The sequence below is a fragment of the Coffea arabica genome, chromosome 1c (assembly GCF_036785885.1).
Source record: "Coffea arabica cultivar ET-39 chromosome 1c, Coffea Arabica ET-39 HiFi, whole genome shotgun sequence".
NCBI classification, from domain to species: domain Eukaryota; kingdom Viridiplantae; phylum Streptophyta; class Magnoliopsida; order Gentianales; family Rubiaceae; genus Coffea; species Coffea arabica.
The window spans coordinates 54,169,309-54,280,104 of record NC_092310.1 but is presented as its reverse complement, the minus strand read 5'-3'; the positions used below and the strand labels follow the sequence as shown (position 1 = coordinate 54,280,104).

The 110,796-nt window shown below is 37.2% G+C and overlaps 13 protein-coding genes, 1 long non-coding RNA gene and 1 other non-coding gene across 20 annotated transcripts; 5 read left to right on the top strand and 10 right to left on the bottom strand.

Moving 5' to 3' along the window:
- The first annotated feature begins 2,956 nt into the window (after window positions 1–2,956).
- On the top strand, window positions 2,957–6,181 carry LOC113729207 (uncharacterized). Its single transcript, XM_027253533.2, has 5 exons — window positions 2,957–3,202; window positions 3,469–3,575; window positions 4,982–5,063; window positions 5,165–5,250; window positions 5,707–6,181. The coding sequence occupies exons 1-5, from the start codon at window positions 3,161–3,163 to the stop codon at window positions 5,957–5,959; spliced, it is 570 nt and encodes a 189-aa protein (XP_027109334.1). The 5' UTR covers window positions 2,957–3,160; the 3' UTR covers window positions 5,960–6,181.
- A 3,888-nt stretch (window positions 6,182–10,069) lies between these two features.
- Window positions 10,070–13,465, bottom strand: LOC113729200 (scarecrow-like protein 30). The gene is made up of 2 exons (XM_027253525.2): window positions 13,158–13,465; window positions 10,070–12,761 (listed from the first exon to the last, which is right to left on the bottom strand). The coding sequence occupies exon 2, from the start codon at window positions 12,735–12,737 to the stop codon at window positions 10,485–10,487; it is 2,253 nt and encodes a 750-aa protein (XP_027109326.2). The 5' UTR covers window positions 12,738–12,761; window positions 13,158–13,465; the 3' UTR covers window positions 10,070–10,484.
- A 10,979-nt stretch (window positions 13,466–24,444) lies between these two features.
- On the bottom strand, window positions 24,445–28,908 carry LOC140036501 (scarecrow-like protein 14). Its single transcript, XM_072078127.1, has 2 exons — window positions 28,368–28,908; window positions 24,445–27,553 (listed from the first exon to the last, which is right to left on the bottom strand). The coding sequence occupies exon 2, from the start codon at window positions 27,530–27,532 to the stop codon at window positions 25,283–25,285; it is 2,250 nt and encodes a 749-aa protein (XP_071934228.1). The 5' UTR covers window positions 27,533–27,553; window positions 28,368–28,908; the 3' UTR covers window positions 24,445–25,282.
- A 2,260-nt stretch (window positions 28,909–31,168) lies between these two features.
- On the bottom strand, window positions 31,169–33,557 carry LOC113728382 (GDSL esterase/lipase At5g03980-like). The gene is made up of 5 exons (XM_072049012.1): window positions 33,272–33,557; window positions 32,357–32,569; window positions 32,063–32,211; window positions 31,669–31,942; window positions 31,169–31,559 (listed from the first exon to the last, which is right to left on the bottom strand). Exons 1-5 carry the CDS (start codon window positions 33,549–33,551, stop codon window positions 31,351–31,353), a joined length of 1,125 nt encoding a protein of 374 aa, XP_071905113.1. The 5' UTR covers window positions 33,552–33,557; the 3' UTR covers window positions 31,169–31,350.
- A 2,009-nt stretch (window positions 33,558–35,566) lies between these two features.
- LOC113729185 (telomere repeat-binding protein 5-like) lies at window positions 35,567–41,881 on the bottom strand. 2 transcript variants are annotated; one of them, XR_011840060.1, is made up of 10 exons: window positions 41,296–41,881; window positions 39,427–39,641; window positions 38,485–39,328; window positions 38,191–38,406; window positions 38,020–38,082; window positions 37,842–37,921; window positions 37,153–37,394; window positions 36,485–36,814; window positions 36,259–36,341; window positions 35,567–36,139 (listed from the first exon to the last, which is right to left on the bottom strand). XR_011840060.1 is itself a non-coding variant. In XM_027253509.2 (10 exons), the coding sequence occupies exons 2-10, from the start codon at window positions 39,505–39,507 to the stop codon at window positions 35,963–35,965; spliced, it is 2,097 nt and encodes a 698-aa protein (XP_027109310.2). In that variant the 5' UTR covers window positions 39,508–39,641; window positions 41,296–41,695; the 3' UTR covers window positions 35,567–35,962. The 2 variants fall into 2 exon arrangements, 1 of the variants encoding a protein (XP_027109310.2); XM_027253509.2 differs by having other exon boundaries at window positions 36,259–36,322; window positions 41,296–41,695.
- Window positions 41,882–47,857: 5,976 nt separating this feature from the next.
- On the bottom strand, window positions 47,858–50,336 carry LOC140006681 (uncharacterized). Its single transcript, XR_011814396.1, has 3 exons — window positions 50,140–50,336; window positions 48,758–48,810; window positions 47,858–48,070 (listed from the first exon to the last, which is right to left on the bottom strand). It is a non-coding gene; the product is annotated as an uncharacterized lncRNA (long non-coding RNA).
- A 5,235-nt stretch (window positions 50,337–55,571) lies between these two features.
- LOC113722294 (oxysterol-binding protein-related protein 3C-like) lies at window positions 55,572–61,500 on the bottom strand. Its single transcript, XM_027245700.2, has 10 exons — window positions 61,128–61,500; window positions 60,447–60,540; window positions 59,578–59,694; window positions 59,373–59,445; window positions 59,155–59,273; window positions 58,901–59,022; window positions 58,258–58,434; window positions 57,644–57,788; window positions 56,787–56,965; window positions 55,572–56,133 (listed from the first exon to the last, which is right to left on the bottom strand). The coding sequence occupies exons 1-10, from the start codon at window positions 61,223–61,225 to the stop codon at window positions 55,887–55,889; spliced, it is 1,371 nt and encodes a 456-aa protein (XP_027101501.2). The 5' UTR covers window positions 61,226–61,500; the 3' UTR covers window positions 55,572–55,886.
- Window positions 61,501–65,236: 3,736 nt separating this feature from the next.
- Window positions 65,237–69,497, top strand: LOC113722298 (uncharacterized). The gene is made up of 4 exons (XM_027245706.2): window positions 65,237–65,841; window positions 67,691–67,794; window positions 68,833–68,962; window positions 69,083–69,497. The coding sequence occupies exons 1-4, from the start codon at window positions 65,728–65,730 to the stop codon at window positions 69,119–69,121; spliced, it is 387 nt and encodes a 128-aa protein (XP_027101507.2). The 5' UTR covers window positions 65,237–65,727; the 3' UTR covers window positions 69,122–69,497.
- A 1,216-nt stretch (window positions 69,498–70,713) lies between these two features.
- LOC113729147 (uncharacterized) lies at window positions 70,714–74,209 on the bottom strand. 3 transcript variants are annotated; one of them, XM_027253475.2, is made up of 7 exons: window positions 73,885–74,206; window positions 73,723–73,785; window positions 73,521–73,607; window positions 72,749–72,989; window positions 71,551–71,624; window positions 71,311–71,409; window positions 70,714–71,040 (listed from the first exon to the last, which is right to left on the bottom strand). In XM_027253475.2, the coding sequence occupies exons 1-7, from the start codon at window positions 74,113–74,115 to the stop codon at window positions 70,954–70,956; spliced, it is 882 nt and encodes a 293-aa protein (XP_027109276.2). In that variant the 5' UTR covers window positions 74,116–74,206; the 3' UTR covers window positions 70,714–70,953. The 3 variants fall into 3 exon arrangements, with proteins under 3 accessions (XP_027109276.2, XP_071934210.1, XP_027109283.2); XM_027253482.2 differs by having other exon boundaries at window positions 70,930–71,040; window positions 71,540–71,624; window positions 73,885–74,208; XM_072078109.1 differs by lacking the exon at window positions 71,311–71,409 and having other exon boundaries at window positions 73,885–74,209.
- Window positions 74,210–74,819: 610 nt separating this feature from the next.
- Window positions 74,820–77,802, bottom strand: LOC113722286 (probable xyloglucan galactosyltransferase GT12). The gene has a single exon (XM_027245690.2). The coding sequence runs from the start codon at window positions 77,486–77,488 to the stop codon at window positions 75,761–75,763; it is 1,728 nt and encodes a 575-aa protein (XP_027101491.1). The 5' UTR covers window positions 77,489–77,802; the 3' UTR covers window positions 74,820–75,760.
- A 497-nt stretch (window positions 77,803–78,299) lies between these two features.
- Window positions 78,300–82,059, top strand: LOC113722285 (RHOMBOID-like protein 1). The gene is made up of 6 exons (XM_027245689.2): window positions 78,300–78,842; window positions 79,309–79,472; window positions 79,735–79,898; window positions 80,010–80,266; window positions 80,687–80,807; window positions 81,509–82,059. Exons 1-6 carry the CDS (start codon window positions 78,487–78,489, stop codon window positions 81,632–81,634), a joined length of 1,188 nt encoding a protein of 395 aa, XP_027101490.1. The 5' UTR covers window positions 78,300–78,486; the 3' UTR covers window positions 81,635–82,059.
- Window positions 82,060–82,935: 876 nt separating this feature from the next.
- LOC113722293 (uncharacterized) lies at window positions 82,936–88,112 on the top strand. 2 transcript variants are annotated; one of them, XM_072078088.1, is made up of 4 exons: window positions 82,936–83,160; window positions 83,618–84,611; window positions 86,536–86,652; window positions 87,110–88,112. In XM_072078088.1, exons 1-4 carry the CDS (start codon window positions 83,084–83,086, stop codon window positions 87,866–87,868), a joined length of 1,947 nt encoding a protein of 648 aa, XP_071934189.1. In that variant the 5' UTR covers window positions 82,936–83,083; the 3' UTR covers window positions 87,869–88,112. The 2 variants fall into 2 exon arrangements, with proteins under 2 accessions (XP_071934189.1, XP_027101500.2); XM_027245699.2 differs by having other exon boundaries at window positions 82,937–83,160; window positions 83,630–84,611.
- Window positions 88,113–97,893: 9,781 nt separating this feature from the next.
- Window positions 97,894–100,736, top strand: LOC113722302 (expansin-A6-like). The gene is made up of 3 exons (XM_027245712.2): window positions 97,894–98,228; window positions 98,617–98,935; window positions 99,929–100,736. The coding sequence occupies exons 1-3, from the start codon at window positions 98,075–98,077 to the stop codon at window positions 100,236–100,238; spliced, it is 783 nt and encodes a 260-aa protein (XP_027101513.1). The 5' UTR covers window positions 97,894–98,074; the 3' UTR covers window positions 100,239–100,736.
- Window positions 100,737–102,183: 1,447 nt separating this feature from the next.
- Window positions 102,184–106,996, bottom strand: LOC113722291 (protein INVOLVED IN DE NOVO 2). Of its 2 annotated transcripts, none has more exons than XM_027245694.2 (8): window positions 106,858–106,996; window positions 104,736–105,651; window positions 104,464–104,639; window positions 104,081–104,149; window positions 103,694–103,981; window positions 103,269–103,484; window positions 102,800–103,038; window positions 102,184–102,553 (listed from the first exon to the last, which is right to left on the bottom strand). In XM_027245694.2, the coding sequence occupies exons 2-7, from the start codon at window positions 105,637–105,639 to the stop codon at window positions 102,802–102,804; spliced, it is 1,890 nt and encodes a 629-aa protein (XP_027101495.1). In that variant the 5' UTR covers window positions 105,640–105,651; window positions 106,858–106,996; the 3' UTR covers window positions 102,184–102,553; window positions 102,800–102,801. The 2 variants fall into 2 exon arrangements, with proteins under 2 accessions (XP_027101495.1, XP_027109258.1); XM_027253457.2 differs by having other exon boundaries at window positions 106,815–106,951.
- A 1,380-nt stretch (window positions 106,997–108,376) lies between these two features.
- Window positions 108,377–108,449, bottom strand: TRNAK-UUU (transfer RNA lysine (anticodon UUU)). The gene has a single exon. It is a non-coding gene; the product is annotated as a tRNA-Lys (tRNA).
- Between the last annotated feature and the right edge of the window lie 2,347 nt (window positions 108,450–110,796).

The window sequence follows — 110,796 nt, the reverse complement described above, 5'->3', positions numbered from 1 at the left end:
ATAAGAACAAATTAACAAAATTCATACATGATGTATTCTCAAGTGACTGAAGTTCATCCATTGAGCTTCTACTGTTGGGGTTGTATTCACTCAACACTAATACAGCGGAGTGGCCTCAAGGAGATATGGGGTCACCATATGCTTCCTATTTTGCCTTATGAAGATCCTGCAGTGAGTTATCCATTGCTTCTCCCTGAGCCATGGAGACACTAGACATATGATGGCACGGATTGCTTCTGAAGTTTTTCAGAGATTACGATTTATAAAGTAGAGCGTCTAACAGGCCACTATTTCGAAGCAATAGATTATCTGATTGGGTGTGCTCAGTTGAGGGAGACTGGATTGAAATATCCACAGACTCAAAGGAAGGCAGTGGCGAAGAAGGAGAGCCCCAACTACCAATCTGGGTTTGAAGTGAAGGGAGCTCCAGTTTCATTGCCCATAAGGGCTCCGAGGAGGAGGGGTTGCCATTTAGAAGGGCATGGCTGCCAGGAAGTACACAGGATGTTGATTGGTTGCCTGAAGTTAGACTTTGATCATATGCAGAGGTGATCCCGAATGATTGAAGATTTGGTGCTGAACCGTCATTGTGAAATTTACTGCAGCTTGTGAAGACACCGGTAAAACTGGTAGCCAAGCCAGAGAACAAGGACTCAAATTGTAGATTCTTCAAACTGTCTTTTTCCCAATTCTAGTCACTCTCTGCAGTGATTCCGCTTTGCTTCTTCCTCGATCGCAAAAAAAAAAAGCAAAAAAATTTGGCAAACTCAAGATTCGGCTTTGCCTTGTACTTTCCATCCGACATAATGGGTTTTGAGGAGAAGAAAGGTACTTTTGTCCGTTCAATTATTATTTTAGAATAAAATTGTCATTTGGGTCATAAAATAAATGGTGTGTAAATATATGTTACTTTTTAGAGAAACTTGGGTGCAAAGTACTTATAAACATATTTTAGAGTGTATTGTGCAATAGCTACGAGAGTTCAGGGGGTTTTTTGCATTTAACCCTTAAATTTCTAAAACCAAAGCCTACATTATATGGCAAGGGTAATTTGGACAATTTACTTCGCAGACCTTACCGGGACATGTGGTAGTAGCTTAGTAGTACAAAATTCAAGTTAGCGCTCCGGTCAAATTCCAATTGCAATTGGTGTCTTAATTCTCAAATTCTATTAGCACGCTTAACATGTCAATGGTTTGGATCTTACCGGATCCAGTATATTTGGATAGGTTTGAATTTAATTTCTCAAATTCAGATTCAACTCAAACCCAGATTCTATGATAGAGTCATGGATCTAGGTAGAGTCTAGTTTTTTAGAATCTAGATTCATACTAGACTCCACCCAAACGCATATATATTTAATTAAATAATATATATTAGTAAATTTATAAAGTAATCTAACATTTTATGGTTATTGGATCGAATACAATAAGATTTCAAGGCATCAAAATTTTTCATTTAGTGTTGGTGGTTAGGTAATTGATGAAACTCATGGTAAATTGCTTTCAGATGTGGTTGAATTGAATAAAAAAATGAGTAAATGTTTATAAATTTTCTTATTCTATTATTTATTTGCCATCGGTCTTTAGTCAAATAACTTGGATCTCATTCGCTATTTTAGTGTTAGATTGCAAAACATCTGCCAACATTGAGGTTTAAATAAGAAAAAGAAGTACAAACTTACATTTTTTTTAATAAGGCTGAATATTTATATATGTTATGGTTGTTTTCTTTTTTAAAAACTAAACCTAATTATCATTGTAATTGGTACAAACTTTTTCAATAAAAGGAGAAAAGGTAAAGACAAATAAATGAAATATTGGAGGTGGATCCAGTTGAATCTTTAAAAATATATAGAAGTAGTCAATAATAATTCTTTCTTTGAGTTCACGATATTGCATTCATCTTTTTGAATGTTAATTTTATTATTTGAAAACAAAAATTAGATGGTACTTGTATTATTTACAAATTCTATATAATTTTAATACATTTTTACTTTAATATGTTCAAAAAATACCTTTGAATGTCCATTGGATACCCAAATCTATAAGAGTTTGGATATGGATTTACTTTTTCAAACTCAAAAGGGTCTGGATTTAGGTCAGGATCTAACTAAATTAAATAGGTTTGAATATGGATCAAAAGAATCCAATCCAAACTCCACCTATTGGCATGTTTAAGCACTCTAAAAAAATTTTTTTTGGTACTCATCTAATGCACTTTAGAACTATTTGGATTGCTATTTTTAGAAATTTTTATTAAAAAAATATACTTGTAACGATTTAATGTATGTGAAATAAAAATATGATTAAAAAATATGTTCACGAAAAATATTAAAAAATGAAAAAAAGCAACCCAAAAATGTGTTCACTTTAAACTTTTCTTGAGGTGTCAAAAATAATCTAATATATATGTATGGAAAATTATATGATTACTTTTTAATTAATATAGATCTAAAATATTTTTTTTACTAAATTAAATCAAATTTGGTTCCTAAACTTGTACCCTTTCAATAGCTTTTGATTTTGTTAATTGTTCTGGTGGCCTATGAATTTCCTAAAAGGGTCATAATTTAAAATTTTCTACTTATAATCTCTCCTATTTTATTGCTCAACTCAATCCTCCGTGATCATAATTTCATTTAAATAATTCCACTGATCCAAATGTCATCTTTTTTTTTATTTGGTTAACAACTTTTTGTTTCCGAATCAAGTATTTAGCTAATATCCGGTGAATATGTTAAACATCAAGAATGTTGTGATTATATGCACCAATAAATTTGTCTAAAAAAATGGGAGGATCTATATTATGGAATCCGCAGAAGATCCGAATAATAAGAATTAGACTTAAGGTAGCAATTACTGAAAGATTGATCGGGTCGACCCGGGTGTTGACACAGGCTAAGTGCTAACGACGTAAAATCTAGGCCGCCCACAAAGATTAGGGCTTAAAAGTAATTTCGGATGTGATGCTGCTTAGCCCTTATGAGAGTCTGCAAGACTGCAACATCGTCTTTCCAGGTCGGAAAAATCCCTAAGCTCGGCCTCCTTCACAGTTCACACCCACACAAAAACAATCACTTGTTAAACCCGGTGCTTAGACCAATTAATTCGAAGTTTATTTGGCAATAAAGAAAGGAGGGTTCACTTTGTAATCAAGAATGGCTAAGCGGGAGCTGTCAAGTACTCTAAAAAACTTGAAGGTAAGCACATTAAAAGTCATGTTTTTTAAGTCCCTTGTGTTGTTATGTTTCTTGGGTAGATTTTAAATGCAGATAATATTTTCGGAGAATGATACTAGGTTCTGTTTGATTTAATATGGGCTGTTTCTTTTCTTTTTTTTTCCGGTAATTGTTCATGTTGAATTGTAAGTATGTGCTAATGAATTGTTTAATATTTAGTAGAAACTGGTGTTTTTTAATGTTCTTAGGTAAGCTCTTGGATTCTTTTTTGTGTTTTTTTCCTGCAGTTTATGCAAAGGGTAGCTCAGAAAGAGGATAAAGCTAAGAAAGAAGAGGAAGAAAAAGAACTTGTACCTGATGGAAATTTCCCTTCCTGTAGTGGCTCCCAAAAATGGTATTCTATTGAAACTGTGCTAGGAATTCGGCAAACTTTGTGTTTGGCTCTTTCTCTGCTTTCCGTTTGGATCTAAGAAAATACAAATACACATTTTTCTTTCTTGCTCATGTCTCTCTTTGTTAAGTTCGGGGTCTTATTGGTTTTTTTTTCCCATTGTTTTAGCAGCCTACATTGCAAACTGTAAGCATACATAATTCAACTGGTACGGATGGTAAATCATCATGATGACAAACAACTAGACGAGTGCACAAGTGCCCGGAGGGCCGGAAAGGGGGGGGGGGGTTCTTATGGGAAGCATGATTAATGTGAAATTCATTCCCGTGAATGTGTAATCTAAGACATTGTCTGGTGATATAAACTGCATGCTCCGTTTCAAGCCGTATTCTGATGTATAACATTCAGTCAATCACTGAATTCTGTAGCTTGGCCCGTCAGTTGGATATCCTATTGGCTAAGTTTAAATATGAATCTTGTTGTGCATTTCTATGTGAGTAAATCTTATATACACTGACATTGTATACACTATCATCGTTTGATTCATGACATGTGTGCAAAAGTTGAATTTCAAGTTCAAATTCAAATTTTGCATTCATCCAACGCTGATAGTGTATACACTGTCAATGTAGGAAAGATTAATCCTTTCTTTTATGAGTAAATCTTATATCCTATTGTTGTGCCTGGATGTCGTTGCATTTAAGTAATGAAACAGCCTTCCAGCTTGCAAGACTTAGTGATCTATACACTAATTCTGATGCTCTAAACTACAAGGGTTTTCCTTCTTTATTTATATCTGGATCAGTTTGGGGTTTTCCTTTCCTTCTTTATTTATATCTGAAACAGTAAATAGGATGCTATGAGAATAGTATAGAGCTCCGTTGCATTTGCATAAGATCCATACCTTGACTTGTTCTAGTGAAAATATATCATTGGCAGTGCTTTCTATTGTGGATCCAATCAACTGTAGGACTGTAGTTGCTTTTGGTGTTTTTTTGTGGTAACTCTTTTGACCAGTCGTTTTACTGTTGACGACTGCCGCCGACTTTTATTCTTGCCTAAGGGCAGTTTCCATATCCTCTTTATTTGTCAACCGTTACAATAGTTCCTACTTGTCTTTCTTTCTACAGAGAAATTTTACATGGTTAATCTATTCGTATATTGGGGGCTAACAAAAATTTTTTTTGGGTGCATGGTACTACATGTTTCGGCTTGATATAATAATTTTTTTTTTCAGTAACACTCAGTTTTGTGATACATCGACTTTGCCACTGCATCCTTTATGCCTGATGCATTCTGTTGATGTTAGAATCTTCTGCTCTCTTTCTATGAATCGAAGATGCAAATTTGAATTTTTTCTTCTGCTCGTGATCTTTCGAAACTGTGAATTTCAATGATTCCACATGCAGTGTTATCATTATGGAAGGAGATCCCCAACCTGGAGCGATCAGAGGCCGGATGTCATTTCTAAATTTTAATCCTTCTATAGATGTGAGTATAAAGGTGGAATGATCTCAAAATCATCTGTCAACCGCCATAGTTTATCTTATTTTGAGCTTTGGTCTTCTCACAACAAGTCCTTATCTTATTAGAAACTGAATGATGAAGCATCAAATTCAGTTCAACCTGAGGCCCCATCTACCAGTTCAGGCAGAGAAAGAGAAACTAATACAGATCGGTTGGTTTTTTGACCTTTCAAGTTCTCCTTGCACTTCACATTTACGGTTAATTGTTTATATGGGATATCTACTAAAATGTCCTTATTACTTTTTCTCTTCCCACCTTTTTGATGGTCATGTTTATTACCTCCTTTAAGAATTTTAGATTGTTTTAACCTACAGTTCTGGCGAAGAGCAATATAAATCAAAAGAAAATGTAACAAGTTCGGGTGTTAGGGATGACATGTAGGCGTCGTTGAGCTAATCCATGAAATGATCATGTTATGAAATAGGCAGTCTTGCACAATCAAGTTTTTTAGCTACGTCGAATTTCTGGATGTCTTTGTCCGTTCATTGTTCCGTCACCTTTTTTCATTCTGTTTTACTGTATCTAAATCTGTGGAAAGCACGTTTTACCAATTTGGAAAAGGAAAATGCTCTTTACTTTCTAACCAAGTCCATTTTCGTTATGCCAGAGGAGATGGCTCTCCCCAAGTTGAGCTTGAGAACGAAGAACTAGAAAATTCGGGCTGCGGTTCCAATGGAGATCTCAAACGAAAAACGGCAGATGGGTATGAGCCACAGCATCCAAATAAATCACAGAAAAGTATTCAAGGTGATGAACGGTCATCTCCTCACAATAATCGCACTCCTCATAAGCAGCCTAAGCGGGAGAAGCTGGACTGGAATGTTCTAATGCCTCCGAAATCACGAAGCAAAGGAAAGTAAGATTTATGAATAGATTCCAATGGAGTTCGGATGAAAATTTTTTTAACTAAATTTTACTTGCATCCATTATAGGATTGGTAGCTGTAACCTGAATTTGTAAGCATATAGCCAGAGGCTGATTTAATTTTAGCCGTGGTAGTTTTTTTAAATTTGCTTGAGAAGTTGTGATTTTCCTTTTTTTATTTTTATGGAACTGCAGAAACCTTTTTGCCTTTCTTTTCATCACGGTATCATCTTATTCTGCTATCATGGCCTCGCTATTGCGGAAGAATTTATCATGCTCTATTTCGTCAACAATAGGAATAAAAGAAAGATATACGGGAATCCGTCGGTGAGCTTTTTAGATTGACAAGTCTGATGTCGCCGAAGATAAAGATAGAACTAGGCTTTCACCTAATCGGATGGCGATGCCAGTGCAAGAATGTGGGCTTTCTTTGTTTTTAAGGCTCAATGGGCTAAGTGTAGCTTGAAGCCAGAATATTGACACAGGCCAGATCCATCTAGCTGGGGCATCATGACTCGGACTTTACCCAGGATTTGCAATACAAGTCTCCATTCAGCAGACATTAATTGGGTTTAGATGATGTGAGGTCCTGTGTTCTCAAACCCTCCCTTATCTTTACTTAATAAAATAAAATAAAAATGAAAAATAAATGAAAGATCCGAAGAAGCCAGGAATGGAACAAGATGCCTCGAACGCAGGATGGACGCAAACGCTAAGGACTAATTATATAATCCTGCTCTCACATGATACTATATTATGAATGGACTAATTTGCTCCTACTATCAATATAATAATATTTGGACTAATTTATCCTTATGAATGATTCAAATTCAAATTAGCTATTATATAATCATACTCTCACATAATAATATCATAATAAACAGACCAATTGGCCCCTACTAATTATATTAAAGTTTTTGACTAATTTGCCCCTATTCATTATTTTAAAAATTTTGACTTACCCCTATTAATTGATTTAAAATTTTTGGCTAATTTGTCATACTATCATCACAATAGAAGGACTATATTGCCCTTGGACTAAATTACCCTTAGTAACCTTATTTTCTAAACAAAATTTATATAAATATATAACCTTATTAAATTGGACTTTGTGAATGAGGATTTCAATAAGGTCAAACTCGATCCAAAGAAAATTCTTCTATATTAGCCTGAGTTCGGCTCATTGAAAGCTCTTAAATGAGTTAGGTTTTAATAAATTGAATCTTAATTTAGCCAAAACTTGGCCTATTGTTTAATTGAATTTCAAATTTAGGTGGTCAAAATTTATTTTTAAGAGCCTGAATGGACTGAGTTTGAATGAATGCGAATTTTTACATACCAAAACCCTTGATTTACTTTATAATTATAAAGTTTTGAACTACTCTATTTTAATAAAATTTATAAATATTAAATTATTTATTAGATTATTTTATTAAATAATATTAAACTATTTTATTAATATTTTATAAAAAATATTAAATTATTTATTAAAAATAATCTACACATTGAGGGATGCTTTGGTCATTAAAATAGTAATCCTTCTTCGTCCAATCTCCAACAAACACACGGAATATGATTATTTTCCAACATATCCTATCCAATCGAGAATCAACCAAATACTAGATAATTTGGATTATTTATCAGGGGATAACTCAACCCAAGATTAATAATCCAAGGATGAGTTATCTCATCTCATCCGGTCCATAAACCAAACGGATCCTAAAAGATTATACATATACCAATCCACTACTTGGAAAAGAGCTCCAAATTTATAGGGTGATAATATTCTCAAATATTGCTGTCACCCAACATGTGCACACTAACACAGTCCCATACAGTAATAGCGACTTCTTTTTTGTGGGGCTAGGATAGAGAAAAAATAAATGAGGGATTGAGAAAAGAACTGTCGTTATAGAGTGAGCATTCAATTTTTTTTTATAAAGAAAAAAGAAAAAAAATTACTTTTCGTGCACAGCTCTTATGTTATCATAGAAATTGATGAGCTAAGCCCGCCCGCCCCCAAAAAAATGAGAGAAGAAAAGAAATTGATGATCTTCTAAATTTATTTTTTGCACGAATAGAAAGGGGTGATCCTAGGATCATAGTCCTCCTTTCCAAATTCCGACCATTTGAAGTAGAAGCACTTGTTTTGCATAATACGTCATTTTCTCCATTTTATCTCGCACGCCTGTAATTGGGTGAGGAATGGATATGTATCAGGAGCAGCATTTTGAAAGCATGGCTAGAAAGTCATAGGACCAGTAGAGCTACATCCCTTTTTTTTTATTATTTTTTCTGGGGTTACGTGGTCTCCTCATACGAAGTCTAAATTAGGTTATTATTTTTTTGGGGCTGCGTGGTCTCCTTTATGTATGAAAGTCTAAATGAGGGTTGAAACACGAAGAAGATCAACACTCAATTCAAACTCGTTTTTGAATCAAATATAAAGAAATTTAGCTTATTAGCTTGCAAATCGACTCTATAATATTTTATTATTTATTAAAAAATAATTTTTTTAAAAAATTTTTAAGTTTAAATACACTTGAATTTGATCTCAAATTCAAATTTGATAAAATTGAATCAATTTGATTAACACAAAACTAAAGGTTTGACTTGGCTAATTTGCAACCCCCGTGTGACAAGCTATAATTTAATTATATGGTGATATCACAGCGCAACGTCCGGCGGTATTTTGGCTCCTACGAAATTTCCAACCTTGAAGGTAAAAGTAAAAGTAAAAGTGACCGATCAAGAGCAAGCTTTTTGAGAAGAGGTTGACAGGGAGTGGCGCCGCCGGTAACCGGTAGCCAATAGTAGCAGAGAGTGAAAAGACCAACTCAACCGGCGTACTCCCCAAGCTCTACCTACGTTGACGCCTTGCTCACGTGGCGTATCCTACGTCTGATTTTTCAGATTATACTATTCCTGACTATGTCAGCGCTTAGGTCACCCTCCTCCCGCGTTTCAAATTGTAATCCCCAGGTGTCGGAGACTCGGATTTGAGGCATTTTCTAATCATCATTACCACTGCACTGCACCATCTTTGATTCTGTAACCCTGATTGTTTATTGTACCACTTATCACTCTAATCCTTCCACTAGAATTCAACATTAGTAACTAATGACTCCTCTTAGCACCACTACTATGATCTTTCAAGTAGAATTCATCATTGGCCATCACTAATCAGGTTTGGTAATTGCTCCTTTATGACTTAATTTTCGTCCATTCTTTTGGATCTTTCTAATCATTAATTAATTACCCTGTGGTTACAGATGCAAAAAATAGCAATTCAAACAAGGCCTTAGCAGTCCAAATGTCTGATTGCAGTTGCCCGTGACGTTAAATTCTTCTTGTTTCAAATTTTTATTTTGATATATATTATTATTATTATTATTATTATTATTATTTTGTGATCATAAATACCTATAGGCTGTAGCCAAATCATAAATGCCTGGTCGAACATGGGGGAAGCTTAAGAAAAGGAGGGGTGGGAAGAAAGAGAAGTGAGAATTGAATCCGAGAGAACGAATGAAAAAGTGACTTCACGAGGATCAAACATTTGTTTAAAAACAGGTAACAAAAGCCCCCTACTCATTGCTATATGTATATCAGATTGCAATCCTCAGTAACCTGTATAGACCAAGTACAATTTCCAAGTCATAATTTTTCTTTTTGGTGGAAAATTATTTTTAGTTGCTTCTTTTCTTTTCTTTTCTTTTTTTTCCCATTTTGTCGATTTCTGCGTTCACCAGTTTTGACAAGAACTGATCCAGTAGATTCGTTATGTAGTAGTATACAGACTATAATAAGTACAAATGCGTAAGAATATACTTCAACAATTGCCTCAAACATAAGAGTCCTCAAAACTACATCTATATATCTGGAAAACTGGATAGTACTCAACAAGCGACATTCCAAAACACTAAAATGATCCAGTAGGTCCTCAAAAGAGCTCACTAGACATCTGTAATGGAAATCCATGGGCTCAGCAACATTGAGAAAGGCGTAATCATATTTTATTTTCAGCATTAAAATGGACTTTACTTTCTTGTGATACCATCAAACAAAATGATCCATTATAAAAATGAAAGCAACACACAATAAAGTTAAAAAGAAATAATCAAGCAATTACGTCAATATAATCCACTAAGTGCACATCATGACACCTAACTGTTCTACATGGCTGAAAGCCTACGGTCATTTTACAAAGGAGAATGATCCAGCCCCAGCTAACATAACTGCATGGATAGAGGCCCTGCAAATTATTATTATGTGCTGAGGCTTGAAAATGTGTCTGCAATGCTACCATGAAGTCCTAACCGTTCAAAACATGATTATAGCTATCCCTACTGCATAATATACACATAGTTTGCATCAAATGTGGTGCAAGAAAATGCTGAATTGCTCCTAAGATCCCGCAGCAATGAGAAAAGTGGTTCACTGGGGAGCTCAGGTTTTCGAGGTTCTTGACCGTGAACCACCAAGGCTCATCAGTTGTAAAATCACTTGGCCATTGTGATATCATTGCTCGTCCACGGGCTCCCAGCAGGAGATAGCCTGAGAGACTCGACCTTTCCATCCTTGTAGCATCCACTTGCCATCCTCATCCACTGAGAAATCCCTATGGTAATGCGATTTGACCCTGTCGCGAATAATCTTCACAATTTCCTGATCAAGTGGGAGCTGCCTGAACCCTGCTCTTAGGTTCCTTACTTGCCACTGCTTATACGTCTCCGGCCTCTCAACCCTTTCCGTTCCTTCACAAGCTATGACATTCAAAGCATCCCTTGCATAAATCTCTCGCTCAAAAAGGGCCCTGTCCTGATTCTCACGCAGAACAGTAGCTTCAAACATATCAAACACAGATGAGAAGTGAAAAAGGGCTTCTCGAAATCGCGTGACAAAGAAAGGGGAATTGTAAGTGCCATTTATAACACTCTGGATAAACATATTAGGACGAATCCTCTTGATCAAGTTTAAAACTGCATCCCTCGGGCTGTTCTCCACTACCGTCTCATCCGGTACATTTGCAAGTCGCTCCATACAATTCACAACAAGCACCTCATCCCCGTTGATCTTGAGATCTTCGAGTTTGATGGTGTCCCACTTCTTTGCTATGGGATGGAACTCAAAAGGGACACCAAATCTCTCACAGTACCTTGCTAAGCGAAGCCCTGTTTCCTCAACCCTCTCTGCTGGGCGAAGACCTGGTTGGGGTAGATCTATTCCTGTAATGCAAAGAGCTGGCGGTCCTTCAGGTCTTACAGAGAGACGTTGGATAAGGCAGGGCCACTGGAAACCATACAGAATGCCAAAATCAATAATGTGAAGTCTTGTTGCCCCAGCGGCTAGTTTTCCAATGTTTTTGTTTGCAAAAATATTTGACACCTTCTTGAATGGTATAGCAGAAACAAACATCTGGTATCCGTTTAAAATGTCAGCAGCCGAAATCCTTCTTTTCCTATAATCTGTATATAATGTCGTCCCAGTCCCAGCCAAGCGTGCTTCAAGAGCAATAGCAAAATAATGGGCCAACCTTTCCATGCCATCACCATGAGCAGAAGAGTGCTGCCTAATTCGAGCCAGCAGCTCATTGGAGGTCCGGATGTCAAAACTAGCCACTGCTTGGGCACACTGAACCAGAAGAGCCCTCAGATCCACCACTTCCCTTTTGGTTCCTTGTTTCTTACCTCCACGAGGTCTTCCTCGGGTGGATGCCTTTGATCGTTCAGTCTGTTGTAACTTATTCCTTGCTTCATCTTTCAAAGCTTTTTCTGATGAACTAAAGACAGGTTCTGGTTGTAAATGAGGATTCAAATTGGGACAAAGCAGCACGTTGTCATACCGCTCCAGTGGTACAGATTCATCAGCAGAACTTGCTAATTGTTTGTTACTTCTATGTTCTTCTGCATCATCACTATCATCTCTCCCGTGATTCTTCTTCGAGCTTGGACCATTTGAAGAATGATATCTCACAGATTTTTCCACAACTGCTGCAGCATTTGAGGTATTGTTCTGTGATTCGAATGTGGAGTTGGAAAAACTATCGCCTTGAGGAAGTAGACCATATACATCTCCTTTACTTCCCCAAGCTTTCAAATCCAAGGGTCTCTGGCTAGACGAATCAGACATCCGCAATAGACTCATCCAAGACTCATCCAGTCTATGAGCAGCATCAAGGAAGTCGTTCGTAGAGCTCAATAACTGCTGATTTGACAGTAAAATGGACTGAGGGACGAGGTTGACATGAGAAGGTTGAATAACAGCGGATTCTAGCCCCATTTGATTGCCAACCCAATTGGACTCAACAGAAGGATTAACATCAGAGGAGCTGCATACACTACTTTGACTATAACAACTTTGGGAGGAATCATCATTTGGGCTTTCAGCATTTTGATAACAAGAGAAAAAAGAAGGGCCGGACTTGGGTTCATTAAGGACATCATAGAAGGACTTCTCAGCAGCTAGGAGAGCTGAGCAATCATGAAACATGCAAGGCTTATTAGTCAAGTCATCCTCTTCCATAAGCATCTCGTTTATGAACTTCAGCATGGGATCGTTAGAATCCCCCTGCACAGGAGGATTCCCATCTGAGCCAGAGGGGGAAGATGCATCAGGCGGGGGCGAACCATTTGAAGCATCAGAGAAATCCTCAGAACCACGATCGAATTTGTATTCATCCACTTCATTTTGTTCATGATGAGCCGACATTGAGCGATAATTGAGATCGTACATATTCCCAGAAAACGGGAATGGTTCGACAAGAGTATCCATTACCAATCGAACTTTACAAGAATCCTGACATACACAAAAAAAAGTACAAAATTTTGAGATGCTTCCTTCAAGAACCAGGCCAAAAGGTACAGACAAATCCAAACCAAGACATGGAATGAAAAAGTTCAGATAAATACAACACAAAAAAGATTTTAAAGCATGAAAAAATAACAAAAAATAAATTCAATTTCTAGCTATAGTAGCACACTAACTAAGCATCAACAATTACATGGATTAATCATTCCAACCTTAAATTGGTTAAAAGATACATTTTTGGAGGCAAACCTTTATTCTTTTCGGTAAGTGGAGGCAAACCTTTCGTGTAAAATTAAAAACAAGGAACTAGGTTCAGAGCTTAACAAGGAATGATAAAATCAAAATACCAAGACATGAAAGAAATGATTTTAGAAAGAGTTGTACCTGTAAGAGAGTGAGAGAATCGAGAAAGATGCTAGCAGAGAAACTGAGAAAATTGTGGTGAGTTTGAGAAAAAACTGAAGTTAATTATGACGATGCTTATCCAAAGTGTGAAAGATGGAAGTGGTGGAGCAGAAGAGGGGTATATAATGAGGAGGTTTCAGCTGGGGAGGTCCAAATTAGGAGATGACAGAGAGGAGTACAGCCTTGGTGGTGGTGCGGGGGGAAGGTTCCTGGAACTCAGCCACGAGAGGTAGAACGCTCGCTCATTTGTTCAACGGAAAAGAAGAGGAAAAAGGAAGAGTGAAGATGAAGAATGGGAGGAAAGTCAGATGAATATAAATTAGAGGTCTTAATGGATCCCACCTGCAGTGGCTTACACCGGCAACCGATGCAGCCCGTTACTTTCGAGTGTCAACTCAACTCCGCAACCGGCATTTCACTGGATGCCTGTGAAGATCTGGTGGCCTTAAGACAACAATGAGGAAACCCCACCCCGCCCCCCCCCCAAAACACGAGTTCAATTTCAATCAATGGATCAGTCGGCCATGCACTATGGTTCCAAGTTCTTAAAATCGATTTAATTATTTTGTGGTCTCGCATTCTATCTTGTTGAGAGTCACACCATTATCACCCGTTTGTCTCATTCTGGCACAAACTTGAGCCGTTGATGTGCTTCTCACTCTTTCAATTTTCCTTAATTTGTTTTTTTTTTTTTTTGGGGGTGTTCTCCCAACCCTTTGCTTTTATTATCTAATAATAAAGCCTAATCGTTAAATTCGGGTTAAGATCCTCTCCATTTTTTCATATATAATTTTTTTTTTCTTTTGATCTCTATAACAATATATTAAAAAATCATATTGATTTTTTTAGAATATTTCGATATTCAATTTAAAAATCCTTGGGACACGGAGCATTATGAACGGAGTGGATTGCCGAAAATGTTTTTTAAATTAATTTTATTAGAAAGTAACATAGAGAAGTACTCTCCAACGCAGCAACGGAGAGGAGCCTGATCCGTTTAATCGCGGACTCTTCATTAGCAAAATAGATGATGTGCTGGTTGAATTCTCTAAATTTTTTCACTTACGAAATTCAAGGGGGTATTAGTCTAATGTTATGGTGGAAGCAAAATTAAAAGCTACGAACCTCAGCTGTTAAACCTGAAGTGTTTATCTATCGTTGAATGGTTATGTGCCAGAGTGGAGATCCAATTGAAATTAGGACATGATTTAGGTAACAAGCTGCAGCCACCGCTGTAGGCTTTTGTGGTCAGAAGGTTATCGCCGGACAAATATGTTGACTGCTCTAGCCTCACTTCCTTCCAATGTTATTAATATCTGTAGTTTGAATCGGACTAGAGTCGTCTAGAAACATACAATACAATACAATACAACGATCTAGCTCTCCATTCTTTCTTCAAAAGTAGAAGTATAAAAGGAGAATAAAGTGTCAGAGAGGCCTCTTTTTTTGTGTGTGTGTTTTTTTTTTGAAGAGTACCAATAGCAGTTTCCTACGAAAAATCTTTGGAGGAAGAAATGAATGAACAAATGGGAAGGCGATCAATATTCATTGAATTATCAGCAGATTGACCTGACACGAGACTCTCCGTTCCTTCACTACTGCTGCTTCAATTTTGCATGCTTATTTTACAAGTCGCACGACATTTTTTTTTTATTTTAGAATGGGCTCGTCTAATTGAAATTTTACACTCTGATTAATTGGAAGATGGTGTGAATTAGGTACTTGTTCATACTCGTCACGTTGGGTGGAATGATCCAAATTCAACAGCTGAAACTTCTCGGTCCTTGTATGCGAATACAAGAAGGATTGCTAATTTCTGAATCTGAAGACGTTGTCCGTAATTTTCCCGGATTGACTTATATAGAGCAAATTATCCGGTTGATCACTAAACTTTTACAATCCTCAAGTTTGAAGTGATTTATAAATGAATAATTAGGTACATATACATATATATATATATATATATATAATTATTAAATAAATATACATTTACTTATACTTTTCACTCAATCATGATCCAGTCAAATTGGCTTAAATTGCCCATATTTTAACACCTGGAGAGACAGAGAGATGCGTCCCGGTTCCTATCAACAATATATAATTTCGCCACTGATGAATGCGGTCGTTTTCATTCGCCACGGGGAGAGAGAAAGTTCTGGTCATCCTCAGATAACGTGTTTTTTTTTCCCCCCCCCCCCTGACGGAGTGGATATTCTGACCTTTTGACCCGATTAATTTTATTTTGGTCCAGAAGAGGAGAATTCACTTCACTCCGAGCACGATAGCAAGAGGGCTCGAACCCTGATTTTTTCAGATAAATCTACAATATCCTGAAAAGGAAGAGCTGATCGCTCGAACTAATCCTTGATGACATCAGATAACGTGTTGTCCAAGAGGGGCTCAAGTCGCTTTCTTGACTCTTTTTTAGCTCCTGCGTGTTGTTACATTTCCTTGATGAGCAAGTTGCGCCTCCCTCAGAATAAGCCTTTAGTAAGCAATAAGGATCACTCTCTCTCTCTCTCTCTCTCTCTCTCGATTCAAAAAGCGGGAATTCTTCGTCTTACAATTTCTAAAGACATTTGCATATTTCCCGCGAAGTCTGCTCATACGAATTAAACTAAAGGCTCGAAGTTTCAAACATATCCATCGTAGTCGGTTGTTGACCCAAATTCCACCTAAATTAATTTCGAAATACAAGGAATCAGGACTAAAAGTTTTAATTATTATACTCCATCCGTCCCACTTTGATAGTCTTGTTTTTCTTTTTCGTCTGTCCCAAATTGTAGTCCACTTTCCCATTAAGAAATGTAGTAATATTTCAAATTGTCTAAAATACCCTTATTAAATATCTTGTTATTAATACATTATTATTAAATACTAACCCACTACATTGAATACATTGAACTTTACCAATATTAATCCATTAGTTGTAACTGATATTAATTGGCATTCTTCGTGATTAGCATAAGGGTATTTTAGGAAATTAGTAATCTAAATTTATGTTTCCAACCAAATTAATTACACTTTTTTAATCTGTGTGAAAAAAAAATCAAGACTAACAAAACGGGACGGAGAGAGTATATTTTTTTATCTCATATACGTTAACGAACATTCTCTTAATATGTAGAGATAATCAGTACTATATTTGTCTTTCATTTCTTTTTTTGTTTAAAAAATAATAATAATGGTAATGGAGACGGCCAGCATGAGGCGCCGTGTGATGTGATCTCACAGAGACGGCCACTCGAAAACTGCCACTTGCATCCCGTCGCTAGGGAACCTGGACAAGGATTCCAGCCCAGGACCGTGATAATAATTGTTGCCGCCGTCAGCTAAATTTTATAATACAATCATGACCAACTTTTAAAGAAAAGGAGGGAAAACGCAATGAGTAAGGTGCATGCATGTTGAGGATTGCGAACCCACCCAAGATTTTTCAATTGGATTGAAATGTTTATCAAAATTGTCCACTTAGACTTTTGGTTACAAGATTCCCAGACCCTTTAACGCCGGAAGGATCTAGTAGAAAGAGTTGCAAGACCTCGGAATTTTTCTGAGGAGTTTGGACCAGCCTACCCATGGCTTTGACTCTCTTAGTCATGGACGCCTGCATATATAAAATTAAAGGACAAACATAAGAAAAAGGGTCATTATGCTGCAATAGTGCTTGACTGATTTGCAGATTTATATCGAAATAGACTTTATATATAGTCCTGAAAAATGGCATCATTTCTTCTTCTTTTTTTTTTTTTATTTAATGAAAGCTTTGTTTGGAATGTGATTTTTCGTAGAAAAATTTTTACATTTTTAAAGAATATATTTTTCAATCACCTTTTTATCTTACATATATTAAATTATTATAATATTTTTTTAATAAAAAAATATTAAAAATAACAATCCAAACGAGGACGCATAGATTGTTAATGTAGAATTTGCCGTGTTACACTCGTTGATATACACAAGACAAGAATAAAACGCATCATAAACTGAAGGGAAAGAAAAGATACGCCATAGCGGACAAGATGGGCGTTTTCTTCAAAAGGAAAATAGTCAAAAAACGGTTCGATATGAGAATGGGAACTAAGGGGATTGAACATGGCTACTAAAGGTCTTTTCCATCAGAAACAGGTTCAGTCAACGAACTAATGGTTTTTTTCCCCTTTTTAGGCAGGAAAATGACGCCAATATATATACATATATTTCCAATCTATACAAATTCCGGCTTCCATCGCTGGTCATTAGCTTAAGAGAAGACAAATATAAAATTTATTAGAGATCTAAATACATGCGATAATTATACGAAACACCATGAATTACATTTCATACTTTTGTATTACGTTACACGTAGTAGAATTTTTCCATGTCAATCTCCAGTGAATTACAGTTACCTAAATATTTATGCTGATGAATTTATTAAACAGTTTTGTTAATCTTTTTTTTTTTTTTTTTTTTTAGCAAAACAGGAGGTGGAAGTTAAGAAGCTAGGAAAAGAAGGAGAGGATGCAGTGACAGAGCCAAGATTTTTTTCTTGGGGGCCAAAATTTTTTCTAACAAAATTATCTTAATATGTTTTGTTCAAAATAATTTTCATTTATTTAAATATATGACATCTTAAAATATCAAATATTAACTTTAATTATAAAGGTATGTCTATTTCATAAATATGCAGCATAGTCATAACAAAAATTAGGACAAGAAATAACCTTTGATTAAATATCTTATAACATCACAAACAACCCAAATTTGTTTGGGTAGTCAAATAATGGCTGGAAATTATTTGCTTAGATCACAAATACAATTTCCAACACACCTTTTTATCTTCCCAATTACCTTTTTATCTTCCATACGTCACATCACAAAAAGTACTACAATAATTATTCTAAATAATATTTCAAATAATCTTCTATCCAAACACACTCTTATGAGAAGATGCTCAAATATGTCACTTGTGCAAAAACAAAAAATATAACTATACAATATAATATACCTATTTTCCATTAATAAAAAATAAAAGATATGTTAGCACACCTTGCAAATTTCTACCTCTTTTCTTAGAAGTAAATTGAATTTTACATTCTTTCATAGAACTAAGTTCATCTATAATTGAATCCGTGCTAAATTTTTGAACAACTTCCATTTTTTTTATGTACATTGTTAGACAATCATTCAAAAATTATCTTTTATCTTGTTTTAGAGTTTTGTTTTGATTATATTCGTAATTGAAATTGTTCGTTCTATAGTTGCAGTTGATACAGGAAGAGTGAGAACAAATATAATCAATCTGTCAATAACAGCATATATCAGTCAATTTTTTGCCTTCACCAAACCTTCAGGTAATTATTTGTATATTTGCATATGGGTCAACAAAAGGATAGATCACTAGTTTTAAATTTTTTACCAATTAGGCTAAGTTGTATATTTGTATATGAACCAATAAAGTAATTAATTTTGTTTTAGCCCATTGATAATTATGAATTGAGTCTTTTATTATAATACCTCAAATTGGGTCAATTTATTATGGATCATCAAATTATATATTTAATTTTTTGAATTTTAAATAATTAGTACAATAAAAATAAATAACTTTTTTTGAAGAAAAAATTAAATCAAAGGTGGCTAATTCATATACACACACACATAGAGAGATATATATATATATATATATATACATAAACTCTCATAATATAAACTAAAATTGTAAAAAATTAGGAGGGGTCAACTTTGTCATATATAGATATTTACATATTATGAATTAAAATTTTCAAAACTTATGGCCCCCCTCAGCCCTCTTGGCTCCGTCATTGGAGAGGAAGAGGGATTTAAATAAAAAATCTCGAGTTCCAAAATATCTAATTATGTTGTTATTTATTTATTTGTCAAAGATCAATTGTGTTGTGAGAGTATATTCTAATTGTGTTGTTATGTGTAGGTACGGAAATTCATATCCAAATTGGGGTAGTGTTCAGATGGTAAATTAGTGTGGGGGCTGGGGTTTTTTTTGGGGGGAGGGGCGGGGTGGGGATTTGGATTATTATCCACTTGTAGTGGGCCCAATGGGCAGCAGCCGCTAACAGCCAGGTGTGGGCGAATCATTGCTTGTGCTGCATTCTATTGGACGAGTGACGACCGACGACATTATTTACGCCATTCTCCACCAAGCCAACGTCCTAATTATTAGTATTAATTGATTGATAAAACAAATGAAAAGGGGATTCTTTGCATCGGTTCAGATGCAGTCGACATAATCAGATCATAAGAAATTAAGATTATTTATAGGGCAGATTTTTCAATAAGCTGTTTTACTTCCCCAAGGTAATTTTTTCTTTTCCAATGAGCACGCCTCATAGTCAAACGTGTTGTCGTTTTTTCGCTGATTTGAATTTCAATTGAGAAGAATTCTTTCCCTGTTCCCATTTGGATTACTATTGTTTAAAATCTTTGTAAAAAAATATATTCTATAATAATTTAATGTGTATAAAATAAAATATAATTTAAAAATATAATTTTTTTTTAAAATGATGAAAAAAAAGAGACAATCCAAACAATTAGCCTGTTTGGATTATTATTTTCTGTCGAAAAATTACGTCGTTCTGTATAATCATATTTTTTTATTATTATTTTTTCACATATATCAAATCATTACAGTAATTTTTTCGTGAAAAATACAACCGAGCAGGGCCTAATCGGTCGCCAGTCTATGGAAAAGGAGCTTTTGGGATGCTCCGGGAAAGGACGGACATGCATGTGATCGCTTAAAGCTACTTTGTTAGGAAATACTACTCTTTATCTAATCCAATTTTGTCAAATCCTATTAAATCTTTAATGTCTTTTTTTTTTTTGGCAATTTCCGTTCCATTGTGGCTTTTGGTCAACTGGTTGAATATAGGTGTTGGACCAGTGGACCTCATAAAATCACAATGGTGCCGTTCCATTAAACCAAGGGAAAAATAAACTTTTCGTCCTTAATGTTTGGAGTTATACCAATTTAGTCCCTGTTGTTTTAGCGTATACACATTTCATTTCAACCCTTAAGTTTTGATTTTTGACCAATTTAGAACAATTAACATTTTATCCCCTAATTTTAGCTAAAATTGACATTTAAGCACTCAATTTGGACGGAATAAAAATGTGTGAGGGGCATGCATCGTTACTAAAAAGGCCTAGGGGAAACAAATTCATTAAACCCTCAAATTTCATCAAATATTACAGACAAATGTTGTTGAACGGTTGGACGCAGAAATTATATGGAAGGTGAAAAGAGTCTAATTTGATAATTTTTGTTCTCTCTTCACGCGTTTTACTCTGTCCAAATTAAGTGATGAAACACTATTGATTTCTGCCAAATTTTGTGATTAAACATCAATTGTCTTAATTTTTTTTCAAAAATCAAAACTTAAGGGGTAAAATGTGTTTCCACTTAAACAATGGGGACAAATTGGTCCATCCACAAACAACAGAGATGAAAATTGCATTTTTCTCTTAAACCAATTTGCTACAAAAAAAAAAAAAAAAAAAAGAGTTGGCTTTATCCTTTTTATTGTGGGATTGCTGAAAAATCAAGTCACTACTGATTACTAATACTCGACTTGGTTGCTCAATGGTAATACGGTAATGTTTATGTTTCTGAAAAGAAAAATAAATAAACAAATAATTGAATTTGTTCTCGGCCTGTGGGCTGTAGCCTGCAAAGCCGGAATATATATTGTAAATCAGTACGTGCACCGTCTGTACCTCATTCTCCCATGCTTTGGATTACTTTTAATGCAACCCAATGCTCAAGAAAAGGTCAAAAACTTATGCAAACCTACCGGTTACCATCATATACCATATACCTACTCTATTCTAAAAGCTTCTTGTGTGTGCTCAGGGCAGTCACAGATCGGAATCAAAAAAGATTTGATGGACATCCTGCGCCTGCGGGACAAAAGAGTAAAAAGCCTGAAAGGAGTAAGCTCACCACCAAAGAAAGCCTCGCAAGATGCAGCAGCCAGGCTCCATGGTAATGGAGCATTTGTCCCACTCAGAAAACTTGGAAACTGTGTACTAGTAAATAGATTAGCTAATAACAACTAGTTTTCTTTTCTGTGTAAATACAAATAGTACACATATATGGCACTTTGCCACCGCTAACACGTGCAAATCACGTGCTCATTCTCAATAAACTTGCATGAAAATTTTTTGAGTTGCCTAGCTGCATGGACCTCATGAAAATTACTTCAACAATCGGGATCAAGTAACGTTACCAGTTTAGACTTTTTAAATCAGGGCAAAAAGCTTCAATATATATATAATTTTTTTTTTTTTTTATGTTTTAAAGAAGTACTGGTATTTTTAATACGAGCTGTGGCTCCAAGCAATCTGCATAGACAAATTGACAACTTAATCAAGAAAAAAGTTACATGTTGTAGCAAGGTAGTCTAAGGCCAATACCCACTAAAAGAACATATACAGATACACACATTCTGTTCTTCTGATGCATCCACCAGAGAGAGAGTTCTTAATTTGCAGGTACTCAGCGAGAGGAAGCACTACTGATATTCTTGCCTTTCCATCCCTGAATAATCCATCCATGAAGCAATTGGTCTTGATACTTGGTCTCGGACGACCCTTTTGGTTTGGCTGTTCAACATCAAGAACACAGCACTCTTCTAGCCCCTTGGAATCAACATAATGCAATACTCCGTCAAGTCATTCTGATAATTCAGCCTCTTCCTTATAACGCTGCACGCTGCTTGTTGCTTCTTCCAACGCATGAATCGCTATCATCATGATATTGATGCTTCCTTCCCCTTCAATCCTTTCTTTATCCAACTTCTCCGTGTCATCAATTTTCCCCTTGGCCACGAGCTTCACATTCTCCAAGGTTTGATGGTAACTCGTCCAAACCGATAACCAATTGTTCCCCATTTGGAAGAAACTTGTCACCTTCCTCTTGACCCTTTACTGAATTGCAACATGGGTTCAGTTTCACAGTAGAAACTGGAAATGAGACTTTGATCTGTGACAGGTCCCATCTGCCCATCTCTTCAAAGATGGTTGAATTCTTTGGCGGAGGAATAGACTGGAAACAACTGGTCTGTAAAGGAGATGACTCCGACGAGTTATACAGAGAATGATTTTGTTTCCCCCGACAACTCATTAGGGTCAGGGATTATGGCCAGGGGCCAGCAGAATTGCTACTACTGACACTGCTGTTTGTAACATCCTCACTGGAACTTTGACTGTAGCTATCTTTGTGCGATTCTTTCAAGCGTTTTAATAGATATTTCACCAGGTGAAGGAGGGTAGTTCTTGCCAAAAATTTCATTCGAGCACTTCTTCGCAGCTTGGAGAGCTAATGGATCATGGGACATGCTCGGCTCGTCTTCCAGATTCTCTCCTTCATTAGCAACTGATTAATGTATTTGACATTGGGTAGCACTCGCGCTCATCCGGAAAGTCACCTCCGAGCTCACGTTATAGAAAGGAGCAGAACTCCTGCAATCCTCCAAAGGCTGCTAATCTAGACCTGGAGGAAAAAACCATCATCGAATTCCTCGAATAGAAAGTTGAAATTAGATTGCTCCAAACTAGATAAAGCAATCCCATCATCAAGTCCACAGATTGTCCATAACTAGCTTAACCTTCTTATAAAACCAATATCAAAGCTCAAGAATTGAATCATCAACCCCAAGCGCAAAATAAGAAGATTAGGTTTAATCAATGATCCCAGCATGTTAATGAAGTTGTTTTACATCATAATCCAGATATTTGCAACCGTCACAGTGACAATCTAACCTTCTTTCAGTCATTCTCCAGCACACTATCAGTTTTTAGTTTCAACCCTCCGAGCTGATGGTATTCTGGTGCGTCGTTTCACTCTTAAAATTTGAAGAACAGACGAAAGGAAAAGAAAGAATTGCAGCAAGGTTCCACAACCAGATAAAGAAAACGGGGGGGAATAAAAACAAAGTTATTAATCGGAACCGTCAAAACGACACATCACATGTAAAAATAACCGTCAAGCAACAAATGACAAGTAAGCTCCGGAACATCAAGACTTGCAGGTAAAGTCATGTTTTCTTCTTCGTACTAGCCTTCAACTCTTGTTTCCTTGTTTGGCAACCAATTTCTATTTTCTAAATGTAATGTTGTAAAACTGCACGAGTTGATTGGTTATTGCTATCTGTTTTTCAATTTAGTTTTTCGTACAGACCTGTTCCACCACACATTCATGTGACGAAACACAAAACTTCAGATTAGTGATGGTTTGGTATATTATAATCCGGACTAGATTGTTCCAAGATAAATGCAGACCGTCTTAAACACCAGATCGATGAAAAGAAACATAAAAAAAGAAAGCCATGGTTGGCAAATTTATTACCTAGTTTTGATTGGATGCCCCGTGATGATGATGGAGCCACGCCCCAAATCTCCACAAGGAAACAGAAAGCGATGATGAAAAATTTGCTGGCATAAGAAAAATTAAAAAATTGTTATTTGCACTTCATTTTTTATTCTTTACACCCCACGCCATTCGTTTTATCACATAATAAATGAAAGCTAGACGATTAAAATGATAGTAAGAGTGTGATTTAACAAAAATGAAAGTGCAAATAACATTTTTCAATGCTTAATAATATGATTTAGTGGCCCTTCCACTAAATATTTAACTTAACGCATGTGGTAGAGTCCGCCTTGATAACGAATTCGGTTCGTGAAAAAGTGTGGCATGGGAATAGACTATTCGAATCATGGGCGTAATTCCTTTTTCCACAGAGCCTTAGAACAAAGATCTTAGCCATTATTAATTGTGTTTTTTTGCCAAAAAGATCTTAGCCATTAAGCTACATCCTTTTCTTTAATAAATATCACGTCAACCGCGAAGTTGCGAGAATGTTCAACCCATGTGAATTAAGAACGAACTAGAAATTATAGGGGACCTAAAATGTAACAAGTCTCGCGGGGACCTAAAACCTGGTAGTGGAATCCAAACCGCAGTCAGAGACCTTGAAGGGGCCATGTCACAAGGCGTCAAACACTTTGGGAACACGTTCGACAACTGCACCTAAAAAGTCAAACTACACTGGCAACAACAAGCATCAGTTGCCTAGACCAACGACATTGCTCACCGGTCCTACGGAAAGAATCTCCATGAGAAAAAATCGAAAAGAAAAAGATAGCAGCCCATAAAAGCATCAAGTCAAAGAGACAAAAAACAACAAATCTTCGCCTCAGCAAATTGACAAGTACCGAACAAAACACAGAGACACATATAGTCATCATATTGTAGATAATTAGGTCATAGCGGCCCGTAACAGCAGTCTTTATAAAATAAAAAACTAGCATTACCTCGTACTGAAGTTTTACAGCGTAAAACTATCATTGCTACACAAACAGCTAGAGACACCGCCAAGAGAGTGGAGGAGTTTAATCAGCTCTCTACAAACATCTTGACGAGCTAAACTAGAGGGCAAGTTGATGAAATTATTCATTAACCAAACGAAAAATTAGACGGAGAAGGAACGTCTCTTTTTTGTTCTTCCACGCTTGCTCCAACAAATGCTCGACCAAACGCTGCGGCAACCATGTCCTCATGCAGACCATGAACTCATACATCCCCACACAATTTACAGGAGTAGCATCCAGCTAAAGCAATAGAATGTGCTCCAACTCCACAAGCAATAGAATGCTGCATTCACTAGGATAAAATTAAGAAACTGGCGATCCTAATCTGATCTTCAACTTATAATGCTGTCAAGGAATGGCAGCATCCAGTATCAAGCTCAAACTCCGGAAATCTCTGACTCCAGATCTAACTGCCACTTATATAGCAGATGAGCATAGTGGGAAGCGTGTATTGTCCGTACATAGGAGGAGACTGCCAGCATATAGAGATACTCAGAAACATGCCTGTGCAGGAGACCACAGAATGTGGGTTTTCATGTGCACGTAGTTTCTTTTGTGCATGTGCATGTGTGTGCCTTCATGTATGTAGGAGAGAGAGAGACGAAAAAAGAGAGAAGTTGAATCTTGATGACAAGCTTCGAGGTCTTTCGCATTAACATAAAATTCCGGGTGCGCTGAATATCTACACATCCAAACAAGGATAATAGGATAGAGTCCTATGCAGGTGACCAGCACGAGCTAGAATAGAGAATGCGACCTTTCCAACCTTGCAACATCCAACTACCATCTTCATCAAAAACAAAATCTTTATGGTAACCTCCCTTTACCTTACCCCTCAACTTTTCTAAAAGTTCTTGATTCAAAGGAAGAGGCTTAAATCCAGCTCGAGTATGGCGAACCTGCCATTGCTTGTAAGTCTCAGGCCTCACCACTCTCTCTGCGCCCTCACAAGCAATAATATTTATAGCTTCACGCCCAAAAAACTGTTGCTCAAGATTCATCCTCTGAAGATCTTCACGTGGTAAGGTAGCATCAAAAATGTCAAATAATGACGAGTAATGGAAGAGGGCCTCCCTGAATCGAGTTACAAAGAAAGGAGCACTATAGGACCCATTAGTCACAGCATTCACGAAAATATCTGGATTCATCTTCCTGATTAGCCTTAAAACAGCATCCCTTGGACTGTCCACCTTGACTGTCTCATCAAAAAGGTTATTAAATTGAAACAAAGCATTAACAGCAAGCACCTCACCTTCAGCAATATTCAGATCCTCAACTTTAATTGCCTCCCAATTTTGTTCTGCTATGGCTTGATATTCAAACGGCACATGAAATCTCTCACAATACCTTGCTAACCGCCTCCCTGTCTCTTCAACTCTTTCTGATGGCCTGAAACCAGGTTGAGGCCGCTCAATTCCAGTGATGCGGAGCTTGGGAGGCCCACCAGGTCTGGTTGAAAGATGCTGAATTAATATTGGCCATTGGAAACCATAAAGGATACCAAAATCTACAATGTGCAGGGTTTTGGCATCTGATGCTTTATGCACGATCATCTTATTGGCAAAAAAAATTGATATTTTCTTGAATGGGCAGGCTGAAAGATAAACCTGGTAAGCCTTCAACTTCTCAGCAGCTGAGATCCTTTTGGATGCTAAGGCCGCATATATCTCAGTGCCAGTGCCCGCCAAACGTGCCTCAAGACCGTTTGCAAATATACTGGCCAACCTCTGGCATGCATCACCTGAGGGAGATGAGTGCTGCCTAATCTGCTTTAATTGTTCACGTGCGGTCCTTTGATCATCATTCGCAACAGATTGAGCACAGCTAATTAAGAGCGTCCTCAAATCCACAGCTTCACTTTTACTTCCCTGGTTCCTAGAACGAGTTTTTCCACCACCAGTTCCATCTGGAAGTCCATTCTGCTGCCCAGTCTTGTTCGCTTCATCATGTAACTGAGCAGCAACATGACACCATTTTATATCAGTGCAAAGAAGCACTCTATCAAACATCTCAGACAATTCAGCCTCTTCATCGTAAACTGCCTCTTCATCATAAACTGCCGATTGCTTGCTGCTCCTCTGCTGTTCTATATCACTTTCCTGTCGATGAAGATGCTTCCTTCCCCTTGAGCCATTAGGAGAATGATCACCGTCATCCTTCTCTTCCTTGACCTTAGACTCCAGAAAAATCTCCTCCGACTTTGGAGGCAATGCATACTTATCCAAGTCAATAATCAATTGATTACCGCTTGGTAGAAATTTACTAGCTTCTTCCATCCCCTTCTTGAACTGCGAAATGGACTCACTATCACTAAATATATTCGGAATCGGGTTATTGTATGCAAGAGAGTTCAACTGCCCATTCATATGATTACCGAAGCTGCTCACAGAATTAAACAAAAGATTTGAACTGTTCTCAGAAGACAACGGGAAAGAGTAGTCCAAAGAGTAACTCTGTCCCGCCGCAGATTTATACTCTCCAGGCTCAACAGAACTACTGGCAGAACTGCTGCTGTTTGCACTATGCTCGCTCGCGCTTCCAAACAGGCTGTCCGGGCTCTCTGCGTTTTGGTCAACCTGGTACGGAGATGGAGGATACTTCTGGCCAAGTGCATCATATAAGGATTTCTCAGCAGCTCGTAAAGCCAGAGGATCAGGGAACATGCTGGGCTTCTCCTCCATGTTCTCTTCCAGGAGTATCTGGTTCAGATACCTGAGCACGGGATCTGAGTCACCATCATCTGGAGAATCCACCTCAGAGCTCCCAGTTGAGAAAGCAGGAAGATTACCAGTGCCAGGAGTGGGTGAGAAAGAAGATGTATCCACGAAATTAAGATCTAGAGCATTGTCACCAAATTTGAAGCCATTCAAAAGATTAGGAGACTCCTCGAAACTTGGTAAAACAATCTCATCCTCGAATTTGAAACCGTTAACAGAATCAGGCAATTGGTTAAACCGTGGATCCATGCTGGCATAACCCTTGAAACCCTGTTTTCAAAATACACAACGAAAAAAATAGTTCGATGAGCAAGTAAGCCCTAATCCTTAATCACAAAATTAGCAACGCGGCCAAATAAATCCTAGCTATCAAATTACCAATAAAAGACTAATAATTAAAAAAATAACAACTAAAGTATTCGCTCAAAGATAGTCCAATCACAAGCATTCAACACTTAATCGCATATTTAATTTTGTACTCCTACGTTAGACTGCATGAAATAGTGGACTAAAAAAGAAATCATTTCTATCGCTAGAGCACTAAAATTAAGGCATGGAGGACATCAGATACAAGTCCATAAAATCTCTACCGTTTCAGAAACAAAAAAAAAAGATACAAATTCAATAAAATGAAGAAACTAAAATAAGATCAAAGAATTTAAGAGCCATGAATTAAATGACAAATTTAAAATTTAATCGAAATTATACGTGCATATCGAATCTCTAAAATGATTTTCATGAACAAAAAAATTAATTCCCACACATCAATTACCAAAACCATAAAACATGGCGAACGGAGAAGTAACAGAACCCACCAAAAATTAACACACCGAGAACTACAACTAAGACAAACCCACAAATTTCAGGAACTAAATCAACCAGAAATAATAAAAAGAAAACCCCTAAAACAAACACCAAACTGATCCCCGACTACAAAGACATGATTCTTAAACTATCAAAACATGATGCTGAAAACAAAACAAAACAGAAGCCAAAACGTAAAATAAATTTCTCATCTCTTTCTTGCTTTTTTTTTTTTAGATGGCGCTCCTATTGATGTTTTTCAGGGCAGAGTTGTGCGTACCTGGACAAGGCTTCCAGAAGTGAAAGAGAAAGGAGAGGACCGAATATCAAGGCAGTGGAATGGGCACTTTAAGCTGATTATCTTCAGGAGAAAGAAAGAAAATAAAGAGGGAAAAAGAAAAAGATAGTCTTACTAGAGACTATAACTAAAACTGGAGCTTGTATCCAACTTTCCCTATTTATAGAGATAGGGAAGAGCAGAATAGTCGAAGAGATAGATTTACCACTACTGTAATCAGAGGAAGATTCGCTGAAGCAGGGGGTGGTCAATGGTGAATGGTGAATGGTGAATGGTGAATGTTTGGGACTGGGAAAGAGAAGCTGTAAACCGGCGGTGATTTTGATAGCGATTTGCAGAAAGGGGGTTTTCTTGGGATATAATAATATCACCAGCTGCTGCTAATCACACAGCCACCATTCACTGTTGCTTGGAAGCATTTGGATTCCACTTTCCATGGCCTATCAAATAAAAGTAGTATGGGTTTGATTTTTTTTCTGAAGCAATCAGTATGGGTTTTGATTGATCGGGTCATCGTATGGAAATTTATTCGGTCCCGTGGCTTGAGGATGGGGTTACTTGTTCCGCGAGACAGATAGGATGAGATGATTCTCAGTAGTTATCTTCCACCTTTTGACTTTTCCTTTGGAAAATTGAAATGCGTCCTCTCGTTAGCTGTATTTGGCTCTAAGGTGTCAATTTGACACTTGCTAAGTTGCGATTGCACCTAGGATTTACGCGGGGGCCTGTTTGTTTGTCAAACAAGTTTTTGATCAAATCTATCTGTTGCAAGTTTTTAATAATTTTAGCTGTAGTAATCTCAAAAAAAAGTTTTTCAAAATTTTTAAACTATACATTTTAAAATATTTAAAAATTTACTCACTTCAAAAATTTTTCCTACAATTTTTACAGTAAGTTACAATAAAGTTTTAGATAAATATTCAAAAAATTCATTTGCCAAACAGGGCCAATATACTTACGTCAAACTGACTTACCAAATTTACAATTTTCCCTCTCTTGTACGGTCCAATAATTTAGATATTTTCCCAATTTAATCTCATCTTTACAAATTTCAACAAATTAACAATTGAAACTCACTTTGATAAGTATCTATTCTGCATCGGTCCATGCGTAACTAGAGGTAAGCATTTGGATCTTGGACACTAGTAAATGAATAGCAGCCTAGCTTATGATGTGTTTTTGACAGCGACGCTTTGGAGACTGCTATTTCCATTGTTTGAGTGTGAATGAGTTGAAAATTATTTAGAAAAAAACTTTTCAAGGAAGGGAAATTGCGATGAAATTAGCGCATTCTTGTGCTCTGAAATTAATTCGGTGAGAAATGGAGTCAATATGTGTGAGTCCCATTGTAATGAAAAAAAAAAAAAATTATTCCCTCTGTCTCACTTTCATAGTCTTGATTTTTTTTTTTTATACATAGTTTAAGAAAATTAGTTAATTTTATTGGAAGAGTAAATTGAATTTATCATTTTTTTAAAATGCCCTTACATTGTCTATTCGGATTCCTATTTTGTGAAATTTTTATTGAAAAATATATAGCAGTAATTTGATGTACACGAAATAAAAAGATAGTTGAAAATGTGTTTACAAAAAAGTATAAAAATTTTTGGGTCAAAAATGCCAATAAATTTGAGAGGAGAGAGGGAAGGGAGGAGGAGGAGAAAGAAGCTATATAAGGGGACAGCAGAGGAAGAGGAGGAGGGAGATAGCAACTAATTCATTCAGCCCCATGTTGCTATTTATCGCTTCTTCTAGTTTGTTTCTATTTTTTGTTTTCAGGACAACTGAGCTAATCGTCTTTCAATATGTCGATAGTACCCTTTAGCTTCAAAGATTATGATCCTAAGAAATCAAAAGATGAAGCCAAAAAAAAAAAAAGAGCGTCTCCAATTTGTACTTTGTACTCCTACTGATTTATGTCTAGCCCATTGTTTTGTTGCGAAGACAGAAGATCTTGCTGCCCAAGTTTCTTTGAATAGCTGACGTTCTTGAGTTGAATGGTCAATGGGAGGAACTCTTCTACATTTATTTATTAGTTACTACTTACAAAATACATATATATATATATATATACATACATACATATACGAATCAAGTACTGATATCTATAGACCAAGTAACACAAAAAATAATACGCAGTGTTATAGAACATGGAAATGGACCGTGTAATTGACAATTCAGTCTTAATTAATTAAACTGCGCTTGGACAAGAACTATAATATTTCAAAAAAAGCACATGGAATCTCGTGGGAAGTAAGTATATATTTTATGTCAGCAGATAACGCCATCGGGCATTAACATAATAGGCGCCATCGATAACATGTACATGATACTCAGAGTTTCGACCGAGAATACATTGGTTTGAATTGTAATTATGTTTATCTTTTGTAAATGTATCTTTTATTCGTATTTTTATTTCACACATAATAATAATATATTTTTCTTTAAAAACTTCTAAAAATAACAACCTGGACGAACATAACATAAGTACTGCTGCTTGAGCCGTTGAACAACGTACGTGCCTGTCAGCATATATAGGTACGTTACGTAGTTGGACGGACAGATCTTTACTTTGATTATTCGGTCAGATGGAAGGTACTGATAATTGTACGGATAGCTTCAGTGATGCGAAGTTAGTTGCCCTTACCCTTTTATTGAGGTTTGGCACTAAATTGACAGAGAATGTTCTGAACTTTTCGCCGAGAACTAGAGATTAGGGTTCAGAGAATGCATCCATCATCATCATCTCGAACTAAGTATGATAACCAAAAATAATTCATGAAGTTCCATAAAAGAATTCGAATACTTGCATAATTGTTGAAGAAATTAGCCGAATGGGTTTCCCATTAAGGCTAAACTACATCACTGGACTGGAAAAAAAAAAAAAAGAAGAAGTAAACTCGGTCTAAAACATAACTGCACTGGCCAGGAGCTTGTAGAAGAATATAGAAAAGTATGGACTTGTTCAACGGTGGCAATGGAGCTTCCTGAGAAAATCAGCAAGTAACCAATCCACCATTATGTGGTAAGCCTCTTGAGTCATATGAATTCCATCCCAGCTGACGTATCTGTAGGGATCAGGGCAAGCTGTAGCCCCTGCATATCCACACATTCTCGTCTGATTGAAGTTGTACTCCCCTCCTCCTCCACAGCAAGCTCTTTGTAGCTCAAAACCTAGTCCAAAAATTTGTCCACAATATCCACATGATGTTTCGCATCATTATATACCACCCTCCTAGAAAGTCAAATTGGTACAAGTACAAAGACAGCCTTGCAGACGTACCTCTAGATTTAGCTATCTGGAGAAGATGTTGAAATGCACCGTAATAGTCCCCGTATGCAATTGTTACCTGTGGGTTCTCCTTTTGCAGTTCTGAAATTGCCTTCTTCAGCAGACTATTATGGAGTGTGGCAAAGCTGTTTAATCCCTTCAAGCAATGATTCTCGTCATAGTCGTCTGGATTGTCTGTGTTGAAGCCTGTGAGATAAACTGGCAGACACCCAATTGGAAAGTTCCCAGGAACCACTATTCTCCTTGCTCCAAAACGTATGACCCCCTGAATAAATATATCATGGATAAGACAAGGAGGAAAAAGAAAATAAAAGAGCAATTAGAGCGAGAGAATTAAAAAGTAAGCAATGCTACTAATAAGAACACCAGGGCTGCAGAAGCTAACCTCAACAGCTTTCTTGATTGAGGCAACAACTTGAGGTACGAAGTCTAGAATTTCAACTTTGCGTTTGTTGCTAAAGAATGCATAATTATAATCGTTGCCTCCGATTTCACCCACCATAAAGAGAGCGTTTCTTAGCTTCATTTCACAGTCTGTATATATTTGAAAAAAAAAAAAAAATGGAACGGAACAAAGAGAGAAATTCAGTGTCATGCACAAAAAAGTTAATAATATAAACTGGTATTTTTTTTGGGACAAAAAATTGAATAGAAACTAAGTAAATACTAAGTTGCATACGTCTCTGGCTGCCGCAAAATTCGTGAAAGTGATCTTTCATCCATTCCAGTTGGACGTCGAGGGAACTATTGGTCACTGGATTTCTAACCTTATGACGATCGAGAGTAGCTGATGACAGTGCTGTAGCACCGGCCACCGCGAAGTTTGCTCCGTGCATAAAACTGGCCTTTGCATCCTTGATAGGATTCACAAGAGGTAGACCTGATGCCAGCGCTGTATTAAAGCAATACATCAAATATGCAGTCAGCTGATATCGCAGCTTCATAAACAGGGCAATACACCTTTTGGCAGTTCAAGCACTGGTTTCAGAACAAGGTATAACGGCCAGAAACAAGAACAAAGTGCAATCCCAGTGTGACAATTGTCATACCTTACCAATTCCATGCATATTTTCTTTAAGAAGAGGCGAAAAAGATTCGGAAAGCATACATCGAGGAATCACCAGTAAACATCAGTAGTAGACAGCAGATAATACTACGCTGTAGGCTTAACTGAGTAAATGTCTTAGTGGATGGGTTACAAAAATTGTGCATGGTTTTTCAGATATAGGAGGCAGCTGAGAACTGTAATAGTAGTGGATAATTTGTAATTTAATTTCCTTATACACTGGATTAAAACGGCAATAGTTTCAATTTTTCCGTCATGCGTGCTACTAATTTGGCATCTAAGGCCTCCATGCAAATTGTTTAAAAAAAAACCAGGTTATGTCCCGAAACAGAAAAACAAATACTGACTGTGTTGATAAAAAGCAAGTGCATGCAGGTTCAAAACAAGAAGAAGCTATACCAAAATAATAATAATATTCAAAATAAGTTTGAATCGTTAAACACAATTAAATAAAAATTCGCAATAACAAGTTGGCAATAGCTATAAGAATTAACAGCGAGAGGAGGAGACAAAAGGATGTTATTTTACCAATGTAGTCAATCATAAGAAGCCCGTCGGAGCAACGGCCGGTGGCTTCGTGGGTTAGTAAGGTCTGACCGTAGGGGGCTCGGGCGAAAGGTAAAAAGGCTCCAAGTGGAGATTCCCGAATCAAATTCCCAGCGTCTGATATGGAGTCCCCGAGTTGGTAGATTTGATCAAAGTGACAGAAAGCCAGAGGATGAGCGTCAGCGGATGGTGGAGGAGAAACAAAAAGCAAAGCTGCTGATGCAATAACAAAGAAAACAACAATGGTCCCCTTGACAGCCATTATTGCTCCCAAAAGAAGAAACCAACCAACAGTGGTGGTACTAGTACGTAGCGTCGATCGGGGGTTGCTTGGTATTTATAGAGGATGCATATGTAAACCTGTGGGAACAAAAGTTGGAATCGTAGCGGGATTGGAAAGTGGAAACCAACTGGAGTTTGGTCATGAACCAAAGATTAAATTAACTAACCGGAATTAGAGGATGGTAATTTAAGTGCTACTACATACGTATGCGAATATAGGAGGCGTACGTTGGAATTGACTTCTAATAGGAAACCAACTGTGGAGTTGGTCTCCAGATGCAACTCTCAGAGATTCACCCACCAGTTTTACTGACGGAATTGACTTCGAGTTCTTTTAGCTTCAGGCCATCTCCTAATCCTAATCCTTATCCTACCCTTATTCAAAGTATAGCAACAAATACATACTACGTGCGCATGCATGGGCATGGGATTGAAGTATAGCATACCGCTCCCCGACGCCCTGCTGATCAATTGCCAAATCCAACCGTGTCTACTGACCATCACGCTTAAAAGGTTGCATTTGTTAATCATCTTCCTTAACCAGCTAGGTCCTCTCCAATAATAAGCAGAATTCCACGAATTAGCGGTGGATGTTTTGTTCGAGGCTGTTAACAGATATACTCTCCCCGCTGGCCCAGGGGTGCTTCCCACTTGAGATCCTCGGTGACAAGTTTTCTATGCCAATTCAATGCCACCTCTAGCATTCCGCGCCAAGTGTCTTATTATTATTTGGGGCTTTAATTTTCTAATAATCCAAATTGGTTTGGTTTAACAAAATTTTCCCTCAACCTCTAAGACTTTGAACTGACCGGTCTAATTTTTCTTCCAATTTTGAGAGAAACGACAACCTGGGAGGCTCAGATTCTTGGTCCTCATCTGGTCGGCCTCCACGGATATCTGAATGCCGGGAAATGCAGAGGATCTGAAGATCGGGATGCAGATTAACTCGGGGATGTAGGGAAAAGGAATGCTGCTACAATTCAGACCAAACTTTCTGCAAGAATAGTTGCAGAGACCAAGATGACATTATTGGTATTCAAAATCTGCCCCCAACCTTTTGATCCAAAAACAAAAAAATGTGAAACGAAAAACCACCGGATGCCCACGTGACCGGTCTAACAGGATTATTCATTATAGCACCAAGAAACAAAATGTAATTGCCATTAGCATGAAAACGCAGTCAGAGGAGGAGGTATTCTTTTGGGGAAAATGTAATTGCCATTAGCATGAAAACGCAGTCAGATCCTCTTTGGAATGGTGACACAACATTCAAGACCTTTCTTCAACTTTCAACTTATTGGACAAGGTGCGGCAATTTTGTTTAGGGTTATCTTTTTCTTTTTCCCCAAAGCAACCAATCTTGAGTGGTTGCCGTACAAAAGTATTGGAAGAAAAATTAGACCGATCAGTTCAAAGTCTTAGAGGTTGAGGAAAAATTTTGTTAAATCAAATCAATTTGGATTATTAGAAAATTAAAGCCCCAAATAATAATAGGACACTTGGCGGAATGCTAGAGGTGGCATTAAATTGACATAGAAAACTTGTCACCGAGAATCTCAAGTGCAGGCTTCCCCGTACGTCCGCTCATTTTTTGTAGCGGAAAGCTTTAGCTCTTGACTCAACTTGCATTCGGGACTGGATTAATAAGGAGATCATAACCACAATCTCCCTCCCAAGTTCAATTAGCTAGGAGGCAGAGAGAGCAGCGGTGATCGTGTACATTGGCCATTTATATGGAGCTGTTGGGGCAAAACCAAAAAATCGCACCAACAGGCTTTTCAACTATTTGAGCACGTACAGCGCAGCCACATTTGGTAAATCTTATCAAGACAAAAATATGTCATCACTTGTCAACTGGGCAGAGTCACCATGTCAGATTGCTTCAACGAGAAAGAAAAAGATCATACCGCATGCAGGACGGAGTAACAAAATTTGCCAAAGCACCAAGAACCACAACGAAGCAGAGAAAAGCAAATTAAAAGAAAATAGAAATAGTTTCAAGGATAAACAGACACTCCCCATGATTCTTTAAATAACAGACGCAGTCTCGCATCATAACAAATTTACAATGGAATATATGCTACAAACAATGGACACCTCCCAACCTAAGAAATAATTATCCTCGTTAACTAACTGAGCATTATCAAAATGCAATATCTAGGCACTAAAATGTTTCTGTTAGTGAGAGCTCTTATTATATCAACCATTTACAAAAAGTGACAAACCTCCCCATGCCGGAAACTACAGTGATCCCAAGAGATGGAAATATTACATAACTAATTTACTCCCACGGTCATACTTTTTACATAGTTGTATTAACGAGAAAAGCAATTAGAAAACCCCTCTCTAAGGCCTTCTATTTTGCTATTGCTTTCCCCCCTGTATGCTGTGTTAGGTACTCAGAAGGCGGCAAGCCTCAGATTGCTGTTTGAACTGTGGCTTGACTTGCTGCTGTGACCAGTAAGCATGGGCAGTCAGGACTCTGTCCAACAGCTCCTGGGGCACAGGCTCGCCTCTCCTTTGTTGAGGAGATATTCTTGCTGTGTGCACCAGTGTTTTCCACTTATCCTGAAGGAGAATAGGGATACAAATTAAACAGGAAGAACAATGAAACTTCGGAGTCTGAGCCTTGAAACTGCAAAGAGAGTATGCCTTTCAATCTAAATGTAGAAGAAAATGAATCTTACCTTCAGATCAACATAAGTTCTGTGTTTGGCATTGTCAAAAGCTCGCAACTTAACATCACGCCATCTGCAACATGAAAAACCAACTTGTGGGGCCAAATGAAGAAAAGAAACATAAGAGACACGCATCTATGGAAGCATAGATCAATACGCACTTCAAAGAAGAGAATGTGCTAATTTACAAAAGCCAGAGCATCCTCGTAACAAAACATAGCTAATTTCAACACACCTTCCCGTGCCAAGCTTCTCAACAGCCTGCACTAGAGCTTCAACTTCAGAAACAGAGAATGGTCTACGAATGCGACGCTGTGCAGCCTCCGATCGCTTCGACTTCCGCATAGGAACCACACTTAGGGCCTCCACGTTCATAGCTGGAACAGCAACTAATGCTCTAGAATCCACTGTGCTTTTCTCCAATGACATTTCAGGAGGGGAGGGAGCCGAATCATGATCACTTTCAACCAAGTTGCTCAAATTTGTTCCTGGAGGATCTGGCGAGGCATCTGAAGTCCCCCGAAGCAGTGCAGCATTAGCAGTTGTACTTGGAGTAGGTGGATACCTAAAGATAAAGCGCAATCTCTCATCAGTGACAAAAGAAGGGAATCTATGGTTCCATCAACCTATCAAATTCCAATCAAGAACAGACAATATACCATCCAGTGCCTAACTGGCACATCAATAAGCGTAGCAGGCATGGCATACATTAGTTGCTGAGCAGCAAGTGGGCAGGTGAAGAAAGGACAGTATGCAAAGTTTCAGATAGTAAGTTCTCAATGTAAGGTTTAAAGGCGTTTTTCCATACAAACAGAAATAATACGAGGAAAATGAAAGCAACAGCAGTATACAGGGTCAGCACATATACGACTTCCAGAAAGGCATATTGAATATCTAGAGTACCTTGATAGTGGTTGTGGGCTATCACAAGAAAGTAGAAATGGGTGATCTTCTAGAGAGACAGGTGGGGGAGCTTGAGAAAGGTTTGGCTCCAAGGTAAAACCCAGAGCATCTAGCTTGTTATCATGGGAAATTCCAGTCTGCAATAAAGTTTTGTTATCATCTCTGATCTTCTTACCCTGAAGAAGTACACCAACACGCAATTCACCGCTAAGTATTGCAGTAACTGCCTCCATAACTGTTTTCTGCAGATCATTAAAGCAGCATTCATTAATAACTACTTTGACATAAAGATTTGGAAAAGATTGGGTGAGGTTCAACAACAAATTAAAAATTAAAAAAAAAAAAAATCCATGTCCTGTGGATGCTTCAGAAAAATGTATACGAAGCAAAGGCACCCAGATGACTGAAAGATAACAACGTTAAACTGCACTCTCAAATCAATTTGGATTCTTCAGGGGAAGATGATTCCAAAAGATTCCAAGGTCTGTATTGTCAGTTAACAGAATTCATTTAAGCTTGCCCTTCGAAGCAACAGTTTCCACCATAAGAGGAAAGCATCTTGCCCCATTCATGCATGCAGTTTCTCAATTGAGGTAGCTCATAACATGACAAACCCCATTGCCTGTAATTATCTGTGACACTGTTATGCAGGATGTTACTTCACGAACATTGAAATAGATTTTTCATACCTTCAAAGAACCAACAGTTGCAGTTTCTGGAATCTCGATAAAGAATTCTGGAACCCTGAAAGACTTGATCTTTAGCTTAACTGAACAACAGAAAAACATGTGTTAGAGAAACTCTTTAAAGGTCAGGCACTGGTTAAACAAATACCCCTTCTGAATCACTCGTTGAAGGATCTCATACCTTGGGAGTCCTTAGACTTGAATGCTGCATGTTCACTTGCTCCAGAAATTGATGGCCCTGTTACTGCACAATGTCCCAGAATTAATGATTTGACAGCATTACATTGCAATCACAAAGAATAAAATACCACACACAGGGTTAAAGATAAGAATAATATATCTGATTTTGCACCTTTTGGCAACATCGAAGCACAAGCATCTCTATTAGAGAATTTCCCCGGTGAATTATACATTTCATCAGTACAAATGTCTCCATCCAAGTTGGATAATGAACTGCAATGATACAGCTTCCTCTTTTTAAATGGGAAATCCCTTTGAGATCTTTGGCGCTTGAAACCATTCTTCCCATCGTGATGAACATACTTCATGTCAGCATCTGATGACATCACTGCAATAGCAAATAATGACACCATATCAATGCACACATTCATAGACCAAGAAAAAGCACCCATTAAGACAAACTCACCAGTTTTAAAATGTTCCCCATCCTTCAGGTTTGGGGTTACTTTCCAATATTTAGATGCCAGTAATTTACGGATTCTTCGATCTCCAATATGGGATGATGGCCTGAAGGCATTATTTACAGTGCTGGGTTGGGTACACCCAGAAGAGTTTTCGTCATCATCTCTAGTAACTAAATTTACATTCTCCCGGTTGTGGGGGAGAGACCCACTAGGTATATGGTCCCTGGACAAGGATTTCACACTCTCATCTGAGCTCACAAGACAGGAAGGTTTTCTGTCCCAAGCTATGGGAGACTCAGAATTGCAAATGTCATCCCTTGCACAAATTGACAACTTCAAATCATTTGGCTCAACCTTTATCTGTCTTTTTTTTTCACCATCTAATTTACAACCAGGAGAAACCCTGCAACCAAACAGCTCAATATCTGCTTTTCCATGTTGAAAATTGCTTTGATCACTAAGTAAACGTTCAGCAGATCCAACCTTCTCAGAGCACTCAGAAGTTGTTATTGCGGATGTTGGTCCTGAACAAGCATCATTTTGAGTGTGTGCAAGCTCCTTCGGACAGTTATTCAAACTGGGAGCCTGTAAGACTAGCTCAGAAACAATGAAACTCCTATCGCTACAGTCCTGATTAGAAAAGTTGCTGACATGCTTATTTTCTTCCAGCATTCCCTCCTTAGCCAAACTTTTGCTAGCTTCATATTGATCTTTACCACTACTACCCATATCCGTAGAACTAGGAGAGCTTTCCCCCTCCAAGAGTAGCTTGCCAGCTAAAGTAGCCAACAAGTCAAATGCACACATCTGGCTATCATCAGTTATTCTTCTGTTTATACCCCTTCTCTACAAGTTATGAAAATTTAGGAAAGCAATCAGTACTGAGAAGCACAATCAAAATACAATTGGAAAAAAAAAGGAAAAAAAAAAAAGAAAAAAGATACCCTGGCTGATCTAGCTGCTCGAGGAGTGGGAGGCACCTGATAACCATTAAATCCATAGTCTAACCTTTTCTGCAACACCATATCTTAGAAACCATGTCAAGAGGAATTCAATAAACGTAAAGCTTCTGCATCTTTGGCAACTCTGTACTGTAAAATCCCCACATCACTAAGGATGCACAATCAACCTCCGCTGAAAAGTTTAGTCATAAAAGAACCTACGTACAAAGAAAATGCCAAAATGAGAAAAGCTCCAAATAACATGACTTAGAATTTTTTGTAATATTTTGAATGATGTATTACAAATAATGGACGAAGCATCATGGAAAAAGTGAAAATTTATAAAACAAACATTGCAGCGCTATTATAGATGCATGGTAATCAGAATGCTGACAAAAATTTTTTTTTTATACATATAAGCATCTCAGCGAAATGATGGATTCTGAAAACGCAAAACAAGTTATACATAATTGAGCCTTCCAAAATAAAAGATCCATTTGGCACCAGAAAGAGAGAGAAAAAGAGAGAAAATTATTTTAAAAAGAAGAAGGAGGAGGAGGAGGAGGAGGAAAGAGTCCACACTTTCGGCTGGAAACTCCTGAACATGGCTAGATAACAGAAGAAAAGGAGTGCATGAACAAGAACGTAGAACTATTGCCAAGTATCCAAAATGCCAGATAACTTGTAATCACGAAGTACAAGCCTAGGAAAACCAAAAAATCTTGATAGCCATAGAAGAAAAGGATGAAATTTTGTCAGGACCTTCTATGGCTAGAAAGTGAAAGCAGAGGACAAACGCTAAGACCCCTTGAAAGATTACTCCTAATGGTAAACAAATTGTTTATAAAACCATTAAAACAAAAGCATTTCCAAATCTCACCAAAATAAATTCTTAAACTTTTAAAAGCTCAATCAACCATCAGGGTCTAAGTAAAAGCTGAAGTACATACAGCATAGAACACTGGCATCAAAATGACACACCCCACTACAAATTACAAGGAGATCAACGCTCTGTGATATTCCAATGAACTCTTATGCAGCCTGAAATTTGTAAAACTTGACAGAAAAGAAAATATTTCCAATTTACTAAGCTCATAACCTCTGCAAACGTATAGATATAAACCAGATCACTACGATCTAAGTCAATTATCCCTGTTCCAGGAGAAAAACACTGGGTACTGTCCACAAGATGCATAATTCTTAGAAAATACATGAATTTCTTACACGTGTGACGTCGGACTGCATAAAAAAAACCATGTAACAACAAAAAATGCCGAGAAAAAAGAAGCATCTTTAAAGGAAGGAAAAAGGAGAATAGGAAAAAAGAAAGGAAGAGGAAAAAACAGAACACTGAAAAAACCCTCCCAAAACCCTGAGAGAAAGGAACCTTGAGTAAACATGTGGAGGTTGATGATTTAGAACAACAGGGTCCAGATCAACCAAGAAAATCTTCAGAAAATTCAGTTACTTTATAGAAAATCAAAACTGGATGGATCTAAGACATGTCCATGAATTTCAGAGTAGATAACCAAACATTTTTAGCCCCACAAATCTTCAGACATCCTCATATAAAAAGCCCGGATCAAATCTAGCAAACCCAGAATTCAGGATGGGTAGAACTTCCCCAAAAATATCCAAATTGTACATGAAAGAATTGAGTAAAATAACATTTTCCCAAAGAAATTTTTTTTTTCAAAAAAGAACTGATGAAAGAATGGCCATATTGGTTCCAGAGAAAAATGTAATTCAGCCAAAAAACTCCAAAAGTTCAATCTTTCTAGCTTTTTTGTGGCAATGAAACAAAGTGGTCCACCAAAAATTCAAACTTCATCAAATGGGACACCAAAAAGCAGAGAATTTTCACCATCTCACCTTCAGAGCACCAGTATTCCTCAAAAATCACCATCACTTTCCTTCAAGACCCACAAAATATCCAAAATTTGAGCCACAATTCCTCCAAATTTGCAGAAAATCCAACCCCAATGCCACAAGATCGGAGAATTTCGCAGATAATTCAACCCACAAAACTAAACCAGAACTTGTATATTTACAGATGATCAACAAAAAAAACTCCTCTAACCCATGTTTTTTAGCTTCAGTCACTCTCTCGAAAGCACAAGAATCATTTCCGACGCTGCTACCTTCTTCAATTGCTTTTTGGTTTCCTGTTTTCTTTTTTCTCCTTCCTGTCTTCCTTTCCTTTCCTTTCCTTTCCTTTCTATATCCTATGGCCAAAACCCTCTGAAAACCGCCTCACCAATTTGCTTAAACCCCAGTTCTTATACAAATGACCCCTGGTACCGGACCTATCGGTAATGGCCCATGGAGCAGAGAGTTGTTCTCAGGAACCACCTAAAGACCGGCTCTTTGTGGGCCACACTCATGCCAGGTTGGGCTTTTGGATGTTGCCACGTGGAGAGATAGGAGCATCGTGTGGCCACCGCTGCCTTGCACGATCGAGAAAAACGTTGGGTCACGAAGAGAGGGGATTTTATTTAATTTTTTTGGTGCTTGTCAACATACTCCCCAATTTTTTAACTCTCTGTTTTTTTTTTTTTCAAACAATTGTGGGGACACATTATTTTTGGAATTCATAATTTTTGTTTCATGGGATTTTATCATGATGTTATAATTATTTAAAAGAAAATATATTTGAGTGGTCATGCGACTTGTGGAAACGTTACGACTAATATTCACCAGTCCTTGGGTGCTTTTGGCTTGGGTTGTTGCCACATTCATGCCGAACCAAGAAATATAGTTTTGAGGTTTTTGGCTTCCATTTTTGATGTCTAGTTTGAGGTTTAGCATCGCACCAGAGCTTAAGTTGAGCAAAGGCAGTTTCAGTGCAAGAAATTGTTGCAAACCCAAAAGTTTAACAAAGTACTACTAATTTGATTGATAATAAAATACAATTGATAGGATACCATTTTTATTTGAACCCGGCCTATTTCTTTCATCTATTGCCGAAAGCTTAAAAGGTTAGGTTTAAGTATAGCATACCATGCAATTGTTAGTTCTGATTGATGCCTTTGGGTTTGGTAGAAAAAAAAAAATTTCTTGTTTCATTCATTACAATTTACGTACCAAAGAAAAAAAGAAGAGGTTTTACTTTCTCAAATGTTCCTGTAAAAAAAAAAAAAAACAATAAAGACAATAGACGTTGTTTGTGCCAGTTCTTAATGACATGCATATCGAGGGAACTTGTCAAGAATATTTTGATTTAGTTATTAAATTTGAGATTTTAAGATTTAAAGGTTTTAGTTTTAAATCTGTTCTCTCCCTTTCTATTTCATAAATATTACTCTTCTCGTGTTAGAAAAAATTGGAAAAAAAAAAAAGAGAACTTGTGAAACCAGTATAAATTGATTAGTTTTGGTTAAGCAATGGAAATTAGTAATGTGCTATGTTTTCTTTAAAAAGATAAAAGCAAAAAAAAAAAAAAGATAATATGAGTATGATTTATTCTAAGAGTATATTTCTTTTTGTGAGCGAGAACAAGAATATACTCATCGGACAAAAGAAAATGAATGGCAGGGAGTAGTTAACAACCTTTCAAGCACGTGCATTAGATCTATCCCCAGCCAATTTTGTACATTTTTTAACTCCCATCTTCCCATCAGATGGCAAAGATTCATCAGATCTGACGACGGAAAATAAACAAGTCAAGCAAGGGCAGTCCTGTCATTTTAAGTAAAAGATAAAAACAGTCTTGCACGTTTTCACCGAAGGAAACGTGTCCGTGCTTGCAGTTACATCAGTAGCCACGGTGGACAAGTGCACAATCCTACGTGGCATCACTGCAGTCCTCTGCCGGGCGCTTTTTGCTCTCCGCATTATCTCCAAAAATTTCTCATTTTTCAATTTCAAAAAATAAAAAGGAGTGGGCCTTCCGCCTTTGCTTTCCTTCTGCCGCGGGGACAAACCGGAGTGACGGCGATAAGGCTACGTGGCGAGCGGAAAAGCCAGAGATAAATAACGGCGTTAGAGGCGGAGACATAAAGCCACAAAGGGGAGAGGACTTGTGGGGTCCCACAAAGTTTTCTTCTACATTGAAGATGTCAACAAACCCACGAAGAAGGCTCCTACTCTTACATTTAATTAATTATATATTATGTGGGCTCTCTCTCTCTCTTTTTTTTAAAAAAAAAAAAGTTGGTTACTGTTTTTTTAGTGTGTGTGTGTGTGTGTGTGTGGGTGTGGGGGACGGTTACAGCGTCAAAGATGGGTTTGCTTTTCTTCGTCAATCGGCTGGCAGTTGACACTTGTAGTATTCGGGACGTTTACAGATAAATACGGCCAGCCAGGAATCATGAGGGTTATCCCCCCGGGGAGCGAGGACTGAGGAGGAAGAAGAAGGGGGCGTTCTAAAAGGTGTCTTGAAATGTAATTTTGGCTTTTACGTGGAAGTTAATGGAGGTGGGTTTTGGGTTAAAAAGGTAAAAACCCGAATGATGAGTTCGATATAGGAGGCGGAATTGTAGAAAGAGAATCTCTCGTAGACAGACACAGACACAGCTGACACTTGACCGAGACAAGATGTGGATAAAATGAATATTGAGTTCTTTTTTCCTTTTATTGGATAAAAAGATGGAGAGAAAAATATGGGCCTTCCGTTATTTTAGTATTTAAAAATGATTGGACAAAGGAGTTTGTTAAGGGTCTTGTCTTGTGTTGGAGAAACTCCTTCTGCTATTCTTGTTCAGGATTTAGTGGGTTTACTACCACTTCACATCTATATCTATATAATCTAATATTTTGACCCGTGCATATTTCAAATCAAAATAATATTTTATATATTTATATATTGTGGTGCAAAATAATAAATATATATATAGATTAAAAATTTTAAAGAAGTGTATGATTAATATCTTGAAAAAAAATTTAATCTATAATGATTTACATGATAAAAGAATTGCTGACGTATTTAAGAAGAGAGTTAGGTTTGATGATAAGGTGAGAAGAATTTTCTAAAAAAAAATCAATTTATCAATATCCGATAAAACATATTATGTTATACCCATATATCAAAACTTGTAATATAAAAAAATAAATTATAACCAATTTATTTTCTTTCATTTTAAGAAAAAAAAAATTTCTCCTATCTTGTGCCCCTAAAATTGTTGACTGTATTTAGATTAGCATTTTTCATAAACATTAATGTAAATTTTAAAAAAAAATTCTCTGTAATATGTGTTTTTAGAATTCTCCAAATTATTAAAAATCACCATCATTTCTCTCTTCTCTAAAATGCCAATTAGTCATCGGAAAATAGTTATTAAACCCAACCCGAGAAGGAACCCGGCGAAGGAGGTGGGTCAACGGGTTACTGGTTCAACTAATGGGTGAATGGTTGAACCGGTGGGTCACTAAATATATTTAAATATTATATTTCATATTTTTTTATATAAGATATATGATATAAATTGTAATAAACAATGCCATAGCAAAAGCTCATTTAATTTAATTTGCTATAAAATAATTAATTCATATGAGAATCAATCAAATATAAAGTTATTTAGTAATACATCAAACTTGAAGTGTAAACATACATATTAACCAAACTTGAAGTGTAAACTTGATGGGTTGAAGTTCAAATAGGATAACATACATATTAATCAATAATTTAAAATAAAATGATTTTAAAAAGTAATCAACAATTTCAAATGTGAAAAGTAGATGTGGAAGATGCGTGGAGGCTTGTTACTTAAAATCCCCTCTCAAAATTGTTGGTTACTTTTTAAAATCATTTTATTTTAAATTATTGGTTAATATGTATGTTATTCTATTTGAACTTCAACCCATCACGTTTCCGATTGCCTTGCGTTGTTTATGATTTTACAACAATTAAAACTTCTATAAGACCATAAGAAGATATAACAAATATAACATCCTTTCATGTTTTCTTATTAATTTAAATAGGTAAGATTATTTATACTCTATTTTTGTTATTCACGCTTTGATAATCATTTTGATCATATAATTTTCATTAATTAGACTATATGATAAAACAAATGGTGGAATTGCAAATAATAAAAAATTGAGTGCAAATAACATTTTCTTAAGTAAGAAGTGGCTCCCGTGCCTTTCTAATTTAAAAAAGTAGTGTCTCCGCTTATATAGGAATTTGGTTTGAAGTTTATTAATGGGAGGGTAAATAAAAAGAAAATATTGCCAAATTTGGTAAAAGTAAAAAAGTAAATGATAATATTTTATCTTTAAACTTAGTAATCCTAAGTAAAAGGGCAAAATTAAATAGAAAACAAAAAGGAAATAATGTCGTGAATTTAAAAAATTAAGAATGGTATCATTCATGAAACCCAAATTATGAAATCACTAAATAAAAAACAAAGTACTATATTAAAAAACAAAGTACTAAATAAAAAACAAAGTACTTTTGAAATATTAATTTTTGATAAAAAAATAATGATAATAACAACACCAATTCTACCAAAAATTTTAAAAAAAGTAATATTATAATTTAAGAGAAAGATATAGAACATTAAACCCTAAAATACTACTTAATTTGTATATATCTGGCCCAAATTTGGCATTACATTTGACTAAGAATGCAAAACCCAAACACTAAGGATAACTTTTGGTATCATTAATTATTTTATATATTCTTATTGATGTCTTCATATATAAATATGTATTTGCTATGTTAATATATATATATATATATATATATATATATATATATATATATATATATATGAATTGATTGTAGTACTTGAGGATATTATAGATATTATTAGTTTTTCATTTTTATTTTTAGATGCTAATAATTGCAACCATTGTAATAAATTTTTAATTTTATATTTTCATTATGATAGATAAAGTTAAATATATTGGGTCGCAGTGATATGAATTTAGAGGTTAGGTATAGGGGGAGGAGTAAGGGAAGAAAATGGTGAGATGTTGAAAAGTAGCAGGAAAGATTGAAGAAGAAATATGGATTAAAAGGATGGGCGGAGAAGAGAGAGAAGAAGAAAAAGGATTGCAGAGATATGACAGAAATGACAAAAAAAAAATAGAGAAGGTGGTATCATGATAGAAGATATGAAAGTCGTAGGAGGCATCTGATGACTAACTGACATATAAGAGAAGAGAGAAATGATAGTGATTTTTAATAATTTTGAGAATTCTAAAAACACATATTACGGAGAATTTTTTTTTAAATTTACTTTAAAGTTTATGAAAAATGCTAATCTAAATATAGTCAACAATTTTAGGGGTACAAGATAGGAGAAAGATTTTTTTTTCTAGAAATGGAAGAAAATAAATTGGTTATAATTTATTTTTTTATATTACAACTTTGATATATGGGTATAACATAATATGTTTTATCGGATATTGATAAATTGATTTTTTTATAGAAAACTCTTCTTACCTTATCATCAAACCTAACCCTCTTCTTAAATGCGTTAACAATTCTTTTATCATGTAAATCATTATAGATTAATTTTTTTTCAAGATATTAAGCATACACTTCTTTAACATTTTTAATCTATATATATATTTATTATTTTGTACTACAATACATAAATATATAAAATATTATTTTGATTTAAAATATAACCCCGTGCATAGCACGGGCCAAAATACTAGTTTATCAAAATCTCAATCTCCTCCTATGTCCTATCAAGTTGAATTTTTCTTGAAAATCTTATGTTTTTATTTTTTTTTCCTTCTGAGGCTCCCTATTTGTCTTTAAAGTTCATTACACAAAGCACTTTTACCAACTTCGTGACTACTATTTAATCGTACTTTAGGATAACAGGCAGCCAGTTAATTACTATCAAGTAGTACTAGTTAAATGTAACACTTTACTCCCATAAAAAGCGTGATTTTGATGGCGAATTTCTCAGAATAATGTTAAAATAAAAAATTATCACAAAAGTAATGTTTTGTAGGAAGTGTTCCCACAAGTCACAATATCTGCTTAAAGGTTGTTCGATTTATTTTTTCATTTTTTTTCACAACTTAAGAATTTTTGAAGTTAAGATTTTCGATTGCATTTTTTTATGTTAGTCAAAGATGGACCGTTGATTAACATATAATCAAGGATCATGATTTGAAAGAGCAAGGAAAAAAATGTTTTTTTAAATCTTTTGCTACAATACTAGGGTTTGTTTGGACAGCTGATTATTTTTTCAAATATATTTGCTTACATCATCATTACAATTTTCAATATACCTTTTTATCTCACATTGTGACGGCCCCACCTTCCCATAAGGCGAACCAGAGGGTTCGGCGGGTCACCTGCCCAACTCTCGCCAGGACTAAAGATGCATGCTAGAGCTATCTATTGCGATCCGGAACTTACAAACGAGCGTAAACAAGTCAAAATGGTAAAATAACCAAAAATCAAAAAAATGAAATCCGGAGTCGGCTATGAATAATAACCGACCCGTCAGAACCCAACAGAAAAAGCTAACAAACATTCACATCTGAACTTTAGCGTTTATAATTCAAAATGACATACAAAAGTTTTCAAAAGTGGATACATGTCTAGTTTGCCAAATCAAATGGAAACAGTCCCCAAAAGTACATTTAGGATTTTAATATATGAGCTATACAAAAGATATGTTCAACTAGTTCAATTTGGCAGCCATTTGTCAAATCCAGACCAAAAGTGTTTATTTTCCTGTAAGGAAAACAAAAGGAACAGAAAGGGGTGAGCTTGCGCTCAATGAGGTACCAACCAGATAGCAATAAAATCATGGCATTTCACGTTTAGCAACTCAAGTACACATGCCAGATGTAAAGCAAAGGAACCAATGATTCAAATCAGAAGGATACGGGTGGCTCTCAGGAGCCAAATTTCCAGCGCAGTACTTGATCCAAACCGGTTGACTCTCCGTCAACGTATATAGAACCAACGCGTCCGTAGACCCCTCTTTACACCGAATTCCGTCCACCAAACACCCCTTTACCGGGCCCGCTCACCGTAACCGAACAGAAATGGTAATACTCGAGTATATCGGAATCAAGGGTCTCAATTCCCAAAGATCCCAAAACAGACTACCGTGGTTCGTTATCTAATCGTCCAGGCCCTTGCCGGCCCGACTCGAATAATTTAGCCACAGGATTTGAGCTCATAGGTCACAGAAAGGTCGTTGGTTACAAGTTTCCAAACGACGTCCGAACAGATACAGATACAGATTCAGATACAGATATCAGATACAGATACAGATTCAGATTGACACCAAAATTGGCATATGAACAGACAAGAGAACGAGTGTGATAAAGTACACCCTCGTCTCAAACAAACTAAACAGATTGCAGAGCAGAAATCAAGTTAAACAGCAATGGAGGGGAGTGGTACACTCACCGGCTCAACTTCAAAAATTTTCACTTCAGATTGGCCTTAATCGCCAAGAAACCCTAAAATAATCAAAGTAAACTAATTGAAGGTTTCATATCCAAAATCGAGTAAACGGAATGCACAAGTGAGGCTCGACTACACGTCGTACGCCTTACCAATTAAATACTAATGCAAGGGTGGAAAACATGATTTTCTTGGAAACGAAAAGGTAACATGAAGACCTAGGCGCAAACAACCCAAAAGCCCTTTGCTCAAATCACAAGTAAATCCAACTAGCCTTCAAGTAAAATTTCGGCAGCATATCCCTTGTTTTTACCTATTTTCCAGCCATCATGGCTTCATTATTTCCTCAAATCAGTCCCAACATCTCACGCAAAATTCATCTCATTTCCCAAAAGCCGTTCACTAGACTCAAAGTAGTACAAGTACAAACATGCAAACATGCAAACAAGTACAATGAGACTCGATAACTAATCATAAATCAATGCCAAATATGACCCTAATAGGGTTCCATAAGCATATACAATCATTAGAGAAAACCAGAAAATTCGGAAATGCAATTAGCTTTGGCCCTGAAAAAACAGTTTTTGACTTCTTTTTGCGGTAATGGCACCAAATGCCCTATGATTATCGGATGAAGGTGTAAGACCCACCATTTCGAAGCTAAAAGACAGGGCTACAACATCACAGAAGGTCACTCAACCCAGTTTTGAGTGCAAACAGGTCAAAAAAGCAAGATACTACATCAAAACGTAAAACAGATTCACCAAAACGCATTCTAGCGGAAATATCATAACTCAGGCTCTACAAGTCCAAATTCAGAAATTCCAAAATCGGTTGAAAGCTAAGAAACAGGGCTAAATTTCATCAGAAGACTTCAACAACTCATTCGGAAGCAATCCAGACCAAAACAACCAATTACAGAAGCAAATCTGACATTCGGGTAAAACCAGAACAGCAATAGTAATTTCGACTTATCTCACTCTACACTATTTCGATTGACCTGAAATTTTGTAGGCACCTCTAAAATGTCATTCTCTACAACTTTTATGTTTTAAGCCAAGGCCAATTCGGCCTCTAACTAGGACCTAAAATTTCGGACAGAATGAAGAACAAGGAACCCTAGTTTTTCTGAAATTTCATCCAAACCAGAAATTGGTTGCAATTAATCACTTTTTCCACCTCCTAGGGTCACTATATACCATTTCTAATCATCATAGATAGCCACACAATCATGCTTATATTAAAACAGAAAAATCCCCAAAAATAATAAAATTTCATCATTTCAACCACAAATCAAGAAATAATCCATAAACTTGCATCTTCTACTTTCACTAAGCATGATTTAAGCATCAATTAAAGGAGGGGGGTGGTTCTTCACAACTTACCTTTAAAACAAGAGAGAGAGAGCTATTGATCACCTTAACTTTCCAAACAACTCCACAAATCCACTTACTAACTCTAATTGAAGAGGTTTTATGGAGTAATTTCAAGGTTGGATGGTTAATTTTGATGATTTGGAACAAGATTGAAGTGTTTTCTTCCTTGTACTTGGAATAAGAAAGAGAGAAAGAAAGCTTGAGAGGGCCGGCTCTTCTTGAAGATTTTTGGAAGATATTTGGGTCATTTTTTGTTATTTAAGTCAATGGTAAGAAAGTCTTAAGGTAGTCCAATCAAATGGTGACACTTGTCACCTAATTTAATGCAAGTCTATCACTTTGTTTCCTCTCACATCAATCCAAATTTGCAACCTCTAAATATCTCATAACACCCGATAAAATAAATTCAGTATTCAAAACTTAACCTAATTGGCCGAATTTTTCCGAACTTTTCGCACTAGTGGGTCCCGCATTCGGTATTCAATCTTAATTTCTCAGAACCTATTCAATACTAGAAAAATCATTTAAAAATTATATTTACTCATAAAATTTATCTAGAAAATTTTCCGGATACAGAAAGTGCAGAAAACAAATCATTGAAAATAAGAAAACCTAGAAATATAATAAAACCTAGAAATTGGAAAAATTACGGGTTCTCACACACATACATCACATTACAAAAAGTGCTACAGTAAAATATCTCAAATAACTTACAATCTAAACAAACTGACTAATTTGCGGCCAACGAATGATACAAATGATACAACTTTCATTAGCCGCAAATTAACATTTGAGTCGATAGAGCAAACCTGCAATATAATATTAGTTTTATTAATAATTGTTATCTAATGTTAGTAATTGTGTTAACCTATACATATAATGTATCAGCATTAGCTTTTTTATTTATTCAATCTGGTATCAGTAGTTCTCATTACTGAAATGTCGGTTTATTTTTTTAGATTAAATGCATAACTTGTGGTTTTTTTGTTGCTTCTTTTGATTGTAAAATTATTAGCACTAATAACTACGGTAACTACCAGTAAATAGTATAATTAAATGTCAAGACTGTAAAATTAATAGCATTAGTAACTACGGCAACTACTAATAAATAGTAAATAGTATAAATAGTATAAATTAAATAGTTATTAGTACTGGTACTAGTAAAATGGTGGAGTAAAATTTTAGTAAAATTAATTAATAATATCCGAACAGCTACAGTTGGGACGATATCTACCACATAGGAGGATACATTAGACATATGGTTGTTCCACCACTTTGCGCGATAAGGGCAAGAGGTGCGTTGGCGAGTGATATTCAGATTTTAAGAAATTTTCTTTTCAAACCTCTCGTTTTATTATCATTCGAGTTTTTATTTAATTATTGTACCCATTTATCATTCAATGTTGCATTATTTGTCGTTATTTAAATTAACATTAAGACCAAAGTATTAAAAAATAGATGATTTGGCCAAATTTCATTTTTAATTACTTTTGTATTTTCAACCAGAACCTTAACGAATTTTTATAGCATGCTTAATCACTGCTTATGAAAATAGCACAATTCTTGTAAGTAAATTAAATTTTAGGCTTCCATAATTTGGGTTTACACATTAAGGTTTTAGTGTTAGGGTTTAGGGACTAGGGTTAAGATTTTACGAAAAATAATAATAAACAAAGGAATCGCCGGACATGAGCTTGGTGGCAATTCCTTTTTAATATAACGTTCTTCGCAGCTTGTGAAATGAACGGCAAAGCTTTTCCAAAAAATATATATATATATTAATAATAATGTATCCGCTTCATTAATTTCATTGCCAAAAAAAATTGAAAATTAAAATAATTTTTTTATGAAGCCTCACGTCCTATTTGCGGCGACCCTTCAAGCAGAAACGCTCCTCAACTAACACCACATTTGAGATAATTTTTTATTTTAACATTATTCCAAGAAATTCGCCCATTTTGATTGATGAAAGTTTATAAATTTTCATTTTTTCACCAAGACAATCTTGACATGAAAAAGCTAGGAAATGACATGATGACGATTCTGCAAAACAAAAAACAAAATCAGAAAAAAAAAAGGAAGGAGATTAATCAATAATTCCTCAGTCGTAGGCCCCTCTTTGACAACCTCAGAAGAAAAGATCGTTTTCACTACCAAGTTAAATTTTGGATTCAAAATGCTGCGAGGACTTGACTGTTCTTTCCACCAAATTTGTAATCTCCAATGCATCATAAGCGAAGCCAACTGATCAGTCTCTTCTTGTGTATTGTTCAAGCAATCGGGCCTTTTTTTTTTGCCCTTTTTATCACTCAAAGAAACTTTGCCAGATGAATTTAATTTGGTAACCACATGGCATCAGCAATCATACTAGTATACTAGTAGTATCTTACCCTGTTTGTGGTCAACTGAGTTCCAACTTCTAGAATCCGAGTCTAAATGATATACTATAACGTGCTTGGCGTATTACATTTCTAATCGAAATTTCGGACCAAATAATCTCAAATCAAGTTAGATAGCGGATAATAACCCATCAATCTTATCGTAAAAAGAAGAAAAACCCGTCAGGATTAATCACACACTTTGCCACTCTATAGTAAATAATTACATGTACTTTTCCTGACTCGTGTTTGAACATTAAATGCACTAATCTCATTTCAGTTAATCGATGCAGCGTTTGTTTGATCCAAATGCCTCCAAACAAGAACAAGTCATCCACGAGTTTGGCACTTGGAAATTAGTTTAACGAACTTGTTCTACTTAATTTGAAAGTACACTGCTACTAACTCTCCGTTTCGACTTGCAGAGAAACATGAAAAGGTATGTATGTCGATTATTATTACTAGACTAGAAAAAGGGCATAACGTAGTTGAAGTGACCAAAGGAATCCGTGTACAACTGAGAACTTTTTATATGCGTTGTCTATTTCTAGACATACACACGTAAGTGTGTGTCCCATAAAAGGATTAAAAACCTTTTACGTTGTAGTTTAGGACACTGAAATTTAAGTACTATCTACTTGGCCCTAACGTGGGGTGTTTCGATTTTGTCACTAGCTGGTACTCGAGTCATTAGTGGAACGTGGGATGCCTAAAAACTTAGGAGCACATGACAACCCTAAGAGCTTCAGACCAACTTCATTTTGGTGCCTTAGCTGGTTGGGGACCGGAAGTTGAGCTTGAGGTTCGTCCAATTTGCTTTTCTTTAATTTTATTTCCCGCAGAAAGGCTGGAGGAGACTGATCAAGGGTCAAAAGACTGCTGCTTTTGGTTTATTCTTCTTAAAGAAAACCTGGCAACAGCAAATTTTGATTAGCTGACAGGCACGTCACCCCCATATGCTTACAAATTTCTAAATCAATTAATCCGGTCAAATTGTGATGGGATATTGGGACCGCAGTAGCTGTTTATCTAGTTATGGTGGCTATTTCTTTCACCGGAATGGGTGGTGTGAGTTGTTTTCTTGTTTCTCGTCTTTTAGCATGAGTCGGCCGTACTCTTTTTTGTTCTTCAGTTGTGCTTGCCATTTTCGACCCACTAGTAGCAGCTAATCATCTACTCTTTGGTCGAAACCCCTCTAGACCTAATTAACAAAAGCTAAGGGTTGTGATTACGGGTTTATAGCAATAATTAAGTTGCATTTTTACCGCTGGTACGACGGGATAGTAACTAACTACTCCCTCTAAACGATTCAATTAGGTAGCAAACTTAGTATACTATCTATGAACTTGTATGCGCGTAGAAACTTAGACGGTTGAAGCTATACAACGTCTATGCAGTGAAATTTGCAAATTGATCAGATTATGAGCCTGCGCTGAATATTTTCATTCATGGATGAATTCGAATCTCAGTTTCCATGCACGTAGGAAGTTGGTTTTGCAATTTATCGTAAATAAAGCTACATGTAAGTGTTTTGATTGACAGGGAATGATCGCACAAGGATGGGGTCATGTTATTTCTCCATGCACCATTAATTAAAGGTCATCTAGCAATTCAATCCAAAGAATGCGGAGAAATTGCATTCTTCCGAAAGAAGAAAGAAGAAGAAAAGCAATGAGAGGAGGACATGAAAGGCCCCTATCTATCGCTTTTGGAATTTTATGGTATGCGTGTTTGGCTCACCATCTTTTCCATGTTAGTTACCTGTAGGTACTTAAATCTGGACACAGACAACCCGACTCTTAATTCGACGGCCGAGTCTTAGCACAAAACTTTCAGAAACACAAAAAAAAAAAAAAAAAAAAATTATGATGATGATAAATGCAACCAATCCACACCGGCTTCAGATGTTATTGCAAGCATCGGGACAGAGAAAAAGTTAATGAACAGATATCGTATGGGTGAAGTGGGAGCAGAGGAATTTTCAGCGTATTCTGTGCTGACAAATGCCGTCCCAATGGTTATGAAAAGGGGGAAGGAAAAACTGAAAAAGCCATCCAATATCGATCCGTTTCTTCTGAAGTTTGGGGAGGGAGTTTGAAGTTTACGAAACTCTCATTACAGCACATTTCTTGGCGTAAAAGCAACAGCACTGATCCAAATATTCGGTTTTTGGCTACTCATACATGCTATGTTGGTAGCTTTGCTTTTAGTGCAAATGACAAAACTCGATCAGGCTTTGTTCGGTGGCACCTTATTCAATGCACGGACTTTTTAGAACAAAAAGAGGGGGACATTGAACCAGATCTCAACCATTTATTGACCAAGTACGAATCTAATATCTCTGGATACGTTTCTAGTTGTTTTATTACTTCACTTCATCCGGATGTAATCATGCTAAATACACTACTGTTGTTTTCCTATCTGGGTTTTGGCTTCCTTCCAGCCAAAGGCGTGAAAAATCGCATCTTTGACAAAATTTCTTGCCAAATTGTGGAATATGCACTGAACATCTACATGCGGATTAGCAAAATTTTCTCCTTGAGCCATCTGCTTTTCTCCAATGTACAACAATTGTCAGAATGCGTATACTATGACCTTTTCTGTGTTTCCCCACTTTTTGGAGTGTTAATGCGTATACTGTAACTCATTGGGCTTTTCAATCCCGATCTCACGAAGCCAGGAATCTCTCCGACGAGCTTCCAGGCGAAACTCGACAACTTCTCGCATTGTTAGCAGTCAATTAATTTCTCAACCATCAGTTCACTATCGTTGGCTCCTAAAATCCAAATTCATATTTCTAGTTTTTCTTAATCATTATCCTAATAACACTTCGCATTTGTAGAATCACGGGGGTGTATGTGATTTGGAGGCTAACTACGTCTCAACCATATGAGAGAAAGACACAAGTAGCCTGTTGAGATCTGATGCAATCACGCTATAACTGCCTCCAATCAATGAACAGATCGCACTCGGAAGATAATTAGTTAACTAAACGCAAATGAGCATCTCAGAACACAATTCGTGCACATCCAAAACAGCAGCAGCAAATTAAACAAGCAGACATCCAAATTAATGCCATCCACCAGATGGCAAAGTTTAGGATACGTTTTGTCCCACATGCTACATAAGGTATCAGAGTACGACGGCCCCAAGTTCGGCAAAAGCTTTAAAAAGAACTACCAACTCAACAACATCCTAGCATGTTACATAACATAGAGAAACTGTCTCAGAAAATAACCTTGCTAACATCAACCAAAACAAAATTAATAAAAGAAGCCAATGTACACATTCCCAAAAAACAACAAAAGATTCTACGTCACACCAAAAATCTGTCTTTAACCGCAGAATCTAGCTTGCATGTAAGGAACATAGAGTAACTCATTCCTTTGATAAATTACCATACTGCCAGGGGTTGAACTCCATTGATTGGAAATCAACCCCATCGATGCTGTCTGAGCTGTCAATAGCAGCCCGATGATCAGTGTATTTTCCATTGTACCTGTAGATTTCCAGGTCTCCCCATGGTGTGGGTGTAACCTCATCAGTTACGTCAAACCACCTTGGTGCGAACTGATGACCCTTTGCCTCTCGGCTTCTCTTTTCTGCTCTCTGTCTTTCCTCCAAGCTAAAAGGGTATGACAGAAAATTTCATTAAAAAAAAAAGAGAGAGAGAGAAAGAGAAGGCACCGCACAGAGTTTATCAACCAGCAACCACAAACACAACCACCATGAGTGAAAGAATAAGTTGCTTCCCGAGTAACTAAACAGTCTGTTTGTAGTGTCTAAGAAGCGACACAAGTCCTTTTATTTATTTATTTTTTTTTTGGGTGTGTGTGTGTGTGTGGGGAGGCTCACATCCAGCTGTACGTTTCCATGACACAAATTGCCCGTTCTAGAATCTGAGATCCAAAACCACAGGAACAGGGGTAGGAATTTCATTTGTGAAAAATGCACAATTGAAGAGCACAGCTTAAGGGGAAACACAAACACGCTTTCCTCCAACTATGTTGCTTCAGAATTATGATGTATGTGGAATAACAAGAGAGACAAGATTGGCATATCAATGCATAAGAAAATGTTTTTAAGTGGTTAGAAAGAAGCAACTTATACCTTGACGATTTTTCATTCAAACAACATATACAAGGTCCCACTTATATCTAAGGACCATATGTTCACTAGAATTTGGAACAAAACAGAAAGTGTAACATAAAAAAAGCTCATGCCCCGTACACTGTAGTGAACATGAGAGGATTAAAGAAGAGGGAAAGAGAGACATACTTGCTCTTTTCAGTGCCAGCTTTTATGAGATCGCCTTTCTCAAGGGCATATCTATCAGGACGCAAACGAGAATCAGATGCCAACAACTTCTTCGGAGCTGTGTCAAAGCTGTTTATTTTATGTGCAAAATGTGTATACTGAAATTTGTCATTTTCCGGAGCAGGAGCAACTCGCCAAACCTAAATAAATTCATAGCCAATTATCTTTTCTCATCATTATCAAGATAACAAAAAGCAAACAAGTTTGCTAGCAGAATGACAGAAAACCTCCAGATCTAGAATCAGGTAGGATCAGCTTCACAACTAGTATTATAGTTGCCTATTCCACACAGAAAATATACATGATATTTAAGTAAAAGCAGTAAACACCAACCATGCGTCGGGATAATTTGGCAAAAGAAGAGTTGTCGAATACAACAATCCACTGACCCATATTCATCGGCATGTGAAACTATTACATCATAAACCTAGGGGCTAAAGCAAGAGGATATGTTGCTCAAGACAAATAGTTCATCAAAAGGACCACTCTATAGTAAATTCACTCTTTGAAAACTTAAACAGCCTAAAAGTTTCCACCATGAAGTCTTAGAGAACAACTTTAAAGCCACAGATGTAAGGGTCAATATGATTAAACATTCAACCTTCTCAACCCCCACATGATGAAGATGAAGTGCCCTCGAATGACACAGCCAAGATTCTTGGAAGATGTCGTAAGGTTCTACACTGACATTTAGGAATACCAGTTTCCCTCTCATTATAGCAAAAATAAAGGAAAAAGAGCAACAAATATGGCTTGAACCAACTTAATCTTGCACCAATTATGTTACAAACAGAGAGAGATTAACCCTGGAAATTCACCTCTTTCAGCTCTGTACCAGGAAGGGGTTCTCCTTCCATGTCACATGGTTGATAACTCATTCCTTCATTCCATTTTCCAGTCATCAATATCTTGGGCTCCTCGGCAGCATTATATACATAACCGTCCACTTCATATCGACCAGCCCTGCACCCATATAAAGATGTCAGACATCGACATAAGCATTCAGAAAGAATTTCAAGGTCAGAGTAGTTTGCCCTAATTGGTGCTAGGTTGAAAGAGCAGCATTCATCTATTGCATTGCTTACTCTCCTCAATGGCACGTATGCACTCATGACATTAACAAGGCTTCAATGGAGGAACAGAAACTTTTTTCATTGATACAAAATGGAGAAATATTAAGAATACTAAAGGGAAAACCAATGCAAGAGAACAAACTAAGATGATTGCCAAGTAAAGGGAATACTAAAGGGGAAACCCAAGTAAACAAACTAAGAATACTAAAGGGAAAAAACCAATGCAATAAGACAAACTAAGTTTATTGCCAAGTAAACAGATTTTAAAAATTGCCAAGGGAAAGGAGATTATAAGAGTCATTTGCAACAATGGTTGAGAGGGAATTAATTAAACAAACAAGGCACTACCACAGCCATACCCAAACCAACCACATGGTTGAAAATATAAAACAGCTTTGTCTCCGGTAGTGAGATTAGTCATGATCATCTCCCCGGGTGAATCCACCCAAGTTCGTCCAAATATCAAATTGTTAACCTTTGTAGGAGGTGGTACCAAATCCAGGACTACACCATCTTTTTTAAGTACCACACGAGTCCTGCAAAGAAAATACAGCAAGAAAATTATAGATTGCATTTACAAACTAAGGAGCTGATTAAGTAAACCAAATGTGCATGAAACCAAATATAGCCATAAACAAGATATACATCCATTATGCATTTTACAGAAAGCCATAACGTTTCGCAGCAGTTATTACCAAATCAGCCAAACTTATGCAAATAGTTGAAGATACGCAAAGGACCCTGCTTTTGAGGCATTACTCTTAACTTTCCTTGAGTATGACTGACCCTTACTTACAGCTAATATACATAAACCGGCCCTATTATAGAAGTTAAAAAGTGCTGGTAGCACAAAAGTAGCCATTCAAGTAGGAATATCGAATGACATCCCCCCTCACCCAAAAAAATACCCTTTTTGTCAAAACAGAAGGGCAGGTGCAGAGGGACAATCTCTTAGTATGCACTACTAAAACAATCATAGCAAATAAAGAACAGAGAACTAACCTTCCAACAGGGTAGACATCAAGAGAGTTCCCTAAAAATTTGGTTTTCAACTTTGAAGTAACATCATATGTGAAATGCTCATTTTCAGCATGCCCTGCACTCATTGGGGGATGATGACTCACCTGTAAATGAAAAAAATTAGAATTTAAAGGACTTTTATAGAACTTTGATTAGAATTTCTGACACCTCAATCAGGAAATTCTGAAGTAATCACAGATAAAAATACAATACCAGGGAGGACAACCGTGACTCACCTGTTCAGAAATGAATGTAATACCACCATGGTTCACCATCTCGTAGGTCTCACCAAGAATTGGATTAAAAGGCTTCCATGTACGCTGATATGCATAGTAAACAGATATAGCCCATGATGCTGCAACAATCAGAAGCAATAAAAACTGTTCACTAAACTTTATGACTCGCTACATGTTGAGCCTATTAACCAGTATCATAATCACCAAAAAATACTTACTGGCATAGACTAATCGCATGTAGGGATCCTCACATTCATCTGCTTTATCTAGAAGGTGGGGGTACTCCATCAACTGCCATAAAAGTCAGATATACCCAGAATTACAATTACATGCTGGATAGTAACAAGCATAATCACCTGTGCTTTTACAGAATACAGCAGAAGGTAGATTTAACAGAAATGACAAGCAAGGAATAGAAAAAACCTCTGCCATTTTTTGCAACATTGTCATTGGCTCAAATATAAGGACGGGAAGCGTCACCATTGATGTGACATCCATTCCAATATACTTTTGCATCATCTTCCAGTAGCTGTCTCGTTCCTTCAAGAATTAAAAAAATAAAATAAAAACAAATTGTTGGGACACATGTCAAAGAGCAGTATTTACAACAAGAGTAAGCAGAACAAGATACTGTGCATTTGCTTAGAATCTAAATTACAAAGCTTTGCACCAAAAGCTAAGAATCCAACAGGAAAGCTAAGAATCCAACAGGACGGCTCATCAAGAACAGACAACCAGGAACTTTATGAAGAAACTCTAGATGATGGAGAGCTTAGTTTGCTTGCATCTTCCTTCTGCACCTGTTTCCCTGTTCACAGTTTTCAGGGACTGTTGTACAGCTCAAACCTCCCTTAATATTTTTGCGGTTGATTACCATGTTTTTCCTAGCAGGATGGCTCAGTAGAACCCCAAAAATCTATATATTCAGAATAACCAATCTGGTAGAGCATCTTATAGTAACACATTTCAAGGACGTCAAACTGTAGCCATATTTACTAATTATTGAACTGTCTAAGAATGAGCAGCGTGTACATCAAAAGAAACAAGTAACTACTGTACAACCCAATTGCTTCTAATGAGGCATTTACTGAGACAATAAGCAATGCTATTCCACCATGTGTGCAACAAACAATTTTTCATTTCCTTAAATTGGAAAAGATACTTCAGTTTAGTCTTTATTCAGAAATAAGAAGAAAGGTTATAAGATGCTAATATATGAAAATACTTTTTTTTTAGAGCAAGCAGTGCATAAACATAATTGCAAAGAGTATAAAAGGCAGGAGATAACAAACCTCTTCTCTCCATCTTCCTTTATGAGCTTCCTCTTCTGCATCTTCTTTGCCTCCCTCTGGATTTATAACTTCCAAGCCTTCATAACCTAGCAGTCTGAATGTATCGAACGAAAGTCAGAGTAGCCATTATTAAGGCTTCAAGCATGACTTCTAAAGTTAACATTGTTGCTGGCTTGATAAACCTATAAGCCCAGATTTAAATTCCGAATGGCGCATACCATGGCCATTTTAAAACAAGAACCCAGCTTGAAGTTGGTTGACAAGTAACTATACAGTCCTTTAAAATTTCACATCAAAAGAAGCACACACTCATTGTACCAACTAGGCCACTTCTTCACATCACAAAAAGCATAAATCGAGAGCAAAAAACAGCTAGAAACAGAAAGACCAGACAACCAATGCAAATAGGTCAAAGTTATATATATATATATATATATATATATATTTGTTTTAACTCTGAAAAAAACTGAAACAGCTAGAAATAATCACAACGGTTATTACGCTGATCTGATTTTTGATAATTTAATACTAAATCCAAAGTTAGCAAAATAAAACACGGTCCGGTACACTACTAAATTCACAAATAACAGCAACATTCAGCATGCAAAAGCATATGTACTGCATAAAGCACGAAACCAAGCATTCAAATTTCCATATATTCGTATTCAAAATCGTACATACCCGTTGATGGATCTATGCATGGCATTTCCGAACATGGATAAACCAGATGTCATGGTGGCAAAGAAGCCTTTGCTCTGATCCTTATCCGGACTTCCCATCTTGCTTGTCTCAAGCAAACCCTAATTCGATCGGAAGAGATTGAATTCGATCGATTCGATTCAAATACAATTCAACATCAATCCTTTGGATCTAATTATTCAAAAAATTGGATCAATTATAAATCGATAACCTGATCTGCAAGAGACAAGGATGCAAGAAAGAATCAAAGTAATTGGTGAAATGAGAAGGGAAATGGGCGAGACTATTGGATTTGGGGGAAAAGAAAACACCCTGAAATAATTGGCGGTTTTTCGTTGCTCTTTTTTGGCTTAGCTCGGCTGGCTTTCATTAGGGATCACTTTGTTCTTTCAGTTGACGCGTTTCACAGTTGCGTGATTTGGTACGCTACATATGGTTATTGTGATGGCGCGGGATGACTATCGTGAGCTGTAGAATGTGCGCGTACAACTAAGAAAATACTTTTGCGACTGAGGTAGCAGCTGCCTCGTCTGATTTTTTTTGTCGCCGTGGAGTCGTCGGTGATCTGTAATGTTGTGGAATGATTAATTTTGACATTAATAATTAATCAGCCGGCGATGGGTGCTAAATTAAACCCAATCCATTGGGTTAATGATTTGTATGGATACCTTTTCACTTTTGCCCTTTCAGAAAGTAAATCTGAGCAAGAAATTTTGAAACTTCTTACCTCCATTCTGACCACGACTCGGGTCCACTCGGCCAAGTTTACGCCAAAATTCGTTGAAATTTCCGTTGATCCAGATTAAGGACATGTCTGATAACTCCGCTTAATTAATTCACGCAGAACTATTTAAATTTTTTTATTTAATTTGTTTACAAAATTTTAAGTAAAAAATTTTTCACTAAGTGCCTGTTTGTTTGGATGAAAAATATTTTTCCGGAAAACACATTTTTCATCTTTTGATTGTCAATTAATTTGAAAAAATAACTTCTGAGATAAATATTTTACTTCAAAAGGATGGAAAACAACATACTTGTTCCACTTATTGAAGTTATTTTCCTGGGGAGTCTCCGCAATCTAACAAAGCCAACCCTACAATTTAAAGGACACAGAGACAGAGAGATTCACGATAGGCTGTCTCTCCATCTCTGGCAGTTGGGAGCCGGCAACGGCGACGACAACGTGTTCGGAGTTGATCACACATATAACATATTTTCATACACGTTCTCGCACACAATTGTGTACCGTGTGTGAGAACATGTATGAAATTACACGGAGAGAGTGGACTGCTCCAGCATATTGTTTAGCACGCCTCAACTCATGCACAGTTCAGCAGGGATGGAAGATTTTCACGACCTACCAAGTTTGGTTAGAAATTTTTTGACTAATGATGTAATTGGGATTACAAATTAGAGGTCAGTTGCTTGGTGAAGAGCTTTCGGCCTTCTATAGGGCCTGAGCATGGTGATACCTGAGTTTTCTTTTAACGGGTGAATATTAGACACCGTTAGACTCACTATATATAAAATATATTTATATATTACTAAACATTTATTTTTGCCAGGATATTTGTTTGATAGCATATGAAAAATTAATTACTCCCGATAGTATCAATAAGTACTCATTCATATACTTGGATAAATCACAAGCTACAAGATGTTTTAGCATAAACCACATATAACTCTTGAAGTATAAAATCCATCCCTAATATTTCACATTTTGTTTTTTGGGGTCATAATCACATGTGGAGTGCAAAATTTTGTTAAATGAGGAACCAACACGATTTATAAAAATTCGTTTAGAATTAGATATGTAATCTAAAATTAATTACACATCTATATCTATATGAATTTGATAAGGAATTTTTAGCAACAAGCCTCCACGCATCTTCCCACTATCAATTCTATTTTTCTAGCATTTCATATTTAATTTTATTTATAAAATATATTCCTCTCAACTTCCACGTCTACTCTTCACATTTGAAATTGTTGGTTACTTTTTAAAATCATTTCATTTTAAATTATTGGTTAATATGTATGTTATCCTATTTGAACTTCAACCTATCACGTTTCCGATTGCCTTGTGTTGTTTATGATTCTACAACAATTAAAACTTCTATAACACCATAAGAAGATATAACAAATATAACATCCTTTCATGCTTTCTTATTAATTTAAATGAATAAGATTATTTATACTCTATTTTTGTTATTCACGCTTCGATAATCATTTTGATCATATAATTTTCATTAATTAGATTATATGATAAAACAAATGGTGAAATTGCAAATAATAAAAAATTGAGTGCAAATAATATTTTCTTAAGTAAGAAGTGGCTCCCATGCCTTTCTAATTTAAAAAAGTAGTAGCTCCGCTTATATAGGAATTTGGTTTGAAGTTTATTAATGGAAGGGTAAATTAAAAAAGAAACATTGCCAAACTCAGTAAAAGTAAAAAAGTAAATGATAATATTTTATCTTTAAACTTAGTAATCCTAAGAAAAAGGGCAAAATTAAATAGAAAACAAAAAGGAAATAATGTCGTGAATTTAAAAAATCAAGAATGGTACCATTCATGAAATCCAAATTATGAAATCACTAAATAAAAAACAAAGTACTATATTAAAAAACAAAGTACTAAATAAAAAACAAAGTACTTTTGAAATGTTAATTTTTGATAAAAAATAATGATAATAACAACACCAATTCTACCAAAAATTTTAAAAAAGTAATATTATAGTTTAAGAGAAAGATATAGAACATTCAACCCTAAAATACTACTTAATTTGTATATATTTGGCCCAAATTTGACATTAGATTTGAATAAGAATGCAAAACTCAAACACTAAGGATAACTTTTGGTATCATTAATTATTTTATATATTCTTATTGTTATCTTCATATATAAATATGTATTTGCTATGTTAATATATATATATGTGTGTGTGTGTGTGAATTGATTGTAGTACTTGAGGATATTATAGATATTATTAGTTTTTCACTTTCATTTTTAGATGCTAATAGTTGCAACCATTGTAATTAATTTTATATTTTATATTTTCATTATGATAGATAAAGTTAAATATATTAGGTCGCAAGGATATGAATTTAGAGGTTAGGTACAGGGGGAGGAGCGAGGGAAGAAAATAGTGAGGTGTTGAAAAGTAGCAGAAAAGATTGAAGAAGAAATATGGATTAAAAGAATAGGCGGAAAAGAGAGAGAAGAATAAAAGGGATTGCAGAGATATGACAGAAATGACAAAAAAAATATATAGAGAAGGTGGTACCATGATAGAAGATACGAGAGTCGTAGGAGACATCTGATGACTGACTGGCATGTAAGAGAAGAGAGAAATGATAGTGGTTTTAATAATTTTGATAATTCTAAAAACACATATTACGAAGAATTTTTTTTAAATTTACGTTAAAATTTATGAAAAATGCTAATCTAAATACAGTCAACAATTTTAGGGGTACAAGATAGGAGAAAGATTTTTTTTTTTCTAAAAATGGAAGAAAATAAATTGGCTATAATTTATTTTTTTATATTAAAAGTTTTGATATATGGGTATAACATAATATGTTTTATCGAATATTGATAAATTGACTTTTTTTTAAAAAAACTCTTCTCACCTTATCATCCAACCTAACCCTCTTCTTAAATGCGTTAACAATTCTTTTATCATGTAAATCATTATAGATTAATTTTTTTTCAAGATATTAAGCATACACTTCTTTAAAATTTTTAATCTATATATATATTTATTATTTTGTATCACAATATATAAATATATAAAATATTATTTTGATTTGAAATATAACCCATGCATAGCACGAGTCAAAATACTAGTGGCAAAAAAATTTAGCATTACTCAAACTCAACTTTAATCGAAGATCAAAAGAAAAAGAAATGGATTGAATGGTACGAGGAAGAGGTGATACCTCACCTACGCTAAGAAACAAAGAAAATTTTTAAAAAAAAAGGCCTTAGTTTGGTGAGAGCAACACTTTGTGACAAATGATAATATTTCTCTTTGTGACAAAGACGTGATACCTCATCTACAGGCCCGACACCAGATCTTAGTTCTCTGGGCCACATATGATATTTTTTGTTCTCTTGGTCACTCGGGACTCTCTTTACGCTCTGATTTCTGATCTGTTGAGTGTCTCTGATGTGTATCCTCATCATTCCTGAAAACCGAATTCTCCCCTCCAACACAAAACACAATGCAAAACCCTAGCTTTCATTAATCTAATACCACCCATCCCATCTTGGGCTACTTACTTATTAATCAGTATAATAATTAGTATTATTATTAATAATAGTTAAATCGAGTCTGCACTCTGCTCACTCTTCCGTTAATTAAATTAATTAATTAGATCAATTATTATTCCAACAATTTTTAATTTAATTGGTTCAACCACATCTATTCTTTCAGATTGTACCTAGAAGTACTGTCAGTTTGCTCCTTCAAAACCCTACCCTCCTCTCCCAACTAATCATCTGGTTGGTTTCAGATTCTTTCAAGTCAGAATTGAGTGCCCAATTATTGCGATTTATTTTGAAGCTTGCCTTTTTCACCATGAGAGAAAGGAAATCGGCCAAGTTTAATTTGCAAGAGCAGCAGCAGCAGAACGGTCACTTGTCTCCTTTTAAATTCGCCAAGTTGTTCGATCCGGATGCTTCTTGGGACAAGGTTCTAAGCTGATTCGTCTTCTACGTTTTCTCTATGGTTCAATTCTCATTCTTTTGATGTAAATATTCAGTTTTTTATTATATATAATACTTATTATGTTCGACATAGGAATTTATGTTTTTTTTTGTTTAATTTAATTGCTCGTTTTAAGTCAAAATCTCGATTGAGTCTGTTTATGAATAAAGGATAGTCCTTTCGTCTTTGTAATTCATGGATTTGTATTCGTTTTAGCTCAATGAGTCTGGTCTTATTCCACCATTCTGGATCAGATTGTGCCTGAAATTGGTAAACTCCTGCTTTGTTGTATTGTCAGACGTTAGACTGATACAAGGAGTAAGCTTTTTGATTGCCTCATTTTCGCGGCCGAATTCAATAGAGTTTTACGCTATAAAGCATATAGAGGGGAAATTGATTTAGTTGCAAAGTTGTAAATGTTGGCTGAAGCAAGACTATGACTATATATGCTTACGTAAAATGTATGTCTGGCCGTCTCGGTTGAGTTGGCCAGCATATTGACTTTGACATGAGAGCTGCCGGGTTTGAAACCCCTAGTTGTATAAAAATGATAGTTTTTGATGTATGCGACTGGCGTGCGTGCTATATAGGTCATAACAATGGTAATTCCTGTAATGAGAGTCTGTGTTAGAGGGTGATATTTGCTAATCATCATACCCTGCAATGACTGGCACGATAAATCCCCAAAACAACTGGAAGCTTCCATGAAGGTGTAGCCAAACGGTGATTTTTTTTTTTTTTTGACAAAAATGCCAAAGACATTTAAGCTGCAACAGAAAGTTGGCTAGTTGTCAATAATTATCAACTGGATAGGACAGAAAGAAAACTGCACTTGATAGTAAAAACCAGGAGCTTTTAATCCTTTAAAACTATTTCACTATGTATTGTATTGCTTCATCCTGTTTGATACTCAAAAGCCAGATACTCATCTTCTTTTTCACTGATATTCTCCTGGATATGTGACTATAAAAACTTCAATACCTATAAACACTTGTGTTTTTATTCTTTTTCTTCTTCTTCTTCTTCTTTTTTTTTTTTTTTTTTTTTAAATTTTCCCAACCAATCTAGATTACTCACTTGTCAGCTGTTTTTACTTATTAAACTGAAGAAAACTGGAAGTGTGAATTCTTAATAGAAATAGACAAGAAACTGGTAAGCCTTTAGATCCCATAGCTATGGCATTTTTTGTGGCATCATGAGGATGCAGAGTCTGAGTGTATTTATACTGTGTCAATGAGAATTGTAAGCAGTAGAAACAGCAAGTTAAGTTTTCAGATATATAATGTCATCATTGGGATAAAACAAATGCATGCATGTTTATGCCATACAAACACAAATTTGTAGGCAAGTGGATAGAGTTCCAAAGCATGTCAATACGGAAAAATTTCTTAAACAGGAAATAAATCTGTTGCCTACACCTCATGAATTGTAATGTATTATGTATACCCTGGTTTTAGTATGCGAAAGCTTGTAATAGAATTCTCCTATATAACCATGTCCTATGGGGATTTCTGGGTGATTAATTCCACCTGTCGGATTCCTCTTATCATTCAATGGAGTAAGCAGTCTGCATAGTTACGGCATCCCCTCTGCCCACCTGTGATTCTCATGGAAGCATGTAGTTTAGCAATTTTCAGATCTATATAGAAAAGTAAAAAAATATGCACTTCTTCTACCCGACGAATAACGATAATGTGAGATCATCCATTTACTTTTTTTGTGAAATATGGAACTTATGTTTTCCATTTTGAGAGTAATGTTAGCTGTTAATTGGTTTTGATTTACACTCAATTATCACTGTTATGAAGTGAATATTTCTCATGTCTCGTTTTAGGATCAACTTGGAGATGTATTGCACTGGATTCGCCAAGTGGTGGCCTTGGTCTGTGGACTATTATGGGGTGCCATTCCTTTAGTTGGGGGTATATGGATAATTTTGTAAGTTATTTTTTCCTTTTTGTTGCTGAAGATGTTTTGATGGACCTGATTTTTAATCCACAGTGCTGTCATGTTAATTTTAAGTTGGGACTTGCAGTGTCAAATCTGGTCCTCCCTACACCTCCTTGCTCCTCCCACCCCCACCCCTTTTTGAAGTTTTTTGCTGAAAGTAGTAGCAAACTTGTTTTGGTGGAATTATTTCTAGGCAGTATTTTGTGCCTTGACAGTTCAATTTGGTTGATTTTTTTCCTTTTTTTAAGTATTGCTTTAAAAAGGAGGTGGATTTTCCTTTTAGCTGCAACATTTGGATATGTAGGTTAAACTTCTGCCAGACAAAGGGTACAAAAGCAAGGAGCAACCAAAATTGAAAAAGCAACTTTTTGAAAATTGAGTTGGCTAGAGAGATAAAACTTCTATTTCACGTGACAGAGCTTAATGGGTGTTGGAGGCTGTCTAACAAATTGGACTTATATACCATATAAGGGGAGAATTAAAAGTTCATAGGGATTTTATGCAATTGACTGTTAGTTTGATGAATTTACTCTTTTGACAATTATGCATGTGGTTGGTCTGGATTATGTAAGAAAATGGTAATATACTGGGGTGAAGAAAACCAGGTTTACACAAATATGAGAAGCTTAGACTCGGACTGCTTGTGTAGTTTGTTAGCATAAAAATCCAGCCACAGAATATAGCTTGCAAAATCTCCTCGAAGATAAATATTTTGATTTGGTATTTGGTTTATATGATTAATTCAACGTGCAAAATTTTGTACCATATTTAAAATGGATAACAAAACCGTTTTGTTACTTGAAATTTTAATGATTTTTCTGGATGAATGGAGCTGGGCCTGGCACATTCAAAATTAAAGTCGAACAAGAGAAAATGCAGACTATTATAAATGAACCATTCAATTGCTCTTGAAAGCATAGTGAAAATTCTGGTGGTTGAACTTTTCCATCTCATGTTTTCAGTAACTGTTTCATTGCTGTGTGTAAAGGGTCTAGTGATGAATATGGTGTTGACTGTGGTTTCCAGGTTCCTCGTGTTATCTTCTGGGATAGTTTATGGTTATTATGCTGTCATACTAAAGGTTGATGAAGAGGAATTTGGTGGCCATGCAGCTCTTCTCCAGGAGGGGCTATTCGCTTCTTTCTCACTCTTTCTGGTATTTTATAGTTCCTTCAACCCAGCATATTTTATATCTCTTTCTTTTGTGCTTTCATACTTATCATGGGGTAACCCAATTATTCGCTGCTGTGTTAACTGTTATTTTTCCTGTTTCCAGCTAGCGTGGACTCTGGTATACAGTTTAGCACATTTCTGATCACCATATTCTTAGCTGTGGCACCATTTTTCTCACTGGAGGGCCTGGTACAGAAGCCATCATCAGATGTATGATTTCTGGTTTCTGATGGCCTGAAATTGACATTCTTGGTGGTTCTATTACCTATTTCTTAGTTGTATTATTAGTCAGTGTGCTACACGCTAGTTTCTAGTTCACAAGAATCGTCCCAATGAGATATTTGCGCATTTTTGTGCTGTGCCTGATAATTTGCTCTGCAAATCAAATAATTACTTTAATTCTTTTATACTTTTTCTTTTGCTTCTGTAATTAGAAGCGGGTAAGTGACAGTAACAAATTCTGTATGTGCGCTGTGCTCCAATATTTCGATTATAAATCAAGGGAATTTAAGATGCTAGAGTGAGTTAATGCTGTTCGGGTACAACCTTGTCGTTCTTCTTGTGTACTTGTTGGTTCTAAGGCGTTGCATGAGATAAAAAGCAAACTTTGTCCTTTCAAACGCTGGTAGTGTTATAAACACTTGATATCACAAGTTTAACTACAAAAGAGGGCAACTGCCATTATATCTACCTGTGCCGCTTCACAGAGCCACAGGGGGGAAGACAATTCCCACTTGACATCATTCACAACTTTTGCCGCAAACTGAGCTAGTTTGTGGTTGACTCTGTTCCCTGATCTACTGAAGAAGGAGAAAGTGCATTGATTAAACAAATCTCCCATGTCCGGTATGTCTTCTCAGATGGTAGCTATACTGCTCTCCCCACAGGTTCTGGAGTTGATCATATCAATGGCATTTTAGCAATCTGATTGAATCTGTACATCTCCCCACTCAGCTCCCTTGGCCATGATTAGAGTTCGTCTAACGGCTTCTGTTTCTGCCACTACAGCTGTAGCTTTTGTCAGCCTGAGCATTCCTCATGCCTGCAGTATCTTCCCTGTTCAATCTCTTGCCATTATTCTCAATCCGGTGCGGATCATTTGAGCTGAGACAGCAGCATCTGAATTCATTCTGATCACGCCTTCAGGAGGTGTTTCCCATACTTGCAGTGGCTGAGGCCGAGGCTGATTTGTTTCACCAATGCACTTATCCTTCAATTCATTCCCTGCATCCTCAAACTCCCACCATTTTTGCAGTGCTTCTGTACAAGTTTCCACTCGTTGTTCCTTCAAATTGTCGTCTATTTCTAGCTTTCCATATTTGCCCCATGACATTGATTGTCAGGGCAATATAGTCTTGGCATTGGTCTCTTGCCGATGCTTGCAACATTCCTTCCTACCATCTGATCAAGTTTAACCTTACTATTTTGACATTTTGCTCTACTTTATATGTATACCCAAAAAAAAAAAAAAAAAAATGGTGCCTGCACCATTCAAATCAAACATCTTGCCCATGCATATACTACTCAGTGTGCGCAACCTACTAAACTTGAAAGGTGATTCCAGTGTGTCAATTTTTTTTTTCCGCACGGGGAAGATACTCTACTGAGAATAGGATAAAACATTGTAATGAGAACATGACAAAACCGAGACACACTTGGCAAGGTGCGACCGGACTGCATGAACCCCTTTGAATTCCTAATAATCCCACATAAACGAACTTTAAACGCTAGCGATTCAAGCAAGTCTCTATGACGACATACATGGCTATTCTCCTGAACGCAAACAGGGTGGGGTGCAACACAAGATTGTTCTTTCCAGAACATAAAAGCTTCTCTTCACTATGCAATTCAACTATGTTTACATGACATGGTGTTGTCTCTATATTAGCACAAACCCGTGGCCAAGTCCTCTAATTGCCGATATGGGGAAAAAATTAGTTTACAAGGCTATCCATCTATCTTTGACATGCACCTTTACGTCCATTTGTGTCGTCTGCCTCTCCGCCGAATCAAGTAAACCCGGCCATAAACCCACCGCCTATCTGCTCTTGAGATGGATTGCTGCAATAGAACATGAGCAGATTTTAGTGCTTCAAGAAACATAAGTTCGAAATGCAGTCTTTCTTCAAGTGGTGTTTAATGGAATATAAGAACTTCTACTGCATTTTTAGGCTGAGGACAAATGGCTTTTTCTTTAATATTCCTAGTTGCGAACAAAAGAACATAAACCTATGACTTTTCTGATCAGGGTGTGGGAGGTGGGGTGAGGGTACTTATGGAATTTGTAGCATGATTCTGTAGAATATCCTGTTAATCCCAAACTATTTGTACCTCAACCCTTGTGCGGAATTCTATGAAGCTCTCACACACATGGCATTCTGATCTGTGGCGGGAAAGCTTGGACTGATCAGATCTAACAAATGCAAAAACCTGTAAAGATGAATGCGATTACAGCTCTAAAAGCAATATTTGATGGTTGTAGAGTCCAGTCATCAGTCCGAAAAATCCACGCCAAAAACTGAATGAGAAAGCAATGTGCAAAAGGGTTCAGCATGTTTACTTTATACTGACCTCCTCACCACAATTTGGGCAAACCCCTTTTAGCGCGACCAAGTCATTCTTCCAAATCCCTTGCAATGCTCCAACTGCAATAAGGTTTTAAGTTACAAAACATTTGGGGAATAACAAGACAGAAACAAGTGTATATCTGTTCTTCTACTTCCTTTAATGATACACCAAAACAAAAATAAGATTCTCCCACAAGCACAAAGAATTGGACAGCAGGAACAAACAGTATTAATTACCACATATGCCTGATAAGATGACAGAAAAAGAAATGAAAAATATAAAGCACATTCAATAAGTTATAATAAACAAAGATTATGTAGTCTCATATCCCAGATATGAACAACCAACACATAATTTTTTTTAGATTGCCTTCAACTCCATTCTTAAGTAATGAATATCAAATTCCATGCATATCCAAATAACCATACAATTCATGTTTAAGGAAGTAAATTATGATCTGCCTTACATCATTACAGGAAATTATTTTATTCAACCAGATCTTAGGATATCAAAAGCAAAAAAGTTGTGAAGCCCAATATTACTAAAACCAAATCATGTTTGACAAGCCAAAATATCAGATCATTAAATTCAGATATATCTACATTGCTTGTTATGCAAATAGTCTCACGTTCTTAATAACCCTGTCTCAATAAACCAAAATTATAGCAGCCAACAATTTCTATTATCTTTAAAAAAATAAAAAAGAAAAAAGAAAACTCTGAAGTGCTTTACATCTTTTTCTCATGTCAGGATACAGAATGTATAAAACCAAGAAAGTTGCTTGAATGTTTTCAGTCCAAATCTCCCATTCCAGCCGATTAAAACCCATAGTAAAAAGAGTTTCTGCCATATGACAATTTGGAAAAGCCAGACTTGAATGGAGGAGAGAGTCATTAATAGGAAGAGAAATAGTTCAAGGAAGTAAAGAAACAAAATACAATTTTTGTTTTAAACACGATTAATACCACACAACTGAACAAATGTCACACAAGGTATGAGACTTAATGCATAGTAGACTAAAGCAAGCACACTCAGGCACATAACTTGACAGTTCACCAAACAAGGGTTTAATGTACTACATCCATTCCTAAATTTCAACAAAATGCAACCATATGCATAGCTCATACAGAAGTCTCAAGCGTAATAAACCAGACAAAGAAGTCCAGCAAGCATAAAGAACCAATGACACCAAACTGATTACCTGATGCTGAAGCAATTGGAACACCTATTATGGATCCCAATGCCATGTACATCATGCCATTAAGTATAGTAAGGAACTGTAGCATAGAAGCTTGACTGGTGTGTGAAGTTGCAGAGTGAAATGCATCTTGATGATAAGCTTGACCAAGGGTGTACATAACAGGAAGCAGAAAGACTGAACCACCAAAACCAAGAATCAAAAGCCATATGCTCGCTAATGCAAACGCCTGTGAAGGATCTTCCTGCCCTACATCCATGTCAAATATTCAAGGGAAGCGAAGAAGCACGGTTCCACTCAAGGACCAACATCTTACAACTCATATTCAGCAACAATAGTCTGCTTGTACAAACCCTTGCTAGACCCAAACCCACCCCATGCATAGAATAAAATATCAAATCAAAGAGACAACATCTTGTTTAGTTTAGTATTGTTAAGCAACTTAAACTACAGAGCAAACTAAGATTTCCCAAGAACTTGGATGTGGTAAATCAGGATTTGCTGTTTGTAGTTAAGATGCATCACAAATCATACACACATGAATGACGACGCTTGAGAGCGTGAAAATACTTTACTGAATAGAGTTTGCATACTCTTAATTCTACATTAGTGGAGCAGCTGACAAAAGTTTTATTCAGACAATTCTCAAGACACCTTTTTTAAACTTACAAGTAAAAAAATGCGTTCGACTCAAATGAATTTCCATTATTTCCACAAACACAAAAACATAATGCCTTAGCCCATGAACTCGAATTATTTTTATTTAAAAAATTACCTCAGCGTCAGCATAGGTTGATTGCCGCCTAAGACTACACCTCGGATACTTCACTACATATTTCGAACCATACCACCGCAACTTCAGCTGTTTCAGCAGTCATATATTTCCAAATCAGAACACATAATCTAATCCACACAATTCAAGTGTTTTTTTTTTTTTTTTTTCAAAAAGGAAAATACATAGGTAGAGGGAGAGCTACCTCAACTCTATCAAACATGTCATCTACAATCAACGGCGTACCATTATAATATGAATCCCTAGCCTAAAAGTAACCAAAAAATTAGAGATCAAATTATTCGCGGAAATTGGAAGTAATGGAGTAAAATGAGAAAAAAAAAAGTTACTAACTTCCAAAACCTACTTGACAATAGAGAGCTTCTAGGGTTTCTTTACTGGCAGTTTCAATCGGACCGACGAATATACACGACGGACCCTCGGCGAGGGGCTGGAGGCCATCAGGCGAGGCGAAGACGGATCTCCGAGCTGAATACCGGACGGATGACGGAGCTCCGACACGCGAATTTCTGGTAAGTTCAATAGCCGTCGATGATACTATCACGTGAGGCTTGACCGGTGAGCACGTGCCGGCCATCAGCCAACACTCAGAAGCCAATGATAAGCTGCAAATGGAAACCGAAATGTTTTTATGAGCGTGGATATAACTAGTGGCTATTATAATTGGTGTGGGGAAGGTGCCTTGTTTTTATAGACTGGACAATATGACAATTATGCCCATGGAGGTTGTGGTTTGATTTCGCGCGCAAATATCTGATTTTTGTGGAACGGATATTGTCGGGCCGGAATGGGAAAGCTCACAGCACCGTATCTTGATTCTGAATATAAATTTTTTACTCGAAACGGTAGAAGATTTTATTAATAGTGAAAGTACAATATACAGTATGCACTTAATGAGTAAGGGATTAAATTCCGCTCAGTGCCATAAAAAAGGGATTAAATCATTCTTTTGTATTATAGATTAAGGGTTTAAATTCTATCTGTAGTGAAAAAAATAATGAGTAAGGACTCGATATTAAACCTCTTTGGCTCCTCCTTGAATAATGAGTAAGGATTTGATATGAGCTATACAAAAGTGTACTAAGATACCTAGAATTTAAAAATTCCTCGTCAAAAGCTATATTTTGAACAAGTTTGCTCAATCTTTTACTTAATCTATTATGTTTAATATATGAACAATCAAATAAACATCTCCTAAACAAAGATTCTCTGATGTCCTGCAGGTGTGTCGAAATTTTGATGTCAATTGAGGATGGCTCTTTGATTAGGCTTGGGACTTGATTGCAAGAATGTGTGGACTTTAAAACCCTCCCACCCTTGTTCCTTCACGTTGCTCAAGGCCAATTTAAAGGCCTGCAGGTGGTCTAGAATCATACAACTAGTACTTATTTCCCTCAATTTCCATGCTGCTTGCAACTGATTCTGGTTATTTTCAGCAGAAACCCTAATTCCCATATTTTGACCTTCCTTGTGTTGTCCTACTTCCGCACCCATTTTCAGCATATTTTCTTCTTCTCCATACCTTTGTTCTTGTCCAAAAGTTGCTTCTATTTCTGAAATGCTCACCTGTGTGTTGAGTTTGGCATAGCATATCCACTGTTTTATGCCATTCTTTCTTCTCTTTGCTTCTGACGGTCTTGTCCACCAACTCTTGAATTTTTTGTGTAGTCATATAATCCATCCCCTCGAAGGGGGGTCATTTTCCATATATCTCCTGCCTTTCTGCATTGAAGGAAAAAATGATCCAATGAAAACAGAAACAATCTATCACTAAAATTCTCTTTAATTAAAATTCTCTTTGTGATGTATTTAAGAGGGCACAATCTATCACTAAGAAACATAGCAACACATGGTTGGTTGGTTGGCTGGCGGAATCGGAATGAATCAAAGTGAGCACGAAAATGTTTAATGACACGCTTCAAGCGAGTGTTTGTCGTGCTGAAATTAACAAAACTCAAAATATAAGCAGTTCATGGGATAATGGGATGTCGGGAAGAAAGCATAGGATACCAGCACTCTATAACAATCATCCCAAAAGTTAAACGGTAACACAATCCAGCAAAACTCAGTGAAGAACTTGCACCTGTTAAAGCTACATCTCTACTAAAACTACCAAAAAGAAAAACTGACAACCACCATATCAAATTTAAGTCACAAAGAATAGTAGAATGCTAACTCTCATTTTCTTCCTATCTAATCCTGTTTCTAAATCCAAGGACAAATTAGTAGTACTTCGATCTGTCAGTTCTTAAAAAGAAATTATCCCATTCATTCTTATCAACTTTTCCGAAGGTAAAGTACTTCCAACTGTCTTCTTCGTCATAACTCAGACTAGAATTCTTCCCCTCCTCCATCTCTTGCCTCAATGATTCTACTCTCTCAAGAACTCCTTTTACCGTTAAATCAAATGCATCTTCAAACTTTTGCCATCTGGACCTTGGATCTGCGTACGTTACATTGGGAATAAGCTTTATCACCTCCTCCCTCATTGCTGACACCCGTGACTTGGAAATTTGAGACAGTTTCTTTTCAATGCTTACGCGCCTGTTTTTCACATCATCTTCGGGTATGAGCACCGAATACTTGTTGAAATCTCTAGGCAAATGCCACAGGTACTGTACATAAGCAGAAGCTGGAGTGAAAAAGACCGGTATGCAGCCGGCCAAAATCGAATCAAAAGTTGATCTCCTGGTAAATGAATCCCCTGGAGGCTGTAGGCAGAAGACCGAGTTTTGAAACATCTTCATAATGTGAACTGGCTTTTGGCATTTGTTTCTCTGGTCGGAGCATTCCATCAAACCGCACCTTCGGTTGGATGATTTGCACTGATTCATGACCTCACCTCGTATGGAATCTTCTATGTTTGGCCGCGGCGCCCCTGCAAAGCAAAACAAGGACTTCCTCTTCTGTTTTCTCATTCTGTTCTGCCATTGGACTATATCATTGTCAGTCCAGGGATGAAAATATGTTGGATAAGGGATCGCGAAGTCATTGCTGTTCCAAGGGCTCGATTCGATTGTTAACATGGTCATGTTCTTTGATTCAGGCAGCACCATTAACTTGTTACCCCAATGGTTATCATCATCAATCCCTCTTCTAAAATCCCAAGTAATTCTGCCCGCAACCATGAAATGATCTCTGCCCCACATTACGTCCCACTCTGGTCTTTCTCTCAGCCACTTTATAAGACTCAGCGAATCAGAGTCTCTGACAGACGCATTCGAACCCCATAAATGCCGAGAAACATCGAGTCCTGCATAATACGGCACATAAACAGCTGCAGCTTCTGACGAGTCATTTGTCAAGCACTCGTACTGTTTCATTCGGTTGTGGAAAATGACTTCCAGAGAGAACTGATGAGTGTTAAACCAACCGGTTCTTGAAAAAATTTTGGCTGGATTTCCAAGTTCAGATCCAAGCCCATTATTCACAAAATACTGGCACATATCAGTCCATTTATTCAAGGATTTGCACTGCTTAAGCAAGTCATCGTTGAACCGACTCGGCAGGTCATGAACATAAATATACCGTCCTCTGCATTTATTCTGTTGTTCTTCTTTCTCTCGATTGGCATCATCTTTAAGAAAAATTGGTTCCAATTCTTTCTCAAGATCATCAACGTCTTCACTCACTTCATCCTCTGTCGACCAATCATTGAACTTTTTTTCTTTGATACCAGCAACAGCATTTGTGGTATTCCCTGAATTATCTACTCCAAAATTCGTGGCATTCATCAAATTAGACGTAACATCCTCCTTCCCTTCATGGTTATCGGTAACACGAATAGAATTTGGATCAAGAGATTGAATAGATTTTTCGTGGGATATTGTTGCAAGTCCGGGAAGGAAAGACCAATCAAAACCATACAGCAACAAGAACCAGAAAACGAACAAAGCACAGAAAACAAACCAAATTTTGTTGCGTAACATTGCAGTGATCGAACCATCCATCTACTTCCGCTGAATTCCTGTACAAATTTCTTGGTAAGGCCCTTCTCCAATGGCTATGGTACGTCAAACCCATCTAGATATCCATCTTCTTTCGCTGAATTCGTGTACAAATTTCTTGGTAAGGCCCTTCTCCTATGGCCATGGCACATCAAAGTCTTTAACCCAAAGGAGAGCTCATGGCCCGAAAGAAAACGCTAACAGAACACCTAGATATCGGGTTTGTAATAAGAATATACCTGGAATCAGGTCAGGGTGCGAAAATTTGCCAAAGGCCTCTCAGGAAAAACTTTGAAATGGGAAGACTTTGTTGGATAGAAAAAGAGTGAGAAAAACAGAGGGAGAGAGAGAGTGTGTGTGTTGAGATTGAATTAGGACCATTGAGCATTGTTAATGGTTGTCCAAATCATCAATAAGAAAAGTTGGCTAGAATCACAACGTACCAAACCTTTTAGTCTCGCTCAGTTTGTCGTTGCTGTCTCATCCAATCCAAATTGGGCAGAGAGCCTCTTCATTTACTTATTATCGGAAGACGGAAGACAAAACTCTTCCTCTCCCTTCTGCTCTGCATAATGACCAATTCTGTAATCCATGGTCCACACCTTGGTGGAAAAATATTTTAACATGTCACTGGTAAGACACTATGTAACATGTAGCTGAAATGAAGGGGAAATTGGTAAATTAAGAAAAATGTTAGTACAAACCAAAGGCTTGGCCTGATTTCATGTTTCTCTCTCACGCACACTAAATATAGCTGAAATGAACCCATAATAGGCGACAGGGTGCCTTGTCCATTCAAATCATCCATAGTCCTTCAAACCGTTTTCTCCGAGCTCCAATGGTAATCATACGATGCAAATACTTCAGCGCCAGATAAAAATTAAAGAAAAAAGAAGGAAATAAAAAAAAAACCATGACATGACTGCCTTTCATTAATAAAAAATTTGCAGCCGCCAACCAATCAACTGATCTCCTAGCTTTGACAAGGCCGGCCGGCTGCGATGGGGAGGGCTAAAACCAGCTCGTCATCGGAGTCGGACAAAGTGGAGATCAAGATCCAGCCTCGCTCTGACTTAAATCAGGCGGTTGTTATTCCACGTCCTCCTAATTACCAGCAGAACTTCCATCCACCACCTCATCGTCCTCCTCAACGGCCTCGCAGTCTTCGGCTTTTCAAGAAATGGATCCCTTGGTTTGTCCCTACCATTGTTCTTGTCAACGTTGCCATCTTTGTCTACGCAATGTACCTCAATGATTGTCCCCGCAACTCTGAGAATTGCATAGGGAGGTCCCTGTTGGACCGGTTTGCTTTCCAGAGCACCAAAGAGAACCCCTTGCTCGGTCCCTCCGCTGCTACGTGAGAGAGGCTTCTTTCTTGCTCCTTTTTATTTCATGCATGAGCTTTTCCTTGCATTTTTGCTTTTGTTGATTAGCCCGTCATGAATAACAGATAGCGGTGCTTATTAGCCTGTTTCCGTGGTTCATCACATGTAGTATAACTGTAGTACAATACCATTATGATTAAAATACTTTACTTGTTTGGACAATTGTAAAATCAAGGTGGTATTTTCGAGTTTCATGGAGCATGAAGGAAACATTTTGTGAATGAATTCTTTCTCAATTTCCCAACTGTTTGACGTTAGAGGGTACTCAGTTAAATGTCGAACATTAGAGGTACATACCCAATTACCAACGCTACCATCAGGGAAGCATCTAGTTATTATTATTATTATTATTATGATGCAGTTAAACAATGATCTAGAGAAGTTCCTTTTCTTTGTGGAGAACCGTGAAACTGTGCCGTTTTCTTGTTTGCTGATCAGACTGCTAAAACTGGGGGCTCTAGATGTCAAGAGCGTGGTTGATGGACACCAGGTGTGGCGGTTGGCCTCTTGCACGTGGCTACATGCCGGGGTGTTCCATGTTCTTGCCAATATGTTGAGTCTCATCTTTGTTGGCGTTCGGCTAGAGCAGGAGTTTGGCTTTGGTATGCCCATCCTTTGCAACTTCTTTTCTCATAGATGTCATTCTTGGAGATTGTATTTACTGATTTTCTCAAGTTGATTTTTTCTGTTTACAGAGCTTATGTGCACTCATCTGTTGTGATGGATTGGTTTAAAATATGTTGTATGATTCCAAAAGAATTAAGTACTAAATAGAATTCGGAAATTTTGTTTGAATACTTGTGCAAGGCTACATGCGCTATGTCATTCTTGCTTTGTCACCCTGCGTGCGTTAATCTTCTGCAGCGCGCATTGGGCTGGCGTATGTAATATCTGGAATTGGTGGAAGTTTATTGTCTTCTTTGTTTGTGAGGACAACCATCTCAGTTGGTGCCTCCGGGGCATTGTTTGGTTTACTTGGCGCCATGCTTTCTGAACTCCTCATAAATTGGACGATATACGAGAACAAGGTATCTCTGCTACATTCAACTCGGCGTGTTTTCCCTTTTTTTCCCAGTGAAAGTCGTACATTTTTCATTTCAAGAAGGGACGATAGCTCACAATTTGTTGTTTTTTCTTAGTGTGCAGCCCTGTCGACTCTCGTCCTCATCATCATTATCAATCTAGCAGTTGGAATCCTCCCTCATGTGGACAACTTTGCACATCTTGGAGGATTTGTGACGGGATTTTTACTTGGATTTATTCTCCTAATCCGTCCTCAGTTTGGATGGGTAAACCAAAGAAATGCTCCTCCAGGTTACCATAGCAAAAACACGTCCAAGTTCAAAGCATATCAGTACATATTCTTGATCCTCGCTCTGCTACTACTCATTGCAGAGTAAGTCTCGCCATTCCTTTAATTCATGTCCAGAAATCGCATGGCTTTAGATTGCTCCTTTGTCCTATATAATGACAAAAATGTATCGTGGCATCAGTTGGAAACTCATTCTTTAATTAACAATGCTGATTAACAGGCCTTAGAGCAAAGTCATTTACTGCATATATAGAATTTGACATCTTATATATTAACAAAGAGGCCAAGAGCCTTCAGAAATGTTTCACTAAATATGTTGGTGGAAAGTGTTGACTCGACATTCAAAAAAACTCTGCCATCATGGAGATTATTGAGTTTTTGCTGTTACTAGGATTCCATAAATGGAGTTGACAATTTCTGAACTCGTGCAGCTTTCGCATGTTCCTTGCTAGCTCTTGCGTGGTAAGGCTAAACTTGTGTACTTTTTCAATGTTCCCGTGCTAGATTTGCCATCGGCCTGGGCCTGCTCCTCGGAGGCGTTGATGGGAATGATCACTGTCAGTGGTGTCACTATTTGAGCTGCATCCCGAGCCCTCTTTGGACTTGCGGACCAGTCCGTTGCTCGGTAATACATATTTCTCCATTTTGTCAGTTTGAACTTTCTTCATGATCCGACTTTCTTTATCGGTTCATCTCATCCACCATGCATCAGCGTCAAGTGCCTGTGTTAATTTAAGCCCAGCTCTGGATATCTAATCTTGTAACCAAGCCATCGGTATTATGTTATGATATTGTCTTATCTTCAGGCATCATTGCATAATACTTTGTGTGAAAGCCTCCTAGTTTGGATTTTTACACATACACTGCTCAGAATCTTTTTTGGGTTAATAGTCAAATAATCTTCATTCCAATATACCCATTTATTCTATTTCACCTAAAGTAAGTACTGCAATTGGCATGGCAATAAATGCATGAAGTTGCTTGGACTTCCTTTTTACTGATTTTCTAATTTTTTTTCATTACTAAAAAGTTGAATGCATGGCTTGATTGTGTTTAAATATTGAAAAAATAGTCATTTATTATGTTACAATTGTTATACGTGCTCAAGAATTAGTTAGGAATATTTTGGTCATGTAAAATATAATTTCATCTTATCCTGTTAAGAAGTTTAACTACAAGGGATAAAATGTATATATATGTAGGTTCGGGGAGTGAAGTTTACAAGGGGCCAATTTCAATCAATTAATCCTAATCCTTTTTTATCAGCTGCTGTTTCTTGATTTTATCATTTTCATTGATCCTTTTCTCTGTTGAATACTACTGCAGTCGAGCCAACTGCAAAACCAGGTGAATATGACATGCTTGTCAAACCATAAAAGTGGTTTTTACACATTGCAAAATCCAAACAATACAGCAGAACTTCAGAGGCTTTGTGCTGTGCTTTGTCATTGAGTTCACATAGCACCAAGGAAAGCCATGATGATGGCATTATACAGAGACATCGAGTGAAGTATACCACGCAGCATATACTCTCTATACTTGCTCAGCAGCATATCGTGCCGTACAGACTCATGGAGAGTGAAGTATATGTACTATGAGAACCAATGTAAGATCGAAGATCCTCACTGAACAGTTTCATGCAGCTAGCTCCTTCTGTCTTTTCCCACCCCTGACGCCCAAACAGGAAGCTGCTGTCAATCAACACGAGCATTTTGAGTTCTACTCAGGTGCTCCTTAACATTTCAGAGACTTCACCATCCATCTGCTACACTCTCGTAGGATTTCTGTGTAAACTGTTACTATAAAACTGGGAAGGGGGTTTTCCGTGATGAAACAATAATATAAGAGCTTATTTAAGCGCAGACCTAATTGTTTTATTTTATTTTTTAAACTTTCTGTAGCGTTAACCGTTGGTATTCATAGGTATTCTGAAGTTGAGAGAGTTAAGGAGCCAAAGGGGGAATAGTACAATGCCATACAGTACTGTCCATGCAGATGCAGGAGCAGGCACGAAGCCACTTGAATGTAAATTCTCAAAAACGAAGAAAAGAAAATGTTTGGAGCGTAACACAAGAATGGATTTTGCTCTACCTTAACTAGGAAACAGAACAAATATATGACATAGCTAAAATAATCAAAATTAAACAAAAACAAAAGTAATAATATCGTCCCAAATTTTTAATTCTGTTACATGTTTATTTTCGATGATGATAATATCCATTCCTGGGAAGCACAATTTTTTTTTTTCCCTTAAAAATAATCATCAACGTATGTTCTTGTTTGATTGCATTATCTTTTAGATTATGATTTTGAATAAACTAAGTTTTGTTATGATCTTTTGTATCTAGAATTCTAGATTATGGATTTTTCAGTTGATGGAAAATCTAGAACTTGCCCATATAGCTTTAGTTCAAACCAATTTTTCCATAGTCAACTTTTGCAAAATCTACAGCAAACCATTTTTTCCCCTATTAATTTATTTATTCTTCTCATCAAGGGTTTTTAAATTGGAGAATTCCCACTCACCTTTTACATTAAAAACAAGAGATATTATTGTTTTAGATCTTTTGTTCTATATATATATATATATATATATATATATATATATAATAGCTGTGTCCCCTACAAAAAAAAAAAAAAGGAAAAATTTATTGTACCTGAAAAAGGAATAAAACAAGGCCTAAATTAATAACGAGAATAATAAAATCCCAACTGTAAATAAATAAAAGCGGTGCACCTGTGGGCCTGATGTGCTATTCTTCCGACCGACTGAGCCGTGGACCAATCCGTTTTCCTTTTATCTGCTTTATTTCCTTTTCCCTTCTCTCATCTCATTGGGTATAAAAGGAAAAAGTAAAATACACGTAAGGGACAAATCTAATGCTCTAATCCGATACTTACATGCCCAGATCAGCATACTGTTTCAGAGGTTGGAGATCAAGCATTCTTCCGTCAGAAGATAATAATAATTCCACCAGGTTAGTTCATCATCTTCCTTCTGGCTCCAAGTTATCCAATTTTCGTTTCGCAGAAGAACTTTCTGATTTTAAATTAGCAAAAGCTTCAAAGAATCTAACAAAGGAGAGAGATTCGGCTGTTTCTAGTGCTGGTGACTAGTGGTTGTTTAGTAATTTTTTATTTCAATGTCTGGTGTGGAGATTAGGCTGATCAGATTAGCAGCTAAATGTAACTCGCTGTTGATTTTACCAGATAATGCAGAAAAGCTTGATATTTAGAAAAATTATGGTAACTATATTGAATTTTATGGAAAATTAAATCCGAGCATCCCTTCGGCCAAAAAGAAAGAGCAACTAAATTAGTTGGATTTCAGGTTGAATTCTAGATGCATGCTATTTTGATGATTGTTTTGGGTTTTTGAGGATATTCTAGTTTTGATAGACTGCAGGCTTAGTGATAAATATATTTTGTTTTGAGTCATACATACAGGTTGAAGATGGTGCACCAAGAAAGTGAGGTCGATGTTTCGACCTCGAATTTGAGTGCTGAAGATAATGTTGCTGCTGAAACCCCTTTAGTGGGAACTGAATTGTCCAATCATCCAGTGGGGATGGATGTAATGCCAACTGAGATTGTTCCTCAAAGTGAGCATAAGGTGGAGAATACGTTGGATGAACTAGAAAATGAGAGCAAAGATGAAGAGAATGTGAATGAAGAAGAGGGAAAGGGTGAAGGGCTTTATGATGATGAGGATGAGGAGGATGACGATGTTGATTATGATTATGATGATAATGATGATGATGCTTTGATGGAGGAAGGAAGTGAGATAGAAAATAAAGAAAATGACATATGTGAAGTTAAAGATAACAACAAGAGTACAACTGGTGAAGAAAGTGAGAATGAAGAAAAAGAGTGCTGTAGCTTGGCCCCAAAGATGAAGAAGGCCGGGAACAAGAATGGAAGGAACAAGGTGGTAAATGAGGAATTGGGTAAATTGGCTTCTAAATGTGAAGCTAAGTTAGAAGGAGGTGAACACAATGTTCCATTTGTGAGAGAAGACGGAAAGAATGCAAGAGCAGAGATTGAAGAGAAAGGTGAAGGAAGTGCAAATAAGAAGGGTAAGAAATCGAGGAAAAGGAATAGAAGGAAGGTTAAAGAAGGGAATGCCGAGAAAGTGGCCTCTAAATCCAAGGATAAGCTCAAACCATCAGGCAAGAAAAAGACTTTGAAGAAGGCTGCGAGCATGGGAATGATATTCATGTGCAGCTCTAAGACAAAAAGGGACTGTTATCGATATAAGGTTCTTGGTCTACCTGCTAATAAACGAGATATAGTAGAAAAAGTATATAAAGGGATGAGGCTTTTTTTGTATGATGTTGATCTAAAATTGATGTATGGGATCTATAAAGCTGCAGGACCTGGGGGCTATAACATTGAACCAAAGGCATTCAAGTCCCAGTTTCCATCTCAGGTTTGGTTATACTTTTGAACTCTGATGTGAGGCATAGCTGAATAATCTTGACTTTGCTCTTTTTTCCATGCTGTTTACGTGTATATACTGTGATGAGTTTGTTGGTCAGTGACAATTGGATGACTTGGATGAATTTAATGCTCTTTAGCAGGAGAAGGTGTATATTTGCCGAAAAATCCATAATTTTTCTTGTTTCCTCCCTTTATCACTGACCACAATGTTGACATCGCACTTAAAAATCCCTGTCGCTTTTTTACTTTTGTTCGGAAAAGATCCATAAGTCCCTGTTAAAGCATGTGGCACTGTTAATCACTAGCTTGAATGAGCCTTGTCAAACATATGGCAAGTATAGGCACTGTCCCTGAATAATTCGTGATTGTTGACCCTTGCACTTAAACTTACTGCCTTTCCAGCGTACAGCTGTTCTTTGTTCAACCATTCTCCCCGTATTTCCATCTAAATTGCTTTTTCACTTTTTCTCCCACAAGATCCAGAAGTCTCTGAGATACCATCAGGCACTGTCCATCACTAGCTTGACTAAGCCTTTCAAACACATTGGAAGTTTAGCTTGTCTAGAAGTTTCTGCACATGGTTGATATTTTACGGGGTGTTAAGATTTATAAGCCATATCATTTCATTTTAACATATTGTGTTCAGTTCTTCTTTAACCAATTTGAATTCTTTATTTAGTTGATTAACTGATGCTTCTGTTTTCCACCAATTGTGTACTCAACTTTAAAAAATGTAGATGGGGCTCATATTTTTGCTCTTACCTTTCTTTTGGCCAACTGATTGGCATATGCACTGATTTTGCATTGGTTTCGGGTTTAAAACAAAGAGTTCAAATTCAAACCTGTATGTGCTAATCAAGGAGTAGGACTAGAGTCGAGTTTGAACCTGTGTGTGCTAAAATTGGTGAGTTTTTGGATAGGTTCATTGAGATGTCTAGCTTGAGGATAGCAGTATTCGTGCTTGACTATTTGCACCTTTAGTGGGGGGATGAATGCCAGGAGAGTTGTTTTGTGCGAATGTAGATGTAAACCGATGAATGGAAATCATAGCTCTTTTATATCAATTTAACAATGATAGAGTGTTTTATATGGCAAGAATACTGTTTGATGTCAATTTTTTTGTAAAGTGTTTCATTTGTTTCCTTTGTAAATGATTGATTGGCTGATGCTGTGAAATTCGGCTGATGAGTGACCTATCTCAAGCTGGTAATTGTGTTGTTATTCTCTCTGATTTGGCTTTTATATCAAAAAACTTTTAGAGATGCTCCTGCACATGCTTTTGTACCAACATTTCTTGTCATAAATCCCAAATCTCTTTATCCACTTGACCCTTTTGTCTTGATCGATGTTGTTATTTTCAACGTTCCTGAATAGCACTGAATCTAAACCAATTCTTGGTCGCAGTTCTCTTTTTGGTCCCGACATCAAGTTGCCTGGCTTTTGCCTTGGAGAATGAACATTTGAAATCCAGACTTTGATGTTTTGCATTTAACTGAATACTTCTGAAAACTGTTGCCCTTCTGACGCCCCTCTTTAGTCTTTACGTGCTATGAATTGCTAAAATGAAGAGCCTTTAGCACTTTTAATCCTAGAGTTGGCTCTGTTAGTTGTGTTTCAGATTGTTGGTTGTTAGAATAGCTGCTATGAATTCTAAGATGCCAGTTTTTGGATAATGCAGATATCACTGGTAGGATGATTTAGCGAAGTTTGTAATGTTTGAATGCTGAAATGGATAGTGGAAAGAGTAGTTGTCATTCTAAACAATTTTCAGGGTGTATTTGCTGAACATTTGGACAGTTTTACATGTAATTTTACTGTTGGTAAATTTGCTTGATAATGCTGAAAACCCAAAATTTAGAGCCAGAAGCCATAATCCCAGATCAACCTTGTATTCATAACTGATAGTGTACCAGGTTCGCTTTATTGTTATGGAGGATTGCATACCATTGGCAGAGGACAAGTTTAAGAAGGTGATTAAAGAAAATTATTTCACAAGGACCAAATTTGACTGCCAGTTGAAATCTGAGCAGGTAAGTTGAGGTTTTGTTTCAACTTTCAGCCATTATATGTGAAGCATGAACCCGTATAATCTGTCAAGGTATTTACCATGTCTTGTAGTGTTATACCGGTATTATGATGCTTAATAAAATGAGAAACAAAACTGGAGAAGATAGGGAAGAGGGAGAAAGATGGGGGTAATGGAGAAAGGCAAGGGAAAAACTCAAATTTTCATTGAGTAACCAGTAATGGTCATCTTTAAATGCTTAGTCTGCAAATCAGCTACGTGAATCAGCAAAGGCTTAGTAGAAAACAGAAAGAGGAATAAAATCTTTTCTGATTCACATAAATTGCAATTTTGTTGCTCTTAATTGACTTTGAATAGTTTGAGATTTTTCTGGCATTTGTACAACTGGATTTGTTCTCCTGCGCCTTGAACTGGCAATCTATTATGTGACGAGCTCCATCGCATCATACATGCCATGATAGGTGAGGAAATTGTGCAAGCTTTTTGTTGCTGTGAGCAAACGCCCCAGGTCCCAAGGTTTGGATAGGGGTTTCAAGGAGAAGACTTATGCATCGATAGGTCAGGATAGGCTTAGAGTTCTAGACATAGATGAAGAGAGGCGCTCTGCCTTGGATGAGAAGCGTCAATACCCTCGTATTCATCAAAGGGAAGTAATTGCATCTCCGCTGGACCCAGTGCACCGATTTGCTCCTTTACGTCCGCCAGCTGCTGCTCCATTATATGCCTATGACAGGAGTACTGAAAGAGATGCTTACAGGCAGAACCTGTTGTCAGAGCATCGTGATTCCTACAGACGACGACTGCTGGAGTCCCGGGATGCTTACAGGTGGGAGCCTTATGGGCAACCACTCTTGGATTCTCGTGATTCTTACAGGCGGGAGCGTTCCAGACAATCACCACTGCAGTCTCCGGATGTTTACAGGGAGGACACTCTTTTGGATCATCGTGAGAATCATGGGTGGGATGGGGTAGTGGAGCATCTTAACCCGAGGCCATTAAAGCTGGAAGCAAGGCATCGTGATGACATTGCCATGGATGATCCTTACATCTTGTACAGAGAACGTCAATTGTACCGTGATCCTGTTTACATTCAAAATTTGTCGCCAGAACGTGATTGTTACCTTCCTGTTGGCCGACGATACAGGTACCGATCTAGAGAAGACCCATTAACGGAATACCGCTCGACACGATCCTTTACTCGAGCCCGGTATAGATACTAGAAAGTGACAGCAGTGGAGCTCTCTCCGGATGCAATGCTGTTTCAAGTCGGAATCAGTTAGTTGGAAGGCGCGATGTTTTATAGTATCATTCTTGTGGGAGAAACTGATTTCCGGAGACCCAACTTAGCTGCTGTACTTGGTAATTTTAGTATGCAAGTTTTTAATATGCCAAATAAATTTCTGTAATTTTAGTATGCAAGTTTTTTTAATATGCCAAATAAATTTCTGCAAAAGTTCAAATTTATCTGCTGTATCTCTCCACCATTTTTAAGCTTTGCAGCACCAACTGGTTGCCTATGCTGTGAGCATTGCTGGTGGTGGTGGCCTTGCAGAAATGAGTAACATGTTATCTATGCTTTTGAGCGGTTAAAACTTCGAGTATTATGGCGGTGCCTTGGCTTGGGTGTTACAGAAATAGTTACCATTCGGTTCCGGAAGTTCTTTGCTAGAAATGAACGTTGAGGTAATATTTGATCCCGCGGAGCAACTTTGAAAATTACACCGAAACACGTGGACGAATAGTAGTATGTGAGTAGAAAGTAAGTATTACTACTAGACTCAAGATCTAAGAGACAATTAAGAGGCACGACAATTGGTTTTATTACCATGTTGCCTGGGTCTTAGAAGATCATGGGCTCTTCACCTTCCACAAGCAAATGGGTTCTGTGTAAACAAGTTAAATGGAGGCCCTTTAGACAAATGGAGGCTTTTTCACCCTTCCCTTCCTTAAAATTCACTCTCTAACATGTAACTAAACATGTCAATGGACCAGGTATCATCCAAACTGTATCCTGGATCTATCATATTTTTCTTGAGTCTGGGTCTAAATTTTCAAATCCAAATCTTATTTAGATTCAGACTCTCTATAAAAAGAGTCATGGCCAACTTGTGTTTCATACCAAAATCTAGATTACAAGTGGACCTTGAGAAATAGTAAATGTAGCCATATAACTTGTCTTTTGAATCTCCACCTCGGAGATTACAAGATATCTGTCCTATTTATGAGTCCGTATCGTAAATAATAATTTATGCTGTTCTTACAGAGTAGCCAAACATACGTGTCTTCGTACAGGAACCCAAACAAGAAACACGGATTGCACCACCTATATATTATGATGATAAAGTTCCGATGAGGTGCCAGAATTAAGCGAGGAAGAGTAGTAGTTGTTTATTTCCGGTTGGTTAAACATCCGATTCCTACTTGATCAGCCGAAAATATAAGCTGCTGAGAGATGGGGTGCATGGACCACCAACGTTAATTTCATTACTAGACATGATCACAGTTGCCGCCACGTTTCCCATGTTGACCTAAATTAAACGTTGGTCCTGCACATTTCAATTTAGAGGACAAGAATTTAGCCTTTTTGAATGGGGGTTAGTTAAAATGGTAGTTGTTGCTGTTGGTACTCAACTTCTCTTTTGGGGTAATCATGGCCGCGCCACTGTGTGACTGTGTGTTCACATTATTGTAATGAAGAAGTATCGATGAGTGTGTTTGTTTTGTCTCCATGACTTGAAAAAGAAAAGGAGTACTGGAGTGTCCGAGTGAAGAAGGGTTGGTGTCAGCTTTGCTTGCTCTGGAAACTTAAATGGTTCCCTTTTTTTTAAAAAAAAAAAAAAAAACTTAAATGCTTTGCTTAAAGTTGAAGACCATTTCAGAGGCAATGTCCCATTTAGGACCATTTGCAACATATGCAAATGGTCCCTATTATTGCTAATTCTTGTGGTGATGTCAAAAGTACCGCATCCGACTGAAAAATGAATCAGATTATTCGATATTCAGATCGACCTCAAGGCTTGTTCAAGTTTGATTCATCAATTAGTCAAACCAAATTTAAACAACGTTTTACATTCGATAACAGTCAAATACTATATATATAAAAAAAAAAAAAAAAAAAAACTCATTCAAACTTGATTTGTCAATTAAACAAGCGAAATTTGAACAAAATTTTAAACTCATTAACATAATCAGATAGGTTTGAACACTAGAATGTTCGATTCGATTAGATTCATTTATATCTCTAACCATACTCGTCCCTAAGTGGTAGTAGGGGCTCTGTTTAAGGATTCCCATCTTGCGTAGAGTTTTGAAAGGGCTTTTTTTTTTTTTTTTGAGTCCCGGAATGACTAAATAGCTAGCTAAGGCTTGGCCAACCAAAACAAGAATTTTTTTTTGGGTGTAAAATCCATACAAACACTCAAACATGTCAAGAAACGTGTGTCAAAGCGCACGTAGAACCTAAAATTTTGCTTGTTGTAGTGAGAAGGTTATGTTCTAGTCATCAGCATTATCAAAATAATAATAATAGTACTATAAGTTTTGAGAGTTGGAGGGTGGAGGGAATAAACGCCGAGAAAGTTGAAAGGATCGATCGAACTATACATTAGCTTTGAAAAATAAAAGACTATGGAAGATTTTGGTAGAGGATATACAACGAATCAATTTCTAAGGAAAGATGGTACATTGGTATTCCATAAAATGATGGTTGCCTCAGTGCATGAACACGATGAATGAAGCCTATAAGTAAGGTACATTTGATAGAATAGAAGCCGCATTGCCCCTTCTGTGCTCACCAAATAGTCTAATTCCCAGCTCACCACCACAGCCAAAAGCAAATAATAAGCATTTATCCTCACGCTCATTAATTTCATCGAGTTTGGATTGGAGGAGCACTGCAAGTAGCGTGTGGCTTCTGTCAAAGGATGTCTATTAATTTTCTGTAACTTCAGAATTTAATAACTCACGAGTGCTCTTTTTTCTTTTTTCTTTTTTCTTTTTTCTCACATTCTCGAATGCCCGAACTTATAAGGTCTCAAAATAGTATAGTAAACCAAATAACTTCTGGAAGCAGGAATGACCATCACGAATCACAAATTAAAATTTTCCAGAAGGCAGGCATCCGAGTGGAGCAGACGAAGCACAGTGGCGAGTCAAAGTAGCTGCTAAAGGTGGGGGCCGTACTCGTAGGCTTTCCTTTCTTATATCCAATCTGAAATTGGGAAACTTGGCTGTGAAATCCGATCGTGGGGTCATGCTGAGACATGTGTAACCGAACGTGTTCGCCGTTCTGTCTTCTGATCCGTCAATTCAAACACTCCCGACCAAGGCAAACTACAGTAGTGTCATCGTGTGAGCCTGAGGCCTCACGGCTTCGACGAGTCTTTTGATTTTCAGGTCGAACATTCGTATCCACTCGCAAATAGCCCATTTCCGAGGGGAATTGACATTTGCACCTCTTCAGTTAGTTTCTGGCACTCCTTAGAGACGTACTGTATTATTTATCGAGTGAATTGGAGTGTTGAATACTAAAATGAATGTACGAATATCACATTTTCCAGAAGAAGGAAGAAGGTGTCAAGAATAATCCTGAAATACATAAAACAGAAAAATTGATGCTACAACGACATAATATGGAAAAAAAAAAAAAAAAAAAAAAAGAAGGAAGAAGGTGTCAAGAAGTGGGGTAACCAAAGGGGGGCCGCGACACCCGAATTTGACAAATTAGATGATTCGCTGATAGATTTTATATGGAGGATGGATGTTGGAGTATCACATGGGGAGGGAAGGATGATTGATAAGAATGGAATTGATGTGTATGATATAATAAACCAAAAGAATTTTTTTTTTTTTTAAAACAAAAAAAAAAAAAAAAAAAGAAACCAAAAGAATTAATTAGGAATTGAAAATATTCTGACTTCACATGCTAGCGGGTGTGCGAACATTCTTCCCTCGTCCACTTCGACACTTGCTTCCATTTGCCAATTTGACCTTTACCCATCTTCCCTCGCTCAGTTTCTCAATCAAGAAAGCGAAAATGAGACGACAGAGCATGTGATAATAGATACATAAGGCCAAGATTCAAGGAGATGAGCATGGAATAGCGTAGATGCAGCAGCAGCAGCAGTTGAATTGAGCAATCTGCAGATAATGCTGTTTCATTTTATGCAATCCGAGCATGGACGGAAAGTTCTTTGCTCTGAAATACTCGCTACTATTCATGTATTTAGATATTGCAGTCAACTCTGTATAAAAAGCTAGTAATAAAATCTATAGAGTGAAAGACGAGAATTGTTTTCTCTAAACTTCTTCGGAGGCCGTCCATTCAATTCCAATCCCCAATTAACTACATGACATGAGGACCACCACCAGCTCATGCATGCTTGCCTCCATTTGAAGTTAAATTGATCTTTCAGCCCCGTCCTACATATGTTTTTCTAGTCTTGAAGGAAAATAACACAGAACAAAATCATCATCGATGGCAAATCATGGCCGAATCGAATCGTGCACCTTTTCTTTTTCTTTTTTCTTTTTTTTTGAATAATTTAAAAAGTGGGAGGTGCTGAAGCAAAAACTTCCAAATCATAAAGGTCAAGTTAAGCTGCAGCCTGCACCTTAAACCAAAAATCAAAAATTATAATAACACTAAAGTGAGAGAGAGAGATAGAGAAGAAACTCCAGAGGAAACGGACGAATTGGAATTTGAGTCGAGACCTTGACAAGAGAGAATTGCAACCCCCGAAATCTTCCAAACGATAAGCTACAAAGTTTCAGTTAAAAATCAGTGTCAAGCACAAACGCTTTTCATCTCACGATTCTAACTATGGCCAAATGCAGTTCGCATGCATTCGAAGCCGATCGACTACCAAGAAATGTTTTCGTTATTTTCATTTTATTTTTTTAAATAAAAGAAAAGAGAGTAGAGCACTGCAGTTGTCATTCACTCACAACTCACGAGGCTACAACGTTTGGTCAAAACCTGTGTCTTTGTTTTTCGATCCTGTTCTTTTCGCTTATGGGGATCACTAGAATGAAAGGTAGTTAACTAGTTGTAGTTGAACTAATTGGTCTGGTTGACTTTATTGCGGCAATAGCTTAAAAGTTGAATGCCCTTTCTAGCTTTATAGCTTTGGGAGGTAGCATGATGGAGTAATACCTTCCACATTCAGGAGCTCACTTTTGCACGCTAAATACTACAAGGTTTCATCTGGATCGTGAAAATTTGATAAAGGATTTGAAATCCATCAAAATCGTTCGTTCAGATGTTTAGAGGCCGTTTGGATTGCATTTTCCGTCATTTTTCATGGAAAAATTACTGTAGCGATTTGATGTATGTGAGAGAAAAATGTAATAGGGAAATGTGATCACGGAAAACAACACAATTTTTCGGCGGAAAACCGCAATCCAAACACATCCTTAGATTACTTAAGAAACATTTAGATTTATAATTTATACGGATTATCGGACTACATTTTAAACATTACAATAATTTGTGAGTTATAAGTTTAAATATCTCATAACAATCTAAATAATTAGAAAATTTTGAGAAAATTTCAAATCATTCGTTTTAGCATTGAGTGACTGTTGGGGCTATGGGTTACTGATATTGGTGAAAATGTCAAAAAACTGATCACCTCATGCCACCGCCTATGCCTCCAAACCAGTACTAGTATTTGAACAAGTAGGAGTAAAGGGCGGGCGTGAAGAAAGAAGCGCCAAAAGATCAGTTTTGAGTGCCTGTCTGACCAACGAGGGAAGAATCAAATGATTAGCATTACCGTTAAATTCAGAATTGGGGGGGTTGGAAAAAGGCATGCATGCCGTAAACTTAATCATAAGGGGGCTTTGTTTGCATGATGCAGTAGTTAGTCTTCAAATGGTTTCTTTTTCAAGCAATAACCCTCCACAGCTATGGCGGTGCGTGGGACTAAGATAACATAATATCGATGTGCAGCGCACATGGGGGGGTTTGAAAATGAAGAAAAGTGAATGTTCAATATTAGATTCCCCCTTTTTCAATAGCTGAGGATGATGCGACAACAACATAAACACTGGTGCTGCATCATCCCCTCTCGTGCATTTGCAGTACTTCCACTTTTCTTTTCGTTACTGGGCCAAAAAGAAAAGTGATCGACCTTGGCTTTGCATGATCTCTACCTTATTAGTTGGACAAGACAATTTCAATGTGTGGGCAATGGCACGTCCCCTTCTCTCTTCATTTTACCTAGTAAAGTGGTGCTTTTTTTTGCTTCTACTGTACATAATTACATCTCAACCAACAGCTACCCGGTTAGTTAATAGCAGTACTGCTTAACGTCGGAACTCATTAATTACAGTTAATTTGAAATTAATGAACATAACAATTTAACAACTGGCCATAAATGAGCGAATTAATTTTTATTTTATAAACTTTGAATTTTACAAGGGCAAAAGGGAAAGGGGATATCCATCCAACTAAAAAAAAAAGAAGTGAGGATTGAAAACTCGTTCTAATAATCAATGGGCTATAGTAAATTCAACCGCTATTTGACTGTGTATAACAGGCTAATAAATATAAGAATCGGACTAGATTAAAAAAGTGCTCTGACACTTTCTCTGTAGTTGGAGGTTCGAACTCCTTGATCTTCCGTCCAAAGAGGGACTTGATCCCTTTTTGGTTGACCCTGAACTTTGGCTCAGTGGTTTGGATTCTATACTTGTAAATGGTCATTTATTTATAGCTATCCTATGCAGGAGGACACCAAGGAGAAAAAGTATCCACAGTTGTATACGTGGACCAAACTTCTACGTACTTGCCGTAGCCTTTGAAGCAAAACGTACATTAACAAGCTTGCGTACATTATTCCACGCTGCCTGCTGCCGGTCAAAATTCAGTTACCTCTGCTCTGTCTCAGGTCTCCACACAAAATGATTGGAGGTATTAGTGATGGATAGAGCTATTAATAAATAATTGAGTTTCAAAGTGTGATAAGAGTGAAGATCATGAAAACGAACTGCTGACAAAGGGAATGCTAAATTAACGTCAATTTACTTATTGACATTTAATTGGACAGCTTTTCAGTTTTTTCCCAGAGCAGTAGCATGCATGGTTACGTGTTACTGAATAAATTGTACGAGTCAAAGTTAGGTTGCAATTCTCCGTGCCGGCAAAAGGTTAGTATAGCGGCAACTACCATACCCACCCCATTTTACAATCCCATTGGTCGATGCTGCATTTGCGAGTAGTAGTAGTAGTAGTAGTACAAGAGAGAAGGAAACAAAAGAAAAGACGCGTGGCAGCAAAAGAAAAGTAGCTGATGAGTGGCTGGAGATACGCGTGCAGCGCAGCTCTTGTGGCGCCGGCTGGCGGCTACAGATGAACAGTTTTAAGGCTTTAAACTTGAAGCCGTGGCTGGGCATGGCCCCGATAATTACGGGATCTGTGATGGGTCCCAACCCTCAAGTTAACCCCCATACCCTCCACAATTAAATTAAACCGGTACTAATGTTGTTGGATGCCACATTTCTAGTTGTCTTGTCGCTTGCTAATATTTGTTGGGAGCTTTCGCTTTTGTAGCCTTGACATAAAATTATAGCGTGTGCTCAAGTTTATTTTTCTTTAAAGTATACCGCGAATTTAATTAATCCCCGGCCCCTGTCATGTACGCTCATGAATTACATCATAACAATACAAAACAAAATTCGCACAATTGGTTGCTTCAATCTTTATCTGTTGCACCATATGTCCCCAGAATTTGCTCATCGCAATAGTAAACTAAAACTTTTTATCCAACTTTTTGATTTTTATCTTTCCATTGGGAGATTCTAAGATTTCTTTTGGACGGTGCCTCCAAGATTCAATTTAATTTGTAAGGACGTTGACAGGATGATTGTGAGACCCTTAGTTCTTGACTGTCAATCCGGTAGCGTGTTTGGATTGAAAATTATTTGAGATAATTTTATGAAAAAAGTATCGTAGCACTATTTTGATATGATGTACGTGAGATACAGAGGTGTTTGAAAATATGTATTGATGATGCAAGCAAATCAATGTGTGTAAATAAAGTGAAATAATTGACAATCCAAACGATGTTCCATGTTTTCCCTTCTCGCTTGACAAGATGATCATGGAATTTTCCATTTCCATACCCTCAATGCATGGAGCCTTGAGAATTTTCTTTCATTCAAAGTCAAAAACTGCAGCCAACAAAATCAAAACCCTTTTCGTTTTGAGAATTATTCTTCGAGTAATCGAAATCAAAGATGTGCGTTATGGGGTGGCTCTTGTCTGTTGAGTTTGTAGTCTTTGGTGGGGCTAAAATGGTATCCTTGTCGACGTACTCGTAACCAACAAAACGAAATGGTGGGTGAGGGCATGCTTAATCCTTAGAATCATAGCCGCTGCTTGCGCCTAAATTTCCGTTTGAATAAAAAGGCAATCCCAAAACTCCGACTGACCTGTGCTCTAGTACCACAACTCAGTGCTAGTTGTTCATCACCAACCTCTTTTATCTATTCCTCCTCTCGTGTGTCTGGATTATTCGTATAGCCACCCCCTTCGTCATTTGTTCTTTTCCTTTCATTAGTTGTATTCCAAGGTTGTCCTCGAGGACAACGGCACAAACAAGGTACCACCGAGGGGCAATTTATGTATAATGACCAAAAGATAGAAAATTTGAGACTTTCTACACATGTAAAAAAGTGAAAGCATCATTCATCAAATTACTCTCTCTAATCTGACAACTTTAGATTTTTTTTTTTTCTTGTGTCAATACTGACGGATGCACCTATATGGATATAAAAGAAATCAAGTTAGTGACAACGTGATGAAAGGTAAGGTTTGAATTATTGCTCGCATACTTCACAAAGACATGTGATGATCAACTACTATTTTTTTTTTTGTCGCAACGATAGAATTTCTATAACTTAATCTAGTACAATCTAGGAAGTTAGGGGAGGGGGACTCGATGTTAATACAAACTCCATCGAAAAAGGCAAATTAAGACCGCCATGTAGAGTGACAAATTGGTGGGGAGGTAAGAGTTGAACCCACTCTTGACCTCCCACACCACCAAAACTTAAGTCTTTGGTAGTGATCACCGGACCAAAGGCTTAGTGGCGTCTATTACTACTCTAGTGGTAGTTGGCTACAACATTAGGTTATTATGGAAGCATTCTTTCATAATAGTCCTCTTCCCTCCATTCTTTCCTCCCCCCATAAATAGTCCTCAAGCTCAAGCCCTCCTCAATAACTTTAGATTATTTTTTTTTTATCAATCCTCACAATCTATTACTACTTCTAATCGTCAAGCTCAAGCCCTCCTCAATAACTTTAGATTATTATTTTTTTTTATCAATCCTCACAATCTATTACTACTTCTAATGCACTCATATGGATTTAAGAGTTACTAACTACTCCTATTCCTAAGAAAACTATGGATGCACTTATATGAATTTAAAAAAAATCATATTAGTGACAACGTGATGAAAGATAAAATATGAATTCTTGACCTCGCACCCTACAAAGATATGTGTGGTGAGTGGTAGTTAGTTACAACTTTAGGTATTATGGTAGCATTCTTCTGTTCTGTTATTGGTAGTATTTGTGAAGAACTACAGGGTACTCGAGAGAATGACAACTAGGATTTCAAGTCAACAAATGCACAATATTGAACCTCCAAGTTCTCTGCCCTTCATTCATGATAATCAAAAGTCAAAAAAACAAACATGCAGGTTACGTTCAGTTTTCAATTTACGCCGGGGGAATTGTTCCGGGTCCTTTGTTTGCCTCAGCCCAATTGTCCAATTCTTTTTCTTTTTCTTGGTAGAAGGAAAAGAAGAGTTATAAGTATCAATTAATTAATAAGCAAAATACGATGTGTAATTTCCTTGTTTCGCAGCGTGATTGGACTTGTCGTGATGACAGATGGGCGAGACCGGAAAAGTAATAAATATCAAATAACAGCGGGAATTGAGAGTTTGTGTGAAGCGTAGATAAAAGCGACCGGCTCATGCAGAAAATCTGAAATTGTAGACTGGGACATGCACTCTGCGCATTAGAGCAACTCGACTTCAAGCGCGTGACACGGGTCCCACTTGACCCATTCTCATAAAGAAAGCAGAATCGTAATTGGAACGTGAATCACACGTCCCTTGAAATATGATGGTGCTTGTGCGTTTGGGTAAACAAAAAAAAAAAAGAAGAAGGAGAAAAGGTAAAGAAAGAAAATTTGTTTTACAAAAGAGGATCAGCAATGAGGCTCAAATTACAGCAACTGCCACTGAGACCATCTAGCTCTAGAGGCAGAGGCAGAGGCTCAAGCGCAAGCCCTCCTCTCCTCAATAAATAGTCCTCTTCCCTCCATTCTTTCCTTCCCCCATCTCCTCATCCCAATCTCACTCTCTCCCTCTCCCTCCCCCCTTTTATCTCTCCTGCAATTTCAGAGAAAATGGCTGTTGTGGGTTTGGTCTGCATTGCTTCAGTCTTGGCATTAGCATTTATGCTGGGAGCCGAGGCCAGGATCCCAGGTGTATACACTGGTGGAGATTGGCAGAGTGCCCATGCCACCTTCTACGGAGGCAGTGATGCTTCCGGCACTATGGGTACGCATTCTGTAGTCTGCACCCATTCCATTTTAGCTAAAACCAACCATTTTTGCCCCTCTTTGGCTCCAAATTCTTGAGTTTTAACGTTTATGCGGTACATTGAAACTATTGAGTTGTTGTTAGCACAAATGTACCCTGCGTACTCCCATTGCAGTCCAAACCAAAACCAAAAAAACAAAAATTGCCATTAATTTCTTGTATGAAGCAGCGTAGTATGTCCGAAGAAAACGAAATGGGGCTAGCTTTTTGTGACTCGACTCAAGAAATGCAAATACTGAGTCGAAATACATTTGTATTTTAACGACAATTATACTGCTACTAACTAATGGTAATAGTTATTAGTACTGATGATTTGTTGGGTGTCACGTGTAATGAAATGATGCAGGTGGGGCATGTGGGTACGGTAACCTGTACAGTCAAGGGTATGGAGTGAACACTGCAGCTCTCAGTACAGCACTGTTCAGTAGTGGACTGAGCTGTGGCGCGTGCTTCGAAATCAAGTGTGCCAGTGACCCCGGCTGGTGCCACCCGGGCAGCCCCTCCATTTTTGTTACTGCTACAAACTTCTGCCCGCCAAATTATGCTTTGCCTAATGACAATGGTGGATGGTGCAACCCTCCTCGCCCTCATTTCGATCTGGCCATGCCCATGTTCCTCAAGATCGCCGAGTACCGCGCCGGAATTGTCCCCGTCACCTACCGCCGGTAACTTCTCATTGCTCTCTGCCTTTTCGCAGTGATCTGTGTTTTACTGCCGTGTCATGTCAGTCAACATTTTACTGCTGAAATCTCGCACCCGTATCATGTGTTACCATAATTAATTAATTAACTTTGTGCTTTCTTTGCTCTCTGTTCCCGCCCCCGCCTAGTAATTTTATCCCTTTTTCATCCTGAAACTTGCCCATCTGCATTTTTCATTCTGGAATCTGCAGAAGTTACAACAAATTTCCGATATTCTCTATCTAGATTACAAAAAGTGACTATTCCAATTCCAATTCCAATTAGATGTGATGCGTTCTTCTCTATCTATCAAAAGGGTTAGTTACATGGCACTATCACTTTTCGAATATATGTTTTTTTTTTTACAATTTGGACACAAGTATGATGACGGTTTCTAGTCACTTTCGGTCCAAAAAATTCCCATGTCCCATGTTTCAACCTTTTTTGGAGCCCTTTCAAGTTGCATGCTAGCTCAGGGTATTTACTCAGCTGAAACGTGGGTGTGAAATTCCAGAAAAGGGCATTGCAGAGTTGCATTTAGACAGCTGCACCTGCACCTGCACTTGCACATGGGGGTCTGTTGTCACTGATCATGCAGATTGAGTCCAGCCAACGACCCCGTTTACCCGTGGACTAAACATACCACATGGAAACCGCGTTAATGCCCTACCATATCAATGACAGTAAATATTTTTTCCACAGCCAAGAGCCATGTCGTTTTTCACGCGGATGTAGATCGTTAGAACCGAGGTCACCTCTGGGGACACAGTCTCCCATGATGCATTGAGAATTCTCTCGTTCATCAATGGGAAAAGGCCCAGCCGTACTGCGTCCTCATGCTTAATTCCCGTTCCGCATCTCACGGTAGTGGAGACTGGCACAATGTAGACAGCACGGACGACAGCATTTACTTAATGCGTCTCGAGCGGCTAAAAAAATTGACTAAACTGACCCGTGATTTTCTGGTTTATTTCGCAGGGTGCCGTGCCGGAAACAAGGCGGCATCAGGTTCACGATTAACGGATTCCGTTACTTTAACCTGGTTCTGGTCACCAACGTCGCGGGTGCAGGGAACATCGTGAGGGTGAGCGTGAAGGGAAGCAGGACTGGTTGGATTAGCATGAGCCGCAACTGGGGCCAGAATTGGCAAACCAACGGCAATCTGGTCGGTCAGTCACTGTCGTTTAGGGTCGCAGCCAGCGACAGGCGCAGCTCCACCTCGTGGAACATAGCCCCAGCACATTGGCAATTTGGACAGACATTCGTTGGGAAGAACTTCAGAGTCTAACTCGAGAACAGATCCGATCCCGGAAAAATTGGATTTACATTTTTACCCTTGTTGGTGGCACCATGTTTTCTGTTGGGGTCATTATTATTATTATTATTATTCCTATCTAGGAATATATACTTACTACTGTTTCACACTGTTGGCAGGGTGGGTTTTTTTTATTTTGATTGACTTTATTATAACAATTTGGGATTCGTAGGAGTGGGGGATGGTTGGTCATTTGGGCATTGTGAGGAAAGGTGTAAAAGTAAGGTGTGGGGAGTGTTGTAGTAATAGTAATAGTAGTAGAAGAAGAAGAAAGGGAGAGCGAGGAGCTGAGGCGGCTGCACAAGACGTGTTAGCCCGCAGCTTTTGAAATTACTGCTAGTACTTTTGCCAGTAGTTGTAGTGGGGAATTGTATGTACTATGGCTTCTATTTTGGTGAGTTGATCCTGCTTTGCTGATTGTATTTCTCGTACTTGTAATGAGGAGGCAAAAGAGGTAACCTTCATGTTGAATTTTCTATGGTTGTTTGCTACTATGAGATTTGATCGAGCCGCAACATCATCCATCCATCCATTCATTTTTCCGTCAAATCTTATAATGCTGCTACCATTTTATAAATGTGTTTGCCATCAAATAAATTTCTCACAACTGAAAAGCGTTTCCTCCGCTTATCGGAACCACCCGTTAATCGATCATATGTGCATAATTCCAGCGAATTCTATTGCATTATTCGCACAAACAGACGACAACAATGGATCGCTTGATGCCACGCCACGCCACGCCACGACCTAAATGGGTTTCATTTCGCGAGGAGTGGGGGTCTCGTAGTCACTCGTAGCATTCTTCGATCACACGAGGCATGAGGCGCTCCCTAAGATTCTCTACGTGGATGATGATTCTTCGTGGAGTCGGACCCATTGTGAGACCAAAAAAAAAAAAGACTTTGGATTCCCATTCCAAAAGATTGAAAAAGGTAAGAATCGAAACTGGGGGGGGCATTGGATACCTCATTCAGGTATTTGGACAGCTTTCTCATGATGTGCAAATCCCAATCTTTCTTCCCTTCAAATCATGTATTAGAGGGAGGAGCGGGTTGCGCAAATTACAGTACCACGAACTCTAAAATCAGCACTTACTGACGAGTCCGTGACTCTTAAAAAAAGGTAAAGCTGTGCTCGCTCGTGGTCGAGGAGGCACATTCCCACACAACATTCTCTACTGCAGAATAACATATTATTGTCGATTACTTTGAAAGAGAGCAGTTTAATCAAGGTTAATTTTGAAAGAACCAATCTGTTTAAAGAACCAATTAATCAAGCCGAGCCCTGCAATCACAAAGTTCTTTTTTTCTTTTTTCTTTTTTTTAAAAAAAAAGTAGGTACTTTAAGGGTAGTATGTCTTTGAAATTGAAGGCAAAAGCGTTTCTAAGATCAACTTTAAGAGAACAAAATTGATAAATTAATGGAAAGACAAGTTGGGAAAAATAATAGTAACCAAAAAAAAAAAGAAAAGGCAAAACACCAGAAAATTTTGGCAAATGGGCCAATCTCGTCTCAGCTGACAGCAGTTCACTTAAATCCCATTGAACTTTATGATTCTTTCTTACGCACTTCTAGTAAATGACCAGACCACAGGAGAGATTTGGAGTATACTTCTTCCTTGTTTGCCTCCAGAATGTAATAGACCAGAGTGTATCTCCCACCATTCATCTAAGATGTTAAAACAGAATTCTATCTTCTCAGACTTTCCTTGTCTCAAAATAGTTGTACGGCAAAAGGTGGAATTAAATACTGATACACAACCAACATCAAACAGAACCCAAAACTTCCCCAAATGAATACTCAGAAGAATCAATTACTCAACAAGCCCTTGAAGCCCTCAAGGCTTCAATTTTCATCCTAAAAGTAAAATTAAGTAGCAATAATGGTTTGTAAAAGTTACGTCTGGAGGCCAAAGCAATAGTCATCCAATGTGATCACCAATCTCATCAGATATAAAGCCAGTTGCAGACAATCCTATAGAAGTTGTACCAATGCGATTACGCCTGTTTTCTTCCCTAATACATGTCAGAACCACTCACTGCAGAACTTGTTGTCCCTCGACTGGAATAAAATCATACATCATAGTCGAACTATCCTAAAGAAGATTACTACTAAGTTTCATCAGCCAAACAACAAAACTGACTCCATGTAGTCTCATCACACTACATAAAGACATCACTGATCCAACAGGGGGCTAAAGTCAAGAGCCGGCTACAGCATATGATCAATATAACGGATGATTCACCACCGTGACATCATCATTGAATGAAGACGGATAGGCCATGGACCTGAATAATGCACGTACCACGATTAGCATAGCAAGCGTGAAATAATTCAAAATGGATAGCTATTAAACACGAAGTTGACAGGAGTATGGATTTGTAACCATAAATCGGTTTCATGATAATATGGATTAATCGGTGCATATACTTCCAAAACACAATTTGCTCTTAAAATAAAGAAAAAAAAATGTCAGTAGCAGAGATGTCTTGAATCCCCTTGATTACATACAGGTAGAGAGTAAGAAGGTTCACCTTTACTGATCTTTGGTTTTCCATTTGAGGCATTTCCACTGCTCCATTATGTATGCTACTCCTTCCTTCAGTGTTGCTCTCCTTTTCTGGTTGTAGTTCCATAACTCAGGTATAGCATACCTGCCACTGGGGTTGTACTCATTCAGCTCCATCAAAGCTGTTGTCACAGCTTCATAAACTTCATTTCCAAATTCGTTCTTTAGCCTTTTCAGTTTCTCATCCTCAGTATCAATTACTTCCTGCAAAGCCACGTTTGAAAGTTAGGTGTGCACAAAATCTCAGTCAAAAGGGCAAGAAAGAATGACGGATGTCAATCTCTCAAGAAGCAATGCAATCTGCACTACTCATCAGCCAAGTCATATCATGCCAACATGGCCACAACAACATAATCGAGAGTTACCGTAAATTAAGAAATCAATCTGTACCATTGTACTATAAGAAATCTTAATTGCTGAAGTCAGATCTTTACCTTATGACCTTTACTATCATCCGTCTTCACGATCTTAAAAGGATGCCAGTTGGGATCTCGAAGGTGGTCCTCCCATTGTGAACACAGCTCAGCAGCTTTCACGGCTATTTCCTTCCGTCGAAACATTCTTTTAGCTGCATTTTTGAATGGGACATCATCCATTTCACCCATTCTCTTTACACCAATTGAAGTCTGAGAAGTTCTCTCCATCAAGCACTGCAGGACAATCAGAATATATATTCATTAAGTAGCCCATAAAGAACCAATCCATATGGTGAATATCACATTTTACCCAGGTGACAAGTTCAAACTCCTTGTATTTCAGTTGCGTCTGATGGCACAAGCAAACACTTAAACGCACATGAGTAGCAGATTGTGGTAAAGACAACTAGAGAACCAGTTGAGAAATGTAATGCGATTCTTACGTTTACCAACTCTTTCCGAGCCTCCTGTAATTCATCATTGCTTTTACGCTCCTTGACAATGAGAGCTTGATTACGCACTTCTAGATGTTCCAGTGCTTCTTCTTTCTCTTTTAGCTCAACTTGGATTGCTACCAACTTGTAATCTACTTCCTCGTCTCCACCACTTCCAATGTGTTTCATTACTTGCACAGCCCCTCTTAGACGTTCTATCTCCAATTCCAATGCTTGCTTTGCATCAAGTTTCTTCTCCAATTCAATAATTTGCACGTGCAGTTTTTCTTTTTCTCTCTGCGAGTTTGTAATTTACGTCATTGAGACGCATTGGTCATAGTACCCTCACCATCCCCCCCCCCCTCACCAAATATATATATATATATATGGTTGTACCTTCTGCTCTTCAGCCAACTTCAAAAGATTTTCATCAGCTTTCTTTTGCTCCAAGGTAGCTTTTGCATTCTGTAAAAACAACAAATTGCTGAGTAAGTCACTAAAACTGAGATATTTGACGTTGATACCATGCAATCTTATTACTTGGATTCACCAACCTTTGATCGTTATTCATATTCTGAATCATGTGAAAGTAGTATTAGCCCTTTCATACAACACATTTATTTATTTAAGGCTGTCAATCCACCATCCGAGTTGGGCTGTAACAAGTCCAGACTCGAATCACCTAATTAAGGCTTAACCCCTTTTCTACCATATATATTGAAAACCCTACATTTATGATTTGTTGGCAGAGAAGAATAACAAAATGTTCAACTTGGTACCATTTGCTTCTCTAGCTCAAGCTTTTGTCTTTCATTGTAAGCCTCCAGATTCTCCAATTCTTTCTCTCGCTCAATCAGCTTTTGCTTTTGTACTTCTAGCCGTAATGCAATCGTCTCGTGCTCTGAAAATATCTTTTCGAGCTGAACACGCGCAGCCTCCTGTGTCTTCTGCATCTCTGATTAATGTCAATGGAAGAAAGTGAAGGAAATGAATACAAAATTTGTAGCTAGAATAAAGAATAAAACCAAGAATACAGTCGGTGAGCTCATACCCTCGTTATACAATCGGTGCATCTCATCCTTTTGAGTCATCAAATTGCTTATACTTTGAATGGTTTCATTGTATTTACTCTCAATATCCTTAATATGCTTGTTCTTAACTGCAATTTCATTGGCAAGATTGGAAACAAGCATTGAGGTTCTATGCTTCTCTTCTTCTTGAACATCAGCAATAGTCTTCAAATCTGCCTTCTTTCTAAGGTGTTCTCCAATTACTGTTGATGAGTCATAATCATCAGCGCGAGCAATCCACCCATACAACGTTGCACCCCTATCACATGCTTCATGGTAATCCCTTTTCCCATGATGTTCAGCTTCAAAACTCTTTTCAAAAGCCATTGCATTACAGAATCCTGGCCAGTCCTTATTGAACTCTATTATTGCATACCCTGAAAATCCCGTCCAGTTCCACAGTGGTTGCACCTTGAGTGGATTAAACCCTTTTAAAGTGAAATCATCCCTAAGCTTTGAGCCACTATCTCCAACATAACGCCCATCTCTCTTCTCACTGGGAATATTAGCAACAATTCCCATCCAAGGATACACAAATTTTTCACTTGGACCAGCACTTGCAATAGGATCATCAGCCTTCTTCTTGATTGATTCAGCTAATGGTTTCTTTATGTCAACATCACTGTCCATGTACCTCACCAATCCAAGATGTTTTCCCCTATCTTTCATTTTTCTTTTTGTTGAACCCTTGGAAACTCCAGAAGCATGCTGGTATAGGTCCTTCAAGCTGTACTTGTGGACTTTCCCAGGACAGAATGGGCAGCTATACTCTTCACCTGAAACTTGAAGTTTTTCACGACCATCTTTAAGTTTCGCGTACCATTGAATGCTGTAGTCTTCAACTTCTGATTCACTTAAATCAGTTTCCTCTTCCGATAAGGACATGTTTCAGACAACCTGAATTAAATGAAACACCATGTTAGCAAGAACTATTACCAGAAGATAAAGCATTTTAGATAAGGGGGAGCGACTAGATGTGCAGAGAACTAAATAGCTAGGAAGGACGTTCAGGATCCCTGTTTTGACTCTTTCTTCTAAAAATGTTAGCCAAATGATCTGCATTCCATACTAGTTCTAAACTATGAAAATTGATACTCAGAACAAAGCACCTTTTCAAACATGTAGGCTAAGGCCCTGAAAACGAGAAAATATGTTGGAATCCATTTCTTGGCCCTACACACCTACAGAGTAGTTTAATCAGACGCTATAAGTTTTACAGTAATTATTCCAAACAATCTTTTATCCAAAACATTCTTAATTATTATCAGGAAAGAAATTAATACACATTTTCAAAAATTGCCAATCATGAAGGTGGTGAAAAATTATGTGCGAGCTCTAAATTGTATAGAAGAAAACAGGTAAAAGGGCTTGAGAAGGAATAGCATAAAATAGATTTAACCGTCCAGGAAATGAAAAAAAAAAAAAGTTCTTTTAATGGGAACCAAGAAATATGTGTATATAAGAGTGAGGGCCCGAAGGCTCTTTTCCCACCCTCGACTCTCGTATGGTCCGTGTTCCTCTGGTCTCATTTTAGAACAGAAAAAAATATCACAGGACATTATCACGTGCCATCTTTGAAGCCCAAAAGACTAAAACATCAGGGAACAGCAAAGAAGCGACAGCAAATCCCATTTGTACCCCAGAAAAATTGGAAAAAGGAATCAAGAAAAACATGCGACGATCGAAGACCATCAATGGAAACAAGCACTGGAATCTCACTGGAATCTTTTTCTACAGTTTACAAATCCTCATACCCAACCCAGAACAGAACAAGCTGCATTTTATCAGCGCATATATTATTACAATCCAAACAGACTACATAGCACAGGTCTATTTAACGAACTCTGCAATCAAACCATTTAACGAGATGTAACTCCAAAAAAATGGATGAGGAAAAAAACAGTAAAAACCCAAAATATAAACGAGCGTCATATTATCGGACCCAAAAAAAAAAGGATGATTACAAACAGAGAAGAATGAAAGCTAGAAGACAGAGCAAACCCAAAAAAATACGAAAAAATGTCAACAAACAGGGCAAAGAAAGAAAAAAAACATCATACATCGTATACACTTTTGGAAAATGATCAAATTCCGAGTCCCAACCTGGAGAAACCGCGAAATCAGAATAGCAGATTATCCTTTGAAATTTCACCGGAAAAAAAAAGGAAAATATAAAATAATCAAACTAAAGAAAGAGACGAAGAGGTCTCTGAGGTGATGACTGATGAAGGTGGAGGCAGAAGGGGCGCCACTGTTATGGAGAGTGCTAGTACCACCGGCACCAGCAGCTCCTCCTGATACTCTTTTTCGCCATAATTAATTACTTTTGGATTGGGAGCATTGGTGAGAGGCTTACGCGCTATAAAGCGAGTGACTGTTTTTTAGCGGACACGTGGACATTCCTGGAGAGTGTTAACATTGTGACCCTGTGATGCGAGTATTGGTGGAGATTGGATTTCCGATTTTGGAGGACGTGATGTGAGCTGCACTCACTATCTTGGGTATTAGTCGAATATGGGGTGAATGTCGGATCTTTGTGAGTAATTGCCACGTGGCCTTTGGTGTCGTCAAAGCAATTTCTGCACCAAGTTTCCTTCTTGTGCTTGCTTTAAATTTTTATTAAAAAAAAAAAAAAAAAGAAACCGTACATCCTCCCTTCTCTCTCTGTTTTTCTTTTTTCTTTCTGGTTTTCTCTACCAAGAAAATTACACTACTAAGTACTAATCCATCATCTTCAATGAGGTTAGTATTATTTTCATGGTTATGTTTCTTTCTGCCTTTTTAGCGAACAGAATTGAAGTGTAGGAAATTAACCAGCAAACAATACCCCATGAAACATCCAATTTGTCCTGCAGGTACCAAGATATTATAAATTTAATACAGTTTCTCCTGGAATTAATGCCAACTGTGTTTCTGTTTCTAATTTCTATAATGCAATTCCTTCAAAAAAAAAATTCTATAATGCAACCGGTACCAAGATGTTATAAATGAATACATTAATACTATCCACGTATCATTGAAAGAGATTTACTGCTCCCTCCATCCTATTCTGATAGTCTTATTTTTTTCATACAATTTAAGAAAAATAAAAATTATTTAACTTTATTGGAAAAGTAAATTTAACATACTATTCTTTTAAAATACCCTTGCATTAATATTGATATTCGAGTAACCATCACACCTTTACATTAGTTGCAACAACAATAGATAATAAAATATATTAAATAAAGATATTTTAGAGAAATTAAAAGTTAATTATATTTTTAAATTAAAAATTAAATTATAATTTGGGACGGATGAAACCTTTACATTAATTGCAACAACAATAGATAATAAAATACATTAAATAAAAATATTTTAGAGAAGTAAAAAGTTAACTATATTTTTAAATTAAAAATTAAATTATAATTTGGGAGGGATGAAAATAGACTATCAAGGGAGTATATATTAACGATGATGGCTGGCAGTTACTTTTAAAACATTTAATTGGTTCCTTTTCGCTTTCCCGCCTCTCCGTTTTAGTGACAAGAAGGGGGTTCATCCGCGCAGGTGAAAGGGCCGTGGGCTGAAATCCTGAAACCAAGCCTAAACCCAATGGCAGAACACAACAAAAGCACAGTAACGCCGTCTGTGGGAATCGAACCCACGACCACATGGTTAAAAGCCATGCGCTCTACCGGCTGAGCTAAGACGGCTAGTGACAATGGAATTTTGTTTGATATTATTATTACTGAGACGAATTTTTGAACTAATTTTTATTAACACTAATTTTTCTACTTTCCCCAAAAAAGAAGAACCGATACCTAAGTTTGAAATTCTACTCAGCAAAGAAGCCATTTGTCTTTTACCATTGTTCTTGTGTTGTTTTATAAAATGAGTATCGTGCATTTCATAATGAAAAGAGGAAAACATCTTTGAAACATGAAACAATTTTAGAAAATCGCTCAATCTAAAAGCCAAGTTCTCATTGTCGGTAACAAATCATTTGTTTCCGAGTGGTGGACATTTACAATTACATTTGACACCTTCATTGCTTACCATGGAAAATTAACACATTTCAACAAAAAAAAAAAAAAAAACTCCTCCAAGCTTTTGTCAAGAAGAAAGGTGTTGTATGTTGATCATTAGTTGCTTGTGTAGCAATTTTGGGAAGCCAAGTTAATTTTTGAGTAAATTATCCGGTTGATCACTAAACTTTTGCAATCGTCGAGTTTGGTCACTCAACTATTAAAAGTCTGGTTTTGACCACTAAAATGTATAAAGTTAAGACGTGAGACCATTCTGTTAGATTTAGCCGTTAAGCTCGCCGAAATGTCTGTTCGCACGATTTCCAAGACAAAAGGCAAGGTCAATTTAGGAAATTCAACGCTAGCCATCCTCTTACACAACTTCATCTCCTCTCTAACAGAGGAGATCTGACTCTGATTCCCCTATGGCAAAAGAAACGTTAGCCTCTGATTCCCTTATGCCAAATCTGACTTGCAAGGCTAGTAACAAAACATGTACCAGTTTAGGAGCAGTTGGTAGTGCTTCAGGAGTCATGCTTTGTGATATTTGCTACAATGAACCTGGTTTCTGCCAAGATTGTTGTTGTATTCTTTGTTGTAAGACCGTAAGTTTATCTTATGGTGGGTATAGTTATATTAGGTGCCAAGCATTACTAAATGGTTATGCTTGTGGTCATGTTGCCTATTTAAATTGTGGTCTTCTGGCTTATATGGTTGGTACAGTTGGGGGGGACTATTGGTTTGGATGCAGAGTACTATTGCAGGCGCTGTGATTCAAGGTTGCAGGCGTTGGTACAGTTGTAGAAGAACGAAATTACATACCTCTCCCTTCGAGTACTTAGTTCCTGGAACGAATGAAATACTTGGAGTGAGAACTAAAGTAGCTACAGTAACAAAATTGAAAGCTAGAGAGGTTTCGAGAAAAGAAGAATATTCATTCTGAAATCCAATATCGTAGGGAGCTATCAAATTGGGAATAGGAAGAAGGGGCATCATACAAGGCCCATATACTGTATTGTTTGATTGTAACATAGACATCTGAGAATCACAAAGAAGCTGGTTCTGCAAATCATGTTGGAGGTTCATCGATGCATCAGAATCACTTGTCTTTGGCACTGCAGTAAGATGTGAACAATCAGAACAGTGGCTGTTTTTTTTTGCATCATCCTGAGATATTCTTGAAGAGCTATCATGGTTATCATTAACTTCATTCGCAATTCTTTCCTTGCTGCTGCTTTTCCAAACTATCCTCTTAACCTTCATCTCTAGATGTAAGCTATCCATTCTGATTTTAAAGTATCTCCAATAGAGGTATAATTATGCGCCCTCAAAGTTGATCTATTCCAAAATAGAGAAATTTGTGTTGATTTTGCACTTCCCCATAGACTTCCATCACCCTTACTCTAAAATTGGCAACGTTGACTATCGAAAACCCATGTTGGAGAAGGAAATCTAGCGGCTAGAGAGGAGAGGAAAGTTTTAGTTGGAGATCTGCCATAGTGGAATCAGAGTCAGATCTCCTCTGTTGGAGAGGAGATGAAGTTGTATAAGAGAATGGCCAGTGTTGAACTTCCTAAATTGACCCTGCCTTTTATCTTGAAAATCGCGCAAACAGACAGATTGACGAATTTAACGGCTAAATCTAACAGAATGGTCTCGCGTCATAACTTGATACATTTTAGTGGCCAAAACCAAACTTTTAATAGTTAAGTGACCAAAACTCGATGATTGTAAAAGTTTAGTAGCCAACCGGATAATTTGCTCTTAATTTTTCGAACGGTGTTTTAAAGGGTATATTAGCAGTATAAATTTGGTCTAATCCAATAAAATATACCATTACACTTATCTCTTACGTGATTCAGTATAAATTTGGTGGCGAACCAGTTTTTAAGTCAATTTAACTGCTTTGATTGAGAAGTATATGGATTTATGGACTGAGACCATTCTATGGACTTATAGATGGAATCTTTTGTTATTCAGCCCACTTGCTCTTCTTTTGTATCCCCTTTTCTTTTGGAAGACATTAGGGGAGTAT

Bases quoted from the DNA above. Each gene is read 5' to 3' on its own strand.
- LOC113722302 (XM_027245712.2), top strand. From the start codon at position 98,075: ATGGCTGTTGTGGGTTTGGTCTGCATTGCTTCAGTCTTGGCATTAGCA. The intron at 98,229-98,616 runs GTACGCATTCTG...GAAATGATGCAG, and splicing joins TGATGCTTCCGGCACTATGG to GTGGGGCATGTGGGTACGGT. The intron at 98,936-99,928 runs GTAACTTCTCAT...TTTATTTCGCAG, and splicing joins GTCCCCGTCACCTACCGCCG to GGTGCCGTGCCGGAAACAAG.
- LOC113722285 (XM_027245689.2), top strand. From the start codon at position 78,487: ATGGGGAGGGCTAAAACCAGCTCGTCATCGGAGTCGGACAAAGTGGAG. The intron at 78,843-79,308 runs GTGAGAGAGGCT...TTTGCTGATCAG, and splicing joins CTCGGTCCCTCCGCTGCTAC to ACTGCTAAAACTGGGGGCTC. The intron at 80,808-81,508 runs GTAATACATATT...ATACTACTGCAG, and splicing joins GCGGACCAGTCCGTTGCTCG to TCGAGCCAACTGCAAAACCA.
- LOC113728382 (XM_072049012.1), bottom strand. From the start codon at position 33,551: ATGGCTGTCAAGGGGACCATTGTTGTTTTCTTTGTTATTGCATCAGCA. The intron at 32,212-32,356 runs GTATGCAACTTA...AAATATATACAG, and splicing joins ATTTTGCGGCAGCCAGAGAC to ACTGTGAAATGAAGCTAAGA. The intron at 31,943-32,062 runs GTTAGCTTCTGC...ATATTTATTCAG, and splicing joins CAATCAAGAAAGCTGTTGAG to GGGGTCATACGTTTTGGAGC.
- LOC113722294 (XM_027245700.2), bottom strand. From the start codon at position 61,225: ATGGGAAGTCCGGATAAGGATCAGAGCAAAGGCTTCTTTGCCACCATG. The intron at 60,541-61,127 runs GTATGTACGATT...CGATACATTCAG, and splicing joins ATGCATAGATCCATCAACGG to ACTGCTAGGTTATGAAGGCT. The intron at 59,446-59,577 runs GTTTTTTCTATT...CTTTTATGGCAG, and splicing joins TGTTGCAAAAAATGGCAGAG to TTGATGGAGTACCCCCACCT.
- LOC113722286 (XM_027245690.2), bottom strand. From the start codon at position 77,488: ATGGATGGTTCGATCACTGCAATGTTACGCAACAAAATTTGGTTTGTT.
- LOC140036501 (XM_072078127.1), bottom strand. From the start codon at position 27,532: ATGGATCCACGGTTTAACCAATTGCCTGATTCTGTTAACGGTTTCAAA.
- LOC113729207 (XM_027253533.2), top strand. From the start codon at position 3,161: ATGGCTAAGCGGGAGCTGTCAAGTACTCTAAAAAACTTGAAG. The intron at 3,203-3,468 runs GTAAGCACATTA...TTTTTCCTGCAG, and splicing joins GTACTCTAAAAAACTTGAAG to TTTATGCAAAGGGTAGCTCA. The intron at 5,251-5,706 runs GTTGGTTTTTTG...TCGTTATGCCAG, and splicing joins AGAGAAACTAATACAGATCG to AGGAGATGGCTCTCCCCAAG.
- LOC113722291 (XM_027245694.2), bottom strand. From the start codon at position 105,639: ATGTCCTTATCGGAAGAGGAAACTGATTTAAGTGAATCAGAAGTTGAA. The intron at 104,640-104,735 runs GTATGAGCTCAC...GACATTAATCAG, and splicing joins GCACCGATTGTATAACGAGG to AGATGCAGAAGACACAGGAG. The intron at 103,982-104,080 runs GTACAACCATAT...ACAAACTCGCAG, and splicing joins AGTTGGCTGAAGAGCAGAAG to AGAGAAAAAGAAAAACTGCA.
- LOC113729200 (XM_027253525.2), bottom strand. From the start codon at position 12,737: ATGGATACTCTTGTCGAACCATTCCCGTTTTCTGGGAATATGTACGAT.
- LOC113722298 (XM_027245706.2), top strand. From the start codon at position 65,728: ATGAGAGAAAGGAAATCGGCCAAGTTTAATTTGCAAGAGCAGCAGCAG. The intron at 65,842-67,690 runs GTTCTAAGCTGA...GTCTCGTTTTAG, and splicing joins CGGATGCTTCTTGGGACAAG to GATCAACTTGGAGATGTATT. The intron at 68,963-69,082 runs GTATTTTATAGT...TCCTGTTTCCAG, and splicing joins CTTCTTTCTCACTCTTTCTG to CTAGCGTGGACTCTGGTATA.
- LOC113722293 (XM_072078088.1), top strand. From the start codon at position 83,084: ATGCCCAGATCAGCATACTGTTTCAGAGGTTGGAGATCAAGCATTCTT. The intron at 83,161-83,617 runs GTTAGTTCATCA...TTTTGTTTTGAG, and splicing joins GATAATAATAATTCCACCAG to TCATACATACAGGTTGAAGA. The intron at 86,653-87,109 runs GTAAGTTGAGGT...ATGCCATGATAG, and splicing joins GCCAGTTGAAATCTGAGCAG to GTGAGGAAATTGTGCAAGCT.
- LOC113729147 (XM_027253475.2), bottom strand. From the start codon at position 74,115: ATGGCCGGCACGTGCTCACCGGTCAAGCCTCACGTGATAGTATCATCG. The intron at 73,786-73,884 runs GTAGGTTTTGGA...GGTTACTTTTAG, and splicing joins TAGAAGCTCTCTATTGTCAA to GCTAGGGATTCATATTATAA. The intron at 71,410-71,550 runs GTCAGTATAAAG...TCATCTTTACAG, and splicing joins GCCCAAATTGTGGTGAGGAG to GTTTTTGCATTTGTTAGATC.
- LOC113729185 (XM_027253509.2), bottom strand. From the start codon at position 39,507: ATGGTGTTGCAGAAAAGGTTAGACTATGGATTTAATGGTTATCAGGTG. The intron at 37,922-38,019 runs GTATGAGATCCT...TCTGTTGTTCAG, and splicing joins CAAGTCTAAGGACTCCCAAG to TTAAGCTAAAGATCAAGTCT. The intron at 37,395-37,841 runs GTATGAAAAATC...AATGATCTGCAG, and splicing joins CAACTGTTGGTTCTTTGAAG to AAAACAGTTATGGAGGCAGT.